General features: G+C 43.7%; 2 protein-coding genes across 23 annotated transcripts; one reads left to right on the plus strand and one right to left on the minus strand.

Moving 5' to 3' along the window:
* The first annotated feature begins 1073 nt into the window (after nt 1-1073).
* MAP7D3 (MAP7 domain containing 3) lies at nt 1074-70782 on the plus strand. 21 transcript variants are annotated; one of them, XM_075068876.1, is made up of 23 exons: nt 3132-3152; nt 12733-12859; nt 17228-17329; nt 18143-18223; nt 20313-20476; nt 29457-29571; nt 32023-32052; nt 35693-35833; nt 44588-44686; nt 45143-45241; nt 46382-46507; nt 48486-48631; nt 49100-49230; nt 49422-49672; nt 57398-57533; nt 60637-60796; nt 62132-62236; nt 62543-62596; nt 62967-63054; nt 63590-63644; nt 64319-64477; nt 66270-66565; nt 69283-70782. In XM_075068876.1, the coding sequence occupies exons 1-23, from the start codon at nt 3147-3149 to the stop codon at nt 69288-69290; spliced, it is 2679 nt and encodes an 892-aa protein (XP_074924977.1). In that variant the 5' UTR covers nt 3132-3146; the 3' UTR covers nt 69291-70782. The 21 variants fall into 21 exon arrangements, with proteins under 21 accessions (XP_074924988.1, XP_074924981.1, XP_032629067.1 ...); XM_075068878.1 differs by having other exon boundaries at nt 48510-48631; XM_032773172.2 differs by having other exon boundaries at nt 35693-35794.
* A 2290-nt stretch (nt 70783-73072) lies between these two features.
* FHL1 (four and a half LIM domains 1) lies at nt 73073-124865 on the minus strand. 2 transcript variants are annotated; one of them, XM_075068890.1, is made up of 6 exons: nt 124478-124865; nt 79772-79953; nt 78618-78795; nt 77306-77475; nt 76463-76649; nt 73073-74092 (listed from the first exon to the last, which is right to left on the minus strand). In XM_075068890.1, exons 2-6 carry the CDS (start codon nt 79925-79927, stop codon nt 73938-73940), a joined length of 846 nt encoding a protein of 281 aa, XP_074924991.1. In that variant the 5' UTR covers nt 79928-79953; nt 124478-124865; the 3' UTR covers nt 73073-73937. The 2 variants fall into 2 exon arrangements, with proteins under 2 accessions (XP_074924991.1, XP_032629060.1); XM_032773169.1 differs by lacking the exon at nt 124478-124865 and adding an exon at nt 92278-92387.
* Between the last annotated feature and the right edge of the window lie 19314 nt (nt 124866-144179).

Below are 144179 nucleotides of genomic sequence, written 5' to 3' on the forward strand. Positions count from 1 at the left end.
CTGGGAGGATGGAGAGCGAAGGGGGGTGAGGGAAGGGAGAGGAGGGGATGTGGGAGGCATGAGGGCTTCACGGGAGAGGCAGGAAGGACGGGAGAAGGGGAGGGGTGGAGAGCGAGGGGGGTGAGGAAAGGGAGAGGGAGGGATGGGAAGGATGAGGGGGCTAGGGGAGGGTGTACGAGAACGAAGGGGCGGTGAGGAAGGGAGAGGGAGGGGGATGTCGGAAAGGCTGAGGGGGCTAAGGGAGGGGTGGGAAACGAGGGGGTGAGGAAGGGAGAGTAGGGAGTTGGGGAAGGATGAGGGGGCTACAGGAGAGGCTATGAAGGGACGCGGAGAAGGGGTGAGGAAGGAGAGAGGAAGGGATGAGGAAGATGAGGGGCTTCGTGGGGTGGGTGGGAAACGAAGTGTGGGAATGCGAGAGGGAGGGATGGGGAAGGATGACAGGGGTAGGGGAGGGGTGGGAGAACGAAGGGGGGTGTAGGAACGGAGGAGGGGGGGGACATGATGGGAAGGATGAGGGGGCTACGGGAAGAGGCGGGAAGGACGAGAGGGGAGGGGTGGTGAGTCGAAGGGGGGGAAGGGAGAGGGAGGGGGATGGGAAGGATGAAGGGGCTACGGAGAGGCGGAAGGACGGGAGGGGGTGGGAGAGCGAAGGGGGGTGAGAAAGGGAGAGGGAGTGGGTATGGGGGAAAGGATTTGAGGGGCGTACGATGAGAGGCTGGGAAAGGACGGGAGCAGTGGGAGGGGTGGGAGGAGCGAAGGGGGGAAGGGAGAGGTAGGGGATTGGGAAGGTGAGGGCTGATAGGGAGGGTGGAGAGAGCGTAAGGGGGGTGAGGGAAAGGGAGAGGGAGGGGGCGATGGGGCAAGGATTGGGGGGCTACGGAGAGCGGAAGGACGGGAGAAGGGGAGGGGTGGGAGAGCGAAGGAAAGGCGCGTTGAGCCGGCGAGGGAGCCCGGGAGCTGAGTGGGCGGGGCTGTGGTGCGGGCGGCAGCTGGGTGGGCCGGGGAGGGGCTCTGAGGCGGGGAGGAGGAGGGCGGGAGCTGGGTGGGCGGAGCCGTGGCGGGAGCTCGGGGGCGGGGCTGAGGGGCGGAGCGGAGGAGCGGGCTCCGGGCGCTATTCCACCCTCGCGGCGGCGCTGCCGGGCCTGGGCAGCTCAGAGCCTGCGCACTGCGGCTCCCGCTCTTCCGAGGTTCTGCCGGCAGCGGTTCCTTCACTCGGCTGAAGATGGCGGAGGGTGGCGGCTCGTCGCTGAAGGGGCTGCGGGAGCAGATGGGTGAGAGCTGGCAGCGCACCTCGCGGCCGGAGCTCTGGCTGTAGCCGGCGCAGCGGGGTCCCGGGCTGGAGAGGCGGTCCCCTCTGATCCTGTGGGGCCGGCCTGAGAGCAGGCCAGGGACGCGGCCCTCAGGCGGGCTCCTCTCGGCCCAGCCCCCCGGGAGCAGAGAGCCGGGACGGCGATCCCAGCCCCCCGCTGGCCCTGGGGTGAATGGGGAGCAGAGGGCCTCGGGGAGATCGTGTCTGTCCCCCCTTCCGCTCCTTGGCCTGGGCCCCACACCCTGCGCCCTGTCCCAGCCTAACTCTCCTTCTCCCACCCCCCACACCATGACCCTCTTGTGGGTTCCCCACTCCTCCCTGTTTGTCTGTGCTGCCCCCCACCCTGCCTCTGATCTCCCCCTGCCCGCCTCCTTTCGCTGAGCTGCTTGTCTGGCTCTCTTCCACAGGGCCGGCTTTGCAATGGGGAAGGCGTTCTGGAAAAGAAATCGGGGGCTTCTGCTGAGTCTCTCGCAGCTTTAAAATCCCAGGCCTTCCTACATCTGCGTTTTAACTTCAAAATATTTCTTGAGTGGAATATGAAACACAAATCTCTCCCCCTCCCCTCCTCCCTCCAATGCATAATGTTGTATTAATATGCAGGGACTGACTTACATTAAAAAAAACAAAACCCTACTCTGCCTTACACTCACCCTGATTTGCCTATAGAACTGCAGCACTTAAATTTTCCTACAAGACTTTAGCTGCTGATTTGAGATGTTTGCAATACACAGACAGGAATGAATGCCACTTGAGGACTTCATCTTAAAATGAATTGTCTGCCTTTTGGGATCTGTTGAAAGTCCAAACCGTTATATTTCTATAATGAGTTGTCTCAATTTTCTCGATTTTTGCAGACAGCTCATCACAGTTGTCATGCCCAGTGTCTGCTGCAATATCTTGCAAAGTTGGCATGACATGACGATCTGAATTCTGAAATGTTGCTTCCTAATCAAACTCTTAATGCTGCATTAACACTTTTTTGGAATTAAGATTCCAGTAAAGGCTAAAAATATTTAAATTTAGTTTGTTAGAAACTGCTTTGGTTTGTTCTTTTCTATTGGAGATTTTGTTATGTATATTGGGGTCCTTGTTAATCCATTTTGTGTTCTGTGTAGAGTGAGTGTTATGCGTGTCAAGGTGCATGTGTGCACACAGTAGATTTGTGGGTGAGTCAGTACAGATGAAAACATTTTGATTATTCCAGGCTAAGCATAACGAAGTGACTAAAGGAAAGAAAGAGTTATGATTTCTGGTTTGATGTAAAAATTAACTAACCTAAATTGTGTGCAAACTTACTTTGTCAGTGTTTAAAGTGGTCAGTCTGTTTCTGTGACTGCGATCTCTTTATGTACCAGTGCAATTACTGATGTAAGAGTTCTGGTGACTCTTACAAATTGGTCTTAAGATCTTGAATCTTCAGCTCAGATCTGGAAGTCTTTCTTCCTCCTTTGTTGCAGAAGTCAGATATGGACTGTCTGTGTGTTGATTCCTCTTTCCAGTATTTTAAGATGAATTTAGTGCTTGTGGAAGATAATTATTTGACAGAAGACATTAGACTCAAGACCTGTTTGTCCACAGACTAGAGAGAGCACAGGTAGTAGCACAGGTTCACCAGCATAACTCAGTCCTGACCTGAAGGGACCTTAACTAAGAGTGAAAGGGTCATTTATTTTAAGAGTCCACTTTGTTTTTGTTCTCTCTGCTGAAATTACTAATTTTTATGGCACTTTGTGAGATGGACACTCATCTGATGGAAACTAAACTGGAGACCATCAAATCCTTCCAGAGACCACCAAGCAGATGGCATCCACTCTTGTTTACAGCTATCTTGGACTAGATGCAGGTAACCAGAAGGGAAGGGTACCTAGGGCCATCCAGCCCCATCTCCCTTTCTAAAGTGAAGATCTTCTTTAAGAAAACAAATTAAAATGTGACACTAAAAATGACAGGGCTTGAAAAACCCTCTTCCTTATTTTCCCCATAGAAGGTGAAAATTGATGGAGCAGAATTTGAATTTTAACTAAAACATATTTTAGTACTTTGGCTACAAAGATAACTAACATGAATTAATATAGTGCTGTGTTTTTGAGTCTGCAAACAGACAATTTCAATATGGCTTTTTCCAAGTGACCAGAGTGATGTTGGTGAGGGGCAGTTCCAGAGCCTATATCCAGGACCCTGTGGGAAGCAGTGAAATTGACAAGAATCATGACACTTTATTTCTACTGTTTGGCAAAGTTGTGAATTGCAACCAAGTCAGACACAGAAGCTATTTGCAGATGAGGACTGAAAAAAAGTAGGCTAGGAGGTTGTAGGAGCAATAGAATAACAAAGACCCTTCTGCCCTATCCCCATTCCAGCATTTGTACAACAGCAAAGAGGACCTCAAGAGGCTCGTTGATTGTGTGTGTGGAGGGGAGAGTGCAGGAATGTAACTTTCTGTCTGTTGGAAGGCAGAGGCTTGAGAGGAGCGACAGATTTATTTAATACCTGGTAGCCAGATGCTAATATTCAGTATGGACAGCGTCCTGCCAAGAAACGAAAGAGCCTCCTCTTTCTTAGTTGCTGGGGTGGAGTCTGGATTTCTTTGCAGAACATTTACACTGGACCTTACTGGCTTCCTCTTCCATGCCTCCAGTCTTTCATAGCAACCTCTGGATGTAGGTTTAGTCTTCTGGCTGGTAGAAGTCTGGTCACTGTTTCAAGCTCTGAAAATTGGCATCATAGGGTTCTGCTCTTCTTATTTCTCAATAGCTTCCTTCTCACATTTGTTAAGTTTAAAGTAAAGCGATGAGTTTTCTCATTCTCAACTGTGCCTACTCAATCTGAGGGAAAGTATGCTTTTTCTCCATGCATCGCCTAGAATAAAGAGCTCATGCAGGCCAAATCATGCCCTCAATAACAGGTCTGCAATTCCATTGTGTTCAAGTTCCTTCATCTGTCCAGCCTGTTGCCTTCAGCCAGACAGCATGAGAACAGAATTTTGTCCTGCAAATAGAATTTGGTTAACACTTCTGTGAATGATGCCTGCCCAGGAAATGTATTAAACTTAGATCTAAAATATGATTTTATACTCAAACAACTACATATAAATGGCATCACCTAATTCCATTGATCTGATCTCTGTATATTTTCAAAGTTATAGCCTCTTATTGTGCGGACAAAAGGGGTTTACTGATATTTTAATTCTGTAAACACTGCTGAGCTCTCACAGATTTGAGAGGGCGTTAATCTGTTAGAAGTCATTTCCTTCCTGAGTAATATGGTAATCAGATTAATATTTGAAGTTATTTTAAATTTATAATAGGCTGTTTTTACCTTTTTAGTCTATTAGAGTCATGAAATGCTTTATCTTGACTGTTGTGATCTTGTTGGCAACTGGGGGTTACATTGCAAGAACTTGGGGCCATTCACTTCTGCTTCATTGGGAAGTGTCCCTCCGTGATGTATATCGGATCATTGTGTGAATGGGTATTGCATTGGTGTTTTTGTTTTGTTTTGTTTTAAAGTGCCAAATTCTACTTTTTTCAGAGACCTGTATGCTCAAGTGGGAAATCTTTGCAAATTTGAGTTAGACCAGCAGCATGGTGCCTTCTTCCTGTGAATACATTTTGGCAGATCTGCTGTAGTCATAGTTTCCATCTCTCTTGGCTAGTCAAGACCTATATGGTCAGAGCTTATATCCACTAAAAAAAATTGGTAAAGTCATTCAATATCTAACCCATAAATTTGCTCCATGTGGATCTCTAATAAAATGTGAGGTTCTAATCAGAAAAGTGACTGATTATTTTTTATTTAAAATATGCTCCATTTGTTTATTATCATCTCTTTGTTAGTGACATAAAAATAAAGTTTATTTCCCCCCCCTCCAATTACCTCAGCAGAATCAGCGCAATGGGAGAATGAGCTGGCTTCTGTTGCTTCTCACCTATCAACAGAATTGCTAACCAGGGTCCTGATCCTGCAGGTTGTCCTGCGTCAGGGATCGGCAATTCTGTGCTGTTGTACCCCTTCCTGCATCCACACAAAATTCCACTGACTTCTATGGAGGATCCATTCATGTATAACAGGGGTCGGCAACCTTTGGCATGTGGCTCTCCAGGGTAAGAATCCTGGCGGGCTGGGCCGGTTTGTTTACCTGCTGCGTCTGCAGGTTTGGCCGATCACGGCTCCCACTGGCCGTGGTTCACCACTCCAGGCCAATGGGCTGTGGGAAGTGGCACAGGCCGAGGGATGTGCTGGCCGCCGCTTCCTACCACCCCTATTGGCCTGGGACGGTGAACCGCAGCCAGTGGGAGCAGTGGTAGGCTGAACCTGCGGACGCAGCAGGTAAACAAATCGTCCCGGCTCATCATGGTGCTTACCCTGGAGAGCTGCGTGCCAAAGGTTGCCGACCCCTGTTATACGTGAATGGAGCCTCCATAGAAGTCAGTGGAATTTTGTGTGGGTGCAGGAAGGGGTACACCAGCACAGAACAATTTACAGGCTGGGGGCCTGTGTTCAAATTGCAAGGTCAAATTGTCTGTCCAGGCCAACTGAAAGGAATTAGTTATACCTTTGCAACTCCACTTAACCAGCACATATTTGGTACTATTGTAGATGTGTGAGAAAGAAAGACACCCCATCTTAACTTTGATCTTAGGTTTAGTTTGCAGTGTGGCTAGTTTAAAAAAAATGCTTTGAACAGATTTCCTCAGAAATCACTGACATAAATGTTTAACTTCACAATGTCACTTTTACATAATCCTCTTTTGTAGTAGAACTGTACTTCAGAAGCACAGAATGATGGTTATGTGCCTGGTTTTGTCTATCTACCTCAGAACAAATTTCCTAGTAACTTCTTCAGTAGTCATAGTGCAGATAATTGTCTGAAGGATATATAACTAGTCTTAAACCTGCAGTGCTCAGATAGGTAGTCCAGAACACACAAGGCTATCAAATTCCCTGTTTGACCCCAATTTTCGTATCTTACTTATGATTTCCAGTTGGGTTTGAAAAATTTACTGCCATGGAAACAAGTCAGAGGTGTATACAAAAGAGAAAGAGGTACTGGTGAATTCCAAGGGCAGTGTTCTAGTGAGCTGTCCAAGTACTGCAACTGAAAAATGGAAGGATGATGAGATTTGTACCTGAGTTCTGTCTTAGGCCCTGGGCTCTATTTTACAGATCAGTCCCTGGCTATTCAGTGTTTGATAAATTAATCTCCATACAATCTGCTGCTGCTTGAAGAGGGAAGGAGCTATTTCTGTTTTGTATTGTCCAGAGCCTGCTGGCATCTGTAGAGCACTGAGAAGCAGTCTCCAAAACTTTCTCTGTGCTCCTCTCCCAGATCTCCTCTAGCACACCCCTCTGCCAGCCTCCTGCTGGTGATATTCAAGCCTCCAATTTTTTTTTTTGGAGGGGTGGGGGGCAGGCCTTCCTCTGACTAACTCCAATGCTTGTCTCTGTATCTTGTTCTCTGAAAGTTACGTAAGATGGAAAGTATGGGATCAAGATTTGATCCATCTCCTGTTTAAAAAGGTAACATCATCAGTAATTACTGTGTTAGATTTATAGACCACTAGTCTTGCATGTCATGTGGTAAAAGCACAGCACTGTAAATTACTACCTGTGTGTCCTATTCTTACTTCTCCTACTCTGGTAATGACTTCAGGTAGGTCACTTATCCTCTTTCTTAGCAAACCCGTTTTTGAAATACAAATTGTAATGCCTACAACAGAGTGTTTGAGCGTAAATGTTCATGAATGGGATCTGAGAACTTGGATGATAAATTCTAGGATATGTATTGTATATGTACAGTAATATCCCTTTGCAGTCAATATTACAGTGATATCCCTGAGTGCTTAATTTTTTAAATGTGCATTTGATTAATCAGGCATTTAAAACACATGTGGCACAATTCCTGTTGGGTAAAATACCGAGAATGCAGTTCAAATACAGATTGTTCCATCTAAGGTCAAAATTTATAAAGTATGCCCTCAGAATTGGGTCCCAAGCACTTGGAAAACTTTGAATAAATTTACTCAATTTCAGGTTTTTTCTATAATTTAGCACAGACCTGCACAGCTCATAAGATGGCGAGGGCCTTATTACTCCAAAGAAAACAGTCGAGGGCCAAACCCCCCTGGCCCTGCCAACCCCCTTCCCAGCGCCACCAAACCGTCCCCCAAACACAACACCTCCTCCAATGCCACCCAGCCCCCCCGAAATACTCCCCCCCCAGCACCACCCACCATACAGAAACAAACCCTCCTTCCCCAGTGCTGCCCCACCGAAACAACAGTATTGAACCTCGCTATTATGTTATAGCGGGCCCCTAATGTAATATAATTAAAGTAAAAGAAAAATGTCTTTTTGCTAGAAGTAGAATAAGATCTTCCCCCAACTTTGTAATCAATTGTCCTATTGAATGAATGAGGTGTGACTGAGGAAGGCATAGAAGACAGCACCTCCATGCAGCTGCAACCCTTGGAGAGGGGATGGGATCCAGACCAGATTAGTAGAACAGATCAGCCGCTGACTCGTTGCTCATCTCCTCAGCCCCCCATCCACCCCGGCTCACCTACTCATCCTCCGCTACTTCCCACCTGCCTCTTCAGCCCCCCTCCCTCACCCGCTGCTTGCCTACTCATCCCCCACAGTGAGCCCACCTACTCACCCCCTGCGGGCCGCACAGTGAGCCCACACAGGCCGCGTGCAGCTCCGAGGCCACATGTTGTGCAGACCTGATTTAGCACATCTGTCACCATAGTATCTATTGGTGGCCAGCTTCTGCCATTGATTTCAGTAGGAGCTGCACACAGAATTAACCTGTCTAACTAAATCTGCACCTTGCAGGCCATACTCTACCTGCTTTTGTAAGAGTGTAAGTAGATTGCAGATTTGGAGATCTATACTTCTGGGGGGTAGGGAAAACACCAACAGCTTGCAAACTGTGCACTGATTGCTGTAAGCCCATCAATTGCTTAATTGAGTACAAGTTTCAGAAATGCAATAGAATGTAGCAATGTCTACCCAGAGCTTAGATCACTTAACTATCTTTTAAATAGGACTTATTTAAATAGCAAATAGAAAGTTTTTCCCTCAATTGCTCCAAATTATGAAAGGCTGTTTATTTTGCCTGAGTGAAAAATAGTTTCAAAGTGACAGGGTTGATAACATTCTACCACAGCTGAGCATAAATAAAAATAAAGGCTTAAAATAGCTCTTCAGTAACAAGCGAAATTATTAACAATGTTTAAATCTTAATTTTGTTTTTCTTTAACTGATCCTCGCAAAACCACTCTGCTTCACATTAAGGCTTCATCTATACTAGAATTTTCAGATCCATAATTTCCTGTGGGTCTCTCGGTGATAGTACTAAATGGAGCAGTAGTTTAGAAGAGAGACTGGTCTTATCTTGTCTAAACTGTACATTCTGCTGGTGCTGTCATTGGTGGATCTCTGCCTCTGTTGGTATTGGGAACCGTGGATCCAAAATAGTCTAGAATATATAAGATGTAAATCAGTTGTGTGTTCAGTGTTTCCATCTGTTTCTCATGCCTATCATTTACTATCAAAAAACCTCACAAAATTTGGGAGGCCTTTATTTATTGCATTTCTGTTTGAGAATTTAAAAGCTGCTGCAGTTGTGAGGAAAAATACCATAGAATGCTATGCTGGATACCATTTAAAAATATATCTGGTTTTATTCCAATTTGTAAATCTGTTGGGGTACTACCCTTTACTAAACAAAATCATGGAATTTAACTGCCTAGCCAAGTCTAATTCAAAGTTCAGAGGGAAGTGGCAGTGAAGTACTGCTCAAGTTGTCTTTTGAGTCAATAGTCTTATGCACTTCAAAACCTCATATAAAGGTTAGTTGCCAGGTTGTTCTCAGTATGTCCTGGACTCTGATGTGCTCACATTATTAATGTTTTTATTGTAAACATTTAATTAGAACTTTATACTTGTTATAACCAATTATTGATGATGTTTATATAATGGTCAGAAGATGCCATAGTTATCACACAGCTGTTGGTTTTTTAACCTGTTTACCTGTAGCATCAATATTTATGCAGTAGCTAATGATACTTATTTAAGTAAACCAGCATTTGTATTGTACATTGCCAGGAGTTTGGGCTTGTGCAGTGCAATAGTGAGATCTTGTTTTCCTGAAGTCATTACCTAAAATGAGTAAATACTAATACCTGTCAGACTTTCAGAAACCATAGGTTCAATTGTGTGTAAAAAAAAAAAAAAAAAAAAAAAAGTCCCTGTTATGTTTTTATAATACAGTTCAACCCCTGTCATTCTAAAATGTGAAGTATGAAAAAAAAGTTTTTATAATACATGTTTCATTTGGGTTTTTTCCATACATTTCAATTTCCCAGTTTACTACAGCTAAAATTTAAGGTTCGGTAAGACTTCCAACCGGATACCAGAGATAATTTCTTAGTTCATGGTTAGCTTTTGGTGGGTGTACACGTGACCATCCAATAACACAGACCTTTGTAGTAACATCTGGTGTGAAAGTGAGAGCGGTAGTGTGGAGTCTGAGCACAGGCAGCCAATTACACATAAAGAAAAGGAAAATCATAGTTATCACTTGGTGTATTTTTATTTGAAAATTGTAATCATTTAGTTGTCATTGGAAATATCTGTAATACCCTCGTTTTCCATGATAAATGTCAATGTGGTATGTATGTGTGTAATTTATGATACACATACATTTATTGTTTTCTGTTTAAAATTAAGTTAATCTTGTATTTGCATGGTGTCTGTTTTCTATTGAATTTTATTTTTCAAATATTCTTTGAGCTCTTGATATCCAAGAGAGGGATCCACAGAGAGAGTTCTGTTTGCAGTTAGTTTATCATTAGTAGTTATTCTTAGAAGATGCCCCATCTCTAGTTTACAGCTCTTCCACCTTTTTTCCTTCAGAGTTTGGAGAGAACTTTGAAAATATTTTTCTCCTAGTACTTTTTACTGGGCTTTAATTTGAGCATGTCACCTCTTGCAATTGAAATGAGCCGCCCTGGGAATTCAAGGGGGTGCATAGGTATTGCAGTAGCTATAGAACTACGTTCTCTGACTAACGTGTCTCAGAGACTCTGCAATTTAAAACAGTGTGAACCCCTGACTTATTTTGCATTGGAATCAGACCCAAGAGTTGGAATCTACAGAGATGTGTTTCTGTAGATACCAGTAATTAAATAGATTTCCTGTTTTAGTTGAAAGTGTTCACCTTTCACTTAGCTTTCTCAAGCTTGTTTGAAAGAAATGTAATGCTTTGACTTACATTACAGATTATTGGTCCGTATTACATTCTAGATATGATAGGCCTGGATCATCAATCCTCTGACCAAACTGGCGGACATCACCTTATTCTCCTTCATTTTCCTCCTTAAGACTCATCTCTTCCACTTGACAACGGCTAGGCAAGGTGAACTGAGACCTTGATTTATTATGCAAAACATGCTTTTTTTTTTTTTAAGTGTTCCCTTTTCCTCTTCTCCTACCTTTACTCTCCTTGTTAGTTTTCATTTTCCTGTCGTCTTTTCACACATCCAGATTATAAACTTTCTGGGGTGGAGACCATCTCTTTATTACATGTTTGGGGTCTGTGAGTGTAACTGTGTTAGAAATAAGATGTGCCTGCAACCTAAACTGTACCTTAACAAAGATTTTAGGGTGCAGTGATTTTCAGTTTTAATAAATGTTGGAGTTTAATTCTTTAAATTTCATACCATTCTCTTCTGCAGAAGGCAATGAAAAGCAAATGTTTTATTCCGGTGTTGCAGAAGGACAATCTAAACTAAAAAAAAGTAACAGGTCAACGTGAAGGACATACTGATGCATGACTGGGTTTGAGCCCATCGGTATTGCATGCATGGAGAAGAGTGTTGGGATCTGGCCTCTTCTTGTACATCTTGGATGCACTGCTTGTGTAGCACCTCGTGCTCACGTGCTGAGAAGCAAAAATAACATTAACAAATAGTGTAGTCACCCTAATAAGGAAGGAGAAGATGGGATAAAGGTTAAAAATGCACTAGCAGTAGTTTTGACTTATATCACATAATGAAGCCATTGTTTTCTCTTTAAGGATAGCTCAGAGTTCGGCTTTCACAGAATTTGACTTGAATCGCTTGTGATTTGCAGTGCTAGGCTCTGTTGTACAGATGGCTGCTTGTTTGAGTTCTGATGTATTAAACAATAGCGAGCATACAAACAACACTTAGAAAGGGATGATCAGAGCAAGAGAGGAGAAACTAGACAGATGATGGAAAGGGAGACAGTGGGAAGCGAGGAAGCTAGCCCATTTCCTGTGCTGAAGATAATGCTATGGGGAAGAAAAATGTAAATGGATGTTACAAAGGAAAAGTAGATATGAAAGGGAGGCAGAAGGTTATCATGAGCAGGGCCGGCGCAACCCATTAGGCGACCTAGGTGGTCGCCTAGGGTGCTAACATTTGGGGGCGGCGGCCGAATCTTCCGCCGCCTCTGTCGGGGATGGCATTTTGGGGGCAGGACTGTCCGCCGCCTAGGGTGGCAAAAAAGCTGGCGGTGCTCCTGATCATGGGCTTGTCTTCACTGCGCGGTTAGCTTGGGGTATAACTTGAGTGTTTCCCCAGTCTGACGTGCAGCTGTGTGTAAATCTCATGCTTGAGTTAAGTGCTGCTTTAAACTGGAGCTAGCTGACTTTTTGGTGTGTGTGTTGAGTGCTGCTGACACTTGAGCTAGTAATGCAGTTGGGATTCAGGCTACTCTTTGCTGCTAATCCAGTCAGTCTGTGTGGCTCAGGTGTTGTTTTTCATTGTGACTGCTCTCACTTGGCCTAACTCAAGTTAATTTGAGTGTAAATAACTTGAGCTCATGCTGCGCTGAGGACAAGCTCATACTGTGAGAAATATGCAAAAGAAATAGTGTTGAAAAGAGAATAGAATTAGGAACCTGAAACATCTATAAGTGTTAAGTGAATCTGAGTGCATACACAACCCCCAAAAATATTAAAAATAATTCCACACTCAGAGTTGAGGTTTAAACCTTTGCAGTTTAACTTTCTGCTCCTCCTTGCACTTGTTAAGTTGGTGTCCTACAGTGTCAAAGTATTGAGGGATCTGATCCACTTCTGTAGGTATATTGCCCTTAAAATTATTATGCTGTAGGGTGTAACTTTTCATCTTTTATTTTTAAAGCAATTTGAAATGATGTAATAACGTGTGGTTTTAGTGTATAAACTGTTTTCACATTAATTAATGAACTAAGGCATTTTAGACTTTGCCTATTTTTGTATGTAAATGACATAAATAGTTGTAATGAAGATATATCCCAACTGAATTTAACTTTGTTGTGCAAGGATAGTAATGTTGGAATCTGGTATCTTGTTTTAAAAAGACACATTTAAAAGTATGTAATGTGACTATTTGGTTTGTTTGTTTTAGGGGGAGGTGAAAGTGGCTTTTGGTGGGAGCTTTCTAGCTAACAAGAGGCTTCTGTGGTTTTTGACCCATGGAAACTGTGTGGGACAGCGTCCTCTTTGGATCAAGTGTTTTATCTTCGTTAATATTGGTATGTTCTAGTGAAGAATCTCATGGAGAGTACAAATGTTTCTTGATGAATCTCTCTTTCACAAAGAAGCACAGTGAACAGTGTCAACCTGCCCAATTCTCCTTGCTTCCCTGTAACATCATTTAGTTCACACTATGCTTTTAGACAAAGAAGAAATATTATATAGTGCATGGCCATTTGCTGTTGAAACTGTTGGGATTCTAGGGCTGAGTATTCTTTTGTGGGCACCTTCAATTATAGCAGAAGGTTGGTGCATAGATAAATATGTTTGTAAACAGAATGCAATAAACAACTTACTTTCCCCTCTCACTTTGTCAATTTTTTTTATTAATGACTTATTTTACATATTCCCCAATCCTTCAGAAGAGGTGTGTGTGGATTTGGAGGAGAAGACATTGCCCTCTTAAAATACTTTGTTATATATTTTATTTATTATGTACATTATCATATCAAATACCTTAGAAAAACCCGGTGCTCTGTAAATCAGATCTGATTAAGACACTTGGTCTAATGTCAGAATATAGAAAAACTGGAACATGTTCCCAATGCAGTATTAGAGGCAAAGCCTCAGTGTTAAATTTGGGAAAGGCGCTAGAGTGGATGTGGCAGCAGTAGAGAGACTGGATGGGCTGAAGCAGAGCCGAGAGGGAAATTGGGAACAACTGGAAGAGTGTCTGCTGCAGTTCTACTTCATGCAGATGGTTGCAACCATTTGCCTGAGAACCATAGTTAGTGTAGACAGGGTGCCTTTCTGTGGCATCATACTCATATTTTGGAGAGTTTTTTTCCCCAAATATAGCTTGTTCAATTACCCTTCTTTGTTGAAAACTCTCTTGTGGGATTCTAGCTTGTCACCTCATTGTTCAGTGTTTATATGGGACTACTAGGTGGGTTAGTAAAGCAGCATGGAACTCTGGTAATTGCAGCAGATTTGGTAGCACCTGCCTCTCTCTCTGTCTTGGGCCAGCCAGTGCTGGAAAATGATTTACTTATTGTTTGGTAGAGAGGGAAGCACGCATGAGGGCTAGCCAGCTGGTCTGTAATCTAAGTAAGAACGAAGTTGTGCTGGTAGGATGGAGGAGGGAATTGGAAGACGGGGCAACAATTATGTATGCTCCTTTAATTGAGAATGTTTTCCCACCATTTGTAACTAACTTCTAACCTGGAAGTGATGTTGAATCCACAGCTTCTGTTAGAACAGTGGTTCTCAAACTTCTGTATTGGTGTTCCCTCTCACAAAGCAAGCCTCTAAGTGTGACCTCCCCCCTTATAAATTAAAAACACATTTTTTTTTATATTTAACACTATTATAAATGCTGGAGGTGAGGCAAGGTTTGGGGGTGGAGGCTGGCAGCTTAAAACCCCCCACATAATAACCTCATAGCCCCCTAAAGAGAGTCAACCCCCAGTTTGACATCCCCTGTGTTAGACAATCATAGCAGCATTGTCTGGGATGACATTTTTGCCACTGTTCCATTCAGATGCAAACCTTGATACTCCGATCCTTGCTTTTATAATCTCGGATAGTTTAGATTATTGCACACTTCCCAATGGGAAAAGTGGCCCTTTTGCACAGAGACTAACCTACCACTCCACTGATACTAAATGATAGCGTGGTTGACAGCTTTGCTGAGATGCTTCAGAGCTGAATGGGTAAGAATGGTGGCTCCAGATCATAATTAGGAGGCACATTGTGTGGAATAGAGGGCTTTATTCCCCAGGTACCTTCACCAGCACTACATTAAAATACGCATTTCTAAAAACAAGTGAATTCAGTTGAAATTTTAGAAATACTTCGGGATTGTTGATAGAGTTTTGGAGCTGCTTGTTTATTTAGCACTAAGGAAAACTTGTCAAGACTGCTCTTAAGAGGAATTTGTACTTGTGAGAGAGAAGAATTAATGTCTCTAGTTCCTTCATTATTAGGGAGTATTGTCCTGAAATGCCTTTTTCATATTGGGGAAAAAAGAGGATCATCTCAGGTAGTAGTTTGCCATGGCTAAAATGTGCTTAGAATACTGGTGATAGGTGTCATGGAAAAATACTAGGATAATTAATTTTTACATTAAACAATTAAGTGTTTGTTTAAAAATAAGCATTTAGAGAATACATTTAATTGGATTTTTATATAAGACTAAAAGTGCTTGTCCTGTGTTCTGTATGCCCTAGTCAAACCTTTAGAAATACATACCAAGCTGTCTCCCAAATGTAGCAGCCTGGTTCCAGCCACTTAACCAGAAGAAATTAATCTAAAAGAAAATGCACAAAAATACCAGTGATCAATAACCATGTTTCTTCGCATTGCCCCAAAAAGCTCATGCAAATAAATGGGTGAAGTGGATAGAATCTTAAATGTGCACATTGGAAACTTATGAATGTGGCATTACTGTGGCTAGGCCCCAAATATTCCTCTTCAAAAGTTAAAACAGCTCTTCTTGTGTCTCATGTGGAGCGAGACAAAAATACCAGCTCAAGAGATTTTTGACACAATTCACTTGCAAAGATGTTGGAGAAGGTAGAACTAATGACTTTGTGATACTTCTGTAGTCCTATTTTTACCAGCTTTTCTCGTATGTTAATTTCAGCTTCATAAAAGTTAAACTGAGTATATAAATAGATTTTATGGAAAATACTTAACATTAAAACATTTAAGATGTATCTTTAATGAGGTTTTGAAACCAAAGGCAAAAGTTAATTTCATTTGCATAGTAAATCAACAAGTCATGACTTTAGGTATTAAAAGTACTGCAGTATTTGCATATCGTTAATTCCATCCTCAGTTTTATTCCAGTTTATATTACAGCTCGCATCACGCAAGAAGCATTCTGTTACAAAACACAGCAGAATGATTGTTTATTATATTTTGGAGTCTTGAGGTAAAAATGTCAGTCTTGGTGTACGTAATTTGGCATGATTGAAATCATAGGATGTTTAACCTTTTGTTCCAGGGTTGGATTTGGTCTGCAATGTTCATTTCCCACCTGTACTAATTTTGAATTCTCTTGATCTACCTCTTACAAATCGTCATACTCCCTCATCTTTGTCTCTGTGAGAGGTGAGGATATGTAGCTTGGTATCATTGTCAAAAGGCTTTTCAATTTTATTCGTCAATTGTGTTGTAAGATTGGCCATATTCTACTCTTCTATTCTTTGACGTCTTTTGTGATCATTTTCGCTGGTGCAGTAATTGCTGCATCTGTGCCTGCCATACCCTATGTTGTGTTATGCCTCTTTCTCATGTTAGCCCTCGTGTGGTTGGAAAAATTGGGTTCTCTATTCACTGCTTTGAATTGGATTAATATTTTCTGCATGACAAATGCCACAATGTACAAAATTAGCTTTTTGATTTTTAAATCTTTAGTGTACTTAGTAAAATTGCAACGTACCCATTTTTATACTTTGCCAGCTGACCAGAATATCATATTGCAATATGTGATATTGCTTTTTTATATTAAAAGACCCTCAAAGATGTAATAGAGTGCATAGGTAGGATTGAAGAAGGCTGTTTGGTGCTGCAGTGAGGTATTCAAGCCATGGCAACAGCTGTGGGTGTCAATTTAGAGTTGCTGAATAAGTATTATATTCAGCATTTATCATTGATACCACGTGGGATTACACACTTCGAGGTGAATGTTCCTAGGCACAGCCTTAGGAAGGATTATTACCATGACAGAACTAGTTGTCATGGAGAAGAGAAGTGTTCCTTCCTTCCTTCCTTTGCATTTTGTACTCCCCAATTAAAGGAAGGCCATAGACCGTTGATAATGCTGTTTCTTTCAGGAAAAGTACCAAATTTCATAATCATCCATCATTAACTATAAACTTTAAATCATTTGACTAGGATAACTTTTACTACAAATGGGTATAGATTTTTTAAAAAACATTTTCATATATATAAATTCTTATATGTTTGTGTCTAGTTTCTTGGTGGTGGTTCTGGAAATTGGGTTCTTTTAGGAACCAAAAGATGACAAACAGTCTTCTAGCTCTATGTTCATTACGTTGGCTGTAGGGGTTTACGTGGTGGAAAGATTGGGAGTATTGTACAGATCACTCATGAAAGGAGTCTTTCCCTCTTAATTGTGTGTGGAGATACGGGGATAGGTTGTTTGTCCTTAACTTTGAATATTTCTCCCTTTGCATTTACTTTCCCATTCACAGTTGCTTCACGCTAGCGGGAAGATGAGTGACTAGTTTAAGTGTAGAATGACACGATAGTGAACAGGACATCCATGCAAAATAATAGGAAAGAAAACCTGATCAGAGATTTCAGGAATAAAATAAGTAAATGAGCCCATGGATGACAATTGTATTGGTAGTAATTGTCTCTTTAAATTGTTTTTCAGTTTTTGTTTTGTTTTTTTACAGTTGCTGCAGCCCAAGCAATAGCAGAAGAAAGAAGAAACCAAAGTGGTATTAGCCCTGTTCCAGTCCAAACTGCAATAAACCTACAGACTGCAACTAAACCAGGTGTAATCTCTGGCTACTGTTGATCTTGAAAGTTGTGTTGCCTCACCGGTGGGAGTTGACAGGGTTGGATAGGACTGTTCTGAAGCCCCTTTGCTTTCTCCCTTTAGATAACTCAGTAACTTTAGGACATCACTTAGGCTTCCACTCTTGCTCTTCCGAGGATTCAGTTAGTGCAGCTTGCCCACTCTGAATAGGGCAAATTAATTTTTGTGCTCTATACTCTGCTCTTGTTGCCAATTCGCTTCCAGGTGCAGTTAAGGGTTTTGGTACTGTCTACAAAGACCCAAATGGTCTGGGCTCCACTCAACTGAAAGACCATTCTCCCCTTGGCTCTTCACAACACGTGGTTTTTATAATTGTATCACTTCAGCTAATTGCATTTGTGGTAACCTTTGTGGGAGCCAGAGACAGGTCATTCTTGGTCACAGCCTCTCACCTCTGGAATTTACACCTGCCAGAAATATGGGCTGTGGTTAGAGCATAGTGCAGGGCCCACCTCTTTGTTTAGGTTTTCTATTAATTTCATGTCTTGGGACATTTAATCTTATGTCTGGTATTTGCTGGGCCTCTTAAAATTGTTGGATTAGTTATTTGGAGGGTGAGGGGGGAGTTCAAGAGTACATGCTGTAGTGGAGGACAAGCTTGTTAGTACTGTTCTAAACTGCATGAAGTACATTATGCCGTGGTGAATGGGTGCCTTTCTCAGAATGAGTTCAGTAATCATTTCAAGAATCTATGTTTAAAACAGCTTGTTTCTTTTTAAATCTGTGTTCTAAATGACTGACAATTACAAACCACCGTTGTTTTTGACAGTGATAGATGGCTCCATTCTGAGAACAGAAGAAAGACAAAGACTAGCTCGGGAGCGAAGAGAAGAGCGGGAAAAGCAAAATGGTGTATTCACGTTTAATCATATGTTAAAATAATATGTATTAATGCTTGTGGTATAAGTTACATACAATGCCACACATTAGTTCTTTCCCAAAGTCGTCTTGTCTTTGTGTACACTGGCGCTCTCCCTAAACTTCCACTTCCAGCCTGTGTGGGGTAGATTACATAGTGGTAAAATGTTAGTGGCCAATCTTTGCAAGCACCCAGTCCCCACTATTACAACCCACCAACGCGGCAGTATTGGTGAGTGTGAGATTTTTGAGAAAAGTATCAGGGTAGACAAAAGACCCTTGACAGATTCTGTGTTCATATTGTGTATAGAATACCATCCAGACAATATTGTTGATGATCCAAAAATGTTTGGCCATCTGACCTGCTTGATTGCCTTCAACATTATCTCTTGTTTAAGATTCTAGAAAGAATAAAAGGCTCCTGGATTGAGTCCTTATCAAATAAATTTATATTGCACTTCATTTTAGATAAGAATCCAGGGTCTTATCCAGGAAAAATTGTAGAAATATGGGCCATGCATCTACAAGTGTGATAAAGCTCAGAGACTGTCTGCATACTAGTACAGTGACTTATCCATGTAGTTAACATCTTCCTGCTGGCCTCAGCTTCTCTGCCATTGTGTTCAATTTTGGGCTCATTTATTTTATTACTTGTGGGCTTGCCTTTAAACTGTACGGTAATTTCCAGAAGTATGTTGTGGAAAATTCTGAACTTTTGAGAAAGTACATGTAGTCTGAACTCTGGTGTGTTAACTGCCATGTTTTCTCATTTTCTCATTCAGTGATTTAGAATTTTTTTTTATTATTGCAATAAATGTGTGGGAAGTGTGACATAGAAGTCCATATTAAGTTTTCCTCTGATGCCCAGCTTCCTAGTGAGGCCTTAATATTAAGAACATAAGAACGGCCATACTGGGTCAGAGCAAAGGTCCATCTAGTCCAGTATCCTGTCTTTTGATAGTGGCCAATGCCAGGTGCCCCAGAGGGAATGAACAGAACAGTCATTCATTCCCAGCTTCTGGCAAACAGAGACTAGGGACACCATCTCTGCCCATCCTGGCTAATAGCCATTGATGGACTTATCCTCCATGAATTTATCTAGTTCTTTCATAAACCCTGTTATAGTCTTGGCCTTTACAACATCCTCTGGCAGAGAGATCCACAGGTTTGCTGTGCGTTGTGTGAAGAAGTACTTCCATTTGTTTTAAACCTGCTGCCTATTAATTTCATTTTGTGACTCCCAGCTTGTGTGTTTTGAGAAGGAGTAAATAACAGTTCCTTATTTACTTTCTCCACACCAGTCATGATTTTTATAGACCTTTATAGTATCACTTCTTAGTCATCCCTTTTCCAATCTGAAAAGTCCCAGTCTTATTAATCTCCACTCATATGGAAGCTGTTCTGTACCCCAATAATTTTTGTTGCTCTTTTCTGAACCTTTTCCCATTCCAATATATCTCTTTTTTTTTTTTTTGAGATGAGGCAACAATGCAGTATTCAAGATGTGGCCATACCATGGATTTATATAGAGGCAATATGATATTTTCTGTCTTATCTACCCTTTCTTAATGATTCCCAGCATTCTGTTTGCTTTTTTGACTGCCACTGCGCATTGAATGAATGTTTTCAGAGAACTATCCACAGTGACTCCAAGATCTCTTTCTTGAGTGGTAACAGCTAATTTAGACCCCATAATTTTATATGTATCATTGAGATTGTTTTCCAATGTGCATTACTTTGAAATTCAATGTTGATAAATGCATTATGCCATCACCGCAAAAGCATGCATAGCATAAGGCATGTTCTCTACGAACTTACATACAGATCGTAAAGTGTAATACTTCAGAAAAAGTTCCAGCCTGTTCCCAGAGCTGGGGACACAATGGAATGGAAGGTTAGGCCACATGCAACATTATTTGATTAAGATGTAAAATTAACTATACATCTGAATTAGATCAGCTAGAGTGTTATGTTGTAGAGGTGGACTAATATGCTTTTCACCTTTGTCAATTGTAGCATTTGTGAATACTTTTTAAAGTTTGATTTTAAGTTTACTTATTTAATTTTTTTAACATGAATAGCTGCCAAAGAAACACAGATATTTGAAAAGGAAAAAAAAGCAAAACTCCAGTATGAAAAACAGATGGTAGAAAAGCAGAGAAAATTGAAAGAACAGAAACAGAAAGAAGAACAGAGAAGAGCTGCAGTAGAAGAAAAAAGAAAACAAAAAATAGAGGCGGAAAAGGTACTGTTCATGGCTCTTATGTAGCATTGTGAAAGTTGTCTAAATTATATCCTTATTGTGAAATAGATTAGTTAAGGATAGTATAAAGTACATTGATCAGTTGTTCTTTTGAAAATTGTTGGAATTCCTACTCCAGTATTCAAAGCACACACGTTACCTTTTTCAATGGTGATCCATTATTTAGTCTCACAGTTAATTCCAGTTGGTCCTAGCTCTCCCTGTACCAAAGGGAACATTAGCCAGTTATCTTAGTTTGCTCTTTAATAATTTTTAACATAGAGTGTGAAAATATCCCTGACATTTTAACTTTCATTTTGTAGACAGATTTTGCTGTGTTTTTAGTAAACTAACATGGTTTCCTAACTTGATGTGTTTCCCACTGGGTTCTGGCTGGTTCCCACTGCGTCTCAGTTCTCCTATGTTACTACTCATGATGCCTTCTTTGGTGCTGCTGATCAGACTACTCTTTCTGTCTTATCTAGTTATCCTCTGCAACTTTGAACTATGTATTGGCCATCCTTTTATGACTGTCACTTTGTCCTCCCTCTGATCTAAAATGGGCATTCTGCACTCTTAGAAGCATCATCCTACACTGGTTGCGCTTACATTTTGTGCCATTTTCAGTTACCCAATGTTCCTCTTGTGCATCTCTTTAACTTGAATGCTGTTACGCTTATGTTGTTTGAAGATAATTTAAGTCCCAGGTGTTTCAGTTTAGCAGCTAAAGAAATAATTTACATTGCTGAAAAACAAGCAGAAATGTTTGTCCTGTACTGTTGGTGGTTCAAAATAGAATTGCAGTCTAATGGAACTACATCTCTTGGAACACAAAAGCACTGTTTTTAGCTTCAGACTTTCTCCAAAGAAAGTTTAGCCTGAAGGCAACACCAATGGTTATTGGTGAAACCATTTATTTGATTAACAGGAAAACAATCCCTGACAAATCAGTCCTGACTGATATTAACCTGAGCTTTACCAGATCCTCTCCTTAGAAGAGGATCAGATGCAGACATTTACTCTCCCAGGTCTAGGTTCTGTGTATGTATCTTCTAGTTTTGCCTAATGATGAGAGTCTAACCCATACAAATTGTGTTCAACCAAGAAGTGAAGGCAGGGGCTGGAAAATGAGAAATATGATCAGAAAATGTTTAAAATAAAGTGTTTGATATTTACCAATAAGAACATAAGAACGGCCATCCTGGGTCAGACCAAAGGTGCATCTAGCCCAGTATCCTGTCTTCCGACAGTGACCAATGCCAGGTCCCCCAGAGGGAATGAACAGAACAGGTAATCATCAAGTGATCCATCCCCTGTCACCCGCTCCCAGATTCTGGCAAACAGAAGCTAGGGACACCATCCCTGTTCCTCCTGGCTAATATCCTCCATGAACTTATTTAGTTCTTTTTTTAACTGTTATAGTCTTGGCCTTCACAACATCCTCTGGCAAGGAGTTCCACAGGTTGATTGTGTATTGTATGAAGAAATACTTCCTTTTGTTTGTTTTGAAATCTGCTGCCTATTAATTTCATTTGGTGACCCCAGCTCTTGTGTTATGAGAGAGGGTAAATAACACTTCCTTATTTACTTTTTCCACACCAGACATGATTTCATAGACCTCTATCATCTCTTTTCCAAGCTGAAAAGTCTCATTGTTATTAATCTCGCCTCATATGGCAGCCGTTCCATACCCCTAATAATTTTTGTTGCTCTCTTCTGAACCTTTTCCAATGCCAATGTATCTTTTTTTGAGATGGGGCAACCGCATTTACACACAGTATTCAAGATGTGGCATACCACAGATTTATATAGAGGCAATATTTTTTTTGTCTTATCATCTATCCCTTGCTTAATGATTCCCAACATTCTGTTTGCTTTTTTGACTGCCGCTGCACATTGAGTGGCTGTTTTCAGAAAACTATTCACAATGACTCCCAAGATCTTTCTTGAGTGGTAACAGCTAATTTAGACCCCATCATTTTATATGTGTAGTTGGGATTGTTTTCCAGTGTGCATTACTTTGCATTTATCAACACTGAATTTCATCTGCCATTTTGTTGCCCAATCACTCGTTTTGAGAGATCCTTTTGTAGCTCGTCACAGTCGACCTGGGACTCGACTATCTTGAGTAGTTTTAGATCATCTGCAAATTTTGCCACCTCACTGTTTATCCCTTTTTCCAGATCATTTGACATAAATCATTGAAGACCTTCCTCCACTTCAAGATTTACCAAGCACAATAGATGGTTAAAGGACATAGAAAACCATATTTTTTCATTCTTTGTTTCATGTTTCAGCCAAATCATTTCTGATTAGTCACCTCCCACAGGTAACTTAAAAAAGGAATCACCATAGTGAGAACAGGTGGAAGAATTAGTTGCGACCTGCCTGAGACTAATCATGAAAGCCTCATTACTAAGACTAAAAACATTATTCTGTTTAATGACAATAATTAAGACTCAAGTGCATTGTTACTAGCTATGCAAAATATATAGGTTGTGTGTGCAGCCATGCTTAGATTGTAATCTTTTGAGATACTCTCATTATGTTGGTGCGATAGGGCCCTGATCCCCAATTGGGACCTTTAAATTCTGCTGCAATGAAATTAATTAAAAGAATCTCAGTAACAGTGTGTTCTATAGATCCTTGTCTAGATACGTTGGTCATTGATACCTTAGAGTTCTGTCCACGTGGATGCGATTACAGGATATGGGTCCTAGATTGTACCAAAAGTCAGTAAAATAAACCAGATTGGAGTTGTCTTATCTTTCTTTAGAGTTAGATAATCTGCAGTCCAAATACACTGCTACCTCAATATAACGGCACCTGATATAACATGAATTTGGATATAGCGCAGTAAAGCAGTGCTTTGGAGGGGCAGGGCTGCGCACTCTTGTGGATCAAAGCAAGTTCAATATAACACGCTTTCACCTATAACGTGGTAAGATTTTTTTGGCTCCCAGGGACAGCATTATATCGAGGTAGAGGTGTAATATTTTTCTGGAAAGCTTTGCATGGCAAACAAGACCTTCTGTTTCTTCAGAGCTCGGGGCATTTTTTTTATCCTTTCCTTCCAAGTTTTTTGTCACTGAAGAAACCCCAAAGTGCATGCAAAGATTTTTTAATCTGTTATGAAGTGCATGTTAAGAGAGAATGGAAGCCTTCTGTCCCAAGGAGAAAAAATTGTTTGGATAACTGGTCCCTTGGTATCTTGTAGCGTGTTGGTGATAAATACTGGCGAAGGAGCTCTCAATTGTAGCTATTCCAGGATATGACTCTGTTGTTGATCTTCATAGCCAGGCAGTCCAATATGCTTATAAACCCTGGGGATGGTAAAGAGGAGGTCTGTTAAAAAGTGAACTGTGTAACCCTTTTTATATGATAGGACTGGAGTTCAGTGTTCTGCATTTTGTTTTCCTTCTCCGCCAATTGATACAAATACCTGAGACAGGGGAGAGCTGTACTCCATTGCTGTTCCAGATGTTAGTCATGTCAACAATTATTGCTGAAGTCCAGAGTTTACAAGTAAAAACAGACTTTCAGCTTGTCATAAAGTTTTCCTTTTAAGTTTTACTTTCTTTTGGGTTCCATCTTGCTTCCATTGAAGTCGATGGCAAAATTCCTTCATGTTTAGAGAGATGGGTTAATGTTTGTATAGTACTTTGAAAAGATAGTGTCCTTAATATTTGTTAATGCAGACTTTTAAACAGTTTTTTAAAAAGAATATACTTTATTTAGGTATTTCAATTAGTAACAGTATTTTCTGTCAGCAGTTGTGCTTTGAAGTTCATGAGTTCTCCTCTTACAAGAGAATTAATTATTATTCTGAAAAAAATCTTCTTCTAGCCAACATTTCTAACTTTTTTTTTTTTAAAGCCCAGTGGGATGTTAATTAAAGATCTTCTTTCACAGAGAAAGATCTCTACTAGTTTACTTCAAATATTTTTGAGATTGTTTAATATATGAACACTTGAAAACAATTGTAATTTATTTCAGGAGAATTCTGAAGTTTCATACCTTAATGGTTGCGTCGTTGGAAAACTAGAATTGACAGTTTAAACACTTGAGATTTTATAATCCTTCCTCCCACTTTATATTTATTTATAAGTCTCTGATAATCAAGACACCTGTGGATAAGTGGTGTTCTGTATAATATAACTGAACTGATACATAGTTGCTGCAGCAGATTCTTGATCAAATGCACTTTGAATGTGTTAACCCTGGAAGTCTAATTTCACTTCAGTGTAGCACATCTCTGTGTGAAATATTAGAGGAATATTTGTGCATTATATTAAAATATTTAATTGGTGTCTTCAGCCTTTTTGCACATTAAATTTGGTTTAGAATTAGTTATGGTCAGATGGTGCAGGTAAAACAGATGTTTTTGATAGATTTCAAGCTCATAGACTCATAGGTCAGAAGGGACCAACATGATCATCTAGTCTGACCTCCTGCACAAAGCAGGCCACAGAACCCTACCCATCCACTTCTATAAAAACCCCTAACCTATGTCCGAGTTATTGAAGTCTTCAAATTGTGGTTTGAAGACCTCAAGCAGAGAATCCACCAGCAAGTGACCCATGCCTGGCATGCTGCAAGGGGAAGGCGAAAAACTTCCAGAGCGTCAGTCCAATCTGCCCTCTGGGAGGAAAATTCCTTCGAGATATATCCGACGCCAAATATGGGATCATGCTAACCTGAGCATGTGGCAAGCTCCCCAAGCCAGCAGTCAGGGAAGAATTCTCTGCAGTAACTCTGATCCCATCCATCCAACATCCCATCGCAGACGCATTGAGCAGACCTATCTGCTGATAATTCAACGGACAATTGCCCAAAATTAACTATCCTTCAATATCATCGCTTCGATAACTTAATCAATAAGCTTAAGTCTAAAAGCCAGATATGTCTTTGCCCCCACTCTTGTACTCCCTCGAAGGTTGTTCCAGAACTTCACTCCTCTAATGGTTAGAAACCTTTGTCTAAATTCCAATCTGAACTTCCCTAGTGTCCAGTTTGTACCCATTCGTTCTTGTGTCTACATAGGTACTATAGCTTAATAAAAAATACTAATAAAAAAAATAATTCCCTCTCCTTCCCATAACAATTAATCCCGATATATTATATAGAGCAAAGCATATCCCCCTGGAGTCTTCTTTTTTGGTTTAGGCTAAACAAGCAGACTCTTTTGGGTCTCCTTTCCATAAGGCAGGTTTCCAATTCCTCGATCATCTAGTAGCCCGTCTCTGACCTGTCCAGTTGTATTCATCCTTCTTAAACACGGGAGACCCAGACTGCACGCAGTATTCAGGTGAGGTCTCACCAGCGCTATACATGGTAACTTCAACACCTCTTATCTTTGCTGGAAATACCCGCCTGATGCACCCTAAAACCGATTTGCTTTTTTAAACGGCATATCGGCATTGGCGCATCAATAGTCATCCTGCGATCAACCAATACCCAAGTCTCTTCTCTCCTCTGTTATTTCCAACTGATGCGTCCCATGTATATATAAAATTCTATTATAATCCCTATGCATGACCTTCACTTTTCACTATTAAATTTCATCCTATTGCTATTACTCCAGTTTACAAGGTCATCCAGATCTTGCTGTATGGTATCCCGGTCCTTCTCTGTGTTAGCAAACCCCAGCTTTGTATCAATCCGCAACTTTATTAGCACATTCCCGCCTCTTTGTGCCAAGGTCAGTAATAAGGTTAAATAAATTGGTCCCAAACCGATCCTTGAGGAGCTCCACTAGTAACCTCCTTCCAGCCTGACAGTTCACCTTCAGTACGACTGTTGGAGTCTCCCTTTACAATTCCTAATCCACTTTTCAATTTTCATATTCATCCCCATCTTTTCCAGTTTAACTAACAATTCCCCATGCGAACAGTGTCAAATGCCTTACTGAAATCAAGGTAAATTAGATCTAACGCATTTCCTTTGTCTAAATAATCCATCACCTTCGCAGAAGGAGATCAGGTTGGTTTGGCACGATCTACCTCTAGTAAACCGTGTTGTAATTTGTCCCATTACCATTGACCTCAGTGTCCCTAACTACTTTCTCCTCTCAAAATTTTTTTCCAGACCTTACATACTACAGACGTCAAACTAACAGGCCTATAGTTACTCGGATCTTTTTCTCCTTTTCTTGAAGATGGGAACTACGTTAGCAATTCTCCAGTCGTATGTACAACCCCGAGTTAATCGATTCATTAAAAATTCTAGCAACGGGCTTGCAATTTCATGCATCAGTTCCTTTAATATTCTTGGATGGAGATTGTCCGGGCCCTCCGATTTTGTCCCATCAAGCTGTTCAAGTTTGACTTCTACTCAGATGTGGTAATATCCCCTCCATATCCTCATCCCTTTAACACCTCCCCTCTCCCTAAGCCCTCATTAGCCTTGTTAAAGACTGAGGCAAAGTACTTTTTTAGATATTGGGCCATGTTTAGGTATCCTTAACCTCCATCCATCCTCAGTGTATAGCGGTCCCACTTCTTCTTTTTTGTTTTCTTCTTATTTATGTGGCTATAAACTTTTACTATTGGTTTTAATTCCCTTGGCAAGGTTCAACTCTACACGACTTTTAGCCTTCCTCACTTTATCCCTACATGTTCTGACCTCACTAAGGTAGCTTCCCTTGCTAATCCCACCTTTCTTCCACTCCTTGTAGGCTCTCTGCTTTTTCTTATCACCTCTCTGAGATGCTTGCTCATCCAGCTCGTCTACACCTCCTGCCTGTGGTCTTTTCCCTTTCTTGGGATGCAGGCTTCCGATAGTTTTGCAGCTTAGACTTAAAGTAATCCTAGGCCTCCTCGCATTTAGATCCACAAGTTCTGCAGTCCAATCCACTTCTCCGACTAATTTTTTAACTCTGGTAAAGTTAGCCCGTTTGAAGTCAAAAACCTAATCCAGATTATTTTTGTTTATCCTTCATCTAGTTTGGAACTGAATTAGTTCATGATCACTTGAACCAAGGTTGTCCCCTACAACATTTCTTCTACAAGATCCTCACTGCTCACCAAAACCAAATCTAAATGGATCCCTCTTGTCCGGTTCTAACTACTTGGTGAAGAAATCCATCCGCTATCAATCCAGAAAAATCTGAGCCTATTATTCTTGCAAGCACTTTCCTCACAGTCTATATCTGGGAAATTGAAGTCTCCCATGATCACACATTACCCCTTAGTTTACTTCATTAATGACAGTAAAGAGGTCCTATCCCATATCCAAATCAAGATTCCCGGCGGTCTGTAGACACCCCAAGCACTATCTCAGGGGAGTCTAGTAGCTTTCTTTCCAGTGTGATTTTTTTGCCCAGACAGACTCTGTCTTGTCCATTCCATCACTTCTATTTCTTTAACAGTTCACTCATCATTGATGTACAATGCTACTCCACCACCTTGCCTTTATTTCTGTCTTTCCTAAACAGCACATAGCCTCAATACACTGTACCACCAGTCATGACTACTACTCACCATGTTTCTGTATCCCTATAAATATCCGGTTTCACTTCCTGCACCAGTAGCTCCAGTTCCTCCATTTTGTTACCATAGGCTCTCGATTAGTGTACAGACATTTTAATTTTTGGCGTTTGGCCTCACTGACATCCTTTAACCCGTTATTGATGCTGGTGGTACAGACATTGTACACCAGCATCACCTGTTAGTTTGTATGGTACACTACCCTTCCTACAGTTCAATTCTTGGCCACGGCGTATCCCCTCTTACTCTGTTTACCTCCTCTCCTGGTTAAATTCTGGCGAGAGATCTACTTGGACATCTCCCAACATTCCCCAAATCCTAGTTTAAAGCTCTCTTAATGAGTTTGCGAGCCTCCATCCTAGAGAGTCTATTTCCCTCTTTCGACTTAGTGAAAGTCCATCTAGAGAACAGTCCTCCTTCTGTAAATGCTTCACCAATGTCTGTACATCCCAAACCCTCCTTATAGCACCAGCCTGAGCCATCGTTATTGTCATAAGTTGTCAACCGCCTGTCGTCGCCCGTCTAGGAACCGGCATGAATCCAGCTCGAAGATCACCTGAGCCTCGAGTCCCTTGGCGTCCTTCCCCCATCGGCATAGTCCTCCTTGATACAGTCCCAGCGAGTAAACTAGCCGTACATCGTTCCAACATGAGGACATCAAGGATTTTTCCGCGCTCCGCTAGGAATACTTTCAGCCTCAGGTCCATATCTGTAGTTTAGCAGCTGCTCAGACAGCACACCCTTCTGTTCTCGCCGATCATGCTCTAGTATAGGCCTGTTATTCTCAGTAAGGATGTCTCCAATCACGTAACCTGCCTTTTTCTGGTGACAGTGTGATTGCCCCGGTCAGATCCCAAACTCCTCCCGACTGGCCGCAAGTTTCGCCCCTTGATCCTATTGACCCTTACAATCCTCCTGGGCTATATTGGTGTCGCTCCATTGACTCCCCCTCCTTCTGCAGGACTAGCTGTCTTCTTTTTTTTTTCACTGCCCTCTCTCCTTCAGTCGACCACGCATGCTGTCCCTTCTTCATTTTCCAACCTGCAAATCTGTCGCTGAGTTCTATTTCCCTTACTGGCCTTCTTTTCCTCTGCCTGGATTCTCTAGTCACATGTGCCATCCCGCTTCTCCTACCCAGCCCACTCTCAGCCTTTGTCCGCTCAACTGCATATCTGACGACTTAATCCTTCGCCCACCATTCCCTCCTGTCTGTGTTCCATCATCCCCTTCGAACCCCTTCTAAACTCAACCAGAGTTTCCACCTGCATTCCAGGCGCCAGATCATTCGTCCATCAGCTCTATCAGGCGGCACTTCATGCAGATGTAACCCTTTTCAGGTAACCCCTCTAGGATCATGTACATGCCGCAGCTTCCACATCCAGTCATCCTCATTGTGTCTTTCACTGCTCTTTGGGGAGGAAAGATTGTTTTGTGTTGTACATAATTGTGCTTAATAATGGTTTATGTAGCCTTACAGAGATATAATTTTGAAATAGGAGCGATATGAAGCAGTTGTGCATCGTACCTTGGAGCGGAGCCAACGGCTGGAAACACGACAGAAGAGGTGGTCATGGGGAGGGTCTGTAACTTCAAATTCAGACAGCAAGACTGGTAAGGGTAGCTAAAATGTAGTGCAATATGTTGATTTATAGCATTGTCTTATTTATAATTAAGATGCCTTGAAGATTAATTCAAAAGCAGTATTTATAATTCTGTTTTAATTATTTCTATTTAATACTGTTATTGTTTAATATAATGAATATGCAGCTATGACATAAAATGCCTTGAAAATGCATCCTTTAATAGACTTGCTTTGAATACTAATTGATGATGCTCCATGTTTTAAATAGAGATTAAATGGGTAAGATGACACGGGTTAATGCTCAAACGTTTCAGCTCTGGAGTCCGTGTTGAATACCACCTGAGGTTACACATTTTAAATGTACTTGGTCTCAAACAGGTCCTTATTAAACCATCATATAATTTGACATAATTAGCAATTTTTGCTGATCAGAAGCTCAACATTAGAATAGTAGAACAGGATGACCTGCCTACTTAATCACTTATCTATAATTTATAGGAAAAAAACTGCATGATCATGGAGGACTTGAATTTGAATGACACATGCTGATGGTCTCATGCAGGCAGTATTAAAAGATGTTTGGAATTTCTAAACATTATAGTTGAAAATTTCCTAACTCAAAAAGTGTTGTTGCCATCACAGGGGAATTCTTTCAGACCTTGTCCTAGCAGATAAAGATGAACTGATCATAGAACTAAAAATTAATGGCAGTTTAGGTACAAGTGTTCATGACTAGATCACATTTATAATATACAAGCAAAATTTAAGTCCAGACCTGTATTATGTATACTTGGTCCCTTATTAGGGCAAATTTCACAAAATAATTGTGAATAATTGAAAATAATTATGAGCCAGATCAGCTGGGACGAAGGCTTTGGTCTGGAAACTGAATGATAATGGGGAATCATTTAAGAACACAAAAAGCCACAATCCCAGAATTGAGGAAGATGGCTGTACTGGTTAACCATTCTGCTTTAGAAGGGAAGTGAAGACAGCTATTTAAAAAAAAAAAATTTAATAATATTTAACAAATGGAAGAAAGGTGAAATTGATAGTAATGCATATAAATCAGAAGTTAGGAATTTTAGAAAATTGATAAGGGAAGCGGAAGGACACAGGGCTTGTCTACGCTGAAATGTTGTCGACAGAACTTTTGTTTTTCACAGATACTTAAAAAAAGCCCCCCGCCACTCCCCCCCGTGCAAAAGACAAAAGTTTGCCAACGCAAATGGCAGTGTGAATGCGGCTTTATAGGCAGGAGCGCTCTCCTGACGACAAAGCTAATGCTGCTCGTGGCGCTGGAAGCATTTCATCAGCAAAAGTGCTAACAAAATATAGAGAGCATTTATAGACGCTGACTTTTAGCGACAAGGCTATGTTGACTCAGTGTGGTGATATGTGCTAAAGAGCTAATGTGATCCTGAGATGCATAAACAGGAATCTTGAGTAGATGTACAGACATTATTGTACCTCTGTATTTGGCTACCTTTGCTGGAATACTGTGTCCACTTCTGGGGCCCGCAATTCAAGGAGGATATTGATAAATTAAAGAGGGTTCAGAGAAGACCCAAGAGAATGATTCAAGGGTTAGAAAACAAACCATATAGTGATAGACTCAAGGAGCTTGGTCTATTTTGCTTAATAAAGAGAGGCTAAAGGTTGACTTGATTGGTCTAAGTTCTACATGGGAATCAAATATTTAATAATGGGCCCTTCAATCTAGCAGAGCAAGGTGCAACACGATTCAATGGCTGGAAGTTAAAGCTAGAGAAATTCAGACTGAAAATAAGGCAGACATTTTTTACAGGGAGGGTGGTTAACCATTGAAATAATTTACCAAGGGTTGTGGTCAGTTCTTCATCACTCAGTGTTTTTAATTCAGAATTGGATGTTTGTCTGAAAGAGCTGCTCTAGGAATTATTTTGGGGCAGTCCTATGGCCAGTGTTACGGAGGATGTCAGACTAAATGATCACAGTGGTCCCTTCTGGCCTTGGCATCTATGACTGAAATGGATTGAAAATAATGGGAACTGAAAGAGGGTCTTCACAATGCGTGGCACTAATCATGATCAGGCCCTGATTTTCCTGAGCAATAAAAATATTTTAAGGGAAAATCAAATTTGGTGTAGTGAGTTGTTAATAATAATGTCTCAATTTCCAGTTGAAGAGAGGGAGGTTTTAAGGACAGAGATACATGCGAGTCAATGGGAATTTTAAAAGTAACTGTGCAGAAATAAAAAAACATACCTGAGCTCACTTTTGTTTTCTGCTCTAGTGTTGGAATTGTTTCAGAAATGCTCAAGGTGGAACTAATTGTGGTGTTGGCTATCAGGCTCTATCTAGAGCTTAAGTCCTATAAAGTGTTTGTTGAAATAATAATTACCTTAATTATAAGTATTATTTCCACTTTCCCCTTGTCTCTGTTATATTAAGTAGTGTCCAGCCTTGTGATTGATCTTACAAACCTTGTTCTTCTACAGAGCCACAGACTGCAGATGAAGGTGGAGCTGGTAGTATTGATTTCCAAAATGGCCTTTTGCTATTACTTTACACTAACCACTAACCTTTTGAACTGGAATTCTCATGTTCACTGATTGGAGTTCAGGGGAGTTACTTTGATATAGCTCTATTGCTGGATCTGGACCAGCAGGGCTCAGAGCACTGCAGAAGCAGCACACTGGGTCCTCTGTGGAGAGCATGCTTTATATATTTAACAATCCCTCCCAGCCAATTAAGATGCGCCTTTCCATTGACGAGATCATCATCAAGTCTGAGACAGGGTATTATCTGCAGTTTAGTGCCTCAAGGATGAGGATATAAAGCACGGGAAAAATTGGGCGATCTTTCTGGCTCTGGGTATATGCTGAATATATATTAATACGGTACTCTGTAAACCAGAATTTTATAAACAATGATTTACTTTGCAAACAGTTTAAACAATAGCTGGAGAAACTCTCCAGTGCACGAATTGAGTACATTTCACACATGGTTCATTTTCATGATATAGTGCAAACAAATATATAGGGCAGCCTTTTCCTTTAACTACATTTAATTTCTGTGGAAGGAGTTTGCAAAAATAATGAGTGACAGCTATTCCAATGAGCAATAGTGATTCCAAACTTTTAAAATTCATTTTCCATTGACTTTCTAGCACCTTCCGTGGAACAGGTTGAGACAGGCTCATAGACTAATTTATAAGCAATTCACATGGTTTCTAAGGCCAGGTCTACACTTGAAGGGCTTTGGTGGTATATTATACTGGCAAAAGCACTTTCAATGTGGACGCCATTTATACCAGCCAAACTTGTTTTTGCTGGTATAGTTTATTCCAGCAAAATAATTGCCTGGTAGAACTATATCTACACTAGACACTCTTGTCGGCACATCGACATCCATCAAGGATCTTGCATCTTCATGCCTTTGAGCGACATAGCTATGCTGGCAAAGGTTTGGTGAAGACATGGCCTATGTGTAATGAGGGATGTTTCATTTTTGTAGCTGAGGGCTAAAATGACAGCCCCCTCATCTGAGACCCAGCTAAGTCTATTGGCACTGAAAAATCTGTGCATGCTCATAGCTATACTAATCTAGTCCAGCTGTCTCATAATGCTGACAATATGAGATTTGAAAATTCAATGAAAGTTTTTAACTGAGCATGATTTAAGTGCCACAGTTTATTCTGGCAGCCATAGCACATTTTTTCCCTCTTCTCCTGCTCCCCTCAGCATGGATTGGAAGTTTTTCTTTAAAATTAACCAGTTTTGATTGGATTGGTTCACCTCTATTAAACGTGATCCTGACGTATATGTATTAATTCCAGTTGTTTCCCAATATCTAACGTTGTTGCTATAGTATTAACACATCATTGATTAATAATGTCTCAATTTCTCTAACTTCGTTAGAAGAGAGTTATATAATATTTGCAATATTCTCTTCTGTCTGTCTGTTCATGTGGCATATTCAGAGATAGGTTGGTCAGGTTTTAAATATGCTGGGAGACCAAAGCCATTCCAGATACTACAGAAAAGCCTTCTGTGTTTAGCAATTCATGATCCAAGAAAATATATCCCAACAGTCTTTCTTTCCAGGCATATTCTGTCGTGATCAGAACCGGTTTCATGTGAACATAAATATTTAGAACCCTTGATCAAGCAAGGTAAATCTCTGGCTGAGATAGCAGTAGATTCACAAGTGTACTGAAAAGTACACCATACATAATCAGACATTTCAAGAACATCCGGAAGATCAAATCCTATATACAAAAAATAATGTACATTGAGATAATGCACATGATTCAGGATTACTCCCCATTGGTGGCTTGAAATGAATTAAAAAAAAAAAAAAAAAAAAACCACAATCAAGCATTTTACAGTAAAAGCTGTTTTATCCAGCATATTCAGGGACTGGGGGGTGCCAATAAGTGAAAAATGCTGGTTAACTAAGAGGCAGGGAGTTTGGGCGCGGGGAGGATGCATGCTCTGGGAGGGAGTTTGGGTGCGGGACAAATGCCGGTTAATAGAGCTTTCCCCTTGGTGCAGGGTTAGATTCTGTTGTCAGGAAGCCTGGGAGAAATGGCAACATTGCATAATAAAATACATAGAGTCCTTGACGGCAAAATCCCAGCAATTGAAAACAGTTCCCTATCACAAAACCAGATGATGAAGTGCCTGAGACACAAAGATGCATGTCATTAGAGAATATGATGGTCATCAGACATGAAGTCTGATGCCACACTCTCTAGTACCCATGTAGGCCCTGTGTGCACATTGAAAAAATACCCTGGCATTATGTTGCACGCTTGCCTCAATTCTTGCAATTTTTCATATATAAATGATTTATAACTCTTTTTCCAAAGAAAATCCTACAAACACAGAATGAAGTCATACCAATAATTAAGAAACCATTGACTTGATCCAATGAAAATTTTTCTCAGATAATTCCCTAGGACCTCAGAAGCAATTCTTCCTGCTAATGGCCAGACTAAATAATTGAAGCCATTTATCAAGTCATTAAAATTGTGTCAGCCAGACAGGTTAAGTAGGGTTCATTAGAATTTTAAACAGTCGGTGTAACTTAAAGCTTTCTTGCAAATGGAAATGCAAATACCACATACATATCTCCTTGTTCCTAATAAGGTTTAGTTTTACAATGTTGTATATCACTCATACTTGGAGTCAGTTGACTTTTTGATAACAAGTTCATGTGAATAGTCAGGCTATTGCGATGTGTTTTTGAAAATCCCACTCCTAGCACATAACCTATATTTAAAAAAAAAAATAATAAGGAAAGGGAATTAGCAAGGAAGTGATAGAAAATAACTATTCATGGATGTAATTTCCCTTAGAAAATTCCTGAAGTTCATCTAAAAACTCCAAAAGCTGTTGCAGCTATCCCAGTTCTCTGCCATCCTCCCTTATAAAATAACCTTTGTGTCTGCCTTAGAAAAAGTATCCCAAACTTAAATCTCCATTTCTGGTATTTACTATTCAGGTGCTATGCAGTAGATCTTTCAAATCATGCTGTCAGAGTGCAATGTCCTAAAAAAGGAAACTTCTCAATCTGCTCTTACTTTGCTATCCTTTCGCACCTCCTTAAAGCAGTTTCTTGGTGTTTCAGAGAGGGTAGCAATGTAGCAGTTCTGGGGTTTGTACACTCACTCACTCACGTACATACATGCAGGCCAATCCAGTCAAATTCTCATATATTGGCTGCTTCTAGAGGAAACTGCCATAGCATGTTGGGTGAGCCTTTTGAAAAGGGAAAAGAAGCTCCTTCCAAGGTTAGTATCCTTATTTTGCCTTTAGTATGGCTTTATTTGCTAATAAGTTAACCAGCTTTGCCATTAACATTTGATATGCATGCAACATAATGTGCAGAATTTTAGGGTTTTACCATGCTAGTTTGTGCTACTTTTAGCGTGCACTACCAGGAAATACTTACCTACCTCAAAGGGATTTTTGATTTATGAATTGTTTGTGAAGTGCTTTGAGATCCTTGAGTGAGAAGTACTGTGTAAAGGAATGGGAGCAGAATTGGAAATGGCTTTTGGGAAGTAATACTTGCACTTCCAAATTTATCCCCAGAGGAATATGTTAAAGGACACTTTTTCTGACTGAAAAGAAATGCTAACATAAACGTTTCTTTCTGCAGCCAACAAACGTTCTACATCCACAGCAAACCTCAAACAAACAGAAGCTGTCATCAACAAACGTTTGTCATCTTCTGCAGCACTTTTAAACTCTCCTGATCGGAGTAAGTGTTTTGAGGTTTTGGGGAAGGGGTTTCTTGGAGGTAGATAATGTGTACTGTTCCTCTGACCTATTTATTAATTCATTGCTCATGTGCTCTCAAATGCATTTTACCCAATTTGTTAATCCAACAAACTGTGCAGGTCTTTGACCCAATCCTTGGTTGTGATCTCTGTGTTACAGCAGGAGAGTAATGGTAAAGATCACTTTTCATATTTCTAGGATTCAGTTTTATTAAAGCCAAATCTTGATGAACGATTTATGAATTAACCATTTCACACCAACTCTAAGGGTTTGCATGCCTTAAATCTCAGACTTTGATAATACTAAACATAGTAATTGGGTTTTTTTAAAAATTGCACAGAAGACAACTACCGTATATACTCGTTTATAAGCCAAATTTTTTTAGTAAAAAAGGGAAGCACAGGAGAAGGGGGTTGGCTTATGAATGGGTATAGAGAGGGAGAGGTGGGACACAGCCCCTTCCCCAAACAGAGGGCAGAAGGAGAGGCAGCACAGTCAGCAGAGACAGAAGGGAAGAGGCGGGGCCAGAGTCTCGCTTCTGGCCAGTATGCTCTCCCCTTAGCCTCCAAAGCAGCTGCAGCTCTGGGGCTGGCAGGCTGCGCTGCCCGGCCCAGCCCGCCTGAGCCAGCTGTGGCCAGGTCAGAGACATCCTCCCCTGACCCTCCCCAGATAAGGTGGGAAGGGATAGAATGGGGAGAGTGTTAGGGTCCTAAGCTAGGGGTGGGATCATGTGGGGGGTGGTCACAGGGGTTACTCTCCTGACTCCCAGCTTCTCCCCACCCCTCAAAAAAATTTCCCCACCAGTTGCTGTTCTGGCCCATCAAGGTAAGCAGCTGGCACACTGGGACACTGTTTGTTTACTTAGGTTTACCTCTGTGCCTGCGGATGCTCAAGGTAAACAAACCATCTCGGCCCCCCAGTGGCTTATCCTGATGGCCCAGGAGCCTAAGTTTGCTGACCCCTGAATTATATGGTCGGCTTATGAACAGGTTATAAAATTTTTTCCATTTTTACTTATCCATCTGGAGGAGTTATGATAGAGTATATACAGTATTTTCCTGAATGAAATAAATTCAGATATTTGGTTGCATATTCGCAACAAAAATAAATTTGCATCTTGGCATTAAAAATCTGTAGCATGGCCCTGAACTCATACTTTACATATTGTAGAGCCCTGATACTTTGTAAGATGTACAATTGTATCATAAAACGGGCAAAAAAGTGTGAAAATTCTGCTATTCCCTTTTTCACGTTGACCTTGGGCATTGTGGTTTCATGGGACGTATCTTCATACTAGCCATGCAGAATGCCTGTGCCATTAGTTCCAAAGTATTAAACCAGCGATTTTCAGCCTTTTTTTCATTTGCAGACCCCTACAAATTTTTGAATGAAGGTGTGGACCCCTTTGGAAATCTTAGACGTAGTCTGTGAAACCCCAGGGGTGTGCGGACCACAAGTTGAAATCCACTGTATTAAACTACTGCACCTTACAAACTCTGTAATGATGTACATAAGTTTTTTGTTTTTTTTCCCAGAACGGAGCATTGCTTGTTTTCTTGATGTTTATCTTTGTTCTCTCCAAAACCCTGGGGTAAACACTGCTGAGCCTACTACTGCTGAGGGATGTAATCAGCCTGAAATCCACTCAGTTTTTAAAAATGAGTTGCTGATATAACACTTGTTCCAGTGTCCCCCTGCAAATTTTAGTGGTTTTACAGTCATTTTATATTTTTAAAAGGTTTCTCCAGTTGCTGTGTAAAATCCATACCAATAGGGGAAATACTATCAAATCCATGAAGTGAACAAACTGGGAAAATGGAATAATTTTTCTCCTTTTTTTGTTATAGGGGACATAAATGTTACATGTAGCATTAAGTACATTTTCAGACAGAAGTGATTTATTTAAAAAAAAACAAAAAAAAAACTGAACAAGCACCAGTAAATATTACCTATAATGCTGTAGTTCTATGTCTGACTGCAATCCTCTTATGAAGTATGTGTCATAATGTCTCTTCCAGACCAAAAAGCTGATAGTAATACTAGGAAGGTTGCTATTCTGCTTTTAGAGGAGAAAATTAAAAATTAATTCCACCACCACAGATAGCATCCTTTTTTCTTTTATGTTCTCAAGGCTAACCTTCTGAATCTCTCTCTCTCTCTGAACCCTCTGCAATGCTGTGCTAACATGTTTAGAGGGCAGTTGTAGTGGACTGCTTCCCTCCTTCCAGAAATTACTATCCCGTTACTGTTACAAAAATCATGTATACATTGAGGAGAAAGGATAATGTGTTTTTCTGAAGCCTGACGTGAAGACAGATTAAGGGCTCAATCTTGCAAACAGATATACATGTGGGTAACTTTACATGTGTGATTGTCCCAGACTTCAACTGGGATTACTCGTAATTAGAATTGTGTGTTTTTTATTTTTGTGTGTGTGTGTGTGTATAATAAACAAACATCTCTTTGTAGGATTAGGCTCTAGGTATGAACCAGAAGCAAAGAGATTTATAAAACGTTGGTTTATATGCACTCTAGCACAGAAAGGAAAAAATATTTAATAAATTATCAGCCAAAAGAGATTCTACTAAACCTACTGCCGTTCTGTAACAGAAACTCTGACAAAGCAACTTCCTCCAGTATTTTTGGGAAACACTATTATATTAAGCTGCTTAAGAGAAATCATATAATCCTACAAATGGGCTGGAAGTCATCAATTCCAGCCCCGTGTTCTGTGGCAGGACCAACCTAGACCAACTGTGATAGGTGTTTGTCTAAGCTGTTTTTAAAAACCTTCAATGATGGGAACTCCGCAGCCTTCCTTGGAGGCCTATTCCAGAGCTTAACTACCATTCTAGTTGGAAAGTTCTTCCTGGTATCTAACCTAAATCTCCCTTGCTGCAGATGAAGCCCATTACTTCTTGTCCTACCTACAGTGGACATGGAGAACAATTGATCAACATCCTCTTTATCACCACCCTTAACATATTGGAAGACTTTTATAAGGTCGCCCTTTGGTCTTTTCTCAAGACTAAACATGCTCAGTTTTTTTCAGTCTTTCCTTATAGGTCAGGTTTTTAAACCTTTCATCATTTTTCTTTCCCATTTGTCCACATCTTTCCTAAACTGTGGTGCCCAGAATTGGACTCAGTACTCCAGCTGGGGCCTCACACGTGCTGAGTAGAATGGGACAATTACCTCCTATGTTTTACATACAACACTCCTGTTAATACACCTCAGAATCATATTTGCCTTTTTTTGCAGCTGCATCACATTAATAACTCATATTCAGTTTGTAGATCACTATAACCCCCAGATCCTTTGAAGCAGTAGGCAGTTATTCTCTATTCTGTAGTTATGCCTTTGATTTTTATTTTCCCAAATGACGTACTACAGCTGTTTCAGAAAATAAAAACAGTAGGGGCTAATTATTGCAAATCACTCAGATTATAACACTTCCAGAGAGATATCATGTCCTATGGAGGCTTGCATAGTCTGGTTCAGACTGGATTCTCTAGATATCATCAGACAACGATAGGACTTATAGATAAATAGCAGATGCTTAAACTGATTCGGAGTCTTCTTTCTGGTTCTGGATCTAAGATGGATGAACTTGTAACCACAGGGAAAACCCAGCTGTGGGTTTTGAAGGACTAACACCTATCAAAGCCCTAGGTTGCAGTTGGAGTTGGGGGTAACCTGTTGTAAGCTTTTTTTTTACATGCATGAAGGTTATTTTATTATTTTAATGTTTTATCTGTAATGCTTTTATCTTAATAAATATGCATGCCTAGACGGAGCTGTGTAGTATCTTGTAATTGCGGACAATACATTAGTAAAAGCCATCTGAGGGTTAGGCTACACTTGCAGCTGTACAGTGCTGGGAGTTAAAGCTGTCTTTGTACAGCTGTCTTCGTAGGGAAAGCGCTGCAGTGTGGCCACACTGACAGCTACCAGCGCTGCAGTGTGGCCACATTTGCAGCTGTGTTGGGAGTGGTGCATTGTGGGCAGCTATCGCAGCGTTCAAGTGACTGCAACGTGCTTTTCAAAAGAGGGGGATGGGGTGGAGTGTGATAGGGATCGTGGGGGAGACAGAATGCCTTGCAAGTTCCGATCCCTTCCCCCATCCCTTTCTCATTCACTAAATGCAATAGCCTTTTGTTTTTTTTCCTCACAGACCAGATAAGCTGCTGCTCCTAAACGGACACCCCACCCCCACCCCCACAAGCCGTGCTGCTTCTCTCCTCAAGCAAACACTAGCTGTGGACATTCATCCCCCTGCCTGCCTTTGCTCAAGCAAACAGTAGCTGTGTTTGTTTTTTAGATAAGCAGCTCCGGGAGCCCCGAGTTCACAACAAAACAAAGAGAGGCATCACAACAAAACAGAGTGTTATCTTTACTTAAGTATCAGAGGGGTAGCCGTGTTAGTCTGGATCTGTGAAAGCAGCAGAGAATCCTGTGGCACCTTATAGACTAACAGAGGTTTTGGAGCGTGAGCTTTCGTGGGTGAATACCCACTTCGTCAGACGCAGTAGTGGGAAAAATTTCCAGGCAGTATTTATATATGTAGCAAGCAAGCTAAGATAACAGAGGTTAGTTCGTCTAGGGAGGGTGGGCCCTGTTCTAGCAAGTCGAGGTGTTGAAACCAATGGGAGGAGAAACTGGTTCTGTAATTGCAAGCCATTCACAGTCTTTGTTGAGTCCAGAGCTGATGGGTCAAATTTCTGCAAATGAATGAAGCCTCCAGCAGTTTTCTTTGCGTCTGTCCTGAAGTTTTTTTGCTGCCAGGATAGGCCACCTTTAAGGTCTGCCCTATTAGTGTGTCCCAGGGAGGTTGAAGTGCTCTCCTACAGGTTTTTGTATATTGCCATTTCCTGCATATCTGATTTGTGTTCCATTTATCCTTTCCGTAGTTGACTGGCCCAGTTTGGCCGATTTCTGTTTCATAGCAGGGGCATTGCTGCATATATGGCGTATATTACATGGTGCGACATGGCATGTGAATGAACTTTGGGGTGTGGCTTGATCTGGTTAGGTCCTGATGACGGTGTCAGTCCCCCCACTTGGTGTAGATATTGTGGCAGAGTGTGGTTGGGGTTGTTGCATGGATGGGTTCCTGTTTTACTTATCTGGTGGCGGTGGTGCAGTTGCTGGTGAGAATAGTTTCGGTTGGCAGGTTGTCTGTGGGCGATGGACTGGCCTGCCACCCAGACCTGTGACAGGTGTTGGATCATTGTTGCCAGGATGGGTTGTAGCATCCCTGATGATGCGTTGGAGGGGTTTAGCTGGGGGCTGTATTGATGGCCATGTGGAGGTCCTGTTGGTATTTCCTTTCTTGGGTTTGTCTTTGCCCACAGTAGAGGCTTTGAAGTACATTGCCTGGCTCTGTATGATCTGTTCCTAATTTCCTCGTGGCGGCGGTTATATTCCGCGTAGTTTAGAGAATGCTTGGTTGGACATTTGTAGGTGTTGGGCTCTGTGCTGAGGGGTTAGAGCAGATGCGGGTGGTTTTGTCCTCAGCTGCTTGGCTGATAGACAATGGATCGGTGATGTGCCCGGATGAAGCTGAGCATGAAGGTAGGACGTGAGCGGTCCGGTAGTTTTTTCGAATATAGGTGGTGTTAGTGGAGCCATCGCTTATTTGCACGCCCATTGGTGTGTCTAGAAAGTGGAGCCTACCCGGTTAGTCCTGGCTCCAGGCCTGAGAGGTGATAGGTGGGTGGATGAGTGTTGAAATCGCTTGCTTCGGTAATTTTGTCTAGAGTTCTCCTTTTCCCATGGGTCCAGATGATGAAGATGTCATCAATTTGTAGCGTAGGTTAGAGAAGGGGCGTTGACGTGGACGAGGAGCTGAGGCAGCGTTGTTCCAGGTCAGCCATAAAAATATTGGCGTTAATTGTGGGCCATGCGGGTGTCCATAGCAGTGCACTGATCTGCGAGGTATCTATATTGTCTCAAACTTGAAATAGTTGTGTGTGAGTGATAAAGCACCAGAGTCAGCAGCCAGTGATTTCTGCTGGGCAGTTCATTCAGGTGATACTGTTTCCTAACAGCTTGTTATTCCTATCGTCTTGTGTGGGATGTTTGTAGTGTTAGACAGCCTCTACATCCTATGGCTAGATGGTGTTTTCTGGTGGAGTACCCAATGCGTTGTAGTTTCCTCAGAAATCAGTGGGTGTCACGGAGATATCTGGAGATGCTGGTGGCATATGGTTTGTAGCAGAGAGGTCCACATATTCCGGACAGTCCCTTTCAGTGAGAGTGCCATATGCCGAGATGATGGGGGTCCAGGATTCGGTTGTTTGTGGGATTTGGTTAGTAGATAGAATAACCCTGGTCCAGGGCCTCTAAGGGTATCGATTTTGGTGTTAGTGTAGGATCAGTCTCTGATGAGTAGATGTCCAGTTTCTTGCGTAGCTGTATTCGTCAGTGGCTCTGACGGGAAGCGGCACTAGCTAATTTGGCTGGGAGTTTGTCTAGCGCCGGGGCTCCTTCTGGTAGTCAGACCGCTATGAATGACAACAGACCTCCTTTTCAGCCTCTTTGATGATAATGTCCGCCGAGTGGTTTCTGAGGCTGTGGATGGCATTGCGTTCTGCACGACTTAGGTTTGAGGCAAGCGTGTTGTTTTTTTCCGACGATTTCTGGCCTGTGCACGTCGGCGGAAGGCATTCAGTGTATAGCCGTCAGACTGTCATTTCGACCCTCAGGAGGGTCATGTGGATGCCAGCTCTGCCGCGCATATCGTACCCACAATGACACCATTCACAGGACTAGTCAGCCATCCATCACTGTATCATTCACCTGCATGTCCACCAATGTAATATACGCCATCATATGCAGCCAATTGCCCCCTGCTATAATGTACATCGGCCAAACTGGACAGTCAGCTACGGAACAAAAGGAATAAATGGACACAAATCAGGATATCAGGATGGCAATATACCAAAAACTTAGGACGAGCACTTCAAACCCTCCCTGGACAGCCCAACTAATACAGGACTTTAAGGTGGGCTATCCTGCAGCAAAAACTTCAGGGACCAGACTGCAAAGGAAACTGCCTGAGCTTCAGTTCATTTGCAAATTTGACACCATCAGCTCTGACTCAACAAAGACTGTGGAAATGGCTTGCAATTACAGAACCAGTTTCTCTCCCTTGGTTTTCACACCTCTACTGCTAGGACAGGGGCCTCACCCTCCTGACTGAACTGAACCTCTGTAATCTCTAGCTGCCTTGCTAGCTATATACCTGCCCCTGGAAATTTCCACTACCTGCGTCTGACGAAGTGGGTATTCACCCACGAAAGCTCACGCTCCAAAACCTCTGTTAGTCTATAAGGTGCCACAGGATTCTCTGCTGCTTTCACCTTTACTTAAAAGCATTATGGGAAAATTCCAGAGGTCAGTTACAGCGTAGTAATATTAATCACTGTTTACACTGGCACTCCAGCGCTGCAGCACCAGCGCTGTTCTCTTTATTCCCCTTGTTGAGGGGAATACAGCGCTGTATGTGCCTTGCCAGTGTGGATGGGGAGTAAGTTACGGTGCTGTAAAGCCACCACCAGTGCTGTAACTCTCCAGTGTAGCCAAGCCCTGAGAGAAAAGGAAAGCACCGATGCTGGTCTTTTAGAGAGTCTGACTTCCTGGGGATATCACAGTGTGAGGCAGGGTGCTGTATAGCCTCGTAATCTCTGGTTACAGGAGAGTGAGATGTGGGTCTCTGCCCAAGAGAGGTGATGACTGAGAGCCGGAAATACTAAGTGGGTGCCTTGGTGGACCACAGAGTAGGAATACAGGTTCAATTGCCTTGAAACAGTGTGAATATTCAGACTCTTTGGGGAAAATGTCCAGTACTCACCTTTATTTTCTCTAACAACGAAGAGAGATTTAGATCAAGACTCTAAGATTCTGCTTATACCAGCCGAACAGGTCAGAGCAATTATACACTCTTGATCTGGCTTCCAGAGAGCAGCTAATCTTTAGGTGAATGGTGCATGGAATGTGCACAGCTCTTCAGGTTCTGCTGTAACTCTTCTGTGTCCCATCACAGGATGGTTGTAACTTGTCTGATGTATTGTCGTCTGAGATGCTGGGGTTTTTTAAAAAAAGTTTAATCTGATTTAACATTTTTTCTTTATTAGCTGCCTTAACTGTACTTACTTAGGGAAAATATGAAATATGAGATTTCAAGTTCCTCCCACCACTAGAATCCAGCTGTCAAAATATAACAACCATTTTGCACACTGGGATGTGCTTTCAAAGCAGTTTTTGTTCTGTGTAATAGTATAATTCAGATTAACCTTGTTTTATGCCTTTAAGACCTATATGTATTTATGTAGAACTTCTTCTGTTTTAAGCACTCTTTATATTCCTGATAATAGTGGCCAGATATTTTTATACTCTTAAATTAACTTTTTTTTAAATCAGTTCAATCAAACACATATTTCTTCAGTTCATCTAGAGCCTTATCATATACTTCTTTATTGAATCTTGATTGATTCGTGTCTGTCTGTCTTTATTTATTTATTGTTAACAGAAATTTGGTGTATCGATCAGAAATTTAAGGATTCAGAATGATAATTTGTGCTCTCCAATTAATTGAGGTTTCACTTTTTATTTCTTGCCACAAGGTGGTTCTGTATGGTTCATAAATCAATCAGATTTGGTTATGCTACTATGGCTTATACTGTATATAGAAAAGAGGGGTAGGTGGTTAAAGGAACACTTTAGGATTCTATATAAAATGTAATCACGTAATTTGGACTGTCACTTACAGGTACCACAAAGAGAAGTGCTTCATTAAACAGACTGAGTAACAAAGTTTCTCTTCCGTCTGAGCAGCCACCCCCGAAAGGTTCACAGGTGGAACAGAAAGGTGCAGGCAACTTTTTTTTTTTTTTTTAATTTAAACTAAGAGTTAGCAAATTGAGTATTTCTTAAATTTAAATTGTGTTTAAACTGAAATTTCCAAACTTTGTTTAGAAATACTTTTACTCTGAACAGTGTAGATTATTGTGCGTATAATGTGACCATTTGGACTTTGGTATCATTACTCACATACTAGCAATATCAAACATTGTATCCAGGATTCTGCTGTTTCTATATGCAAGTGTGTTTTCTCTGAAGCTGTACTTGGGGTGGGTGAGAAGTAAACCAATACGTACAACTTGTGTGGCCGAAGTATTGCATAATGATTAACAATTCTGGTTTATAGGTATTTTTGGTAAAATACATTTTTTTTTTTTTTTTAAAGAAACTGAGCGGGCAGTTCAGGAAATCAACTATGCAAATCTCTTGTTAAATATAATATTCTTTTGCGCTTGGTCTCTAGGAGGAACAGAAAAGAAGAGGAGCACGTCTTTGAATAGAATAAGTAGTAAACCTCATTCTTCTCCTGAACTAGAGAAGGTGAAAAAGGAAGAAAGACCAGGTGGTTAGCTATTTATAAAACTGAATCCTAATCTTGCTATTTAAAAGCAATGCACAATAAAATTGGATAGGATTACGTTACTTGAGTAGTTTCTTCTGGTTCCTCTACATCTGGAAACTTAGTGAGAATTCTAGTTATTTAGTAGTAAAGATTAAATTCTTTAAATTTCTTGTCTCTGACAAAAAAAATCCTGTCAGGGTTTTTGTGAATTATACTTAATCATGCTAGAAGTAGGTGAGCAAAACCATTATATGTACAAGTCAAAGAGCTAAAGCTTAGAAAGATAATCTTGATAAATTTAAGCTAAAGAAATCACTTCACTTTAAACGTTAACATTTTTTTCCTGTATCTTTTTCTGTTTGGCTTTAAAAGCTCTGTTAGTTTTTCAGTTTACAAGCAATTTCCCTGTTCCTGCTGCTGGACTGAGTTTAGTGCCCCCAAGTGAGGGGGGAAATCTGTTCTCATTTGTGTCTCTGCTTTTCTTTACATCCATCCTTAAAGTACAAGACACCTCTTTATTAAGAACTTCTTTCTAATAACTATTTTCTACTTGAAGCTAATGGATGCCAGCTTCTTTAACAAACATCTCCTTTTCAATTAACATACTTGAAATTTTTTTCCTTCTTAGCAGCTCTTGCCCTGATAAGAAACTACAGTAGAATGCTTGGAACCCTTTTTCATATTGAGTTGACGATGATTACTATATATGTGAGCTTGTGTGTGCAAATAAGACTTAACAATAGCTAACAGTTGTTGGCAATAATTTGCAAGGTTTTTCTCTGGTTTGTGCCACCAGTCTGTTGTAATATCCTCTGTTGCATCCTAATTTCTGCAAAGCTGAATTCAAAGCTTTCCATGTTTTGACTTATTTCAGCACTCGATCTGTGTTTTATGTTTGTTTGCATATCGTTCTCTGCACATAACAATTAATAATAAATCAAGGACAACAAATGCAATCATATCTGATTGCAATGTTTAATCCTGCTTACTATGTATTTCCCTCTTCATTACTTTAATGTTTTCTTCTGAAAATGTTATGATTTGCAACAATACTCCCAAAGCTCCTTTTCTCTTTGATGCTTGCTTTCTTCATTATATGACTTCATGTTGAATCCTTTTTGATTTGTTCCCATCATTCAGCTCGTCGCTCCCAGATCAGTCCTCTGGAGAGTAATGTAATCAGTCGCCTCCTCGCCCCCACACAGGCCTCCTTAGCTAGGAGTAAAAGTGCTGCTACTTTATCGGCTGATGGACAAGATCCCTCAGGTAACAGGAGTGCAGTAAAAGCCTGAAAGTGATAGTAGTTGCTTTCAAAGCAAGAGTTGATATGACAGTTGCTAACTGTTACCTTTCAACACAATTCATACATTTAGTTAACACATCACTATGTATAATACTTCACTAACATTTACTTTGGTAAAAAAAAATGCAATACATATTTTATGTTTCATGTTTCTTTTGAGATTTCGTAGGATAGTATTGGCTTTTAAACTACAATACCAGTTCATTCATTCTGCAGAGAATTGTATACTGGTATTTATTTTTGCACTGAGCTGTCTCTGAGATCTGTATTTGAATTTAAGTGACAGCTTGGGAGGAGGAACTGGAAAACTAGTAACATTTCATAGGAGGCCTAAGAGACTAGTAAGCATGGGGCACAAACTGACTTATCTGAGGGAGAGCAAATTTTTCAGCTAAAAAGTTACTGGAACAAGACGACTAGGTTACCTGTGACTTTTACTGAATGTAAGAAAGTTCCGGTGAAAGTACTACGTTCAATGTAATGTGCACCTAACTGGAGTTCATTCCCCCGTTCATGTTTTTTTTGTTAATCTTTCAACTCACAATCAACATTTTGTTTGCCTTTTATCCTTTCAAATGCATTCCTCCATCTTTATTTTTTTAGTATGACTTAAGCTAATTAACTAACCTCACTAATAGTGATGAAACTTCTACACTGCTGACCTGACTGTAATTAATCCTTGCCTTTGCGGATTCATAATTTACGTTCATGTTTTTGCACAGCTAGTTGTGTGCATTTTATTTTTCCACGAAACGTGTTACTTCACTTTATATGAGGGAAATCTCTTATTTTGTACTGATAGGCAGCATGTGGCTCTGACTCTGTTATTCAAACAAAGCTTCAGGACTTTTGCTTTAACAATCAGCAAACTTATGGTACTTTCAATAGCATTAACACTTAATTTCAGTAATAATCTCCTTGATCTATTCTAGTTCAAATTATTGGTCATAAGAGTGCAGTTCTCTCTAGAAGAATGCTGTAGATATTCAAATAAAATGTTTTATCCATAAGAGTACAGTGATTAAGAGCTATCATCTGTCATTAGATTTTTGTATCCCTAGATATTTTAAAATCTTAGATATGCTAGTTTTAATCTATTTGCAAATATCTGAATTTATATTACTATATACACTTCTTGTATATTATATATGAACTACTGTGTTTAATGAAGGATCCATACAGTGATCATATTTTCTCATCACATCTTAATATATGTGAAGAGGCTGAGTTTTGGAGATGGTAAAGTAATTGTAATTGACTGTTAACCCTTTACACTTCTAGTTTCTTCACATACTTTAATCTTGTTTTGTTAATATGGATAAAGTGTGTGGTTTGGGGAAAAAGGTAAAAATAATCAATGCTGTCATATGGCAGCTGATATAATAAGGAAGTGCATAAAACAAGGTTAAAATACTTGATATAGTAACTGCAATTTGTCACACGATTTTTTATGAAAAATCATTCCATGTGGGTTGGACGAAACAAAACATTTTATAACTAGCACGGCATTATCTACACATTGTGAAGCATTTGTGAGATACGCTTCTTTGCCCTGTGCAAGAGTTTGGCCATCAGAGTTCTGTTAGTCTAGAAATAATCATGACAAGCTACAGTTTGACTAAATTGGAAACTATGTTTAGGTATTGAAAGTTTAATGTAGACATTGTTTGGAAAAGCACTTTATTTTTTTTTATCTACACTTGACTGCTGCTTTCGGAATGGTTTCATTCTTGGTGCTGTGGCTTCTGAACTCCTAATCTTGTGGTGATGGTGTCTTGTGTCCATGACCTGTTGCAATGTGCACTTCCAGTGGTGTTTTCTCTGTATGGGTTCTAACACACACAATCTTTCTTTCTCTCTTTCTCTCTCTGTCCTTTTTTCCTGTTCTGATGCTGTGCACTTGGTTCTCTGTTTTGTCTTGTCAAATTCCCAACTTTATAGAATCTCACCTCTGTCCTCGTTCAGCTTCAGCCAGTTCCATCAGTTCTCCAAACCAAACTCCTAAAGTGCCCGTGCGCAGCCGGAGCATCGACAGATTGAAGACCACTGTATCTTCATCTGACACCAGCTCTCCAGAATCCACACAGGTCTGTTGAAAAGTTCCTTTTACAAAAGGCTTGTTTTTTCTTTCTTTGGACAGATCAGGTTAGGGACATGTTATAACCGTTTGCAATCCTAGTCAGCTGCACTATTTATTGCATCAGAACGCTTAAATGTTAGTTAAATTTCTTTATTTTGCATTGTTGATAAACATTGGATAATGTCACAAAATACTGTTATAATGATAAGAGCAATTTCATGTTTCTTTTTAAAGTTTTAGTAATCTTTGGTTACTAATTATGCAAGTTAGTAAAAATAATTCCAAATGGAAGAACAGGTATACTAAAAAGTCACTTCTTTTCTTAAAAAAGAGAGCTTTATTTTAGAGTGTCTCCAAACCAAAATTTCAAACACCCCAGAATTTCAGAGTGTTTAAAGCCAAACCTAAATCAGCTTGGATCTAGACTGTGCATTTTAGAAGGTGTACATTTACCGCTGTTTGTGTATCTGATCAGAAATCGGTGACAGAAAAGCAGTCCCCAAGTCCTGCTGGGAGGCACCCTCCATCACCATCTGTGTCAGCTCGTAGAAGATCTCCATCCCCTGCTAACTTGGCAAAACGTCCTTCATCTCCCTCTACAGCTAGGTATGTTTAGATCTGTGTTCATCCTAAACCATGTTCAAAACAAAATGGACACTACTTCCTATGCCACAGGTTTGGTGTCCTGATACTGTCCAGTATGAATGCAGAAGGTGCATATTGTTGCTATGTGTATAAAATCAGTTAAATACTTCAGGCTTTCAGTGAAGCCTTAATAAGTGTTCCTTTCTCTGCAGACAAAATCAAAAGGCCCGTCCACCTTCACCTAGTCTACTGAAACAAAGGCCATCATCCCCTACTACAGTCTCCAAACCAGCACCTATTCAACGCCTGCCTCTCACACCAAGTGTTATGAATATTACCAGAAAGAAACCTGAAATGGAGTGCAAACCAAAGGACAATTGCAAAGAAGAAACAGGACAAGAACATGGCCCTTCTCCAACCTCTGAGAGGGAAACTGTCGCAATTGCTGCAAAGACCAAAGAAGGTAGGAGCCTTTAAGTGATCCACTTGTCTATTCCATTTATCTTGATGATGGTCCACTACAGTTCGAAGTTTAATGATGGTAATCACCTATAAATAGCGTTAGAGAGATCTTTGTAAGTATGCAAAAAATTTTACAGCAATCTAGAAGAAACTTACATCTTTTGGAATGGACACAAATTGTGTTCCTGACTGCTTGTAGACACTAACGATGACTTGGCAATTCCTGAAAAAGTCCTAGCCAAGTTCCATCTCTTTCCTAAATTTCTCCAGCATCTCTGGTTTCTTACAGTATTCTTAAGAGTGAGTAAGGGGTATCTCTATGGTTGAATAAGAGCACTTGGAGTCAGAATATCTGGTTCTATTTCTGATCTTTCTGCCAAATTCTTGTGTGATCTTGCTTCATGCCTTTCTATCTGGAACGTCTCTGTGCCTTGACTTTTTTACATGTGTAAAATAGAGATTCGTGAGTATTTGTAAAATATTTAGAACTTCTTGGAGGGAAGGCACTATAGAAGTGAAAAGTATTAATATTCAGTTCTTGTAGTTTCACTGAATACAACTGAATAGTGGTTATTCTACCCAAGAATTGACAGCATTTCTGGGATGAGTGAAACAATCCCTATATACTGTAGTTTGTAAAACAATTTGTAGGGGATTTTGGGATGCTTCAGGTTAAAAGATGTTATTTGCAAATTGTTAATTATACAGTAGGTTTATAAATTGCTGGGTTATACCATATATAGTAGTCAGTTCATTTGACTAGAAAGCTAAAGGTATTGACTTTTAATCTTGTTTACAGTGTAACTTCTAAACTAAATCCTGTTCCGCTTTGTATATTAGAAATACTGGATTAGATTCTCAAATCCAAGACACACATGCAAAGTGATTTCAAAGAGCAGGCAATGCATACAAATTAAAGCGCACACTTTGAAACCTTGTTCTGTAAACCAGATACCTGTGAAATTGAGCCAGCTATCACTTTAAAAATTGCGTGCATATGCTTTAGCCTGGAGGAAAAATCAACTGCTCATTCATCGTAGCATACATGAGACCTAGCTCCCAAATGGTTAGAGACCTGCCTAAATTTTGATTCCAATGTATGTGCAATCGCCACAGCATCAGGAGACAATGAGCCACACTGCCACACAGAGGAGAATAAAGCAGGCATACTTCTCCCCCATTCATTGTGCCAAATGAGCACATCCTGTACCCCTCCAACCAGGAAGAACACTCTCTACAATCTCCAGAAAAGAATCTGGGAAAGACTTCTGATGAGGTATCACATGCACTTCTCTGTGGAGAAGGTCATAGGGGAAACTTAACAGAAAAAGGAGTTTGAACAGGCAACTGGTGGCGATACTGAGGGTGAAAATCCTTCAGATACCATGGGTAAGTGGGATCATATGCCTGATGCATGTCACTGCATGTAAAGATACTTATGTGTGTTCCTGAATGCGTGTAAGTTTGACGGAATGTCTGAAAATTTCCCTGTGTTAACACTGTAAACTGGGTGTGAAATATGGCAAGAATTTATTTGGGATCCCATATGTTGTACTGTGCTTTGCGCACACACGTTCTTGTGGAAAGATAGCTAGATGTCGTTGTCGTCGTGTCATGGAGTTGTATACCAATCTTTCAACAGTGTCCCTTGCTCCTGATTGTAATAAATGTGTATCTTAGACCTGTCTAGAGCATGAGAAATAGATCAGTAATCCACGTCTCTGATATTTGATCCCTGCTGTCTGTCATATTCACAGGTATCTGCCAGTTACTCTTTGGCTTCAGTCATGCATGTTTTCCTTTACAGAATCATCCTTGTCCTTCACAAACTCACCTGCTACATCCTCATCTACCTGTGAGCCTCTCATCTTCTGAAGCTTTACCTTCTCATTGCCAGGACTTTGACCCGCCTTCTCTGCTGCCTCTTCTAAACTGTGTTTGTAACTCATCTCTGAATCTCATGTTGCCACTTCTGCTCATTACTTGGGTGCCTCTTCTCTCTCTTCCCATGCTAACTTCTAGAACTGTATTTACCCAGCTCATCTCCTTCCATCTTGCTCTGCTGCTAACTAGATTATCACTTTCTTTGCAGTCATTGACAGTAGGAGACTGGGAGTAGTTCTCTACCTAACTCTTTGTGGAGTTTATAAGGCAGAGAGAGAGTATGGAAGTTGATCAGCACAGAGGTGTTGGTTTCTCTTCCTTGTGAGTATGGGGTGTCCACTCCTGGCCAGACAGTCTCTGTACATGCCCTACCTGTGAACATGGAGGCAGATCCCTCTGTTCTGGAAAAGTTGCTTCACATTTTCGAAATCATATGCTGTGGAGTTGAAATCAGAGGGCAAGAACTGAGGGCAGTGAGTGGCCATCTAGCCAGGCTACCTCACTGCTTTGGCACAATAACATACCCCAACCAGCTCCTGAGGCTTCCGCCCAAAGACACTGGCTTTTACCACCGAGTAGTCCCGTGGCTCCTGAGTTGCTATCAAGTCTTGGGCTCAACCTTAATTTCAAGGTAGCTTTAAGTGTACTTGGTGTCATGGTGTCTGTACTAGCTGCACTATTGTCCCTTCTTGGGGGTCTCACTGAGTGCACCTCTCACAGATGTCAAACCTCAAGCCTTTATCTCTGCTGGGGTAGAGTTCTGTAGTTCACCCACTTTTAGACTAGGACCTGGGTTAAAGCCCCCGAGTTACCAGTTGTGACTACTTCAGCAGGTTGCTCCTGGCTCAGATGCTTAGACCCTGCTTAAGGTGAGACTGCCTACCCCACAGCTCCTATCTCTCTCCCAGTCTGTGTCAGCCCCATGGCCTGCTGATCATTTTCTCTCTCCCTTTCTGCCAGGGGAACCTTTTTAAACTTTTTTGATCTTTATGATCGCCTTGGCAAAACAAGTCCTGTTAGCTTTGCTGGCATCTGGCAGTGGCATCTCCCAGTAAAAGCCCCCACTGAATACTTAACTTGGCCTGAAAATGTGTACCTGAGGGGTTGTCTTAGTTCTTAGTCCTTGTTTTGTTTCCTGCCTCACCCAACCCCCAGCTCTAGTTGGGCTTTAGCTTTGGAGTTAAAGATGACAGCCATCCAAAACTGAACAGGGAAACACATAATAGTCATAACAATAATGTAGGTATCTCCCAATTCGTCACACTTGGATCTTCATGTCACTTTTCCACCTATGGTGGACTTGATTGCCTATCAACACTCCTTGTCTTGCTTGTTTCCTTTTGTGTCTACATTGGTAGGTAGTTAAAATATGCTATTATGCAATTAAACACATCTTATTTTTCAGTGACTTGGAGCAGTCGTACACAGCTTCTCTTCCTGAGTTAAAAGGCTTGTTTCAACTTAAAAACATAAGAAATGCTCATTCATGAGTTGTCACCTTGTGTGCTATGATGGGTAATAAATTTGAATGTAATAATTATATGTCTGGGTTGTTGAGGAGTCGGAGGGCATAAGGATAAAACAAATAGCCCACATTGAGGTATGGGTGATAACCTTCTGTCTAATGCAGGGGTAGGCAACCTATGGCATGCGTGCCAAAGGCAGCACGCGAGCTGATTTTCAGTGGCACTTACACTGCCTGGGTCCTGGCCACCAGTCCGGGGGGCTCTGCATTTTAATTTAAATGAAGCTTCTTAAACATTTTAAAAACCTTATTTACTTTGCATACAACAATAGTTTAGTTTTATATTATAGACTTATAGAAAGAGACCTTCTAAAAACGTTAAACTGTATTACCGGCACATGAAACCTTAAATTACAGTGAATAAATGAAGACTCGGCACAGCACTTCTGAAAGGTTGCCAACCCCTGGTCTAACGCCACACATCACACTGTTTTAACACAGGTACACATTATCTTAGTGGCTAGGTAAAAAAAAAAAACAGATTCCAGTGAGGAGATTGCAGGCTCCTCCTTAGATCACTGTAATGTGGAACATTCTTCAATCCATCATACAGGAAACTAACTTCATTAGACCTAGGGAGGAGGGTAAACCACCACCAACTCTTCACAAGACAACAGTTCCATGGGCCCACTTAACACACTCTTTCCACCCCTTAACCCACACAGGTCAAGTAGTGCTGACAGTGAATCCTCAGAGAAGGAGTTGATTGAAGGAATCCTACACACATAATGGGGTGGAAGTGTCACAATTTCTGCTTCCTTTCAAGGAATGCTTCTTACAATCCACAAGCTGACAGCGAGTGACACCAAACACCAACAACTGAACAGCAGTCCTGTTGGATTAATTTTAAATCCTGAACAGCTTGTTTTTAAAAGTACAGCAAAGGAATGAGACGATGGTCAGGAATATCACTGTAGGAAAACAGCACACAAAGCTACAATGGGAGAACATTGCTAATGCATGTGTTCATGTTGGGGGGGCCCATTCTGTAACAATTAAATCTGTCTAAAACTCTGGCTCTGGGTAGATGGAATATGTGACATAGGAATATAAGAAGTGCATCATCTTCCATCCCCACTGATGCGAAGACAGAGGAGGATTATACAGGCCCTCTGAAGAAGCACTTTCCTGAGTTGGAAGATGACCTCTTTTGCTCTACAGACTCAAGAAACTCCAAGTATTGCAGACGGAGGAATTGAGCAAGACAAAGATCATGGAAGACTTAAATTTTGCCCCAAAACTGACCACATACAATTCAGGTACCCACGTGTCTGCATACTTTACTTGTGCACCAGATGATGTTGGTACATGCAGATCTGAGACTTTGGGTATTCCAAAGTTTGTACACTCACTACTGTATGCCCAGAAATGTGTGCTCCTAATCTTGAGTGCACAGAGTTAGTCTGTGTTGAAATCCTTACAGAAAACTATGATCCACCTTCAAGAGGGAAAATACACATCTTTCATCTCTCCCACCCTGCGGGCTTCCCATCTTCTTCCTATTTCCTTCCCCATCCTGATTTATCACAATAATCTGCTATTCCGAACACTACTGTGACTGGTCTCCTTTATCTTTTTGATACTGTGTACTCAGACAGTATTTTATGTGGAGGCGTGTAGCTTGTAATCCTAAAATGGTATTGCCTCAGGTAGAGATTTTACACTGAGGGCCTGCATTCTTCATGGGAATATATGGTCAGGCTCAGGTTTGTGATGTTTGCCCAAGTTTAAGGATTGATTATTGATGGCATCGCTGTTCTATTGACTTGGCTTTGTGTATAAACAGAGCAAGTGTAAGAATCCCGTTGTCTTAGCAGCTGCTGCTATTGTTTATATTATAGTAGTGCCTAGATCAGGGCCCATTGTGCTAGGTGCTGTACAGACTTATAGTAAGAAACAGTACCTTCCTCAGACAGCTTATGATGCCTACAGATGAGGCAGATCAAGGGTGGCAAAGGAACAGGCACAGAGTTGAAATGACTTGCCTGATGTCAGACAGCATACTAGCGATAGAGCTGCGATTAGCACCCAGGTGTCTTGACTCCCAGTCCAGTGTCCTATACGTTAGGCCACAGCAGCCAGACTTCATGACCAGAAGTGAACAACCCCCTACCTCTGTAGGTTTGCATCTCCAGGTCCATTTCAAAAATGTCAGTGCCTGATGCACGTAATAGCTTCTCGGTGAGGTTTAGAAAGCTGACTCTTTGCACATACATGCTGCGCTCTGTGTATTATCAACTTAAGTTTTTTCTTTCCCAATTTTTCATACAACAAATAGCTTAAGAATATTTGAAGGTAAATACTTTCCCATAGTATTGTTTTTAATGGAGTCAATCTTCCTGCTATGCATACAAAGCTTTTATTTGAGAAGGTAGATGATTGGTACCAGAACCAGTCTTTGCACCTGTCCTGACTGCTCTCCTGTGCAATTTGGGAGGTAGGTATGTGCAGAGGGATGGTCTGTGTGGTTTGGTGTTCCTTGGGGAGGTTGGGTATTTCGGTATTCTTTGGACTGCCTTGTTTCTAGGTTTGGCAATGATATAGTTTTATTCTTGCTTATACAGTATGATTGCATTTCTTAAACCAAAGGTGGTAAAAGCCCTGGAGAGGCTCTGGAGATTGTATAAATCTTAAATACATAGAAAAAAACTCTCCCGCAATGCCAGCTAGGAAATTGGAATCCTGTGTACGCTCTTACACTCCCTCAGTTTTGCAAGCACAATTTTTGTGCACAAACTTCATATTGACTCTACAGCTGTATAAGTGCTGTTGATGCTTTCATGCTACAGTTTGTGGACAATGACTTCACATTCATACTCCATACCCAGCTCATGGAAAATCTTTCCCACTGTACTGTCTTAAACTTATAGAAAGTGGCTGAATTTCACACAAATTGGCCCATTATATTGAAGTAATGTGTTTTTTTCAGACTAGAAACGAAATACTTTTGTCAGTACATTGATTTTGATGCTTATTGAAATAAGTCTAATTTTTGTAACATTTGAAGAATTTTCCAATTATTAATCATTTGGACTTGAAGGATTTATCAGTGTTACACTTGCAGTTATCTGCCCCTATGTAAGGATGTTAAAAATAAATTAAGGGAAGAATCTCGGCTAGTATTAATTGGCATAGGAATATTGCCTTCAGTGGAACTGTGCTGATTTACAGCCACTGAAAATCCGGCCCTAAATGTTCTCAAGATCAGACTTCAGTTACATTAAAACTAGTTAAACTTCAAGAAGATGGAGATACTTCCTAAAAACAAGAGGGTTGTTTACAGTATAAATTAGTCAAGTAGCTTTTCAGAATATTTTTATGAACATGTTTCTTGTACTCAAACACCGGGAGGGGGAGTGTGTGTGTAAAAGAGAGTTTCGCTGTGCCCGTAGGCCTTGTAATATATTATAACTGTGGATATGTGTGGATAAGTGTGATTAGAGATGTTTTGATCTCCATGTAAAATTAGAATATAGCAATGTCACGATGTGGACATGATTTAAGATCTTAGTGTGTTGTCCTTAAGTTGATTTTGTCTGATAAAACAAAGGCATAGTTGTTAATATTCTAAAAATACTGCTAATTTTGGAAAATGGATTTTTAAAACTGATACTTCCTCTTTTGGTCCAGAATATGTTTGTCCTGTTCATTATAAGGAAGGCTAACAAGCTTATTGCTCGTACAATAATATTTCTCCATATTTTTTTAAAAGCACTAATAGAATAGTCTTTGAAGGTTACATAATTATGTTAGTTTTTGGAAATATTCTTTTCATTATGATTATTACAGCATTATTTGTAGCAGAGATGCATGTAGTATTTGGAAATGGTTGCTTATGAGATGTGGTTCCTTTAAGAGACCAGGAAGTGGAACCAGGAGGTGGAAGAGAAGACGCCGCGGTGGGGGTCATGAGGAAGAGAAACCTAGAGGGGATGCCAGTCAGACCCCTGGAATAAAGTTTGTTCTTGTTTGCATTTAAACGGAGTGGTCTTCAAATTATTGGAATACCACAATGCACTTTCAGTAGTTACATTATCTGAAAACAGCCAAAGGTGTATTGGTGGAATGAGTTAGTGTAGTATGTCTGCAGTGTAAATAAGGTACTGGGCTCCTATTGTTGCTTTCTTTCAACTGTTTAGGATTTTCTTCCAGTTTCTCTGTGTTGAATACAGAGTGCTTTGATTGATTGGTTGAGTACTTATGTTAATGATGGTTGGGCAGTCGGACAAAGCAGTGTTACTCATCTCTTATATCACAGTGGTGAAGGCGTGTTTTGAAGTGGATCGTACTATATAACCACCTTCTTTCAAATTACAGAATCTAGTAGCAAAAATATTCCGGGAACCACAAGAGCCGAAGAAGCTGCTAAAATCTTAGCAGAGAAACGACGTCTTGCACGGGAGCAAAGAGAGCGTGAAGACCAGGAAAGAATTCAGAGAGAAGAGGAGGAAAGGTAACTTGTAAATACCGGAAAACAATATTTTCTGTGATGCAAATTTGATTGGCATGTAAACCTGGCTGGCATGTATTTTAGCTACACATGCGAGAATCTGCAGAGAACCAGGTACATATGGCAGAGTTTGCTGGAAATACGTATCCTTGTGAATGTCAGAAGTCTGTGGAAATGGGATGTCACTTTCTGGGCAGACTGCTTCTCTTTCTTTCAAGTCTCCACTGATTCTACTACTAAAAATATAAGAGATGCTTCTTACTCCAGTTACATTTAATTTATGGTGGTTCTTTCAAAAGTTTACTGCTGAACGATGATTTAATACAGCTCTGAAACTTTACTATGCAGAAGAAAAATGCTGCTTTTAACAATCTTATTTTAAATTAAACAAGCACACAAACGGTTTCCCTAACTTTGTCAAATCTTTTTAAACTTCCCTTTATTTTTTTGAAGTTTACCTTTAACACAGTACTGTGCTGTACAGTATTTGTGGTTTTTTTGTGTCTGCTACTTGATTGTGTTCTTCCAGTTCCAAATGAGGTGTGTGGTTGACCGGTCAGTTTGTAACTCTTAGGTTCTGCTGTATTCCTCTTAAACTCTTCTTTGGCAAGCTTGGGAGACATGTTTCCTTCTAGGTTCCCAGTTTAAATTCAACCCGGGTTGATGACGACTGAGATGCCACATGATGGTTGGCAGGTAGCCTGCATGCAATGCATTTCTCTTATTAGTCCAGTTCTCAGTGGACAAGTGTCCACATCACCAGAACAGCTGGCACCCTTCTTGGCAGTGTCATAGAAATGTAGGACTGGAAGCGATCTCAATAGGTCATGTAGTCCAACTCTCTGGACTGAGGCAGGACTATTATCTGTTATCACTAGTTACCAAAGAATTAATTGTCCAGGAAGGATGAATTACCTTTCTGTTTCTCCAGCTCACAGTTGAGAGAGACACTGGTGAGATGGCACTGTTTGTAAACTTTTACAGTTTGCTGCTTAATGTTTATCTCTTCTATGGCTAGACATGGTGGATGCCACTTAATAGCAACATTTTGCCAGGAACCAATCCTGTCCTGTTGACTTTAATGTTAAGGAGATTCAGATATTGGCAGCAGCATGCCACTTATTGAAAACTTTTTTTGGAAGAAAGACCCTGGCTGCCAGCAAGGAAGCACTGGGACATGACTTCCCTGCAGCTGGACCTCACCCCATCCCAGCACTTCCTTCCTTGGCTACAGTCCCATAAACCTATGTGCAACCCTGGACCACTGTGACGATGTGGTTCTGGTGGGACCCAACTGAGAGTGCCAAATCAGGACCAATTGCTCAAACAGGGCAGTCACAGCCCAAGGCTGGGGTTTTTTCACCTCTAAGGCAAACCAAACCAGCCAGACAAAAATGACTTCGGTTTTACCCCACTGGCTAACCACAAGTCACACAAGCAATTTCCTTAGACACTCCAGGTCTTCCAGTATCACCCCCAGTGCCACATGTCCTGGGGATGAATGGTTATGAAAGCCAACAGCCCAGTAAAAGAAAAAGTTCTCTCCCAATCCCAAAGGACCAAGCCTCAGACCCAGGTCAATATACACATCAGATCTTACCCACAAATCATGCTGTTGCCATCCTTTAGAATTTAAAATCTAAAGGTTTATTCATAAAAGGAACAAAAGATAGAGATGAGAGCTAGAATTGGTTAAATGGAATCAATCACATACAGTAATGGCCCAAAGTTCTTAGTTAGGCTATGTAGCAGTGATGGAGTAAACTGCAGGTTAAATCAAGTCTCTGGAGAACATCCACAAGCTGGGATAGGTCATTCAGTCCTTTGTGCAGAGCTCAGTTTGTAGCAAAGTTCCTCCAGAGGGTAAGAAGCAGGAATTGAAGACCAAATGGGTAGATGAGGCCGCCGCCTTATATCGCTTTTCCAGGTGTAGGAACACTCCTTGTTCCTACTGTGGAAAGTACAGCAAAATGGAGTCTGCAGTCACATGGGCCAGTTTCTACACACCCGTGAGTCCACAAGCGTATTTGCCTCCTCTCAATAGGGTCAGTTGTGTAGCTAATGGTCCTAATGGGCATCAAGCAGGCTAAGCTGAGCTGACACCAACTTGTCTGAATTCTTTCCCAGTAACCACAGCACAATTTGAAATACAGACAGCATACAGCCAATATTCATAACTTCAACTACAAAAATGATACAGACATACAGACAGCATAATCATAACCAGTAACCTGTAACCTGGTCTTAGACACCTTATATGACTCCCTTTACATAGGATTTGGTGCTACTACAGGACCTTGGTTGCAACCCATGTTCTATATGGTTCCAGTTTATATCAATAACGTCACAACCACACAGGAGATAAGAGGCAGGAACCTCAGCATCTCCACCCAATGGGGTAACCTCTGCTGGAGTCCCAGTTCTGTTTGCTGGGAGAGGGGCTGTGGCAGGCCAATGTGGGTGGCTGCAGCCTGGATGCCAGGGCTTTCCATGGGGAGCAGGAGCGTTTGGGGGGGACGGGACATGGAGCTGCATGTACCTCTTCCTGCTGCTGCTCTGCCCACAGCTTCCCTTCCCCATGTAAGCCCTGGCTTTTGGACTGTAACCTCTTCCTGGCTGCTGCTCTGCTCACAACCAAGTTGGCAAGACACGTCCCAGTATTTCCTTTCCTAGCTGCAGCCCCACAAACCTGCCTTCAGCTTAATGGTAACTGCCAATTAATGGCAACTTTTTTGCTGGCAACCCCTTGGTTGTTGGCAATAAGTGGAATCTTCTATAGCTGACTGTGAGTTTGGATATGTGTACACTGCAGCTGGGAGTGTGCCTCCCAACTCAGGTAGACAGACCTGCTCTAGCTCCACTCAAAGTAGTGTGCTAAAAATAGCAGTGTGGATGTTGTGGCTCTGCTAGCTGCCCAAGAGCAAGTCCGCCTGATCCCCTGGGTCCAAGCCTGTGTTACTAGCCCTGTGGCAATGTCCACGCTGCTATGTACAGCATGCTCCCAGCTGCAGTGTAGACCTACCCTTTGGCCTCTTTCACAAGCTTTAAACTCTCACACATCAAATAAATAATATCCAGTGTGTAATCCATTTCTTGGAAATACTAGGAGCAGAGAAGAAGAAATGGTAAAGAAAATGATTGCAGATAAAGCACAAAGAGAGGAGGAACTCCGCAGACTGGAGGAGGAAAAAAGGCTTGATGATGAAGAACAGCAAAGACAAGCTGAAGAGAGAGTTCGCAAAGAACAGGAGGAGCAGGAAAAACTAGTAGGTTTAACAGGTTTACTTGCTAGATGTAGAACATGACTCTGTTTGTTTGTTAACTAATTCTTTTTAGATTCTGAATCAGTTCACGTTGGAAAATGCCCGGTCATAAAGGGACATAGGATACCATAGATAAAACTATTGAAATCTTCCTAAATTGTGTGGCTTTTGAGTCTGGGAAAGAAGCAAATATTTCATAACCATTTAGTCATGTTCAGCGCACTGGTGGCTGAAAGCTGCTTAGTAGGTAAGATGCAAGGAACTTTGTAAAAACCAAAGTATAATAGAGCTTCTTCATAATCTTCTTGGGGTCACTTACAGAGCTTCCTGTTTTAAAAGATCAGAGAGGAGTCTGGGGCACCTTGTGCGAGGTAACTTCTCTATAAAAGGTAATGGTAATAGCTAAAAGACTGATACACTAAGAAGTATTTTAAAATCTGCTGTATGTGCAATGTGCCTCAGGTGGCTCGTGACCAGGATTCATCACCGAATTTGGTCCAGTGGTTGGATCATTAGCTTTCCTGGGCCAGGTGCTAGTGTGCAGTGTGACATGAATGCTGATCCATGGCCCCCAAAAACTATGAATGAAAATACTAACAACCCCTAAATATAGCCTTTCATGGATAATTAATGTCTATATAACCTGGAAAAGGTATCCTTCCTAGTGAATGAAAGAAATTACATTTTTCAGGCTATATGGACCGTGTTCAATGTATGGTGAATTTATAACAGCTATTTGTATCTATGGTATATATTGTCTCTGTAACTGTTGTATAAATTTTTCATTCTCCGTCTCTGTCATACTTTACTGTTCTGAACAATTGTTATAAAAATAAGCTAATGTTAAGAATCCTGTTATCTCCTCATCAAAGTTTGCAATCATAGTGAAAAACAGATTCCGTTATAATAGGAGCACTAAGATATTCAGTGCCAACTATCTTAAATAGAAATATCTGACTGCAAAAGTTTTTAATTAATTTTGCTATATTTGCAATTTAACTGCTTTCCTCATGGTTTCTAAAGTATCTTCCTTAAATGGACCTTCATTCTGAAGTACTGGTTAAACTAACTATTCAGATAGCTCTGGGGCCATCTAAAAAACTTGGATAATCATTTAACTAAATATTTTTTCTGTGAATTTCAGAATCAGGTGGCAAATCTGTAATTCAGATTTTCAGGATTAGGATAATATGTATTTACATGTACTGCACACCAGATCCTTAAGTGGTGGTATGACTCATTTATTTCATCTACAAAATAACTATTGATAAAATAGCTCTCTTGACACCTTAAAATTGATTTATGTATTGGATCCCATATTCTCTGCCTTAATTTTAGAGAGAGGAAGCTGAAGCAAAAGCCCAAGAAGAAGCTGAAAGACAACGGCAGGAGCGAGAGAGAATTATGCAGCAAAATATGCAGGAGAGACTTGAAAGGAAAAAGGTGCATAGTTCTTGCTTTCAAGCCTTTAAGTGAGCCTAAAGTGTGTTGAGACTCTAATGTTAAAGCAATTTGGTGAATAAAGTTAAACAACGATCTGAACTGAGAACAGTCGCATGTATTTGAATAAATCAAATTGTGTTTATAAATGTATATTTTGGTTTCTATTCTAAAAAATGACAATTTAAAATGGTAAATAGTAAGGAATTTTTAAATCCTTTTAAATACAAAAGTTGATAAAAGAAGCCAAATGATCAAAGTTCAGCCTTTTCCATGTTGTGACAAATTCACTTTTTTTTGCTTTAACAGAGAATTGAAGAAATAATGAAAAGAACTCGGAAGTCAGATCAGAATGAAGTCAAGGTACTTGTTTATATGTGACATCATATAGATTCAAGGAGTTCTCATGTTTTGCTTTCAGAAACTTTCCATTAAATGCTTCACTTTCAGAAAAATAACATACATCTTTATGTTCTGTTCAACTGAAATGAAATGGCTTCCAGCCATAGCACAAGGATCCTGTGCAATGACTGATAGTAACTCTCAGTATACTCAGGGCAATTCGTAGACACCCCTGAGGGTCTCTGCAGCATGTAAGCTGGATGTACATCTTTTAAAATGTATTGAATCATGACCTGTGTGATAATATGTGGGCGGTTCACAATAAATATTGGATGGTGGTGTTGTTACTTACAACAGTTTAAGTTAGCAGTAATACAGATTTCTGTTACAGAATGAAGAGAAGTCTGCTAATGAGGCTGAAGAGGAAGAGGATGCTGAAGAGGAGGAAGAGTTGAGGCTTGAAAAAACATATCAACGAGGTAAACAGCGTTTGGTAAATGAGGTCCAAAGTGGTTAAAATCGCTTATACTCTAAAGCAGGGTAGTCATTGTCTTAATGGGATCTGAACTCCCTAATAAACGAAGGATTTTATTTCCTCACTCATCCTCTGAAAGGCCCTACTCCATTTTCAGCAGTTGGCAATATTTACTGTAATTTTCATGCTGATTGTATGATGATTTGAGTACACCACTTCCACAATTGCCATGGAAGCATTGTGCATAAAAATGAGAATAGATTATTTATTCCATTGTGTGGAAGACAGGCAAAATTGTTAACTAAAAATGTATGATTTGAAAATGACTATGCAATAAAAATGTTTTAGATTTGTTTTGGCACTTTAAAAATACATGTATTATTCCATATCATTATAGCCAATTTCCCATTAGAGATGTTGGTTTTATGAGCCTGTATGTTCAGAACATTCCAGGTAGGAGAGAGACCAGTTAGGCATTTATTTGTGTGTTGTTAATTTGGAATAGGAACTATAATATATTGCAGCTCTCTTTCTTTCAGAAAAGATAAATGGTGTTGATCAGTCTCAAGAAATCAAGGTGCAGAGAAAATATAGTTCTTCTTCGAGTGCTTGCTCATATCCATTCCAGTTAGGTGTGTGCGCGCCGCGTGCACGTTCGTCGGAAGATTTTTACCCTAGCAACACTCGGTGGGTCGGCAGGGCGCCCCCTGGAGTGGCGCCGCTATGGTGCCGGATATATACCCCTGTCGACCCCAGCCAGCCCTTCAGTTCCTTCTACCGCCCGTGTCGTCGTGGAACAAGGGGAGCGCAGACTTTAGACTGACCTCCGCTCCCTAGCTACTCGTAGTTCTTGTGTAATTACAGTTATAATCCTTATACGTTTTTCTTAATAGTAGTTTATATTATACTTAGCGGAGTTCGGGAGTAGCCACTTCCCTGCAACCGGTGCCTGAGCCCGTGCCCGGACTCACCGGTTTTTAGTCCGTGCCTGCCGGCCTCCGGCCGTTCCTGACAGGAAATCCACAACGACTCCTGTTCTACGTGCCTCGGGGGATCGCAGATAAGTGCCCCATTTGCACGGCGTTTAACAGGGGTATATATCCGGCACCATAGCGGCGCCACTCCAGGGGGCGCCCTGCCGACCCACCGAGTGTTGCTAGGGTAAAAATCTTCCGACGAACGTGCACGCGGCGCGCACACACCTAACTGGAATGGATATGAGCAACACATCTCGAAGAACAACAGTTACAAAGGTGAGTAACCGTCTTTTCTGAGTTTGCATGTGGTTTGACTTCTACAGAATCTTCAATGCAAGATATGTCAAAAATGGAGGCGGATGAAGTACTTATAAATGGAGATGAGCAAGACCTTTATCAGAAGAAGAAGAATGAGGGGTCTTTGCATGTTATGCAGCTAAAGGATTACAGGTGAGCCTGTGTGATGGTGTCCTAATGTAAAGGTTGCATCTGATTGTAATTTACGTAATAAATCCTTAAATACACTTCATATAGTTTATAGCTAGTACTGATCATAGGTTGCCAAAAATTAAATTTGAGACTGTCCAGTTTAGTTGTAGTTGTCAGGAAACATCTGATTTACTCTAGGCAAAACTTCAAGTTAGTATTTAAAAAATGATATATACCACTTTAAATATATAAAATGTAAAAATAAATTATAAAATAAAATATAAATTATTCCTTGTATAATTATACATTGTTGTATTTTGGAGCTGATTGTGATTCTTCTCAATCTAATGTGAGTCTGGAGTAACACTAATGAAGTCAGTGGAGATATACTGAGTGTAAATCTGGTGTGAAATTGAACCGGCCCACAGCTGATCAGTTAATTTGATGTACAGAAACTAAATCCAGAGATTTTGTTAGTTTGCTTCAGAACTTACTAAAGCATCAGTATCTTGATAAAGAAAAATATCAGTTTAAAACTTTCCATTATGAATCAGTGCCCACTGCCTCAAGTGCATTGCATGATCACACTGTCAGTTTGCTATTTAATGCATAAGCTGCTTGTTTTTGATAGTGCCATGTCAATAACAGTAGTGGTGGTAAGTGGACTGAGATGTTGCCAAACAAACAGAAACATGCCTAACTTACTGGTAAACAACGCAACAACCTAAACGGTTTTCCCTGAGGTCGGATGACAGTTTGCTACTAAATCCCCAAACAAGAACAGAGCAGGGATCGGCAACCTTTCAGAAGTGGTGTGCCGAATCTTCATTTAGTCACTCTAATTTAAGGTTTTGCGTGCCAGTGATACATTTTAACGTTTTTAGAAGGTCTCTTTCTATAAGTCTATAATATAGAACTAAACTGTTGTTGTATGTAAAGTAAATAAGGCTTTTAAAATGTTTAAGCAGCTTCATTTAAAATTAAATTAAAATGCAGAGCCCCCCGGACTGGTGGCCAGGACCCAGGCAGTGTGAGTGCCACTGAAAATCAGCTTGCATGCTGCCTTCAGCACCTATGCCATAGGTTCGCTACCCCTGGAATAGGGAGAAGGGAGAGTATCTACAGGATTCTCTAAGACACCTTCAGTTCAGCTAAAACAGTATTAAAAACTAATACTAAAATTCCCACCAAGTGAAGTTTTTAACAATACATTTCTCATTTTCATCTTTTTTTTTAGAGAGAATTTCCATCCAGTCCTCGGAAGAATCTCTAGATTCATGGGCAATTCTATTTGCTTGTCCAAATCCTAATGATGCTTTAGAATTTGCACTGTGAAAATTCTCTGATATAAAATTAAGTTTCTGTTCTTGCCACGTGTGTCTAGTGACTGAATATAAAGGTGTTAATGTTTCATGACTTCAGAAATGAATTGAAACTGATGGTTTGAATATAACACTTTCACAGAGTAGTCTGTGACTCAGTAAATGCATGTGTTTATCAAAAATGAATTTGAAAACAAAGCAGAAACACAGACTGTTAAAGCAGGAACATAGATCCTGTGACTTTTTTATACCAGTTCTGTGGAGTTGTGCTCTTATCTGATGGTTATTGGTGCAGAAGTGACTGAATGGATGTTGTTGCAGTTGTTCCTTCTGATCTGACTTCTATAACAATCGTATGGCAGGTAGGGCAGCATATCCCCAAAAATATTCGTTGGGGAGAATATGGGGATTTCTAATTGGCTGACCTCCTTTTCTATTGGTAAATAAGGGTCGAGTGTCCAGCACTCTTAACAAATGTGTTCTTTCTCCAGTCCTTCAGCAAAAGAAATGGTTATCCAGGATTCAGAAATATTACACGTTAATGAAGTTGATCATACGATTGGACTTATACAGAATCTCAATGGAAAATCTAATGCATGGACTTTTGAAGAAATTATTGATCTTGGAGTACATTCCAAGTCAACCAAACTGAGTTCAGACAGCATCGCTGCTGCTAACTGTAATGAAAACTTGAATGATGCTGCTACAGTTCTCTCTAGTCCAAAATTGGCATTTGAGGACGATGGCACAGTGAATTCCTTGACCAAACCTATAGAGACTGCGTCAGGTAATGTATGCTGATTTCCCTTCTACCTCCTGCTCCCACTAAATTAAGGTCGCTTTGTTCAATATTTACTGTATATTTGTGCCTTTTTTTTTTTTTTTTTTTTTTGAGAATCTCTCATTCTCTAAACTAGCAACAGGCTCTCACTGTTGTGCTTGTTGTTTTCCTTTTGTCAGAGGAGTAACTAGTTGATGACTTTTGAAGGGACTTAACTACTACAGCTAGTTAACACACCCGCTGAGTGCTCTTCTAAAAGTACAGCTCAATCACTATGAAGCCTCTGCACCTCCCTCTAGGACTACAGCTTTTCTATTGTTTTGTTTTTGTTTTGTTGTTTTTTGTTCTTAAATCTCTTAAATGGTTACAGTGATCTTTTCTTTTAAAAAAAAGATAATTTTTGAAATGTTGCTGGTTATTATTAAAACCCTTCTTGAGCTAGACCTCTCTGTCTTAAGCCCTTCCACTTAAGTATATTCTTACCCTTCGCTGGGGCTGAGCTGTTCTGACTCTTAAAAATTACATCTTCTAAGGCTGTAGGGCTTTTAGCTACTTGGCACTTGTGGCAGAACAATCGTCCACTTGACACCTGTTTTTTTTTATTGTAAAATAATAATATTAATTCTTCATGTTGTGGGAGAACATAAGAATGGCCGTACTGGGTCAGTCCAAAGGTCCATCCAGCCCAGTATCCTGTCTGCCGACAGTGGCCAATGCCAGGTGTCCCAGAGGGAATGAACCTAACAGGTAATGATCAAGTGATCTCTCTCCTGCCATCCATCTCCACCCTCTGACAAACAGAGGCTAGGGACACCATTCCTTACCCATCCTGGCTAATAGCTGTTAATGGACTTAACCTCCATGAATTTATCTAGTTCTCTTTTAAACGCTGTTATAGTCCTAAGCTTCACAACCTCCTCAGGCAAGGAGTTCCACAAGTTGATTGTGCAAGCTTAAAGCTGTGTGAGCTTGACTAGACATGACAGTAGGCATACTCTTGGTGCTAGTGCTGAATGAAAGATGTTCCATTAATATGGGGATAAAATGAATAACGTTTGTTTCTAGAGCAAATTATTATTTGATATTGTGCACTTGATGCATTTCATTTAAGAATAGTCTTGTACATCTCTGAGGTAGACGTTGTACTGATTTTACAGATGAGCGGACAGAAGTTGAGAGTTGCCCATGGTCACACTGTGAATTAGTGATAGAGGTGGGAAAAGAACCCAAGAATCCTGACTCCCAGTCCTTCTCTCTAAACGCTAGACAATAAGCTGTAGGGAGAAAGTGTTAACTGTGTTGTGCTTTGCTGGACTGGAAATGCGATTTCTTCCTGGTAAAACAGTACAGAATGCATTAATTTTTAAAAGTTGTTGGTTAGAGATCTGTAATGCAGAGACCACTATATCAAAACCAGTGTTTCATCCTGAGCAAAACTTCTGAGGTTATTGAAACAAAATCTTAATTGCACAAACAAGTTTACAGAAACCAGAGTCTACAGACATCAAGCTGACAGGCCTGAGTGTGAAGTGTGAGGGAGAGAAGAATTACCAGTCTAATAGTGGGAATCCTCCAGAAGTTGTTGTCTTATCACAGATCATTTGTAGTTTTCATGTCCATGACTGATCATTAGGGTGGTGAGTCAGAGACTTGAGTGAAACTAGCTGATACAGGACCAGTTTTTGCCCCAGATCCCTAAGTGGCCCCCTCAAGGATTGAACTCACAACCCTGGGTTTAGCAGGCCAATGTTCAAACCACTGAGCTATCCCTCCCCCACAACTCATGTGGACAGGAGTTCTAAATGGAAAAGCTGTGTAGTGGAAATGGGATGATTACACTACTGGAGTCATCTCTTCAGACATGACACAAAAATTAGAGCGTTTTAACGTTTCCAAACTCCCCACAGCTATCTGCTCTGTCCAGTTCCCAGAGGAGAGATGTCAATGTTTGTGTATGTATTTCATGTACTTGTCACATACAGGTCTGTCTCATCTCACGCTGGGGTTACATTCCACAGTCAGCGCGCCAAGCAAAAATCACATATAGTCAAAATTACATTGAGTGTAACGGTGGGCGGAATCACCCGCACTACAGAAACAGTATTTAAATTGTTGTTTTTTTTTCTTTTCTCTTGGTTTTGCCGACCCGCAAAGCTGAAATTGCGCATGTTAAATGCGCCTAAGATGCGACAGACCTGTATATGCCATTGCAGTGTGCACCCTTGTTACCACTTAGGTGAGAGGCCAAAGATTGTGACTGGGCCATGGAAGTGGAATGAAGGGCTTGCTCCTGCTATGGTCCTTCCAGATTGGAGTTCAGATACAGTAGCTAGCTACACAGTGCCAGTGCTGTATTGCTTCTGTGGGTAATTGGAGGACTTCAGGTGTGGGTGCTTTCACACCTCCTTCCATAAACCCCAGTGAGGTTTGAAATGTTCACCCCAGATTCTTACTGCATTTTGAAAGTTAGTCTAAATAGAATGACAGTATTTTGAGCCTGCTAATAACGAATGCAGTTAAACACAAGATGAATATATTTCCTTAGAGAAACCCTAGTCTCTGGGCTAGGCTTTGGGCCTTGTTCAGCTACATATGTTTTGAGGTAGTGTGATGTAGCAGGTATGTACATATATTTACATACTTAAATGTATTTGGCGTCTTGTTTGCAGTACATATTGCACAGCATGGGAACATTAACCACCTCTTCTTTGCTCTTTGGACAGAACTGTGAACACTAGAGTCCTGGAAATAACCTGATTGCACTTCAGTAATCCAGTGTTTTATCAAGTACCGAAGGCCTTGTTTTGAAAAGCTGCTTGTTAACCTTTTACCTGTCTTCAAGCTTGCAAAAAAGACCAGCAGGGAAGGGATAATAAACTTCTAAATTTGCACCTTGAAAACTTTCAGGGAGTCTTCCTTGCTGTTGTTCCTTTTCCATTTCTTTAGCAGACTGTTTGACAAGCTTTTCTTGTTAAATATCACTTATTCTTCTTTTACAAAATCTCCGCTAACCTGTCTGCAGGTCCTTTTATTTTCATATTAGTGTGATGTACAGTCCCCGTGTGCCTTTGAAAATTTACCATCTGTCCACTGACAAATATTTTTGCGTGTTTCTGAAGTGGCAGTTTGCAAATTTAAAATAAAAATTATGCATTTCATGCATATTAAAACCAAATCCCATCTGTGTTATTTTCCTGTAACATCTCTGTACAGTTGGTGATACTAATAGGATATTTAAGAAAAGCTAAATTGATCAGTTATCTCTTTGATCCAGCACTGGGTTAAGAAACTGTTTTGGATTATTTCTAATATGAAAATATTAGTAGCTTCAAAATACAGTATTGTACAATCATTCATACATTTTAATATTACTGGAACATCCTAAAATTTTACAAGATACACAAGTATATATGCACTAATATACTGCGAAAATGTTGAGTACCTAAACGTGTTTGTTACAGTGCAGTTTAACGTTTGTCATGTGCTTTTTAAAATGTTTTCATTGGAATGACATATTTAAGTTTATCTAAACTCATGTAAGTATTATGTTGTGTACATAACAGTATTAGGCCATTCAGGTCCTGTTTTTTGTTCATGTTAATTATTCTACATGTTCCTGTGCCAGCTTTATAACAATGACTGCAAATAGCACATGTATTCCCTTTCCTAAAGGCTGCATTAAGCAATTACATCTACAGTTACTTACTTTTCACAGCATGAAGAGATTAACTGAGTATCTTTTGCAAATGGCTGCTACAAAAAGTGTAAGTGCAGTCCTGTTCTTATGCCTTTGTAAGAGATACGGGGATAATGATTTCTTTAAAGACTTGCTTTTTCAAACCCTGCTTGAATCCTTAGCTGACACTTCAGTACCAATTAATCATCTGAATGGCAGCTGCGTTTTCAGTGTTAAAATGCAAATGTTCTTGCTGGAACTAAATGTGTTCCTTTCTTGACACCACAGTTAAAACAGGAAACCCTCATCCTTCCTACTATCTCAACCCTTTGCTATTCCAAGTATAGTAGAACTGTTTTAGACGTAGAGCAGTGCCTTAGGTAAAAAGACATGTATTTTTGTATAATAGCTGTTTCTGGCAGAGACAATCATTCTAACAAACAAGATGCTGATATTTTTTTTCTGTGCAGATGTTATTTGTTGAATGCTCTGTTACAGCTGTATGTAAATATGTGTGCACTGTTAAATAAACTTTGCAGTTGAACAATGTGTTTGGTTTTTTTGCAGTACTGAACATTAGGTTACTAGGGCTCTCGAAACTTTTCCCCAACTGCTTTTCCTGGAGATGCAGTCGAATGTTGACCAAAACAACCACTCTATTATACAATAGACTCCATAAAGTAAGTGTTGCTATTAAAATAAAATGTGAATGGTTAGAGTCTTCTTTGTATTGGGTAGTCCTGGTGGGCCTTTTGTGCTAGGTGCTGTAACGGCACATGTACAAAACTATTGATGCTTAAAAAAGAAAAGAATAAGTTCACAGAAGCCAGTGACTTACATTCTGACTTCCTTTTTTGCAGCACTTTATACTCAGTACAGGAAAGCAGTGACTGCTGGGAACATTACTGCTTTTCCAAATGGCTGTTTCCAGTGGATTTTGCTGCTGTGAGATCTATATACACATAGTAGTTTGAGTAACCTCAGTTTGTTAAATGTCTTTTGTATTGCATCAGATCTAGTCTTCATCTTGTTATACTTTTTAGTATATTAGTTATAGTTGGTATCTACGCCATAAAGTAGAAGTCTCCCAAGTGTGGGAGGATGCGGCTGAGGCCTGGGCCAGCCTGCACGGGGGCCGGGGAGGGAGCACCTTCCAGCTCCACTCCTGGGCCTGGCCTTGGCACTGCTCCTGGTTCCTCCCCCAGCTGTGGTCCCATCCTCGATTCCCTTACCCCTGTTTGTGTCATCCCCCCTTCCCCTAAGCCATGGCACTGCTCCTGGCCCTGTCTCTGTGGGGTGGGGGTAGAGGTGAGGGGGCGCAAGGTAAAGTTTGGGGACCACCGCCATAAGGAAGAAGCAAAGACCTTGCCAAAGTGACTTGGTTTCAATTAGCATTGTAGTTTCTTCAACAGTCTGTAAGAATTCTTAGTTTGTAGGAAGGTTTGAAGATGTGATGCCCTAATGCTAATTATACTTTCACATCCTTCCTGTTAATGCACTCAGCTCAAGCGTGTTTTTTCACATGAATCAATAAGGAAAAGCAGTTATTGGAACTGAATGTTTTTTACTTAATCATGGTTTGTGCAACTTCCAGTATTGATGGCTGGAGCTATTCTTACAGAATGTAGAATTAAAATGTACAAGGGGATAGTCCTGCTGTTAAGTTTTACTGCTCTTTTAAGTAGAAACTAACATTGACAGACTAGAAGTCTCATAGATAAGTGATTATGAGCAACTCCCTGGCCCTAAACTATTATTAGTCTGAATGTCTGAGGTCCATTGATCAATTACCTGGATGAATAATGGCATCTTACAAATTAACACCAGTTTAATTACCAAGAGGATGAATCATTTCCTTTAATGAAGTGCCAAATGATAGGATTTGGAGAAGATAAATTAGTACCTTGTTACTGCTAAACTTGACACTCTTTCCTTTCTCAAAGTATAAATCCTGTCACAGAAACCCATCTTCAGTATTGCTGAGTTACTTTGTAGTGCAACACGGCTTATTTTCTTTTTATTAGACTGTTTAAATTCTGGCCTCTAAATTAATCTGGTAAATTCTGAGGTGACTCTGTGATGAAAGACAAAGTTCAGTGAGCCTTATCGCTGCTGTGAAATTGGAAAAAGTTTCAAGAAATTGAGTATTTCAGGGCCGTAGGTCTTTCATTTTGTTCAAAGACCGAAGGGGTGTAGAAACCCTGGAGCTAAGATCAATGCGTAGTGTCGGCTCTCTAATTTCCATGGTTTTTGGAGGTCTGAAGAAACTGTAATGGTGTTCCGGTTTACCTCGCCGCTGCTAACATTGATTACGCTGCTCAGTACAGGCCAATGCTTTGAGTAAGGTCCTGTAGCAGAGCATAAAGAACAACAAAGTATTCTTTTGGACTCTGGCAGAGGAGGGAATGATCATGCTCCATCCCTGTGTGTTGGCGGCACTGCTCAGCTCAGCTCCCTCCATCTCCCCACTGTAGCTGTCATCCTCAAAACCTTGTGTGTTCCTCTCCTTCTATCCCCCTGTCCCTGCCCTGAATCCCCATGGGAATTCAGGAAGCTGAGATGGCTTAATGTTGCTCAGGCTGCTCCGTTTATTTAAAAATAGATTACATCTGGAAGAGGGATTTCAGAGGGACAGACACCAATTTGAGGTTAATTTTCCAGTAACTCTATGTTGGCCACAGGTACAAATAAATACGCTCTTGGCAGTGAAGGTGTTGGCACTCGGAGGGGTCCTCAAAACAAGTATGTTCAGTTTTGCAGTGACTTTGACACACACACCTTGATATTTGTTGCCTACAAAAACCAGTGAAGAGAAACAATCGTCCAGAGTGCGTGAATCCAAACAAGCATTAATCCAATTTTTTATTAGATCTTAAAATAACAGGTTGGCATGGTAGGAGAGCTATCCTACAATGTTTGAAAAATGCATATACATTCATTGTATGTTATGCTTCAAAGAATAACTTCTTGAAGGTGGTGAATTAGTAAATCAGGTGTAGACAGCATAATTGAAGTAAAAAAGCTGGTAAGCAAAACCCTCTGACAAGCCAACTTAAAATCAGTTAATTGCCATAAATCTGTTTTAGCATTCTCCCTAGCTTAACCACAGCAGCAAAACATTATAAACAAAGCCACACCATATACTTGCTGTAACTTGCTTTATAGGGTAGTATAAGCAAAGGCATTTAATGTCTGTATATAAAGTACTCATGAATGTATAATTACGAAGCACCATATCTGTGATCCTGGGTGTGATCTTTACATCTCCTTACTGATGGTTTTGGGTTTTTTTGTTTTAGTGGGTGCAGAGGTTTATATGTTCCTTGTCAAAAACCATGTCATCAAGTGTCAAATTTCAACTTAAGTTACAAAATCAGCTTTTGTTTTACTTTGTGCTAATCATGCAGAAGAGGCACTATTTGGATATTTAAGGACCTAAAATTCTGGCACCTCGAGCTTTTGTGTTAATGGTTGTCATGAAAGCAAAGTTAGTTTTGCAGCTGAGTAAGTTTTGTTACTGCAGAACCTTAAAATCTACAATCAAACAAGCTGAAATATGCTGGTGCTGGAGGTCTGAACCATTCTGTAAAATGGAAGAAGGCAGAGTTTAATATGCAAGCGCCTTTACCAGGCCCTTCTGAAGCAGCTCAGATACAAGAGCAAGGCTCCAATCCATTTTACAGCAAAGGCTGAGGCTGCTCCTTACAGTCTATGGGGACAGTCAGCGCAGTAAATTTGCTCATTATGATAGACAAAGCGCCTGTTAGCCAAAGGACGGGAACACTTGGTACACTTGAAACAATAATCGTGCCAGGATTGGCCTTCATGGCTGACCACAGTGGATCCTCTTCCAAACCCTATTTAGAAAGATAGAGGGAGTTGTTACAGAAAGTAATTAACATTCCTTTCAACAGAAAGTAACTTGTTCTGTGTTAACTTTTAGTGACTTAGAGAGAGAATAGAGGAGTTGGTTGCTTTCCTAGAAAGAACAATGTTCCCTGACCTGTATGAAATCAGCCAGACCTATCAAGAGCTGGACTTGGTCCTAGCTGCCCTGTTCTGCTCTCTCTTGTCTACCTCAGCAAACTCTGCTGGTAAAGGACTGGTGAAAACCCCAGCAGTTGGAATGCAGCTGTTTCGGTGCATTTAGGCCCCTTTAAGTTTCAGCAGCACCTCGCTGCCCACAGTGTCCATTTTTAAACCTGGTTTGTTTCAAAATTTTAAAAAAATAAATAAATCCTCTTCTCCAGAGGGGTTTCCCAGACCGCTTAGAACCTCATAGGACTCCACTTGAGGCAATATCAGAATTAGACCCTGAGTGGCTTAGTCCCACCTCCTCTAGCACTGGTCTCCTGCCTAGTTTTGCCAATCCTGCAGTGAAAAGCCTTTTCTTCTGTGGGTCCTTCCCTCTAAACCCAGCCTTCCTCCAGCTCTTCCAGTCTCCCTGTAAAACAGCTTTTAATACATGTGCTACTCCTGTGGGAATTCTGCACAAAAAAATAAAAAATGCTACATGCAATATTTTAAAATTCTGCATTTTTTGTCAAAATAATATAATCAAGCTGGTTTCAATTATTTTGCTAATTTATTTAAACAACAATACAATGGATGGAGAATGGGAGTGGGGAGCATTGGAGGAAATCACCAACCCCCCTTTGTCTAATAGTAATGTAGTTAATATTGACCCTTTATTTCTAGTTATTAGTCAACAAATATAAGCAGCCATATGCTCAGTGTTACATCATAGGCAACTGAAAAGCAAGTGAGGGCTGGAGACTGAAACTCACAATTTATATTGGCTACTGACCATCTCCAGAGAGGTCAGTAGTAGACAGTTCATGGAGATCAGTTCTAATCACTAAAGCACCAATAAGCATTTATAAAGCCATACAGTCCATCACACCACTCCGGCAATGTAAAGGAGCCTTAACATTTGTACACCTGTTGTATACTCCTGGGGGAATTCACTAAGCAGGCAGGCTGCTACATTCTGCTCTGCCTGAGGGAACAGAGTGTGACCCACACCTACATCTTTAGAAACACCCCAGAGTCCTCCCCCTCCACGCCAAGTGTGCCGCAATATCAAGCACAAGGGACAGAGTGTCTGTCTCACGTGCATGACTGCCCAGCCCCTCTGCGGGTGATTTACATCTCTACCAGCTGCTTTGGGTGCCCAGACCAACCTGCCTGTACTGCCAGGGAGAGGGTACGTGACTGCTCTTGCAGCTTCCCTGTCAGAAGTCATTTTTCTGGGGGGAAGCAAAGAAAACTGGGGGGGGCCAAGGAATTTGGAGGCCTTAACTGTGATTCCCCGTCATCTTGCTTAGTATTTAACCCACCTTCCCAAACTCAGGCATCAATTATCCTGGTAACTGAGGCTGCTGGGAGCTCAGAACCAGCACATACAAAGGAATTGCAGCTTAATCTACCCAGTTCTAATACTCTGACTTATGTTCTGCTTATGAACAAGCCTTAAGGACTCCATCAGAGTGGGCCTCATCGTGCTAACTGCTGTACAATGTATTCAAGACAGTCCCTGTTCCAGAGTTTGCAAGTGACCAGACATAACCGGTGGATAAGGCAAACAGGCAGGTACAGTCCGGGAGATGGTAAAAACATAGCAGGCTGGGATCAGAGCTACTGCCTGGCTAAAAACGTGCACAGCTTGTTCCTTGCGTTGCCATTCTCAGTCTGCAGTTTTGTACGTGCCGTGTGGAAGAGGGGAGCTGAGGAGGGATTTGCCGAATAAGGTGGTGGCTTTCTACTAAGTTCTATTCCTTTCTATGGATTGTTTAGATCTATGAACTATCAAATCCTATGCCTGCTATTAGAATGCTCTGATAGGTCCAAAAATCACCCCCTGCTTTCCACTTCATTCCTGTATCCAATTAGCCACAAGGAAGCCAACTAGCATCATGTTCCAGTTCTACAGGTCTAGGTCATCTGTTACTTAAAACAGGTGTTACCGTTTGGTTTCTTGCTGATGTTCTATATCACACACGTTGCATCCACCTACCTGCCTCCTGTTTTCTTACTCTAATTTATTACACTGCTTTTAGCCCAAATGAAGGCCACCTGCTTCTGTCTATTTTAAGCCTAGTCTTCAGGAGACTGCCCTGGGGGTGGTCAGGCTGAAGGGGTGAGAGAGAGCCTGGACAAATAAGAGGGAGGAAAGGCTGGATAAAACAACGCTACCTTTGCTGAGTCTCACTAATTGACCGACCTACCTGTAATGGGGTTCTTGCAGCCGACACACTTCTTGGCAACAAATGTCTTGTAGCAATCAACACAGTAGTACTGATCATCCACAGCAGTGAAGCGTTTCCCACCAATCTGCTTTGAACAGCCAGTACAGACAAAGCACTCTGAATGCCAAGGCTGCTCCTGGTAAGTGATTCCTCCAGAAGTGATGGCCTGGGGCAGAAATGAACATAAGGGAAGCATTCTGCTGTAACCATCACTGCAAATCATTACAGGTAGGGCAGCTGGGTTTCAGAACTGGGGTGAAGGAGCTTGCTACGGTTAGCTCTCGTGTGGGGTTGGGTTCCCCTGTCCTCAAACAGCAACAGAGGGATTTCCCTTCTTTTGAGAGGTTTTTGTCTAAAAGGCACCAGCACAAAGCTGAGTGAGTTTCTCTGTGCTGAACTCTGATCAGCCAGGAACATCCAGCAAATTTTCTCAGCCGTTGGTGTTACAGAGATTTTACAGCACTGGTGGTTTACAGTACAAGCTTTGCACTAATGATTCCAGTAAAATACACCAGCAAGCAACAGCTGTCCACTTTTTAGCAGTGGAAGTGAAGCTGTTGCTTGCTTTGCTTTATTCATTATGCAGGGAAGCTTTCCTTTTGATGAAGGAGTCAAGAAACTAAGTCTAACTGCCTTTGCTTAAATACCGGCGTCTGGAAAAACTGACAACTCCAGTGACATCTTTGCTCAATCTGATGATTTTCTCAATTAAAAAAAAAAAGATTAAGGTTAGTCCAGCTCATTCTCCTGCTCCTCTGCTCAACTCAATGCTCCCGAAGGCAAAGGGCCCCTTCCCAACCCAAGAACTGCATGATGACTTACCTTCTTGCACTTAAAACACAGCTTGGCAAACTTATGCTCATGGCAAGAGACACAGTAGATATCATCTCCTTTGGGGAAGAAGCTGCCTGTTCCTATCACTTGCTTGCACTGGCTGCAGGTGAAGCATTCCTTGTGCCAGAATGACTTCTTGTATTCAACATTTTGGTCTCCTGCAACAGAAAGCAACAGGTTGCTGGTACAGGAATTTGTGCAGCCCACATGAGTCACTATTAATGCTTTCAGGGTAATCTGCTGGCAGGTCGCAAGACATGTTATTTACATTTACCATCCTCAGACACATCCCTGCAGCTCCCAGTGGCCGCTCCCAGCCAATGGGAGGTGCAGAAAGTGGCAGGGGTAGGCCACCACAATGCCAATTGGGACACTTATGGCCAACAAAGTTCAGCATCAGCCAGGCTGAGCTCTTGAAAATGTGGGTTCTGGTTCTGCTGCCTAAATGGAAGCTGAGGGCTTGCCAAGATCGTGGCTCTAGTGCTCTCCTCCAGGAGCCACTGTTGTTTTTAAGGGACCAGGATTAAAAACCAAGTGCTAGGGTAAAGTATAAGCACAAGGCTAAATCACAGACAGAAAAAGGCAAGGGTTCATTTTTAATTAGACCGTGTAAAGCTGGAATAGCTAGGCACGTGCCAGTCACCCTGCCCCTTGAGCACTGGCTTGCATAGCTCCTGACTGGGGGGTTAGGCCATGGCATGGTTCTCTGTGTTTTCAGGAGCAGGTCCATCTGCCTGAGCAAGTCAGCCTGGTGCACAGCCATTAGCTGCTGCCTTCTGTGGCTTGTGCTGGATAGGACCCCTAATCAGAGTTAGATAAGGTGACCAGCTAACAAGTGTGAAAACTGGGATAGGAGGTGGCACAGGCACCAACTTTCCTTGGCAGTGGTGGGTGCTTCGACCCCTGCCTCTGCCCCCTCCATGCCCCTATTGGATCCCTCTCCTTCCCCGAGGGCGCTGCGCTTCTCCTCCTCCTCCCTCCCAGCGCTTGCCGTGCGAAACAGTTGTTTCGTGGCGCAAGCGCTGGGAGGGAGGGGGAGAAGCAGGATGCAGCGGCATGCTCAGGGGAGAAGGCGGCAGCAGAGCAGAGGCGAGCTGGGGCTGGGGCGTGGATCGGTGAGCTGCCATTGGGTGCAGAGCAGACCCGAAGCACCCACAGAGTCGGTGCCAATGGGAGGTGGGGGTAATAGATCCCTGTATAAGACAAAGCCCCGGATATCAGGACTGCCTCTACAAAAATCAGGACGTCTGTTTACTCTAGATTTGGACTATACACCAAGCTGGGTAACTAGCAGCAGTACCTGCAATAATAGCTTTGAAGCAGCCTTTGCATTTGTTTGCACCCTCAGTGGAGCTACAGCTGCTACACCAAACTTTATTGTTTTCCTTTAGCATGAAAGGCTCATTAACCAGAGACGTGTAGCACTTAAAACAGCGGAAGCAGTTGTCGTGCCAGTAACGGTTTTTGAAATGCAGCTCCTAGGAACAACAAGAACAAAAATGCATCATTGTACAGTGCCATGACCCCCCGCATCTCCTCAAGCACAAACGTTCTATTGACAAGATTTCACAATACTGTCGCACCTTTTCACTCCAAATACATTCCCACTTTAGTGTCTAGCATGACTGAATGCAGCCAGCTCTGGGGTGGAGGACAGCAGTCAACCAGCCACCAAACAGCACCATTGAAAGAACAGGAAATGTTGCTCATGGACACCAGGATAACACTGGATTCTTTAATAGCCATCTTAATATATAGGCACTTGGTTTTTAAGATCTCATTTGAAAGGCTGACATGGGGCAGACTGCACAGTACTTAACCCATTTCTCTCTGAAGCACCGAGTGGGGCCTGGCACACTTTGAAGCTAGGTTCCAGTGAGGGAAGGTGTTTCAAATCCAGTGCAATGTACATCCCTTGGGCCTTTGCTGTCACCAGTCTCCCTGCACTTAGAATGCAGGCTGAGGGGAGCTGGACTTTCCCTCTTTGTAAAGTTCTAAACGCCTAAATCACAAAAAAAATTTGATTTACTGGCGCTGCCTTAAAAAGGAACGTGGGCAGCTAAGCTCCCTCACTAACACAAGGTTATTCTGTGCAAACCCCAGAAATAGTTGTTCCTGGGCAAATGTTGACATTTTGCCTGTGCTAAATGTAGGAGAAATATCTGCTGTGCAGTTTTGCTCACACACACGTACTGAAGAAACAGTTACATTTAGCCCAAGCCCATCTTACTAGAACCTTGGATTGCCCAGCAAGCGTCCCCAAGTGGCAGCAGAAGGCCAGAGCTGATTGACACATGCTCCATAACAGTTTTTCAAATAAAAATTTCAGGTAAGAACAGGAAACTATAGCTGAAAGTTGTGTGTGGGGAATGGACTTTCAGCCTCATGTTAACAGATCATCTAGCCATAGGAACGTATTGCCATGGGGGTCTTAGTGGCAGCTGCCCACTGTACCTTGGCGTCAGCACCAATGGGTTTCTTGCACTCGATACAGGTGTTGGCACAGAATTTTTCAAAGCACTTCACACAACAGTGGCGTCCCTCCTTCTGCACATACTTCTTCCCATGCAGCGGGTCGCGGCAGTAGTGGCAATCAAAGCGCTCCGACATGGTGCCCACGGTGTAACTGCTGGGCCCTGCAGGGGGGAAGGAGGATAAATTGTACTCTCAGAGCCATTCCAACACACGTCGGATGCGCCTGCCCTAGCGCTGGTCCCCTGGCTGCCTGCCACTCCATGACACACCTTCATGTGACAGCAGGACTTGTGTTGCCAGGGCCCGCCTGCCAGCAAGGCTAAGCATATAATACAGCAGCAATTTCACCACAAGCAAAGTTCTTCCAGGGCATTTTAATGGCAGGTGGCACAGAGCTGTTCATGTCAGAGGCCAGCTGCTCTAAATAAAACTGACCGAGACCGCACAAAATAGACAGGTTTGGGAGTGTCTTCAACCAGCAGCAGATCATGGGTGGGCTTTGCCTAGTAGCTGGCTCACGGCAATGCATTACAGGTCCTTGCACCTGGCTCACAGCCTCTTCCCACCCCCACCACAACAGGCCATCAGTATTGTGCTGTGCCTAATGCATTATACTCAATGGGGACGTAAACCACATCCCCAATGGTTCTTACACACCCATCATCACAAGCAAAAGCTTCGCTGAGCCATGCAGCCAGCAGTAATGCAGCGCGCACACTCAGATGTAGTATGAAAAAGAAAATGGTTGTTATGTGCTACAATGTGGAACAGGATTTCTAGCAGCAATGATTGCTGCAAAGGCTGCACAAGCCGCTTCACAGATGCAGGATGCTGTAGACGCAGAGCTGCCTCTATATTGTCACTGCTTTTCCCTTGCCTGGCCCATTGGGCCACAGCCATGTGTCACTGACAGCATTGGCCTCCCTGGTGATGGCCGGTTTTAAAATTGTGTAGGTGTGCGCACGTGTATTTATGCAGTCATGGTAAGGTCTTGTGACCCAGGAACATCTCTCTCTCTCTCTCTCTCTCTCTTACCCTCTGTTGCCACCAGAGGGCCTCTCACACCCTGTCTGTGAGATGTGTGATACCGTCACAAGCAGGCCAATGTGCCCTACTGCCTCACGGAGCCACTGCCCCCCCCCACCTCCTTGTTAATGATGGGCTTGCACACAGGGGCAGATTTAAGATTTCCTGGGGCACTGGGCCAGTGCAAGTGGTGGGGGGGGAACCCTTCCACCTGCATTCTGCCCCTTCCATCTGTGGCCCCCACCCACAGCTTCACCCTTTCTGCCCCTTCACCACAGCCTGTTCCCTGTTCCATGTAGGGTTACCCCTGCATCCCACAAGCCGTTTGCTCCTTTCTACACTCCCCCGCCCCGCCCCACTGCACCCCCAAGACTGGAAAAGCTCTGTCCCCGTGCCGCAGCGCCAGGTCCACAGCAGGGAGTGAGAGCTCTTCCAGGCCTAGGGCTGCAGCACGGGTCCGGGTGCTGGGGATGCCTCTGCCACCCTCCACTTTTGCAGGGAACCAGAGTGTGGGGGGGATGTTCTGTGGGTTTCCACTATCCGGTGGCTTCTGACAGGGACAGGGTTAGGGGATATGGGGGCTTCCCCACCCCGCCCAGGGCCCCTGCGCACGGCCAGGTGACTAATCTGCCATGGCTTGCATCTGCTTCAAAAGTTGAATTTTGTCAGTGGGAGCAGAAGCCAAAAACTGTGTTTAAACTTCAGTTTTCTATTTGATCTTTGGGGAGCAGGGGCCGGGAGGGAGCCGGGGGGACAGGGAGACTAAGTTTAAGCCAATAAAAGAAAGGTCAGAGCAGCTTTGCCTGCCAGGCAGTCCTTGCATACAAGAATATGTCACTCACAGTAATCTGAACATACACAGCTTGAGTCCTACAGCTTGTACCTGGTAATTTTAAGAATTCAGGGAGTTCTTCACAATTTAACAGTGAACAGTGAGCGAAGAAAACACCTTGATCAGCCCCCTCCCACGTTTTAAATCACCTTCCAGGAGCTGGATGGGATGTGTGAGAGGTCGGATGGCCTGGCATTAAGACACAGAAGCAGGAGTCAGGCGATCTAAGTTAATTCCTGACTCTGTCATTATTTCAGTGAGGACTTGAGCAAGGTGTACTTGAGTATATTTCCAACTGCACCCTACATTGGTCTTAGGTTTAACATGAAGAAAAAATGAACTAGAAATTGCCCCAAAGTAAAAGAACCATGGCTCTGCTCATGTGTGACTGCTTGTGCTTTGTCTCTGTCTTTACAGGGATCCAGCAATGGAAACCTGGCTGCTAGCTTACATTTTGAACTTGGCCCCAGACTTGCAGGAGGCAGACGTGATGTTCTCATGACTCTAGAATTTTTTACTGGAAGTAATGTTTGCCAGCTGAGTTGCACCTTGGCTGGGAGTCAGGGATCACACCCCTGCCATAGACGTCCAACCCTGGCTGGTGAGTCCCTGCTCAATACCCCAAGGACAACCTCTGTTCCCGTTCCCTATACTTATCCACAGGTAGGATGGGGAGGGTCCTGTCACCATGACATATAAGTATCTGCACTGAGACACAATTCCCTGTAGTCATGTGTCCAGGGTCAGCAGGGGTGTGTGTGAAAATTCCTTCCAAACCAATTACTCTTCTGACCATGGGGATGTAAAACAGTCTTTGCTAATTTCTCCTGACGGGCTGCTTCCCTGTTACACTCAGCCGCATTTTTTCAGCTTATTGTAATGAAAGTGTGAAGTAAACAAGAACTTTCCTCCTTGGCAACAGCTGGACAAAGAGATGAGGCTGAGGTCTGTCAACAGAAAACGCCAAGAGGAAATGCAATGACTGGCTCTTGATAGCCCTAAAGCAGGGGGTGGCAGGAAAACAGAACTAGATTAGACAACGCAAATGGTCCTTGCTTCCTGTTGTTGCTGACCGAAGTCTGTGCCCTCTGCTTCTTCAGATCCCCACATGCTGACTTTCAGGGGCTATGAAGAGCCTACTACAGGGGGAAAATACTCAGAGAGAAAAACGCTATCCCTGAGCACTTGGCACTTACCCTCGCTCCTCATCCCCCGAATGGAGTTCAGCACAGTACTCAGGATGGGGCTCCAGAACCCCTTTAGTGGTAAGGATGGCCCAGGGGCTAGGCCCCTCGCCTGGGATTTTGGTGCAATGCCCAGCTCAGCCTCTCCCCCAAAGGAAGGTGCCTTCTGCTGAGTCTCCAGGGACCTGTCTTATTCCCCCTCTTTATTATCCACCAGTCCACACAGAGAGCCAGGTGTCCAGGCTCCACTGCCAACACCGTGCCAACTACACCCAGCTGTATCTCGCCTTTCCACAGTTGCCACCGACCATCACAAGGATGTCATGAGGCCCACAAGAGCCTAGCATCTAGGTGAAGAGCAGGCGGCTCAAATGAACCCCAAACAAGCCCCCTGTAATCTAGCTGCAAGACAGAAACACTTCACAGAACGAGCTGGGACGCTGTGTCATTCCCTCCCCCGCTTCCATCAAAGGCAGCTGCCACTCATCGACCTTACGGTGCAAAGCCTCAGGGGCCTGCTCAGTTCTTGGCTGGGGACTTGCTCCTGCAGCGTGCAGCTCACTCTGGCCACAATTCAGCAAAGCGTTCTGGCATGTACTACACCCAAGATTAAAGCAAGAGCTCTGCTGGACTCAGGGCCGGATCTGGCTTTTTTGCCACCCCCAAGCAAAAAACCAACAACCAGGGTGCAGGGAGGCCGGACCGGCAAACCAGAAAACAAGCAAAGCAGCAAACTTTCAGTGCCACTTACTTGGCAGCTCACGGCTGCCTCCCCCAGCTGCGCTGGCAAGCCTCTGAGCGGGCGGCGGCTGCACTCTGGCTAGCGGGACTCCCTGCGCTGCAGACATGCCCTGGGCAGCGAAGTGCGCGCCCCAGCTAGCGGGGAGGAAGCAGGGAGAGGAGAGAGAAGGGGGGCGGCCAGGGCTTCCTTCAGCCAGGGCACTCACCACTCGGCCCCTCCCGCTGCACTGCCTGCCGGGAGGGCTCTGCCCCGCTCCCGCCTGCAGGTGAATTGAAAGGCGTCGGTCGGCTGGGAGGGAAGGACACGGGCTGCCGGGCTTGCTGCACACCTGGCACCGGCTGGGGCTGACAGAGTGCACAGCCCGCTCCCAGCAGGGCGCTCCCCTCCTCTGCACCGCCATCCCCTACAGTGGTGCACTGAAAGTCGTAGGTGAAACAAAAGAAAAACAAACCAAAAAACCCCACCAGGGGGCAGGGTGGCCAGAGCAGTAAACCAAAAAAAAAAAGAAAATAAGGCGTCCGTGCTGCTCTTGGATTGGACCAAATGCCACCCTTAGACTCTGCCGCCCCAAGCACAAGCTTGCTCGGCTGGTGCCTGGAGCCGGCCCTGGCTGGATCAGGACTATGGTGCTCAGCGCCTGCAGGACTGAGCCCTAAACCGTGAAGGCCAGGTAGCCTAAACGGTCTTCCAGCTCCAGCTTCCTTGGAAACTGCCCCTTCCTGCCAGCCAAGAACCTGGTGACTGTGGGGCACATGTTCATCCCTTCCAGAGCTCACGCCAGCTGGGGCTGAATGTGGATGCAACACACAGGCTCCAGCTAGTGCAAACTGTGGCTGCTCTCCTCCTCCATGGGAAAAGCCACCTGGAGCATATTACCCACGTGCTGCAACCCCTCTGGTGGTGGTTCCCTCTCTGCCTGTGTTGGCAGGTCAAGGCACTTTCCCAGGCATCACAGTCAGTCATTGCAGCTCCATCCATGCCCCCAGGACAATGCCTCTTTCAAAGGCCTCAGGAGACACGTGAAGGCCAGACACAGTGTTCTTGGTGGCAGGAGGACAGAGGAAGTTGGACTACTCAGAATCTGAGCAGATTTAGGGCATGTGGCGAACTTCCCTTCTTTGAGAAAGATTTCCCACCATCCCCCAGAAAGACAGCAGAGGGAAAAAGGAAATGGTGGATGTACATCCCGAGTGGCGCCTCCTTGTAAATATGCCCTGACATGGAGCAGATCCTAAATTAAAGACCTAAACTGAGCCCTAACCTGGGAGGCAGAGCGTCTGGCACCTTCCTCTGAGCACCTGGACCCTGCTGGAGATGGGCTACTGGATTAGATGGCCCCCAGGTCTGGTCCAGCCCTGTTATTCCTAGGTTCTTACCAGGGGAGAGAGAGTCCATTAGGGAATGTCTACACCACATCTAGGAGCAAGCCTCGCAGGCCGGGTCCTCAGACTGGTGCTAGCAGGACTTGCACTCGCTATGGCTTGGGTCGGAGCTTGGGCTCTTGGGGTGGGGAGCAAGGCGGTGGGGGCTTGACAGCCTGAGCTCCAGCCCAAGCCACAATGTCAAGGCAACATCTACAGCACACTAGCATGACCCCTGCTAGTGCACGTCCTTGGACCTGGGCTGGGAGGCTGGCTCCCATATGCAGTGTAGACAGACCCTTAGGGACCTCACTATGCAGCTCTACTTTGCTTGGGAAGCCCCCTACATATGATGGTGATGGGCACCCTAGAAACCCTTAAGAGATTCAAGCTCTGAGCCTGCTAAGTTACCATACTCTGAAATTACCTGTTTGAAGAAAAAGGCGCCCAGTACTAGAAGTTCACATTAGCGCTCCCAGTACCAATTCTGCCACAGCTCCACTACTGAACCAGTTCAAGCAGGATTGGTTACATAATGTGCATCAATTCAAAGCAACTGCAACAGTGCAAGGCAAATGCATTGGCTGCTATGACTGCAGTGTACTGGGGTGAGCTCTGCAGCCTTCTATTACTGCGGTGTAGTGTCAGACCTTCCTAGCCGCAGTTACCCTTCGAAAAAACAGCAACTGGGCTTTTGATTGCTGGTTTTGGATGCACAGCCTGCCTTATCCCTATGTCTCATGAAATTCAGTGCCATGTGCAGGAACTGGGACAGACCCAGCTTCCCTTATGGCTTCTTTGCTCCTGTTCTGGGTTCCGGACTGGGCCCACAGGGCAGGGGCAGGACAAGGTGGGTGCAGAAGAGGTAGGCAAACCTCTCGGATTGGTGCAAGCCTTCAAGGCAGTGGAGTTTCCATGGCAATCAGGCAGCAGGGATCCCTTTGACCCTTGCTATTTATTGCTGAAGTGCTCTGATGGCAGCAGATGATGGTGCTTTGACAGCTAGAGGACTTGTTTGTGCCCCTTTCTCTCTGGCCACTCGCCAGTCCCAAGTGACTGGTAATTTTCCACTAATTGACAAGCTAAGGCTTGAATCCTAGTCTACTGAGGTCAGTGGGAGCAGGAGCAGGCCCTAGTTATCAACATCAACTTAACAGCAGCAGGTCAGTTGTTCTGTTGTGTCTCATTAACTACAAACCAACCAGCAGCAAAAATTCCTTTCCTCGCCAAAGGAGACAAAGCAGTGCTGAAAGGAACGCTCTTTAGCTGCCAAGCTCTGGAGGGGCTTCTCTGGAGGTAAACCTGCTGTTTCCTTCATCCTTGCCTGATGCTCCCTGCTCAGGCTGCACATTCGTGTAGATGGCCAACAGGTCACACCGGATTCAATTTCTTCTGATGTTATTAACACATTGAAATATAAATATAGGAGGCGGAGGGGGTGGGCTCGCACCCACTGGTGCTGCCCAGGTTTTCAAGAGGGAGAAACCTCCTTTTTGGTTTCTGGGTAACATTCTGCTCCCAGTCACATGCAACCTCACTGACTAATCTAGAACACACATGACCCGTGCGTGCGCTCCAAGTATTCTCCTCAGACAGTTCCCTCCCTTGTTTGAGAGGGGAGGGGAGCTGATGCACATCGAGAGATGGGCACTGCACAGTAAGCCAGTGGCAGCAATTAGAAGAGAGCTTCCACCATCTCTGTTCTCTTTCCATTTTCATAAAATAGAGCCCAAGCATCTGGGCGAACAGCTTTTTACTGGGACCAAGGCCAGTTTTCCTGTCTGGAAACACTGCCTTGCCAAGGTCAGAGGGACAGCGATCTCCTGCTGACAATGCAGCGTTGAGCCCATGCACACCCTGGGACTGAGCCAAGAGCCACATTTCCAAAACATGTAAACCGATGAGAAATATGGAAACTATGTTGACAACGGCCAAATATGTGCGACCTTGTCAGCCGAACAGGATTTATCTGAAAGAAATTGAATTAAGTGCAGTCCAGGGCAGGCAGCATTAGATCATTTCTTGATCTTAGTTTTATGATCCCCTTGAGCAAGACCAAATAACTACAAACCCATGGCCCTTCCTTGCAACCACGTCACTGAACCTTAATGCATCATGTACTAACAACAGACAACAATGCTACCATCCCAGCTCTAGTGTCTGCAAAAGATAAACACAGCACCAGCTACTCCTGCCACACAAAAGCAAAGGAGCCAGCATACAACTCCTGCCAGATTCTAGCTACCAGAGGTTCCATTTTTTGTAAACAGAGGGACTATTTATGGCCTGGAGCATTCTCAGCCATCCCCCAACCAACATATAGAGCATATCCCCTGTGCGCGCGCGCGCACACACGCACGCGCGCACACACACACACACACACACACACAGAAAGAAGCCCAGCCACCTCTGCAGAGCCTCTCTGAGTGGAACTGGGCCAATCCTGAGGCCGTATGACCTGTTCCACGGAGTCCCCGGCTCCCTAGGGGTCACTATGGGCCGAGGGAGTCCCCAGTAGCATGGCTCCTAGGCTGCCATGGAGCTGGTGGGCTCAGGGAGGAGGCACAGTGGCACAATATGGATGACCTGACACCCCACCCCCCCACCCTGTACTCAACTGGACACTCGGCAGCAGCCACAGCAGTTCATTATTTTGGAGAAGAGAGATTTGTATCCCTTTAGTCACTTGCCCCTATTACAAGCCCCACCACTGAACTTGCCCAAACTTCCAGGTACTTCACCCTGACCCTGTTGTCTGGAAAGTAATCCCATGTCATCGATCGCAAACCCAACACTGGATGTAGGGAAATACCAGGATTCCCCCCTCTCCTGGTCTCTGGCTTCCTTCACTTGTCTTTATTTCAGCGTGCAGCTTTACAGAGTTGCTCAGCGGCTATCCAGTGTACAGTATGGACCAATGCCAGGGCAACCCATAATCTATAGCAATGCAAAGTAGCTTTCCACACGTCAAAGCAAGCAGTAATCACAGGATACAATCATGTTACAGGCACAGCACATACTTCAAGAGCAAGACAGTGTGGTGCATGTGTTCATAGACTCATAGACTTTAAGGTCAGAAGGGATCATTATGATCGTCTAGTCTGACCTCCTGCACAACACAGGCCACAGAATCTCACCTACCAACTCCTGTAATAAACCCCTAACCTATGTCTGAGCCACTGAAATCCTCAAATGATAGTTTAAAGATTTCAAGGTGCAGAGAACCTTCCAGTAAGTGACCCGTGCCCCCATGCTGCAGAGGAAGGCGAAAAACCCCCAGGGCTTCTGCCAATCTGCCCTGGAGGAAAATTCTTTCCCGGCCCCAAATATGTTCTAGCTCGAAATAACCTCAAACATGTCTGCTTGGGATGCAGCTGTTCTACAAGCTAATTTTTTCCTGACCATGGTGTCTAGATGAAGGGAGTCTGAGCAGCATTGTTTAACTTCAGAAGTGTCACACATGCATCATCAGAATAGATTGTGATCCATATTGTCCTTCAGCTTTACATATAAACCAATCACTGAGGCAAGAAAACACTAATTGGGAAACAGGCACAAGCAACAACTAGACTTGAATGACTTTCCCACCTGGGCTGATCTCCATGAGGGGGCGGGATAAGCTATGGGTAGACGTGTGGGGGTGTGAACTGCCACAGGAGAATTTGCTACACTACAGGCCAACTCCTCAAACTCCCTTGAGAGCCTCAAGTAATAACAAGCATCCAAGATATCCAATGACACTTGTAATCCTCTTTTCGTTACTCTTCAAAGAGCTCAGACTTCACGGGGAGCAGCAACACCAATTTTCCTAAAGCAGCTCCAGAAACTAACACCATCTTAAGCTAGGGATTGAGTTCCCAGCAGCTCTGGCCATGCAATGCCCAGACCTCACTCCCTGGTGAGTTGGGCTACCGCTGCAGGGCAGCAGGCCACACCTTATCACATGTCAGGAAATTGATGCAAAAACAAGTTACAGTTCAGCTGGAAATCTACCTGACCAAAATAGGTGCCAATTAGCTGATTGTGCAAAAAGAGCATCTGCTCCTTTTCTAAAGCCACCCCTCATCCATACACACCAATCCTTTCCACCCGTTAGGACGTCTTGGGCACTGTGCCAAGCATGCCTCAGCTTCCAGGGAGAACTTTCCGTTTGGCTTTAGCACCAACAATTAATTCTACAATATGGTAAACAACTCTGTATTTCTTAATTCGTTCTCTCCAAAGGACACAAAACCAAAAAGCTTTACTTACAACGTCGTTTGAAATTGGTGCAAGGGCAATTGCATTCATACAAATAAATACTGCTTAGGATGACACGCTTGAGCAAGCTCTATCTGTGAGCAATACACAATATCCAGGGCTGAGTAATCAACTTCTCTCTGTGAACATTAATTTCTGAACTCTTCTGCAAGGCCCTCCCTCTCCCCCCAAACATAAGAACACTCGTTTTCCTGGCTTTCATGGCCTCCAGTTTGATTACCTGGAATTCAATCGGGCTATATAAAGCAACACATCATAGCAATGATTTGCAGACCACATTTACAAATGAAACTTAAGCATAACTGATAAGCAGAGCACATAGCATAGGATGTGTGTTAATGTCTTCAGGGAGAATGTACACATGCGATAAAGCTTTAGACAGAAACTCAAAGGCTGGGCTGTAAAAATGAATAGGGAAACTGTGCTTAAACTTTATTAACCTGTTTGCCACTTAGGAAGGAAGATGACACTTTAACCTACTAAACTTCTCTTGGTATGTTGAGACATTACAGACATCGCCTCATTTCTTTTATTGCCAACTTCTGTTGATGGAAGAGACAAGCTTTCAAGCTTCACAGAGCTCGTCAGTAACAGTAGCCAAGCTCAGCAGGGAGTGAGGTCTGTGCATTGCATGGCCAGAGTTGCTGGGAACTCAAGACCTAGCTTAAGATGGGGTTAGTTTCTGGAGCTGCTTTAGGAAAATTGGTGCTGCTGTTCCCCGTGAAGTCTGAGCTCTTGGAAGAGTAACAAAAAGGGGATTACGGTTGTCACTGGATATCTTGAACTCCTATTATTACTTGAGGCTCTCAAAGGAGGCTGAAGAAGAGCTCTGTGAAACTCGAAAGCTTCCACCAATAGGAGCTGGGCCAATAAAGGATATTATCTGACCTGCCTTGTGTCACTTAATATCCTGGGACTAACATAGCTATAACACTGCAAACAGTATTCTCAGGTAGCTGAGGAGGTTTTCTTTCAATGCTAGTGCAGATCAGTGCAGCTTCAATGACCGCAACGGGGCTAGGCTGATGTATGGCAGCTGAGGATCTGGCCCATGTATGTCGGATCTCAGTTACTGTACTCTGAATCCCTTCATGCAGTGCCATCTGGTTTGCTATAAACCGCAAAGGTGCCAAAAGAATGCACTTGAAAGGAAGGACCCTTCCCTTCATCAGTTATGAGGCATGAAGTTAATAGCTCCTCTTGTAAAAGGGGATTGCGGGCTGGTGGTACGGACCTCTGGCAAACCGGACAGAGAGAGAAAAGAAGCACTTAAGGTTCATTTGTGCAAGAAGATTAGCCAAAAGCAGTGTTCTTCCATTTCAAAGTAAGAGAGAGAGAGAGAGAGAGACAGTGTGTGTGTGTTCTCACCCAGCACATTCTACAAGCTACTGTGTTGATAAATGAGAGGTGCTTTTATTAACACATGGGCTACTGCAAGTTCTGCACGCATTTTGCAATATCTATGCAGCCCCATCACACAGGATCTGAGCACCTCACGGGTATAACATTGGTCCCTCACAACACCTCTCTGAGCCTGGGGTAGGGAAGTTTTACAGATGGGGATCCGAGGCAGAGTGACTGAGGCCATAATCCTGCAAACTCTTAACTTTCGACATGTGAGAAGCCCCACTCAAGTTAATGGGGCTCCTGGCATGCACAACCACTTACAGAATCAGGACCTAAGCCACTTGATCACAGTCATGCAGGGAATCTCTGGCAGAGCAGAAAATTGAAGCCAAATCTCCTGAGTCCCACACAAGTGTCCCTCATCCACAAGACCAGTAAGAAGAAGCTACCGTACAGTAACACGTGGCATACTTGGAGCCGTCTTCGCTATCGGGTGAGTGTTTTAATAATAAATTGCTAGTTAACAAAATGTAAATGTCTTGCTAAAATCTAAATGAAATGAGTGGCTCTATTAACTCAGAGCTGCTGATGCCACCTGCATTAATTTGTACTTTAGTATAAAAAAGGAGAAGTACCAATGCTCCATTCTGTAGGAATATTGTACACGCATTACACAAAAGACACCCAAGACTCTGGGCATGAGCTGGGCACATTCCATACCTTTCCCCTCTAAGTTTGCAAGGATCTTGTATTCTCATCGAGTTAACTCTTAAAGGGCCATGAACTCCACTTGTTCCATGTGTGCAGTTCAGATTGGTGCCAGCAGGAGCTGGCTACAAACTGAGAATACAATATATTCCCAGAGCCGAGCTACTTGCGATGAGAGGCAGAATGGTAAGAGCGGTTGTCATCTTTAGTCTGTTGGTGTAACAATGCACTGGACCGTTAAAAAAAATCAGTTAACTTGAGGAAATTGACCAAATTATTAAAATGTCTAACACCCATCAAAAGCCCAAACAGCAGCCAGTCGGTTAAGGTAGGGCATTTTCAGTGAGCGCCTCACACCAGGTGGTGAGCCATGAAATATGTGTATGCTAAGGGGTACACACTAAACATGCTTGCTTAACTCCCGTCAATGTACATGGGAGAGAGAACCCTACTCGTTCTTGCTAATGCAGAGGGTCTCTCTGTTTGATCGAGGAGGCTACCACTAACACAGAGAAGAAATGCGAAGTAACCACAATCCTTCCCCTAAAGGGTAGCTACCCATCTGTGGTTACATCTTCTACCTACCTCCATTCTCTGCTGCTGTACACTTCCCCTACCACCAATGATAATGCCAAAGCTAGCACATTCCATAGTTAATATCCACAAGCCATTCCCCACCCTCCCGCCCCAAATTTGGGGAACATTTGATAGCTTTACTAAAATCACAGTCAAACCGCAGGCTTCCCACTGTACTGTATAGCAAAGCATGTACTATTTTAAACCATTTCAAAAGCACTTAATCAACAACATCTTTGGCTACACAGTGTAATAACTTCTATTGTTGCAATCCTAAATGGTTATCATTAATTACAGCTAGCCAATTGTTCAAACCACTAAGAATGTACTAAATAAAGAATCACTTTTATGATACAATATCCTGCTACCAAAACAAAGTTGCACAATATAAAGGTATTTTAGACACAGGACTAGCACTTATTAAATAGCCTATGATATTTCCATTTTACCTGAATGTCTGTGGTAAGCCATTATTACGGGAACAAATTCACAGGCAGCCCCTTAGACAACGGCGTTCAAGAGTTCCTCGGCTGATAAGAATGTGTCTCGTTTGATAACATACATTTAAGGGGAGGCTATTAATACAGAAAGACCCACCCGCAGTTGTCCCCTCCCCAGAGATCACAGATTAATCCCAGTCAAAAATTCTTACCATTTTAGGTGATCCAAGGGAGAAGAATAGGATCTGGTGAAAGTACCATAAACAACATATAAATACCTGCACAACTACTTCAGCAGCCAAATTAGTTTTAAAGGCAGAGAAGCACTATAGGAACTTGACCTCTCTGCTAAAGTACAATTTGGCCTTGGCTTTAGAAATAGCTTACAACTGTTACACCATGTTAATCTAATGAACAGACCCAAACGGTTTGGGGCCGTGCTGTCTCAGTTATATTCATTCTGAGCTGCTCTTTATTTAAAAAAAAAAAAATAGGCTCACTGCAAAATATTAGGGTCCAGCTAAAAAAAATGAATTAGTTAAAAATGTCATTTGTAGCTCCCCACCAGCTCTGCTAGGTCGAGGGGGAAACCACAGTCAGGCATGCCAGAACCCAAGGCCCCTTAACAGTGAATAGGGCACAAATAGGGGGAATTTACATGCACTGATGATTTTCGTCTGGTATTTAAAATCCTGCATAACTTAATGCAATTCATTTTCACAGTCACAGGTGAGGCTGGCCTGCTACTGTCTTTATAATAAGCCTCATTTCTCAAGTATTACCCACTAGTTTACAGTGTGAAGTGGCAGGAAGCTACGTTAGCAGAAGCCCTAACACCACAAGAACAGCTGTTTCTTTCCAGGCATGGCAGACAGACAGAGTGATCAGTGGTCTGAGCTCAGGGCTGGAAGCCAGGAACTCCTGAATTCTAATCCTGTTTATGACACTGACTGACTGCGGGGCCGTGGGAAAGTCTGTTAACCTCTCACGCTCAACTTTCCCCTCTCACCTACTCAGAGGGCGCTGTGAGTATCAGGGAGCTAATGTTGCAATTCTTTTCAACAAGGCCCATCTCTGTGGCTCCTACACTTTACACAGCAATTGGAAAAGAAAGTGCTAAGTATCATTGCCAGGCTGCAAAGAGACAGTATCGTAACCAGCCTCCTTCATAACTGTCAGTTACGTCTAAAAGTTTCATAAGATTGCTTGAAAGGACCAGGTTTGAAAACATTAATTTCCAGACTGGCAAAAAGAGTGGATCTACTTATTGTTGATCCAGCAGATTGTTCATAAGAAACTAAAATGTTCTGGCTAAGAACATTCTCCCAGTCCACATATCAAACTCTAGCAAATTGTTCTTGTGGTTCACAATGCCGTGGGAATCAGAACAATTGGCATTTTTAAATGAGCCGGTCTTCTTCCATATAAACAGTGTACATAGCGGATTGTTTTGGCAAGGTGTGTCGTGTTCCCATGGATAACCATCCTTGTTACTGTTTTAGTAACTCTCTGGCATACCACTCCCCCTAGGGTATGTGAGTGCTGGTGGTTCTCGCCACATTCCAGCTTGAGTAATTACAGCCACCCTAAAATATCCTCTGTAATTTCAAACAGATTTGGTATTCTTCACTTCCTGGCCTAAAGAGCTGTGTAACATTCCTGTGCAATGTTAAACACCTATCACGTTCCACCCCAGAGATGGTTGCATTTCAATGGGAGTGAAGAGATTCATGAATGGCATGGGACAAGCATTATGTACACACGTAAGTGTTCTGTAGGTATATTAGGGAGAGAGATTGTGAGGGTGTGAGAGTGTATTTCGCAGCCAGAGACACACACACACACAATGGAGAGAGAGAAGAGGAGAAACAGGGAGAAAGGGACAGGCAGAGGTTCGAAGAACAGAATGGGTGGAATCCTGGCCCCACTGAAGTCAATGGGAGTTTTGCCATTCACTTCAACAGACCATAGGATTTCATCCCAGGAGTGTAGTTTGCAACATAGTGTATAATAGTAAGCCCATAAATTTAAAGTTATCACCATGTGGCACAGAGATGACCCATGCCTACCGATACAGGGAGGGGAGCATGCACAATACAAGCCAAGCAGCAAATCTGGGGGCGGGGGGAGGAGACATGACCCCACATGACCCCTCCCCCAATGTGTCGCTTCTTATGTGGCACAGTACAGAACAACACGGTCTGGAGCACAGCTTCCTCACTCTAGAGGTGGTGGCATAGCTGTCCTGGGTGGGAGTCCAAGTATAACTGGGCTATAGACAACAAAATGAAATTGAACAAAGACAAATGTAAGCAGCTATGCTGAGGGAAGTAATATCAAGTACACAAATACAGAATGGGGGATAACCAGCTTGGCAGCAGCGCTGCTGAGAAGGATCTGGGCATTGTGGTGGATCACTCAATAGGAGTCAGCAATGTGATGCTGTTGCAAAAAAAAGCAAATGCAATTTTAGGTTGCCTTAACAGGGGCATAGCATGTAAATCACAGGGAGGTGACAGTACTGTTCTATTTGGTGCTGGTCAGGCCTAACCTGAAGTTTGGTGTCTAATTTTGGTCACCAACGTATAGAAAGGACGTGGAGAAACTGGCCAGAGGTGAGCGACAAAGATGATCAAAGGGATGAAATGCCCTACAAGCAAAGGCTGCAGGAACTGGGTATCTTTAGCTGGAAAAGAGGAGGTTGAGGGGGACAGGATAGCCGTCTTCAAATACTTAAAAAGCTGCCATAAAAAAGGAGAAAAGTTGCTCTCTGTTATCACAGAGGGCAGGACAAGGGTTCAAGTGACAGCACAGCAGATATAGATTAAATCTCAGGAAAAACTTCCAAACTGTAAGAACAGCAGGACAATGGAACAGATGCATCAGGAGATTGTGGAAGCTCCTTCACTGGAGGTTTTCAGAAGGAGGCTGAATAGCCACCTGTTTTGGGTGGTTTAGACACAACCAATCCTGACTCTTGGCAGGGGGTTAGACCAGATGATCCCTGTGGTCTCTTCTAACTCTATGCTTCTATGGCCCTAGACAATTTCACACTTCACTCCAGACCAGTGTTTCACCCCAGTGATCACCAAGATCTCTCTTTCCATCTCATTTACTGCTATTCTGGTGTTTTCTGGGATGATGATGATGACGATGACGATGACGATGACGATGATAAAGCCCAGAAGGCCACATTGTACTAAGCTCCAGGGAGACACTGGCGTCTACACTGAAAAGTGGAGAAGCCAGTCCAACCTGAGTTCCCTATCAATTCTGCCAGGAGAATCAAATACTAGCAGAATTTCGAAGGGCAGTGGACACGGGTCCTTACACTCCAAAGCAATCAGGAGCTGGACTTCATGGTACAGGAGCTCTGAGTTCACCTTCAACCCTGGGCACTTCTTTCTCCTTGTGTGTATTATTCCTGCCTTGCTGAATTCAGGAAGAGTTCAAAACTGTAGCACTAGGCGCTGGTCTGCTGGCACAAGGATGAGGATTTGAGCTGTGCCTGTGGCATTTTTTGGGTGACCAGATGTCCCAATTTTATAGGGACAGTCCTGACACTTGGGGCTTTTTCTATTACCCCCCACCCCCTGTCCTGATTTTTCACACTTGCTGTCTGGTCAGCTGAGGCATTTTTAACATTGGTAGTTTAAAATTTCTTTATTTTTTCAACTAATACAGGAGTTACCCAAAGAGACGTTCCCCCAAAGTGAACTTTTTATCAGAGTGGTGGCTGTCGAGCAGGCAGCATGATTAAGGGAGTGTGTCATGAACCTGAATAAAGAGTGATTCAACATTGTGTTTTCCAGAGTATTTTCTTGACCTGAATCATCCTGCCAGAAAAGGCCTGAGCAGCTTCAGGCTTCTCACATGTCCATCTGTCACTCGACAAGACAGAAACAGTCACTTAAATAGAGACAGGAGATAGCCCAGCATTGATGAACTATTAGTCACCAGCATCAGAGACAACTGAGCAGCAATAAATATAGAGAGGTGGCAGGACATCATGCCTACATTTCAGAGTAACATTTTACTTTCAAGCTCTGTGTATGTTGACAGTGCTACACTCAGTGCTGTAAAGTGGCTGATAAACAAATAAGGATACACTGATGGCTTGGACTCCTGGACAAATTCAGCCTCCTCCAATCGCATATTGCCCCATAACCGTTTCTCTTCCCTCCAGCTAGTTTTTGGAATTCTGCCCCTTGATTTAGAATCATGGGTGACAGCAGAGGACAGGTGTAGAGGGTTGTCATTTCAGGCAGTGAACATTTAAGAGGGAATTTAGTGCTTAACATTATACTTCTTTATTCAGTGCATCAGGGGCCCATGCACAGTGCTCAGTGCCTCCCAAAATGTACTCACAGAACTGACACAAAAATATGTATCAATGCAGTGTTTTTATTCAAATTGCCAACGCCACAAAGGCCAGTTTATACTCGTCCACAAGAGAAAACACACCTTTCAGCAAAAGATCTCCTGGGAAACATCCCTCCAGCTTTCAGTCCTTCCCTCACATCCCTGTTACGGCTGCAGCGAAAGATGAAGGTTGCAGCATGCCTGGAAGGTGAAAGAACCAGGGCTCCGGAAGAGAGAAAGGTGTTCAGGGTCATGCAGCCCTCATGGGAATCACCCTGCCGGCAGCTCCCCGTCACTTGAATGGAAGAAGCTCCAGCTAGAGCATTTCTGCTAATCTCAGCTGCATCAGTGGGGTATCTCCCAGACTTCAGGTTCCGAACCAGTCTAGGACGTATAAGATCAGCCCTTTGAGCTCCACCCAAGAGGTGAGGGGAGCAGCACAGTTCTCGCAGCCAGCCCACCCTTACCCATTCTGCAAGGCCACTGAACGCTGGGTGACTTCTTCCACGGCCCAGCCAGTTTGGATGTGATGGAAACACTGAGTGCCATCAGTATGTTGAGCTCACTGCTAGCCAAGGTCCTGACTGACTCTTCCTATGGCCTTGAGGAGGGACAAAACCAACCTCTACAGTGCCCCGCACGGACTTCCAGAGTGGAGGGAAAATTGCCCCAAACTTCCTTTAGGTCCCTCCCAGAAAGGGCTGAACAGAACCACTCAAGAGTGACTTACCCAGCCCTACCGGGGACTGCAAGCATCCCAACAAAATCTCATGGTCAGCAGCCACAAAGGAGGCTGACTGATCCCACAGAACCAGCAGTGACGCCTTCCCTGTTCTAGGAGAAGATCATCAACCCCCGCGGTGCTTGCTCCAAAACCACAGTCTAAACCCCCATAACCAGCATGACTCTGGAAACTGCCAGAGGTGACCTACCACCACCTTCTCAGTGACCTTCCCTGAAAACAACGTAAGTGAGGCAGGTCAGTAATGGGTAAAACAGACAACGTCGAGTGGTGGTTCCTTAACCGGAGCCATACAAGAGCTACTACACAGCCAGTGGGCACACGGCCCAACCCAAGGGGGAGGCTATGAGAAAACCCATCAAAAGAGAAGCCAGCACCTCCCCGCTGGCCTTCCCCAGCCAGGAGAACAGGCACCCAACTCCAAAGGCAGTGGCACAAAACACACCTAGCACTTCTGGAGCCTCAGTGAACAGACTGACAAGGGCTCAAGCACAAGAATTAGCCTTGTCCTGTCATGGACACAGCACAATGGTGGTGTCTGCATGTGTGCTCAACATGGAAGAAGCCAGATCAATCCAGCTTTGAGTGGTGTTAGCTACAAAGCATCATGAAAACTCTTCCCGAGAATGAGTACTGGACTCCGTAACAGACCAGAGGCAGCACAGACGCACCAGGGAAAAACTACCCAGTCCGAGTCCTGCTGCAGGAGACCTTGTGGATGATACAGCAAAGGCAAAACTGCATTTCTTTGCCTCCTCCATAGCCACAGTGCACTATAAACCTTATCTATGCTGCACTCAATCCGATTCAATCCTAGCTATCCACCACAGCCATCTCTGCTCATCTGCAGAAAGGCTGACATAAACCATGGTGACACATGGGAGCAAAGCCAGTTGCAGTACAGATGTTTGTACCACTGTACTAAACCACAAATAGAGCAGTCTGTGGGTTAGGCTACACTCTTCCTCTGAGCCATTTGGAATCCCTCAGACTCCATCCAGCTAGGACAGCGTCCCTACACTACAGCTCCTTCACATCTGCAGGACAGGTGTTCTTCACCTCCCATGGCAGAAGGCAATGATCAGCCCATGACACTTCCCTTGCCTCCCATCCCACTAGATCCAGAGCGTGGCCGACTGTGTGAAGGGAGTCAGAAGGCACCCAAGACAGTCACAGGATGCTTTTAGAACCAGATCTAGGGGAGGTACCGGAAGACTGGGGATAAGTTCATTAATGTATGTACACCACGAAGACACTATATGGTCAGATGCCATCTGAGAACCTAGACATGAATGTGGGAGACTTGGTGCTTAAAGGGGATGGTGGGGGAGGGGTTGCAAAAGGCCAGCAAAATACATAAATCAGTAAAAATTGAGCCGACTGCTGAGGGACACACTTTAAGCGTGGTTTCTCCAACCATTTGCTACTCCCAGATTGTGGTAGGACCTCCCCCTACTTTCTTGAAGCACTGGGGTGAGGGGAAAGTAAAAACGTAAGAACAAAGGAAAACGGAGGGAAGCCGAACGGGGATGGGAAGTGACTAGACGTAAGGATGGAACGGGCCAGCGGGACACTGGAAGTAAAGAGAGTGGAAAGTGGAAAAATAGCAAACTTGGAAAGAGGAGGAACTGTAGGGTCTATCCCTTTGTTTTACTCCATTGGACTCTGCCCTCAGCCAGCCCAGACAGTCCCATTTTACTTCCACGCCACCACCTGCTCTGCTCCCAAGCTCTTTCCAAGCACGCTTTCCGCCCGGCCCCCATTCGCTCCACCTGTCGTGGACATTGCAAACCTTTGACTGGTTGCTGATAGCCGACTGACACAGAGAGTCGGGTGGGGGCTATAAATCAGATGCTGCTTTGTGCATCCAAGTTTTTGTTCAATCCTCTTTTCTATTTCGGGCTTGGAGAAGAGAACCAAAGCCAGAAAGCTTCCTGCCAAATAAAGCAGAGCATGTGTGGGGCGGAGGGAAACAGTACTGCAAACCCACCCTGAATCAAGGGATTTCTAGTTACTGAGAACACTCAGGTAAGACAGTGCATTTGAAACCTGTTAATTTGTATTACGGTTACTCTTCTCCCCTAAGAATTCTCCTCACGGCAGCAGGTGGGCTGTCCACCCTTGTGACCACCCACAACCCACCCACGGGCTCTAGCCCTACATAAGACAAAACCCAGAAAGATCATTCAGATTTTCCCTTTAGTTGATCATCTTGATATTTTTGTCATTGTTTCCTTCCCCGCAAGGAATTCAAACTGAACTGCTTGAATTGTGAACTCTTGTGAACATGCTTCCATGACAAAGGGCCATATTCTTCCCTTAGTGTTCAGAGCTGGACATCGAGGCAACGAGAGGCATGTCTCTGATTTAAGTGACTTACCCAGAATCACACGGCAAGGCTGGATCCAACACCCATTGATGGAAACCTTTGCATCAGGCCCCAAGTCAGCAGTGGAACCTAGAGTCAAGTTCTCTCGATTTCCAATCCACTACGTCTTTCCAGGGGCTCTTTATAAAGACTCAAAAAGAACAAACAATAGTGTTCATCTCACGCCAGCGAGGCCACTCAGTACAGATCATGGTCTCTGTGGTTAGGGTGAGTTTGCTGAAAACATTCTCAGCTCTATATGGTACACGCTTTAAAATAGTTTATTTTTATTGCTTAAAGTGCATCGTTAGTTAATGAGCATCAGTGCCCAGTTCTGGAGCACTGAGAATGGAACTCTGCAAAGTGCTTGCCTAGACACTGTGCCCAGAACAGATTCAGGACTAGCTGTGTGCCTATGTAAAAGCAGCAGAGAATCCTGTGGCATCTTATAGACTAACAGATGTTTTGGATATGACTTCGTGGGTGAATACCCACTTCGTCAAGGAATGTACGTGGAAATTCTAGGGGGAGGATATATATATGCTAGCAAGAAGCTAGGATAATGAGGTTAGTCCAATCAGGGGAGTGAGGCCCTGTTCTAGCAGTTAGGTTGAAAACCAAGGGAGGAGAACTGTTCTGTAGTGGCAACATTCACAGTCTTTGTTCAACCCTGAGCTGATGTTCAATTTGCAGGATGAAACTGAAGCTCAGCAGTTTCTCTTGAGTCTGTCCTGAAGTTTTTTTGCTGCAGTGATGGCCCCTTAAGTCTGCTATAAGTGTGGCCGAGGTGAGTGCTCTCTACAGTTTTGTATATTGCATCTAATATCTGAATTTGTGTCCATTATCCTTTTCGTAGGGACTGTCCAGTTGGGCGATGTACATAGCAGAGGGGATTGCTGGCATATGATGGCGTAGATTACATTGTGTGGACGTGCACGGTGAATGAACCGGTAATGGTGTGGCTGATCGGTTAGTCCTGTGATGGGTTGCGTGTTAGATATGGGGCGAGTTGGCATCGGGTTTGTTGCATGGATTGGTCCTGACTAGAGCTACTATGGTGCGGTGTGCAGTTGCTGGTGAGAATACGTTTCCGGTTGGCAGGTTGTCTGTGGGCAAGGATTGGCCTGCCACCCAAGGCCTGTGAAAGTGTTGGATCATTGTCCAGGATGGGTTGTAGATCCCTGATGATGCATCCTTTAGACTTCAGGCTGTAAGTCTGCAGGATGGTGCATGAGGAGGATTTACTTGCAGGACTCAGATACATCAGACACAGCATTGTCAATCTCAAGCATTAAAAATCACCTCAAATCACCACCCTAAATAAATCATGAGACTGACTTAAAAATCATGAGATTTAAAAATAAATAAATAAATGTGGCGTTCTTTTTATTTGCCTTCTGGTTTCTGAGCCCTTAGTTTAAACTCAGGCCACCTTTTCAAACTTTTCTCTGCAACCGTGAGGCCTGGAAAGTTACTTTTTTCAAATGAAAGCCACGATTCTTGCCTAATCCAATGCCTCCAGGAGACGGGGCTTTGAAGGAAAACATTGAGTGACATGAGAGCGTGTGACAGGGCTCCCCTCTCTGCCTTTGGATGACCACAAAGAGGCTGGATGGCTTCCACATTGATAACCACCAGTGTGTTATTGATTAGGTCCCCTCCATCAGGACAGTCTTGTACAATGACATACAAGTGGACATAAACTTCCCCCGTAGGCCCCTCTCCAGGGAGGAAGGAGAAAGTTCTCCTCATCCTGTATCCCCGGCCAGCCTTCTTCTCTTGCACTTTCTTCCTTGCTTTTACCTGTGTCGCGCTGATGAGCTGATCATTCTCATTAGCTCAGCAGTCTCCAGCCTAATTAAGCCATTGAGCACCCATCTCCCAATGAAGTCCACTCCCCGGGGGACAGGTGGTTCCTTAAGGAGCTCTTGACTCCTGGCACTCCATCACAGAGTGCAATAAAATTGTGAGCACTGGTAACACTGCCCGCTGCCAGACATGCTTCACATCATGCAGGCCCAGCGTGGCCTGTTCTAATGACAACCAGTGCCCAGAATGTGCCCCGGCACTGACCAAGGGCTGGGAGGGCAGGGTAAAAGGAGTCCTCCCTTCTCATGCTTCCTGTTCCACAGTGGCTACAGCTCTGAAGGGTAGGACTACAACTCCACTTCCTTCTGCACTACACCCTGGAGTTGGCTGGGCTCACGGGGGACAGCAGGCTGAACCCTTGCCAGGGCTGCAGTTGCATGCTCCCACTGAGCCCTGGGGAACCACAGGAGGGGTTGTGCCATCTGGTGCCCCAGACAGGTAGAGTGTCTGCATGCCACCCAAGAGCACCAAGAAACCCTGCAGCAAAGAGTAATACACTGTGCATTTGTTCAAAGCAGCTGAGGGTAGAGGCTGGCCTGCAGAAGGTCTGTTACTGGGGATTATGGGTCAGGCAGAGAAAACCCAGCTTGACTTTCAGATCACAGGGTTACAAAAGTCACATTTTCACTAGTACCCTGAGCAAATCCAAACGAGAATCATTTAGCAATTTGGGATCCCCAATGAAGCAATTGCTGTACCTAAGTTTCTGTTTGACCAAGACACTGGGGGGAAGGATAGCTCAGTGGGTTGAGCATTGGCCTGTTAACCCCAGGGTTGTGAGCTCAATCCTTGAGCAGGGGCACTTAAGGATATAGGGCAAAAATCAGTAGGTGGTCCTGCTAGAGGAGGCTGGCCTTGATGACCTTTCAGAGTCCTTTCCAGCTCTATGAGATAGGTGTATATCTGCATGTATTGGATTTAACATTTCTGCTTAAGAGAAGTGCCAGGGGATATTTGATTGCCACAGTGCTCCAGACTGGAACTTTATATCTCACCCAAAAAAATTCAGCAGCACAACACCTCCCACCCCATGCCACAGCACCAGCTTTGAAATGACAGAGAGAAGAGAGCCAATTTCTGAATCACCTGCACTGTGTTCCTTAGAGCTACCCCATCCCCTGACTAAACCAACTCCACTCTGCTGAGATGTCACCACAGCACAGCTTGGTGCCTGCAGACTGTGCCCTTTGTTGTTAGATATCTTCCTGCAGAGGCAACAGGCAAGTGCAGCCCTGCGGCTTGGCCGGGACAAGGCTCCGTTCTGACTCACCTCGCAGAGCTAAGGCAGCAGATTACAAGGATCTTTGATTGTGTCTTAGCTGCATTAACATGTGGAAGGCTCATGAAGCCCAACCATGTGCTGAGGGACTAGTCAGTTACATGTCCCCCTGGACCCAGCCAGCAGCTCCATTTACCTTTGGAAATTAAAACTTCCAGGCTGAGCAAAAGTGCCATGACTCCCTTTCAAGCTAGTAACACACAGATCCTGGCAGGACGACTCCTAGGGGAATCTCCTACAGGTGAAGCAGGTTTGATGTGTAGCCACAGAACACTTAGTGACCACTCGTGTGCTCCCACCACACGTTATTACTGAAACTGTTATTGAAATAACCTATAATGCCTCCCAATTCACGCCCCACATTCTTCACTGCATTCAGTTAATTTTCATAAGCATGTTTGCCTGCTGTATAAGGCTTTCCCCTTGGTGGATTTATATAGTTCACTGAAAGGGTCAATGAAGGAAGTTCAGACATGAATTTCTATTCAAACAGAAAGCTGGGCAAGACAGTTTCCTTGGGAACTGACACCAGAGCAATAAGATTCAGGAATGAGCATCTTCTCCTAACCTCATAAACCCACGTGTCAGTACACAATGCTGCTCCGGTTCCACACCAGCCGGTCAGAGTGTGACCACATGAAGGTCGTGGCAGTCAAATTGCTGATGTTGGTTATACCCATATATTTCCTCCATGAGTAGGATGACACTTTGGGCTTAAGGGGGTTTCCAGTTAAACTGAGCTCTGAAGACTCAATTACTCTCTCCATAGAAGAATTGCGAACCATGCAAGTTTCCCCCACTCTGCGTCAACTCTGACGTGGAGAGACCTGCTCTAGGGATGAGAAGTCTCCACACCCATTCAATCCTTGGCCTCTATAAAGTGAAGGACACAACCACTTCTAGGTTTCTAAAATCCATGTTGGTTTTATCAGTCTGGGACCAATGGACTTCAGCAGAGGGTTGGTTATTGCAGGTGGAGCAGGCTGTGCTACCTATAGTTAAGGTGGCCTGACATTTCTATTTATAAAACCCTATTTTGAGTTGCTTATATAATTTTGCCAGATTTTAATAATTTGAGCTGAAATTTTCGAAGGGTGCCTCTGTCAGGCTGAATAATTTTTGGAAAATGTCAAACACAATCTAGTCTTTTCTCAGAATGAGGATGGGGAAAATACACGGTTTTTCTCAACGTTTAATTGTTTTCCAACCATTTCACTGAGAAGCTCTAGTGTCTCCAGGCTTTAGAGCAGAGGCTTGAAATCTGGCAGCAGAGTCCACAGTGTCCGGAATATGCCTTTTGCTGTCCCCGTGAAGAAACGTCCACATCCGGTCAATTTACGAGCCTCTAAAAATTTCAACACACATGCGCTCAGAGAAGGTTACTAGAGCTTTTCAGCTACATTTGCTAAAGATTCCATCAGTCCTAAGCACAGTGCCCCCTGCTGGTACCCAGGCAGGGAGGACTAGAAGGAGGAGGCAGCCACACTGGAGCACAGAGGGATGAAGATCTCCGCCTAAGGGCGGTAGATGAGAATGGGGTAAGAAGCCGAAGGGGGCTGTGGACTGGGCCTGGGATGAGGAGCCAAGCTGGTTTGTGAGGGAGACTGGGACTAGCAGGGCACATAGCGATAGCAGCCTCATTAACCACACAACCCTGATTCATACCCTGAGCACCATCCATGCTGAATGAGGGTGGGGTCCTGTGGAAAAGACAGCATGTGCCCATGTAATTAAAGATGACTGCGTGAACATGCATGCACACAAGAGGTCGGAATTAGGATTCCACAGGCAACCTTAATACTGGCATTTGCTAATTTTGGAGGGCTTGACATTGCAATCTTAACAGTGCTCTTTTCGTACAGTCTGGTCTCTGTAATCGTCATATAAACTGAGCAAGGGCACTGTATGCTGCTCTGCTGGTAGCAGTTCTCTGATGCATGTCACAGATCTATTGCACTGCTCTGAGTCATAGCACTGAACTTAGAGCCCCAGGCTGGAAAAGGCACCACAGTCTAACAGCAGAATTCTCCATCAGTCTTGTCTCATATGTCTACATTGATTTCAACACTGTATCATATGCCTGGTGCATCTGTGAAGTACAGCATCTGCCTCCCCCGGCTTTTGGCACATCCCCGCCCCCTCCCAACACACCCCTTTGTCCTTATCATTGTACAGTGACAATTTACAAAATTACTTTATCACGTACTGGGTTGAATCCTGCTGGCTTATGTGAATAGTCAATAGGTAGCGACCAGCTTTATGTTCTGTGTTTGTCTAGTGTCTAGCACACTGGGCCTCCGGTCTATGATCAGGGCTGCTACCACTATGTCAATAATAAATTATTGTTATACAGACCTGGCATAAGTAGGTCCCACCCAGGCCAATGTCCTTAGCGGAGCAGAGCTTGAGCACTGCCAGCCTGGAACTGGCCCAATGGGACAAGGAAGGCGAAGGCAGCTAGCCCTTTGATAACTATATTTTCAGTTGTTAGGTAGCAGTGGTGACTGGAAGTTATGTATCCACAATAAAAATAACCAGCCCCAAAGCCTCACCATACGTATCCCTGGGCTATCTTTGCTCCAGTAGTCAAAAGGGATCAGCCTGCAGGGTTGACAGTGTATTTTTGGTTGCCCTAAATAGTTGTCAGCACGTATGTCCTGCATTCTTTACAAAGAAAAACATAGCTGCAAAGCCCACCTTAGTGGGACCCAGTCGGGTGGATTAGACACAAAGATCACTCCCTGGATGGGTACAGCTGCTTGCATTTCTAACTTTAGAGAAGTCTGTTTTGAAATGAACTAGGCGGTCTCCTTTTTTTCACGATAAAGGACAGGCTAATATTTAGTAACAACTTGAAGAAGTGCACTAATCCCTTTGTCACACAGCCAGCGCAGGGGCTTAATTTCCATGGTGTTAGGATGGTAACTTAGTGCACACAGAACAAGATCAAATATCAATTCCCACCAGACTTGTTGCTGTCCAGAGTAATTAAACAGAAATACCAGTGTTTATTTCTACCAGTGTTAGAGCATCCTACGGTGTTGTGCATTTCATTTTCATGAATAACTCTTTCTTACTAACTGAACTCATTCTCCAGGCTGCACTGACACCATAATGCTAATCAGTGGTGCTTGTTAAGTACCTTAGCTGAGATAATTCAGTCTTTTGTTCCCGACTTGGAAGTGATAACAACTGTATTATTTAACAGCTGTATGTGAGTGAGCCACAAAAGCTTATCTCCAGTCAACAAAACGTGGTTTTCTACAACAGAACCGTGCACCAGGAAAAACAAGCCATGATGCCTTCAAAAAACTTGACAACAGGTGTACTGAGACGGCTGTCTATTATGCTGACCAGTATTGTTGCATTGTTTCCTCGTATCCCCCCCATCTGTCCGTATGCATCTCTCATCTCATGTTACACTTACACTGTACGCTCCATGAGGCAGGGCCCATCCTCTTGCTCTGGGTTTGTAGAATGCCTAGGACAGTGAGGGCCTGGCCTACGAGTGGGCTCCTAGGCCTTACGGGATACAAATCAATGAATCATACATGCAGCCTGGAGACACTTCCTTTAGGCTGGTATTGTCTGAGCCAGCAGTTCCCAAGCTGTGGTCTGGAGCCACAGAGAACTGAGCACCTGCTGTTGGCTCCTCCCAAGTTGCAATTAAAGAAGCTAAATGTACATGAATATTTCCTTGGCATCACTCACCACGTGAGCAAGTACAGCAGGTGCCAAGAGGGTGTTCCGGCACTGCCACTAGGAGAGGAGCTGGTCCGTGTTGTCCTGAGTGGGCAGAGAGGTGGCCTATGAGTCACACACTCCCTTACAAGATGGAGGCCACCCTATGAGAACACTTGAGAGCCAGGGCCTCTGAAGAACACCAACGATAGCGCTGTCTGGCTCCATGGGGGGGGTGTACTCTGGGGAGGCAATGCTGCCGGTAAATTGTTTTTATTTCCCATTCACCCTATTAATACCCACAGAAAATTACCTAACAAAATAAGTTCCCAGTGCCTTGTTACACCTCCATGTGGTTAGCAGGAGCATCACACGCTGCCATGCTGGGTCTGAAGCCTGGGGGTATGGCTACACTAGAGAGTTGCAGCGCTGGTGGTGGCTTTACAGAGCTGCAACTTACTCACGGTCCACACTTGCAAGGTACATACAGTGCCGCATCTCCCTGGCTGCAGTTCTGGCTGTATTCCTGCTCTGCCTGGGGAATAACGATTGCAGCACTGGTGATGCAGCGCTGCTCCGCCAGTGTGGCCGCCAAAAGTGCTGTAATTGGCCTCCAGAGTATTCAGAGGTATCCCAGAATGCCTGTTCAGCCACTCTGCTCATCAATTCGAACTCTACCGCCCTGGTCTCAGGTGACCCGCCCTTTATATGCCCTGGGAATTTTAAAAATCCCCTTCCTGTTTGCTCAGCCAGGTGTGGAGTGCAATCAGAATCTTTGCAGGTGACCATGCCTCTACGCGCCACACAAGCTCCAGCATGGAGCAATGGCGAGTTGCTGGACTTCATCAGTGTTTGGGGTGAGGAAGCTGTGCAGTCACAGCTGCGCTCCAGCCGTAGGAATTACAATACCTATGGGCAGATATCAAGGGCCGTGCTGGAAAGGGGCCATGACCGGGACGTAGTGCAGTGCAGGGTTAAAGTGAAGGAGCTGTGGAGTGCCTACTGCAAAGCCCGTGAGGGAAACCGCCACTCCAGTGCTGTCCCCATGACCTGCCGTTTTTACAAGGAACTGGGCGCGATACTTGGGGGTGACCCCATTGCCAATCCAACGACCACGATGGACACTTCAGAGCAGGGGGGAAAGGTGGGGGAGAGGAGGAGGAGGAAACCGAGAGTGAGGGTACTGAGGTGGGGGGAGACACCCCAGAGTCCCAAGAGGCATACAGCCAGGAGCTCTTCTCAAGCCAGGAGGAAGGTAGCCAGTCACAGCAGCCGGTACTAGGTGAAGGACAAGCAGAAGAGCGGGTTCCCTGTAAGCGGCTTTTATTTTCAGAACGGAAATGTTTCGGGGGGGGCGGGTGAGTTAGGCTGCATGCGATGCATGCCTAGATGTGGAAATAGCCCATTGATGTGGTCTATCACGTTGCGGTATCGGCCTCGTGTAATCTCTTCAAAAGTTTCAGCCAGAGCGCGGGCAATGCACTTGCGCAAGTTTATAGGAGAGCAACTGTGGTCCTTGTCCCAGTTAGGCTAATGCGTCCGCGCACTGTGCCGCAAGGGTGGGGGGACCATTTGCTGCACGGGCAAGCTGCATAGGGACAGGGCAGAATCCGATTGCTGTAGAAGACCTCCCGCTCTTCCCAGGTGACCGCAGCAGCGAGATATTTCCAGGATCAACTCTGTGTTGAAAAATGTTGGGAGACTGTTCAGTGTAGCTGCCCCAGAAGCAGTTTGCTTTCCTGCACATCCCTGAAGCAATCATTCCTTCCAGGTGACCCGCAGCAGCGAGATAGCTTCCAGGATTAACTCTGTGGAAAATGTTGGAGACTTTCAGTGTAACTGCCCCCAGAAGCAGTTTGCTTTCCCCACGCACAGAAACCTGACAATCCCTGAAGCAATCAGTCCCCCTTATCACATTTTGTGGTTCCTGGGGTTTATGGGCACTCTGTTTGGTATAGGAAAAGTATGCTAAGGTGAAGACTGTAAACTCTTCACTGTGTGGGAGTAACTTTCTGGGTGAGATTATAAACAATGAGCCTCTGTTAACTTTGCCATTTTTGCCTTTCCAAAAGTGTCCTTGACTATTCGACTGCCCGTGATCATCCACTCTCAGAGGCTACAAAACCTCAGGAAGAAGCGCGAAAATGCAAAGAAGACATGCTGAAAGCGTTATGAGCACGCTGCCAGAGAGAGTAAAAAACTGCAGGACTGGAGGGAAGGGAAAGCAGGATCTGCCAGAGAAACACAGAGGCTAAAGGCTAAAAGAAAGCCACAAACAGCTTATAAGCTCCTGGCAACGCGCAAGGACTCTACCAGTCACCGTCGCCATGCAGGCAGAGCATACTGCGCCGTCCCCCGCTCCCAAACGCTCTTTCCTTGTTGCCCAATTCAGTTCATAACCACCTTTCCTAGCATCCAGGTTTGTGCCACCACCAGCTGCCCACATGTGTCGTCCACACCACTGAGAACTACGACCTTACCTCTGCCATCAACTCCATCAACGCGTATTTTCATGACCTGAAGTGCAGCAGTCATTTGAACAGCACTCCAGACAAGGACATATAACCTGGGCTTAAGTTCCAACATCACCCCTGGTCCTTTTAGGTGTTCAATAATGTGTTGTCTGTCGGAGAAAGTAGGTTCTATTTTAATAAATGCATTGGCTTGAAAAGAGTTTTATTATTGCAGAAAGTGAAAGATACCGAGCAGGAAAGAAACATGCACTGCAAAACTAATTTCTAGAAAAGGAAACTAGATCTTAAATTGTAACCACTGCACTTCACTCCGCTGCAAGGACCAAACATTACTGTTGGCTTTCACCTCAAATTCCTCCCTCAATAAGACATACCCTAATACTTGAGATCCTGTGCTGGGCCTCTCCATAGCACCTGCTCTTGGCTGTGCAAATTCAGCTCGGGTTGAACTCGAGGGTTCATTCTGATGAATGTTCAACCTTCCTTCAATAGAATATTATGGAGGTACGCAATGGTAGAGATATAACCACAGGGATGCTGCTTTCCGCAGTCTAGCTTCCATACAGAGATTTCCGCACTTTTAAATGGCCAAATAGCACAACTCCCAGTCATTTGGCACAGGCTCACCCTAAGCGTTGAACGGGTCTTGTCCTTTCAAGTCTTCCTGTATACGGTTTCATGAGCAAGGATTTAATGGTCAGCTGGGTCCCAAGGAATCACATGTGGTTTTCGCATCTTCACCTACGACCTCCAGGTCTGGGAAAAAGTCCCAGCTGCAAGCTCTGAACAGGCACTTTCTGAAAGATGCGTGCATCATGCACTCTTCAGCACCTGTATATAATGTCAGATGAAAACCCCACAGTGATCCACAACGCATGGGAGAAAATAGAGAAATGAACCTTCCGATTCATGTACTCGGGCTAGTGGGGTGTGGCAGAATAGGAATATGCGTCCCATCTATCGCCCCTCCACAGTTAGGGAAACCCATTTGTGCAAAGCCATCCACAATGTTCTGCACGTTCCCCAGAGTCACAGTTCTTCTTAGCAGGATGTGATTAATGGCCCTGCAAACTTGCATCAACATGATTCCAACAGTCGACTTTCCCACTCCAAACTGGTTCACGACCGATCGGTAGCTGTCTGGAGTTGCCAGTTTCCAGATTGCAATAGCCACCTGCTTCTCCACCGGCAGGGCAGCTCTCAATCTCGTGTCCTTGCAACGCAGGGTGGGGGCGAGCTCCTCACACAGTCCCATGAAAGTGGCTTTTCTCATCCGAAAGTTCTGCAGCCACTGCTCGTCATCCCAGACTTCCATGACGATGTGATTCCCACCACTCAGTGCTTGTTTCCCGAGCCCAAAAGTGACGTTCCACGGTGCTGAGCATTTCCGTGAATGCCACAAGCAATTTAGTGTCATACGCGTCAAGCGACTCAATATCATCGTCGGAGTCCTCATCACTTTGGATCTTAAGGAATAGCTCAACTGCCAAACGTGATGTGCTGGCGACACTCATCAGCAAAGTCCTCAGCAGCTCGGGCTCCATTTCCCACAGAAACCGTTGGGAGAGTCACAATGGCGCCAAACATGGACGGAAAAACAGTGACTGCTGGGATGTGAAGCGATGCACCACGGGGCGTTGGGACAGGAAGCGGAATGACCTGCACCCTTCTGTCTCCTTCCCACAACCCACGGCACCAAAATGGGGCGAGGTGCTCTGTGGGATAGCTGCCCACAATCCACCACTCCCTACAGCGCTGCAAATGCTGCAAATGTGGCCACACTGCAGCGCCGGTAGCTGTCAGTGTGGCCACATTGCAGCGCTTTCCCTACACAGCTGTACGAAGACAGTTGCAACTCCCAGCGCTGTACAGCTGCAAGTGTAGCCATACCCTGGGTCTCTCATGGCAGTCCAATGGGAGCTGGGAGGGTGGAGAGCAGTGAGCAGTGGGCAACCGGGGGTCTTGGGAAGGGCGTGGAGTGTGGGTAGGGGAAGAAGCAGAGTGTGGGCAGGGCCTTGGGCAGAGCAGGGATGAAGCACACCAAGTAAAAGTTGACACCTATTGAGAGCTCTGCAGCCAGTACACGAGGATCGAGGGCCTTTCCCACTCCTTACTGATCCCTCCAGCAGACTCAGTGATGGTGAAGAGAGGCCCTGAAGGGGGCCAGGCGCAGATCCATTCACCAGAACAACAACTGGCCCAACACGGATTGAGAATGAGCCAAAATGGGAGGCCCCAGGGCATCCAAAGAGCTTGAAGGGCAATTCAGCCTCACTTCAAGGGGGAAGGGTGTGCAGAACAAACAGCAAGCGATTCAGAAAGCATCATTTGTATTTAATTTCTCTATCCTGGACAGGGGTGGGGGATTAGAGGAAGGGGTTCCTGTAAGAGATCCCAGCCCTCCAACTGCTGGAGGGTAAATGCCTATAATTCCCCTTATGGATTATCACTTCGACAACAGCAGAGATGCAAGACATCTTGTGGGTTAAAAGCCAAACGCACCGTGATGCAGACTCATTTCCTGCCTCTTTAGTGCAGAAGAGGCACAGATTTTAAAAATAACCTGCGTTTGTTTGTCTTCTGGTTGCATGACAAGGAGTTCGGCTGCTTTGAAAAGTTTTCATGCACAATTCCAGAGGAGCCCATATTATCGCAAACGCCTGCCATAAATCACTTCCTTTTTTCTGAAGCATGCTTGCCGTAGCAATGGGCTGCACAGCTGGGCTGCTTGCCAGGGGCTGAGACCTTTAGAAAGGTCTCATAGTCCTGCTACATACCTTTTTTTCCTAGTGCTGATCATGCCTTCCTATCATCTCACGCCAGCTCAGATCCCCTTGACAGCTTTTCCCTTTTACGGTGGTTTAAGTATATGCTCACCTGCTTTCAGACCCCTGTGCCTGTTAGTTAAAAAACAAACATCTAAACATATAACACACGCACATGAGTACTCAGCTGAATAGGACATGGGAACTGGACTCAGAAACACAATCTTCACAATCGTGTGACACATGGCAATTGTTAGCTACAGTGATGAACAGCCCCAGACCTACCGCTCTTCTTTTGCATTCAGACCCTTGCTACTGCAATCTTCCCAAAGATCGTGTCCCACACTTTGCCCGGCTGCATGGTAACCAGATGTCTTATACGAACAGTCCCAACATTCAGGGCTTTGTCTCATACCGGCCCCTATTACCTCCCACTCCGTCCCAATTTTTCACACTTGCTGTCTGGTCACCCTACCGTTGGCACGTGTGTTTGTGTTACTATTTCTCTAGCAAATAGAAAACATATTTGCCCTTTCCTTAAATGTGGTAAAAGCCAATGCAGAAGCAAAATAATGAAGTTAGGTAAGTGAAGCTAAATAGACATGTGGATCAGGAAAATACCTTGGCTTGATTCATGCTTTCTGAACCGATCTAATGAGACATCTTGTGTACAGTTTGCCCAAGGATACAGGACAATGCCAAGTGAGTGAAATGCTGAAGTTTAAATGTCCAATAAAGGGATAAAATGCATGTGAACTTTTAGTAGAAAGAAGAGGTTACATTTTCAAAAGTGTCCAAGTGATTTAGGAGCCATTTCCAAAACATACTTACATTCTTCGGAGCCTACCTTTCAGTAAGCTTTAGGCTCCTAAGCACTTAATCATTTTTGAAATGAGGATTTAAATTGCTGCAGCAGTTAAGCGGTTTTGGAAAATGTACCTAGATCTGTGGTAGATAAACTATGGCATAGATGGCACAGCTTCACAGAGTGCCAGAGTTTTTTACATTGCTATTCATTTGCCCAATAAGATTAAAGCATTACCCTAATCTGGATTACAAAATAAATGAGAGAATAATTTTGCCTTCTTTATAGCTGAAAATGTTAACACAAAAAACCAACATTTCACAAGTTTGACTCCAGGTGTTGAAAAGTGCCTTTGCTGCACTCCGACCCCGAGTAATAATTTTAGCTAAAATTTTATTTTAGAGCATTTTTTTCAAAACAGTTCATTCTTCATTTTTTTATTAAAATCCCCTCCGGTTCCCAACCAAAAACTACTGGCTACACCCCACCCACCACAGAAAAACTGCGAGGCCCAGGAAACCTGTAGCGAGACTGTCAGAATTCTCTGGAAGGAGATGAAGCAAAGTTTGCAACTCCTTTGGCTCCAGCCCTCCCCTCCCATCCCCCAAAATGCAAAACTCAGTGCTCACGGATCACACACATGGGCATCCGTCAAATCAGAGAACAACACTTGGGCAACCAGTGAAGAAAAAGCTGACCTTTTATGTGCACTGGGTGAAGCACACCTACCATCCATCCCAGGGACCCAGTTCTTCTGCCTACACCTCATGTGTGGGGCTCAGTTTCCAGAGGAGAAGCACATAACAGGATTGTCTCCTTCAAATAGCAAAGCCAGTGCTCAGCTCTGAGCTGTCAAGAGCCATGGACTCCTCCAGTCGGTGAAAGAAGCAGCAGAAGAGCTAAAATAGCGAATTAGTCAGTCATCCAGAGGCCGCTCTAGGGATAGGTAAGCTAGGCAGTTGTCTAGGTTGGCAAGATTTGTGGAGCACGATGTACCCTGCACTAGCCTTCCACGGCGCGTACTGATTGTCCAAGTGCACCCTGTGCGCATTAACCATCCCTTCATGTGCTTCAAACTAGTTCTCTTTGAAATGGGTCTAGATCAAAGTGCATTAACATACTCAGTGCGTGTCAGCAGGATGCGTACCCTCATGTGCATTAACATCCCTGCAGAGGCCTCAGCATGGACCATGCAGCTGGAGGTCCCAGCCCAGTGGGAGCCCATAACCTGGCCACCAGCAGCCTCTCCCTGGACAAGCCTGAGGACAAGGGTCTTCTGGGGTGGCTGGCGACCACAGAAGTGACACTCCCTGGGGCAGCACACTGTGGTTAGGCCTATGGAAGCTGATTGCTGTAAGCAGCCTCTGCCAGCACCAGTCACCATATGCTTTGTACAGAGCATCTCACGGGCGCACATTATTCTCATTACTCACTGCCAGCAATCCCTCCGGTGCTGTCACAAACAACGCGGAGACAAGACACAGGACAACCCACAGGGAGTGGAGAGGCTTCTGGAGAAGAGACTAGGCAGGAATGGTAGCAATTACTACACGTGATCCCTGAGCTAGAAAAGCACGGGAGCACATGCGTGACTTTATGCACGTGAGTAATCCCATTGAGGTCCATGAGACTACTCGTGCTGAAAGTTAAACCCATTCTCCAGGGCTGCATCAGGGCCTAAAATGGTAACATGACAAAAAAGTCACTAGAACGGAGAGCAGGAGGGTAGTAAATTCAGGGACAAAGAACAGGCACAGACTGGAGAGGGACATTAGGGAAACAATACAAACTCATTAAAAACAACTGCAGCTAGCTCTCTAACTGCTGTCCAAATGAATCTCTCAGAGCCAGCTGTGTGGGACAAAACAGCCCTGCAAGAGCCAAAGGAAACAGGCAAAAAGCTAAAACAGTTATGAAATAAAAAAAACCTAACTTAAAACAATAAAAAAGCCACTCCAACCCTGTCGAAGGAGAGCTCAGGAGAGCTTGCTGCTGTCTGGAAGGCATGCACAGAACAACAGGAAAGAAGAGTGAGATTTCAGCCAATCCCCAATGTATGTCATTCACCAGCAGGCTTCAGGACCTCATGAAAAGCCACAGCAAGGGCTGTTATTTTATTATGCCTTCTAAAGAAAACATCTTCCAAAACATCACCCAGCTGATTGGATATAAAGGGGTGATACACACAGGCGAGCAAGTATTTTTGTTTACAATCATATCACTAATTATAACCCTTGCATGAAAATAATTTGCTAACATAAACATTTCTTATAATACAAGATATTGACAGACTTCCAGCTTATGTTCTTTTCACATAACTCTCACTCTGCGCTGGACACTCACTGGTTAGGCCTCTGGGTACAGAACTCCAGCATGAAGTTCATCGTTAACCAGGGGGTTATTGCACTGGATTATGTTGCTCATTTTGCCAAATGGTTCGTTGCAGAAGGCAGCCAGCTGGAGGAATTCCAAGGTATGAGCATTATGATGTTTATGAACTGTAATAAAACACCGGCACTTCCAAAAAGCATAACACACTTTTTATAGAAACCATCTTTGCCCTACTGGTGCTGCTGGGAGAGAGTTTGCCTGAGCTAGGCAGTTTATCCAAATTAGTCATTTTATTTATAGACAGAGATTGTACATTCCTTGACATCTGCTTTAAGTCTCCAACTTTTGTCCACAGTTGCACCAATGATCATTGCTGCGTGTTTTATATCACTGGGTAACTGTTTCCAGGAGTTTGGTGGAATGCATTAATGAGCCCTCTGATACATGGCCTGTGGTCTGCTTCATTGGGACAACTGCCAGTGAAGTCATGTATTTGTGATGCATTGCGGTGCTCTTTACAACAGAGCATGCAATAGCAGCACACAGGGGAGTGGGTGCCAAAACCTAGTGTGGAGGGCAACAAAGACACTGACTACTCCTCCAGCAGCTTTTCTTTCTCTCCCTCCTCACCAACATCATCTCATCAAACTAGAAGGGACTAAGAAGTCATTGAGTCCAGCCCCCTGCCTTCACTAGCACAACCAAGTATTATCCCTGGAGGATTTTTTACCCCCAATTCCTTTACGGCTCCCTCAGGGGCTGAGCTCACAACCCTGGGTTTAGCAGGCCAATGCTCCAACCACTGAGCTATTTCTGCCCCAGAGCTGCTTACATCTTTCTCCCCACATCACCCCAGCGGGGAGGGATGAGCAGTACCTCACTCCCTTCCCCGCAGAGGGACCCTCTAGGTCTGTCCACTTTGCTCTTCCTGGGCTCCAAGTAGGGCTGGCTCTGGGTATCTCAGCACAAGTGAACTCTGTCTTCCCCTCACTACTGCAGGTGCTAGTGACACCTAGTGTTGCCTGCAGGCGTATTGACAGGAGGTATCCCCTGCCCTGCAGGCCTTTGCTCACTTCATGCAGCTTCCTTGCTCTAGGTGGCTGCCAAGAGGCTCAGCTGTGCCTGAAGATGACTTTTAAATCTGTTAATATTTTGTGCATTGCTTATTGCGCATGCAACGGCAATGACTACCTCCTAGGCCAGGGGTGGCCAACCTGTGGCTCGAGAGCCGCATGCAGCTCTTCAGAGGTTAATATGCGGCTCCTTGCATAGGCGCTGACTCTGAGGCTGGAGCTACAGGTGCCAACTTTCCCGTGTGCCGGGGGGGTGCTCACAACCCCCTGCTCTGCCCCAGCTCCTGCCACCGCTCCACCCCTTCCCCCAAGCCTGCCATGCCCTCGCTCCTCCCCCTCTCCACCAGATCCTCCTGCGCACTGCAAAACAGCTGACTGCAGCGGGCAGGAGGCGTGGGGAGAGAGGGGGAGGTGCTGATTGGCTGGGCTGCTGGTGGGCGGGAGGCGCTGGGGGCTGGAGGGGGATAGCGGATGGGAACTGCTGACATATTACTGTGGCTTTTTGGCAATGTTCATTGGTAAATTCTGGCTCCTTCTCAGGTTCAGGTTGGCCATTCCTGTCCTAGGACAACATATTTCAATGAGCAGGATGATAGAGACTAGCTCTGAATTGGAGGCCAGGCCCAGGCCAGACAGGGACGGCAGAACCTCACCCAACCTGTATGTGACCTGTGACAGTGCGGGAAGGATTCCGATTGCACATGCACCCTGTTAAAGGCATTTTTTAAATGGCTCCTCACTCCTTCACTGTAGCAGCTGGATGGGTCGAAGACAGGCAGATGCCTTCCCCTCCCCACACCCTGCTGTTGTGCTTCTCCCTACTAAGATGTGTGCTAACAATCTACAGCGATTTAAATTCCCATTTTTCCCTGCTGCTCATTGGCCTGGTCCTGTTTCCACCAGCAGGCACCAGTTCCGATGAGTTCACGATTTGAGTAAGTTTGCCTACATACTTGTGCCTGACACCCACACCTAGCGAGGCACAGTCTGCCTGCAGGTACGTCTCAGGGGTAGGCGCTACGCTCTAGCAGGACTGGGGATGGGGGTCAGAGTTCAAAGAGGGTTGGTCTGCACTCACAGGGCTGCAGCACACCACTGAGCGCTCAGTGAAGCCGCTCAATATGCTAATGGGACAGCATCTCCTGTCAGCACAGGCCCTCCACCTCCCTGAGAGGCAGAAGCAATGTCGAGGGGAGACACCTTTCTGCCGGCACTAGGTCAGTATAACTGGGCTGCTCAAGGATGTGGATTTACACCGGCAAAAGTTTCTAATGTAGAGCAAGCCTCAGACTTGAGAGGTCACCTGGGGAGGGCTAATAGTAGCTTTGAACCAAATAGTCCCCTCTGTGTCCCACCCACTAAGGGGATGAGGGAGTGACTAGCAGGAGCTGACAATGCCAGGAGGATAGGAGGCCATGTGGAAGCGCTCCTCACCCCTTCCCCATCCCCCGCAACACACATGCAGCCTGCAGCCATTATCAGGAACATGGGCTCCATGCAGTTGGCTGTCCCACTCCCCCCATAACGAACTGTATAAACCCCAGGAGGTGGGAAAGGTGGAAAGGGGCAGCAGAGGCAAGGCAGCGGGGCTGGGGTATGCGGAGAGAGGGGAAGACAGAGGGCTGGTAGGAAGGGAGAAGGCAGAGGTGGAAGTAAGCTGGTACAGGCCGCTATGGAGGACCGGTAAGAAAAGGAGACTGACTGAGGGAAGGAAAGAGAAGCCTGCTCCATGCACAAGAATAGTTTAAACTCAGCTGTTCCCTGATGGTTCAGCCCCCAGGGCTAGATTTCTGTCCTTCTTGTTAATTTCACTCACAGTAGCTGGGGGGAGGGAGTCGAGGAGAGGGTGTGTTTGACCATGGCAGAGGCAGTCCCTGCCTGCCCCCGGGGATGAGGGGATCTCTCCTACTAATATACACAACAAATACAAGCATTTGGCTGCACAACTTAAATCCTGAGCTAATAAAAGCAGGTGGAAGGGGAAAACTGACTGTCACATTGGTTTCTTGTCTCCTCCCTCCCCCTCCTCCAGCCAGGCTGCAGACAAGGCTCTGAATTCCTCCCCATTCCCCCCAGCAGGGGTTTTCCTCCAGGCTCTAGCTTTGCAGTAGACTGGCAAGATGCTGCTATTGCAGCCTGCAAAAGAACAGTTTAAACTCAAGCTGTCCTTGCAGTTCAGTGCCCAGAGTTAGGAGCCATTTCTGGATCCTTGTTAATTTCACTCTCAGTTGTGTTGGGTGTAATGTGACCATGGCAGGGGCAGTTCTTTTCTGCCTCCAGGATGAAGGGATCTCCTTGTGACGATGCGGTTCTGCGGACCCAACTGAGAGTGCCAAATCAGGACCAATTGCTCAAACAGGGCAGTCACAGCCCAAGGCTGGGGTTTTTCCACCTCTAAGGCAAACCAAACCAGCCAGACAAAAATGACTTCGGTTTCACCCCACTGGCCAGCCACAAGTCACACAAGCAATTTCCTTAGACACTCCAGTCTCTCAGTATCACCACCAGTCCCACTCGTCCTGGGGATGAATGGTTATGAAAACCAACACCCCAGTAAAAGAAAAAGGTTCTCTCGATCCCAAAGGACCAAGCCCCAGACCCAGGTCAATATACACATCAGATCTTACCCACAAATCACGCTGTTGCCAGTCCTTTAGAATCTAAAATCTAAAGGTTTATTCATAAAGGGGAAAAGGTAGAGTTGAGAGCTAGAATTGGTTAAATGGAATCAATTACATACAGTGATGGCAAAGTTCTTCGTTCAGGCTTGAGCCCGTCACCTCTTTCATTACAAAATAAACACTGGGTCAGATATAGCTTCTAAGGCCAATGAGCTGGACAAGTGGAGTCTGCAGAAAGGGTAAAACATTTATAAATGGGAAGCAAGAACAAGCTGCAGATGGGGGGCTTTGCAGACAGCTGCTCTGCTCATTTAAACCCTTTTTCACCAGCTTAGCCATCCAACTAGTTAGGGCCAATATTTCTCATAGCTTTATCTTATGGACCTGCAAAAGGCCATGAAAGCGCCAAATCCGCAAGGGGCCGTACACCCCCAAAATGGTACTGAGCCACCACAACTCCTATTGAATAAATTGACTGCAAAGGGATTTGCAGTGCCCAGGACTGGGCCCTTAATTCTTGGCGTTTGCATTGTTCTGGGGTCATTTAATGTCTCGCTGTATTGATTTTTTAATCAATGCCCACTGCCTCAAAACAATTAGCAATCCTTCACTAACAAAGCAGCATACACACAACTGGGGGTGCACATGGAGGATGAAGGCAACTGGGTCAGGAAGTTGATTTTAACATGAAGCAGTTGGTGGGGGGGGGCTCATTTTCCTCTTCAAGGAATACAGATTGATTTATTTAGATTATGGGAAAGTGCAAAGTAACAAAATCATTCAGTGCATCGAAATAGCAGTAAAAGCCCGTGAGAGGGGAAAATAATTGGAAAGCACAGTTGTGTTATTCACTTCCCAGCTGAGGCCTGATCCCTCAAATGGTTAAATTCTACAGGAGCTCTCCACATGCAGGGGTTGCAGAACAGGGCCCGGCATGTGAAAGTGAATTTCTATTAGTAGGAAAAGTCCTGCAACTTTAATTAGCTCATGGCATACATTTCCAAGGTAAAGGAAAGTAAACATTTGGCTGTTCTCAGAAAAAGTATCTGACTCACCAAACATTAGTGCATACACATTGGCAGCTTCCAGGTTTGTTTTTCACACTGACCCAGGAAGTGGATGAGCTTTGCCAAGTGAGAATCCAGAGGGTCTTTTCCCCTAGAGTTCAGATCTCTGGTAAGCAGCTTATTTTTGCTAACCTGCAATCATGCAAGACTTAAGCACATACTTAATGAGACAACACATGGGGTGTAAAGTTAAGCACATGTGTAAGTCTTTGCAGGTTCAGGGCCTTAGGGAATCTGCAGTCCAAACCTGCTGGGCATCTCTATGTTCCCTCAAAGGCAACAGCAGTTGGGGGCATTCAAAGCTTTGCAGAAACTAGCTATCTTAGGTACCTATCTGGCCCTTATCCTCACAGCATCTGAACACCCCACAATTTTTAATTTAACCTCACCACTTCCCTGTGAGGTAGGGAAGGGCTATTATCCCCATCGGGGGTTGGGGCTGAGGGCCCAGAGAAGCTACATTCCTTGCCCAAGGTCTCACAGAAAGTCTTTGGTGGAACAGGTACTTGTACTCAAGTCTCCCAAGCCTAAACGCAGCACCCTAACCACTAGGCTATCTTTCCTCCCACAAAATCACATCCCCAGTTGCAAAGTGACTTTTGAGAGTTCTAACTTCAGGTGAAATCATATTGTGCTTTTATTGGTCCAGAAATGACATGATTTCTGTATATATGGGGGTAGAGGAGTGACAGCCCTTACTTGTGCAAACATCTACTGGCTTCAGATGCAATCCTGTGGAAGCAGGGACAGTTGGATCAAGGCTAGAATATGGCACCGCCCTCCAGAAATATGCGGTGAAAATAGAAACATGCATTTTATCTGAACATTTAATCCTTCAGAATCCAGGCATCTCAAGAGCCATCTGGTTAAAATTCCTTTCCAAATCAAAGTAATCTAAATGAAACATGAGGTGTTTCTTCCTCCCACAGTCACTCTGCCAAAATCAGAACGGGAGCGACTGAACTTAGACATTTCTGTTGTGGTTTCCTCCAGCCCCTTCTTTTATAACGCGATGAAACACATCAATAACATGAACTCAGCAGTTCTGTTTGTAAAGCATAAAATGTCTCCTCCGGCAAAATCACAAGCCCCAGTTTGGTAAGGCTTACAATTACAAAAGTACTTCCATTACCTTTGCAAACAAAAATGCAGCCCTCCATCCAACAGTTACATAAATACAGCATAGAGTGACACAAAACATCCCTGCTCTTACGTGCTGTACACAACTACAGGAGCTCTGGAGAAGTTTCTGGGCTAGGAGCATGGGGGGATAAGAGCTATGCTTTCAAAGCTGCCAATGCACTGACCCAGGGTCACCTTAAACAAGGGCAGGGGACAATGCTGCAATGTTTGCTTCTCAACAGGATGCCACATGGTAACTTTTCAATATCCTGGCGTGATACAAATGCTGTTCCCTAGAACTCCTGTGGCACGTAGGGTCCAGAGCTGTGGCTCCACCCTGATTCCAACTACATACTGTCTACTCAGTTCAGTTAGGCTCAACTTGCTGTAAGAGGCAACACAGTTTCCTTTAATGCCAGCTCTGAAATGGACTCACTGTGTGGCCTATGCCTCAGTTTCCGCACGTACAAAATGTGCGTGGTAACATGCACCTGTGTTGTGAGTTCAGTGTGTGTGTCCGTCACAATGAGAGTGGAAAGTAGAGCAGTTTGCAGGACTGTTTTTTTAATCCCACTCCGCAATACCCACTCCCACCTGCTGCTGCATTGTTTATCCCACTTCCACCTGTAAAAATCTTAGATTCCACAAAAGAGATAGATTCACCCATGTTATTTTTAAAAAATTTATATAAACACACAGAATTCAGACACAAGTTTTACCACTAAAATAATAAAACAGATCTTGCTTAAACCATGTAAAAAAGACTTTAACTCCTGCTATAATAGACATTACATCTCTTTATATTCCTCGCTTAAATGTAAGTATTAAACACTTTATTTTAAAAAAAAAAAAGAAAAACTTGATTTACATTGTCATAAATAGAAGTGCAGCAAACTGACAAGAGATTTAGTGCTTTCTTGCAAATTACCACTATCTGTTGTTTTTCCCCCCACTCAATCCCACCCGCAATAAAGTACATTTTACCCTCTTCTGCTATTATGGCAGTGGGTCCCAGTTCCGCTGCAAGGCTGTAGTGGAAAGTGCTGAGAGAATAATGTGCCACCTAGGATCTTAAAACTTCAGCAAAGGACTATAACTCAAGTGATTAAGGGTGGAGTTTTCAAAGGAATTTAAGGGGAATTGAGTGCCTAAATCCTATAGAAACACCTTTGAAAATCCCAGCCTAAAAGTGCATCAGTAGCCTAAGTTATTGCTGATGGGAGGGTACAATCTAGGCTCCAAGACCATGTCCAGCCTGCAGCATTAGAGATCCATGTTGCAGTGTAGTCTAGAAGCCACAGTCCCAGATCAGCACCCCAAGCCACCAGGCGCAGTACAAACACAGCACATTAGTGGTACCTGTAATGATTGTTTCTGAGTAACTTCAGGGGAAGGGTGTCCACAGCCTTCAGAACCTTGAAGTCCTTTCTAAAGGACACAAGTTTCTCGGCAATTCACATGTAACACAGAAAAAGCACTGGGAGCTGTACACCCCAAGATGGAATAAGCCCCTTTTAAAGTAAGCATTCAGAGCCCAAAACATTAGCTTCTTGGCGAGAGAGGGAGTTTTTAAAAAGTGTATATTTGTTATAGCTTTCTACAGTCCCTACTGCGATGGGGTTTGGTGGGTCTGCAGTACCTCAAAACAGATACAGGTCTGTCACATCTTAGGCACATTTAACATGCACAATTTCAGCTTTACACAGTCGGCAAAAGCAAGAAAAACAAAACAAAAAAAAAGAGAAAAATAACAATTTAAATACTGTTTCTGTAAGGCGATTCCACCCGCCATTACACTCAATGTAATTTTGACTATACGCGATTTTCGCTTTATGTGCTGACTGCGGAACGTAACCCCAGCGTATAATGAGACAGACCTGTACATGACAATTTATAAAGTACTGCCCTAAAATTCAGATCAGCATCAGTCCCAGGCAAGCCTATTACTGTAGTATCCAGCTGTTCAGTGCTACATCAATGACATCTACAGAGCTTGTTCATGCCACACAGCTGGAGAATGTCAGTGGAGATGGTTCAATTAAGATACAGTTTCCAAAATAAATGACGGATTTTAGTGTGTTTATTTTCAAGAGCTTGAAAACTGCACACATTATCTCTTTTCTGGACAACTGCCAATATTTACACTCTTTGGGAGACTTGCACCAGCATATATGGATGGTCGCCATAATTCACTGCAAAAAATAGCACTTCTGTAGAAACATGTAAAGATCCCAATCCAACAGTCCTTGCTCAGCCGAATCTCTCAGTGAAGACAATGATAGTGTGGATAAGAAATGGACTGCGTCATCAAGCCGAGAATTGGCATGTAAGCCTAAACAGATTCTTGCTGAGAACTGAGCAAGTCATTCTTTGGTTCCATTGGCTTTTTATTTTTGCATGTATGATGTTAGCTGTAGAAACCCCTTACTGCATTTTTTCAGCAGTTATTGCACAAGATTGAATTTTTATTTACTGAAGCTTTTGAGCAGAAATTTGGAATTGGGCTGCATTCAGGAATGCAGACTTGGGGAAAAAAGGCTGTTGTCTCACTTCTTTAAAAAAAAACAACTTAGAAGTTATAAATTCTGAAGCCATATTTGGTTACATGTGTCATCTATTTACTCAGAGGTGGTTTGCACATATCACGGCTTAACAATTTAATCAATTTCCTCTGCTGCAAAAATCCATCTCTTAGTAAGAACTTTTCAGAATGAAGGTAAAAAAACAAATTGGTGAACAAACCATTTTAGTCTGACTTGTTAATGTTCTTGTTACAGGCTAGAGTCTGATGAATTCAAATTAAGTTGGTTATAGATTAACACAACCACAAGATCAATTTCTAGACGGCAAACAAACTCATACTTGCACTCCTGAGCAAAACATGATGCTGCAGCCATAAAATGTGAACAAGACAGAAACCATATTCATTAACACACCTTTTGCCTGCTTAATAAAGACTGGAAATAGAGGCCCCAAAACTGCAAATACATCTGTGAATAATTTTACTCATGGGAGTAATCCCCTTGAAGTCAAGATGACAAGCCTTGTCTCTAATATCTGGGGACCAATTCGGCTAGGACTATACTCCCTAGGTGTAAAGTTATTCCCAGATGTGTTTGCAGGATCAAAGACATGAACATGTCTCCAATTAGCAGGACTGTGTAAGCATCTACCTCCATGATGTGGGGAGCAGAAAGTGCGGTACAACAGACACTGAGGTTTTAAAACTATTACCTGCATTAGCATCACAATTATATAGTCACACATATAACCAGGTCTAGTTTTCACTGCTTACTTCCAGGTTTCACTAGGCTGCACTACCCTGTATCTAAAAAACCCCAATTATCATACCATCCCTGAAAAAACAACGGGCTTGGGGTTCCCCATACACACTATTATTAGATGTTTCAGGCAAGTCAACCACTTTTTTGCCCCCTTCCTCCAGAAACGAAGGGAGGCACCCCTACGTGCAAGGCATTGCTCCAAAGCAGCAGGTTGAAATACCTGCTAAACACACAATTTAACTGTCAAATCACGGGAAACCCCGACCCCCAACAAACGTGATCTTGGCTTGCAACGCGACCGCCTCTCAAGAGGCTGCCCCGAGTTAGGAGGCTGCGGCAGGAGACGGAGAAGCGCAGCAAACCCACCAGCACGGAGCCTCGTGGGGTCACTTTCCCAGGTGATTCCTGCTGGAGGAGCTGCTTGCCCGGAGGAGTCTTTCCAGGGAAGCCCACACAGCTCGGGCACTTGACACGAGCCAGCCTAGGCAGACAACCTCCCCTCTCCCCAGCCCCTGCCCCTGCCCCTGCCCCTGCCCCGGCGCGCGGCCCCCTTCTGCACGGCGGGGATGCAGCGGGCCGCCCCTGCCCAGCTGCCGCAGCCCTGGGTCGATGCTAGAGAGGGAGAGGCTCGCGCACCTGCTGAGCGGCTGGCGAGCAGAGAGCGTGGAGTGGGGCGCGCGGCGCGGCGGCGGCTGCAGGAGGCGGCGGCGGACTGAGCGCCCGGGATGCGCGGAGTCCAAGGGCGCGCGCGGGGCGGGGTGGGGCGGGGGGGGCCGCGCGGCTGCTCTGGGCCGGGTGCCGCCCCTGGCGCGCGCGGGGAGCCGGGGGTTTGCAAAGGGCGCGGGGGAGCCCTGCGGGGGTGCACCCCCCGGCGGAGGGCTGAGGAGGTGGCTGCTCTGAGCAGGTTCCCCCTGGCCGCGGGGGCAGCGCAGGCTGCAGGAAGGGGTCAGTGACCCTTAGATGAGGGGGCAAGGAGGGCACCCCCTAGAGAGGGTGCTGGGTGGGAGGAGCAGGGGTCTCCTCGCAGTCTTAAACTGTGTGTAGCCAGAGAAACCTCCAGGAGCAGGGACCCAGGGAAGCAAGCTAGGTGTGCCTCTGTACAGCACCTGACACATGGGGGCCTGCTCCCTGCCTAGATCCTACCACAAGACAAATAAAGTGGCAGTCGGGCCTGACCCCAGGTATCACAGGTTCCCTGCTGCTGACTAGGGTGACCAGTCAGCAAATGTGAAAAATCAGGACAGGGGGTGGGGGGTAATAGGAGCCTATATAAGAAAAAGAGCCCAAAATTGGGACTGTCCCTATAAAATCGGGATATTTGGTCACCCTACTGCTGACCCATCATCTGGCCAGATCGGGGAAGTTAGCCCATCCTACCGCAGGGCGCTGCTGTGTACTTGCTTGCCACAGAGTATGCCCAGGACTTGCTGGTGTACGTGTCTCCCCAGGATGCTGTATAGGGCCGGTTTTAGGCCTATTCCACCAATTCCCCGAATCGGGCCCCCACCCTTCCCTGAGAGAATCCCTTCCCTGGCTAGAGGCGCCTTTTTAATTTTTACTCACCTAGCGGCTTTCCAGATCTTCAGCGGCACTTCAGCAGCGGGTCCTTTGCTTGCTTTGGGTCTTTGGTGGCACTTCGGCGGCAGGTCCTTCAGTGCTGTTGAAGACCTGGAGTGAGTGAAGGACCCACCTCCAAAGTGCCACCGAAGACTCGGAGCACCGCCCAGTGAGTACACGCCCCACATGTTTTCCATGTGTGGGGTTTTTTTGTTTAAGTCATCCCTGCCGGGGCCCCATCGAAACTGTTCGAATTGGGCCCCGCATTTCCTAAAGCCGGCCCTGATGCTGTAACAGGCATTAAATATCATTAAACAGAGTCTGTGTATTTAACAGACACAGTCTCGCCATCTGTGCCCAGGCCGCATGATTCTAGGTTGATTATTCAGCAAGGTAGCACAGGAACACTGGCCATAACACTGGGGACCATTTAGCTAATTCAGTAGGAGTCAAACCCATCGGTCCCACTAGAACTGGAATACATTAATTTTGTACTATTCCCAAGTACTTATTTTCCTAGCACTGTTTTGCAAGGAGATACAGTGCAAACAAACAGCATATTCCCCCTCTAAGGGGAATTCATCTGACTCAGCCATGAGCCTCTCCTGCCCATCCAAACATACACTAAAGTTTTTAATGATGGTTCAGCTGCGTTATGTTTCATCCTTGGATTGGTATTCAGAGTTTCCAGTGCAGAGAAATATGTGTTGTTTAAATAAGAAGCCTGTAGGGAATGAACAAATCCAGACTAAAGAGAGTATAGCATAAACAGAACTCTGAGAAGAAGGGATATTATTTCAAATGATATACTTAGCTCATTAAAAGGAACAGTATCAGGTTAAAAAAGAGTGTGTCTGTTTAAACAAATCTCCTTACCCATGTTACTGACACCACCTTTGATCATTAAATCTGAAAACATCGACATTTGCTTTTTGCTATTCTGCTTGGTTTTCTACTTGCCTTTCACCCAAGTTGGGCTATAAAAATACATTTGTCACGCTCACTTTTGTGAAAGCTTCCCTTCGTGGATCTCATTTTGCTGGGTGGCAGGGTGCATGGAACTTAGTGTTTCATTTGTCTTTTGAAAAAGCTTTTCCAGTGTCACAGGGAGTCATGGGCCTTCTGACAATCAAGAGGATGGCAGGGGGGCCTGTTGGGTAGGGCTGGGACTCAGGGAACCATTGAAGGATCAGGGCCCAGGTTTACTTGGAGGGATGTTTGTTCATCTAGCAAAAGGAAACTGAAACATTGCCATACTGTCAAAACACACTCCTCAGAGTATCATTTTTATTTTCCAAGCCCTTCTTCATTTTATTATAATTCTCCATAAAAGCAGGGGACTTTCGCAGAGTCTACTAACCCACACAGTCCCACTTTAAGGATGCCTAGCATGTTAGACAACATGCATGAGTTGTGATGATTGATGGGTCAAGGCCCAAATTATCATTGCTGAGAACAGCATTGTCACACATACATAAATACGAGTGTTTGAAATACCAACATTTTTCATACCATAGAATAGTTGAAATTTAACATTCTGTAGGGTCAAAAATGTGTATTTTTACTTGTAACATGGTGGAATAACTCAGCAGGAACAAAAGAAATATGTAGTCAGCAATGGGCTTTTCTCAATGATTACTGGCTGATGAGAAGTCAAAACAAAACAGAAAGATTAACAGAAAACTCCCCTAGCCTGGGGCATGATGCCAGTCTTATGACCCAGGCTGCCTCTGCACAGATACCCTCCATTATCTCTCTGGTAGTCGGGGAACGTTTCCCAACAATACAAGAACAAGGGGACAATTACATTAAACTAGCAGCTGACACACTCTAAGCTTCTACAAGGAATTGCTTTTTCACACAGCGGACAATTACCCTGTGGAACTCACTGCCACAAGATATCATTGCAGCCAAGACCCTTGCAGGATTTTAAAAAAGGATTGGACATGTAAATGGACAACTGGAACATCAGGGTTATAAGATAAAAAACACCTGCTCATGCCAGAAGGGATATAAATGTTCAAATTTTGGGGCATAAGCCAAACTAGCTATTGGACAGGAGTTGGGTAGCTCACTTAGTGATCACTTGTTCTTTTCATTCCCTCTGAAGCACCTGGTATTGGCCACTGTGGGAAGACAGGATACTGGGCTAGACGAACCATTGGTCTGACCCAGTATTGCCATTTTTATGTTCTTTCTCCATTGGCGGTTTATCCCATTACTGTCTCCACTGTCAGCAGCATTTTTTCCTCTGAACAGGTTGGCACTGGCCATCATCAGTGGACAATATTGACCTCTGGTCTGATCCAATACAGCAATTGCTGTGTCTCCCATGCGGCCGGTTTATAATCCTTCCCCACAGATATCTGCACAAACTGAGCTGAGGTTAACGCCTTGTTTCCCGGAGACCAGCTAGTGCCCCTGCCTGAGTCACAAAGCTATGAAACATTTTGGAGTGGATACTGCATTCCTAGTGCACCCAGAATTCCTTCCAAAGTCACTGAATGTTTTGGGTGCAGGAGGAGCGCAGACCAGACCCTTAATTGAAATGCAATGCCATGCTTTCTTATCCTTTGGTTAATGGATTTGGAAAGATATACCATCCCCTTGGAGAAGGCATGTCTCAGCTGGCGAGGTCAATGAACAGACTAAGAACCAGACTGGAACTCTTACATGGGTACATACAGAGAACGCCCCTACTGACATAGCTTTTTCCATACTTACACCAAAAGATTATCTACACTAGATGCTGTATAGGAAAATTACTCAGTAAAAACAGCAGTGTCTGCAGGACAATCCCATTTAGTAGCAATTTTCAAGGTTTCAAAAAAAAAATTTCTTTCTAATCTGGAATGAAAATAATAACCTTTCCAACATTTTCACAAAAATGAAATTGTGTCAAAATATCTGTTTTCAGACTGAACCCTGAGTTTTTCAGCTCAGGGAGGTTTTCTAGGTTCGGGTCATGTCAGACAAGAGCCCAGCCTCATTGCTAGGGTACTAGCCTGATCCAACTTCATGTCTGAATCAGAGCAGAGTTTTTCCCATCCCAAATCACACTAGATTGGGCAGGAATTTGAACCTGAGTCTTCCACATCCGAGGGCAGTACCCTAATCACTGTGCTAGGAAGTCATTCGCTGGTAGGCTTGCTCTGAACCTTGTAAAAACCAATACATTTTATCAAAACTTCATGGAAAATATTCGAACCTGCTCTACCGATAACATAGAATCCAGACTGTGGGCTTGTCTAGACCCAGTGTTAACAGGTGGGAAGCTGGGAGGATGCACCCGGTGAGTATTGCTTAGAAACTGCACTTCCACAACCAGACCCCTCACTTATGGAATCCAAGAAGTCCCAATTCTCTTTCTCACCCTTTTCAACATCTATGTGGAACCACTAGCTGAACAGTTCAGATACCACAGACTCCAGGGCCAGCAATATGGCAATGACACAGAACTCTACCTATCCTTCACCATGTATGCCTATATCAATACCACCAAGTTGTCCCAGGGCTTGGATGAGATCAGCTTGTGGATGAAGAACAGCTGGCTCAAGCTGAACCTAAGCAAGACAGAGATGATGCTGGTGGACAAAGGAAAGCATTTTGAAGAGTCTTGCAGCTATGTTGCAGTCTCCTTTGGTTGAGGATGCACACACAGTTGAGCAATTTAGTCCATAGTTTTGGGGCGCTCCTGAATTCCTTACTGACACAAAGCTCTCACATAGCAGCATTCAGTAGTAATGCTTTCCACCATCTCCAGTTGGCTAGGAGATGCGTTCCTTGCTGGCAGACAATGAGCTGGCCTCATTTATTCATGCCTTTGTCAACTCTCAGCTGGACTACAGCAATGTGATATACCTGGGCAAGAAGCCTGCAGCCAGAGGTGAAAGTAAGCTGGTACGGTCCGGTATGGCATACCGGCAAGCGCCGGTATGCCATACTGGACCACACTGGCTTCTGCGGTGGGAATTTAAAGGGCTCTGGGCTGCCTGCGAGAGCAGTTGGGTAAGTTGAAATAGCTAATAGATCTGACAAGAAGAAATATTTAAACACTCATTCTATAAATTCATCTGTTCCTGTGATCTTAATTTGCTTCTTGACAAGACATGAATTCATTTAGCGAGGGACAGCAAACAGCTAAAATAAAGAAAAGCAATGTAGGTGAATCATCTTTTAATTTTAAATAGGAAATATTTTCCTATTACAGTTTCACATACACTATGATGCCAGAGAAACCTCTGTAAGTGAATTATACTCGACAGGAATAAATAGTAAAAACTGCACCGTAAATTTCAGATGTACTAAGACAGCTCTGAGTCACTATAGTGCCGAAAAATAATCATTCGTTGTGTTTACTGATTTTTGGCCAACGTAATAAAAATGGAGACAAATGAACCCTTGACTTGTTAGCCAAACAAGAATGAGCTCTGAGCACAGCAACTTGACGCCAATTCAGTTGTTTGAGTCATTGAGAAGCTAACTGCAGGAGAACACTTTATTTGGAAATCCTGGAGCTTGGAAAGATGGCAAAGAGAGTTGCTTTTCTACAAAGTGCTACACAGAACCCCAAGTAGCAGCACTTGCCACCTGGTCTCCTGAGATCTCAGAGAAACAGTCTGAACTTCCCTTTGTCTCTGCACTTCTTCAGGAATTTCACCCTTATTTCTCAGACCTCCTATAACTAGGGTGACCAGATGTCCTGATGTTTTCAGGACCATCCCAATATTAAGGACTTTGTCCCTCCCATACCCTCACCAAAAAGTGACTTGCTGTCTGGTCACCTTACCTATAATACCAAACCTGCTCAGGACAAAACCAAAGTACCACCTTCCCTTTGGCCTGGTCGGTATCCAACACCGACCAGGCTCAAGGGACAATCAAAATAAAACCTGTGAATCACTGAACTATCCTGCCATTTTCTTTATTGCAGGAAGAGGAGGATAGCCAACATGACAACATCTGTGGACTAAGTCACACTGCCATGGAAATACATATACAAAACTCCTAGGAGACAAACTGATTACCTTTCAGATCATTAGCAAAATTTACCAAGCAGGCAATTTGCTGGAAAAGCTGAAAGGAAAAATTTCAGAGTCATTTCTCACAGGGACCAAGGGTGGGGTTGTTTGGTTTTATGACAATGTGGTTAAAGCATCAGTGATGTAATACTTTTTCCATGGAGCTTAAACACATAAGTACACTGTTTCCCAGGTTGTTCTAAGCTAGTGCATCACAACTCGTAAATCATATATTACTGGGATGTTGTGATTCTCAAATGAGAGGGGTTAAACTGCCTAAGAACTACTATCATGAAGATTATATGGTGTCATTACCAAGACACTGTTCAGTCTTGACTATTCAGCCTATTTTAGAGATATAGATTCCCACCCTGGGAAATACCCAGATGACCTCTCTATGATTTAATGACATATAGAGCCCGTAAAACAAAGGCAATTCGGTGACATCTTTCCTGGGGATAGTGCAAAGCAGAGACTGAAGAGCCATAGCCTGCTCTCACTTAAGTCAATGGCTAAATACGCATGGATTTCAATGGGAGATGCTTTGGACCCTGAATTTTAGCATAGGTAAGAGAAGCAAGGTTCCATCCTCCACCCCACCCCACCCCACCCCACCCNGCCCTGAGCCCTCTCGTACACACCACACCCATCCTGCACCCCACAGTCAGCTAAGGAATCATGTCACATTTAAATTTATAATAGAAGTTATTATGATACTGGCAGAACCTTGCTAGTTTGCAATAATGCCTGTGTGATGCACCACAAATTACAATGTTTGTGAATTAGACAGAGCCAAAATCATCTCCTGCTCACATTCCAAATCAAGAGATTGGCTTCTTGAAAATCCTAAGAATTAAATAAACATTGGGTTTCATTTTATCTGCCTTCTGATATCTGAGCCATTCGGATTGACATGCTCAAGCTTTTCTCTGCAAACCCCAGGTACTAGTTATCGGTGGTTCTATCAAGCTGGTGGCAGGGATCGGATGGGCTCAGGCTTCAGTCCTCTCTCCTAGGGTCGTATAGTAATTTTTTTTTGTCAGAAGGGGGTCGCAGAGCAATGACGTTTGAGAACCCCTAGCTTAGAAGGAGAGTTTAAGATAGCAGATACCCACAGGAGCTTGCTGGATCAAGACAATTTATACAATCCTGGAATGCCTGGCAGAACCCCACAAACTGAACCGGGGGTCGGGGCCGAGCAGCCAGTGTAATTAATGTCTTTAATTTAGGACCTGATCCTGCAAACTCTTAAGCACATGAGCAGTTTTTAAACACACAGGATTATCCCAGTGAATAAACTTGCGCACCTAGGACCTGAACAATTGTCTGTTGAAGTCAGCTAGAGTCTTTCTGTTGACTTCAATAAGTGCTGGATCAGGCCCATGCTTAAATGTTTCCAGGATTGGGCCCTTGGTTTCAGCAAATATCTCAATTATCTGAATAATTAAAGTGTTCCATAAAATATTTGAATATGCAAAACAGACAAAGCGTAAGACAATCATAAGGTCCCATGATTACCCAATCACTTCTTGATTGTTATCTGCAAAGATATATTATAGGATGGACACCTGTCTGAAAGAGTTAAAGTAAAAGGAGAGGACTAATGATGATAACGTAACGACATTTTTTGAAACCAGTTTTATTAGTCTAAGGTTTTACTGTTAACAGAGAAAAGGGATTTAAAAATCTATTTATACATTGCTTTTTAGCCTTATGGTAGGACTTTACCCTAACGGCATGCCTATAAATTATTGTCTATATTTCCACTCGAACTTCATTATCCAGTTTTGAAAAGAGGACTTGCAGGCATCAGACTAAATTTAAACAGACTATTTTATTAATTCTTGCTTTAGATTTTGTTTTTGGACAACATTGCTGCAAGGTACCACCTGGGGCTAACTTATGTATAATGAATATTGAAACAGAGAAGGTTCCAAAGGATGACAAATGTATTTTTGTTTAGTCTTCAGCTAAAATCAAATCAATTCAAAAGCTGAGGATGGTGGAAAAACAAATACAACTGCGATGAAAACCGAAATGAGCAACAGGCATGAAAGAGGACGGCTGATCCAGTGGTTAGGGTGCTTGGACTCTGCCATGGACTGCCTGGGTTATCACGGTTAAGTCACTTACTTCTGCCATACCCCAGTTTCACAGCTGTACAATGCGGCTCACAGAGGTATTGGGAGGATAAATAAAACGAGGTGCTCAGATACCATAGTAATGAAAACCACATAATAATCTAGATATGTAGCTAGATAGCAACAAGTAGTAAATAGTGTCAGATTTATAGCCTTGATGGAGACACCCAACTCAGACAGGCAGATGTTCATCACTGTAGGAAGTTCTTAGGCCCTGATCCTGGAAGGAGAAGGACAGGACCTAAGCAGCAGGTCTGATTTGCCCCTGCAGCACACTGTCACTGAATTTGTGCATGGATAAACTTTAGGCACCAATATATTTTTCAAAATCAACCACTTTACTAGGTAGTCAAACTTCTTAAAGCAACATCTGACTATTAATCCCAACCAACTTGGTATTAATTATGAGGAAAGTGTTCATACTGCCACTCTCATTATCCAAGGGTCTAGTGCCCAAATTCAGTGAGGTAGTTAAGGAACTTGACTTAACGGGACTACTCACATAATTAAATTTGGCTGTGGGCTTAGTGAAGGGACTTGTTCAGGGTCACACAGGAGATCAGGAGCAGAGTAACGAACACAGCTCAGGCCTCCTGACTCCTAGGTCGGAGCCCTATCCACTGGACCATGCTGCCTTTTGCTAAAGTATGGCAATAGCCCCAAAGTCTTTGATGTTAGAACGATAATAAAGAGGACAACTCTTTTGTCACTCCTTCTGGTCCACGCCATCTACCTGACAATTGCCCTAACCCAAACATAAGGGAGCTGCCTGCATTAACCGAGATCACTAGTCTCTGAGGGGTAAGGATGGCTCTGAATGCTAGTTTAAGAGACACGTGCATTGAGGAAAACGGCTTCACTGACATGGTGTCAGATTGGCTGCAGCATCTACACAATTCAAAGCATTTTGTAACTCTTCTCAGGTTCTATTCATCATTGCATGATTATTATGGGTGACCCCCTTCCTGGAAGGTGCGTCTACCTGGGAGAAGAGAGACACCATCAGCGATTGCTAGGTTCTAAAGGGGCATAACTATCATCTTAAAAAACACATTTCTGCATGTACCCAATGTAACTCCTAAGATGATTACAGCTGAAAGACGTGAGGGAAAATTCTTATTTTTTGTTGTTCACTTCTTGACAGCACTTTGTGTGTAGTCCTTTCATTTTCCCCCGGAGTCAACGTCTCACTTGCTCAAAAAGCCTTTATTAAAAATATCATTTTACAAAAAAGAATGTTTGGATTTAAAAAAAATCAAGTCTCTGACTGCACCTCCTGTAAATAACACAAATCACATAACATAAATTATTTACAGAAGCCCGTAATCAGAAACTGGATTAAAAAAAACCCACACATTAGTTCCAAACAAATCAACTTGACCATGGCTCTTTAAAATAGTGTGATTTGTTTTAGTTTCATAGTTACGCAGAAACTAAACCTGTTTGTGCTTTTCACAGGCTTTATTTCACATACAAAAAATAAATAGCCATGGGAAAACTACAGATGATTTGGCACAAAAGAAATTATGAATGCCATTTCCTGGCTAAAGCATTCTTGGTGCTGTAATAATGAGCTCTGAAGGCACTTGGCCCTTGTCTACACTTGCAAGTTGCAGCGCTGGTGAGGGGGTTACAGCGCTGCGGAGTGCAACTCTCTTTAACCTTCTGTAACAGCTTGTCTACATGTGAAAGTTGCTCTATTTTAACTTCAGATGTGAAGTTTTAAATTGATTTAGCTTAACTGGAGGAAAAAGGTAAGTGGACATTCTTACATTGGTTTAAACCAGGCTCATTTTGGGAATAATTAAAACTTAAACTAACCTGAAATAAGAGGCTCTGGAACTGAAGTAACAGGGTCCACTCAGTGATTTCCACTGTCTGAACTAAACCAATTAAAAATAATTTGAAGTTAAATTGGTGCAATTACTGCGTATAGACAAGGCCAAAAAGATTGACTTCATATCTGGCTGTGGATATAGAGAACACTCCTCCCTGCCACTTACGGGAGTAAATTGTCACTGATAAAAATAGACAATGGTGATTTTCCTCAGGCAGTCCCACGCCGAGGTTGGGAATGTGGGCAGAGAGGAAAGAACAGAACCAACAGTGGGAAAAAGAAGATTGGCAGTGGAGGCCTGAGGCCCTCAGAAGAATGCAGGAGTTATGTACAATCTGGTCTGATTTTGACAAATGATCATCCACTGGGAATGAGCAAAGCCATGCAGCGAAGGATTAGCTGAAGCAGAACATGCTTCTGCCTTTGCTGACTGTGGGCCTGAGTATGGCCAGAGCAGGTAGCAGCAGGGGAAGGGTGGTGACAGGATGATCCTGCTCTGGGAGAGTGCTACCACGTAGCCACTGAGTGCTTCTGACTGAAGAGATATCAGAGCCATTAGCGATTCTCTTTGAAAAGTCATGGAAGACAGGTGAGATTCCAGAGGACTGGAAAAGGGCAAATGTAGTGCCCACCTGTCATAAACATACAGCTATGGGTAGCATAAAATCCCTCCTTTACCTGTAAAGGATTAAGAAGCTCAAATAACCTGGTTGGCACCTGACCAAAAGGACGAATGAGGTGAGAAGATACTTTCAAATCTGTGGGGGAACGTTTTTGTGTTGTTCTCTCTGGGTCAGCAAGGAAGCAGGGCAGGGAAAATACATCTCCCAAAGCCATACCTGAACTAAAGGCCTCTAAAATTACAAATTGTAAGTAACAGGAAGAAAATGCGTTAGATTATCTTTTTTTTAGCTTGTGAATTTTCCCTATGCTAAGAGGGAGGTTTATTCCTGCCTTTTTGTTGTTATTGTTTTTTGTAACTTTAAAGTTTTGCCTAGAGGGGAATCCTCTGTGTTATAAATCTGATTACCCTGTAAAATTACTTTCCACCCTGATTTTACAGAGGTGCTTCTTTTCCTTTTTTCTTTATAATAAAATTCTGCTTTTAAGAATCTGAGTGGTTTTTAGTGTCCTCAAAACCCAAAGGCAGGTCTGTGCCCACTTTGTTAACCTATTTGGTTGGTATATTGTTCTCAAGCCTCCCCAGGAAAGGGGTGAAGGGGCTTGGAGGGATTTTGGTGGAACAGGAACGCCGAGTCGTTCTTTTCCTTGAATCTTTGTCTAACTTACTTGGTGGTGGAGGCAGTACTCATCTAAGGACAAGGAAGGATTTGTGCCTTGAGGAAGTTTTTAACCTAAGCTGGTAGAAATAAGCTCAAGGGGTCTTTCATGCGCGTCCCGACATCTGTACATCAGAGTTTAGAGTGGCGAGGGAACCCTGACACCACCTATAAAAAGGGGAATAAATGCAACCCAGGGAATTACAGACCAGTCAGTTTAGCTTCTGTACCCAGAAAAACAATGGAGCAAATAACTAAGCAATCAATCTGCAGACACCTGGAAGATAATAAGGTGATAAGTAACAGTCAGCATGGATTTCTTGAGAACGACTCATGTCAAACCAAATTAATAGCTTTCTTTGACAGGGTAACAAGCCTTGTGGATGGTGGGAAGCGTTAGACGGGGTATATCTTGACTTTAGTAAGGCTTTTGATACATGACCTTCTCAAAAACAAACTAGGGAAATACACCCTAGATGGAGCTATGATAAGGTGGGTGCATAACTGGTCGAAAAACCGTTCCCAGAGACTAGGTATCGGTGGTTTTCTCAAGCTGGAAGGGCATATCGAGTGGGGTCCCGCAGGGATTCGTTCTGGGTCAGGTTCTGTTCAATATCTTCATCAATGATTTAGATAATGGCAGAGAGAGCATACGTATAAGTTTGCGGACAATACCAAGGTGGGAGGGGTTGCAAGTGCTTTGGAGAATTGGATTAAAATTATCTGGACAAACTGGAGAAATGGTCTGAAGTAAATAGGATGAAATTCAATAAGGACAAATGCTAAGTACTCCACTTAGGAAGGAACAATCAGTTGCACACATGCAAAATGGGAAATGACTGCCTAGGAAGGAGAACTGCAGAAAGGGATCTGGGGGTCAGAGTGGATCACAAGCTAAATATGAGTCAGCAGTGTAGCCCTGTTGCAAAAAAAGCAAACATCATTCTGGGATATATTAGCAGAAGTGTTGTAAGCAAGACACAAGAAGTAATTCATCCGCTCTACTCCGCGCTGATTAGGCCTCAGCTGGAGTATTATGTCCAGTTCTAGGCACCACATTTCAGGAAAAATGTGGACAAATTGGAGAAAGTCCAGAGAAAAGAAAGAAAAAATATTAAAGGTTTAGAAAAGATGCCCTATGTGGAAAGATTGAAAAAATTGAGTTTGTTTAATCTAGAGATGAGAAGACTGGGAGGAGGCACAGGGAGAGAATAATAACAATTTTCAAGTACATAAAAGGTTGCTACAAGGAGGAGGGAGAAAAATGGTTCTCGTTAACCTCTGAGGATTGGGCAAGAAGCAATGGGCTTAAATTGCAGCAAGGGCGGTTTAGGTTGGACATTAGGAAAAACTTCCTGTCAGGGTGGTTAAGCACTGGAATAAATTGCTTAGGGAGGTTGTGGAATCTCCATTAGTGGAGATTTTTAAGAGCAAGTTAGACAAACACCTGTCAGGGACGGTCTAGATAATACTTAGTCCTGCCGTGAGTGCAAGGGACTGGACTAGATGACCTCTCGAGGTCCGGTCCTAAAGATTCAGTGAGTCTAATAATATGATTCTGCCTAAGCACGGCTTGAAGTTGGGCTCACACATTTTCTGAACTTCTCCCACCATTGCACTGCCAGTGGGCACAGCCTGGTGGGAGCACCAGGGTAGACTGCCTGCTAGCTTAGCATAGGTGAGGCTGAAGTGGAGAGCATATAGGAGAGGTCTCTCTGTTAAGATGAGAATTGCACTTCAGCTGTGCCTGTCTCCTCAGATCAACCCCTTCCCTGCCCACCTCTTTTGCGAGTAAGGGACTAGGTGTGCAGGGTGCTGAGATCTTAACCCCTCTCACACCCACTCACAGGCCAGCTAGACTACTACAGCTGACCATTGGGGCTAGTCTCCATTCCCCCCCACCACCACCTCCCAAAGGAAAGGACCCTAGAGGCAGAGAGGGAGGGCAGAAGGGGTGGGAGGCTACAACCAAAGACTGACTGACCACTGGTCAGAACAGAGAACAGGGCACGGAGATTCATGCCAGCACATCCCTCTGGGGTTCTGGTGCACACAGGTCTCAGTTGTACACCTAGAACAACCTCCAGCTGTGACCCTTCAGCCAGGTGCCAATGGCACCAACAAGGGCCTGGTTCAATAGGTTTAGGGCTCCACTTCTACAATAAATAAAACAATGGCCCAACCCCCCGTGCAGAGCTAAAATCCTACTTCTGCCTCCGGTAAACTGAAAGAGAACCTGCCTGGTTCCCTATCAAGATGGTTCTTCCCTGTTCACCAGCACCCAGAGGCCTTAGGAACACAGAACCACACATCTCTTTGCCTAGAAGGAAAAGGAAAAAAACAAACAAGAAACATTTACATACACCAGCACAAGCAAACCCCATCAGCGTATGACAGTGACCAACCCCAGTGCGAGATAGGAATTGTCTGGTTTGCTGAGGTCCAGAACTCTTAGTGGCACAATAATCGCCACCCACTGAAAAGCCAATTCACAGTTCTGAGTCATTTCCTCCAGTCCAGACACAGCGACACCACCAGGTCCTGCTCTGATAAGCGGCTACCTGGCTGGTTCTGCATCACTGCTGCTGGTCCAGTTGAACCTTGGTACAAAAGCAGCTGTCAAGTGGACAGGAGGGCCTCACTGCACAGACAGCTGTATATTACTGCTGCAGGTCCAATCACGTCCACCCCCTGAAGCCACCTGTCCACTACTGGTGGCCCACCCTCCCCCTCAGAATCATTCTACAGAGGCTTCAGAACCTCCCGGGGGCCAACCCAGAGCAGACCAGGATGCTGGCCTAGCCTCTTTGCTCCCTGACAAGAGCTCCTGGTCTTTAAAGCAAACCTCTCTACTCTCTCTTGTTGAGTTTTAATTCCCAAACCAGGGTCCACTTCCTGTTAAGTCAGGGTGACCTACTTACTCCGGATGTATCTTCCACAATTCCAATGCCCTTTCACAAATATATTCATAGTAACAATCTATTATTAATTGTGCAATCGGAACACTGACAAATCCCAGCTAATGCAACTAAATACAGTGTGTGGAACTATGGGTAACCACCAGTATAATTCATGTCAATGGTGCTGGCCAGAGCTGGTTTTTCACTGAGAGTTCCATCCCTTTAAGCCTTCTAGTTTTGAGGCTTATGCAATTCTTTTATGTACCCTACTACAGGATCAAGGCTTGTGTTTCCAGCATCAGAGAAAGTGGCAGATACTGGCCACAGAGAACGAAGACCCTGGAAGTCCTGAGCCAGGTTTATCCCCAGTGTAATTCTACTGAAGGCTTCCTGACTGCATCTTCGTAGGATCAGGGCCGTCCTTAGCCATAGGCAGAATAGGCAGCCGCCTAGGGCACCACTAGGTCTGGGGGCACCGCTCTGCCGGGAGCCCGGACAGATGGAAAGCAGTGGAGCATGTAAGAGCAGGGCTGCTGGGTCCTAGAGAGACATGAATGCAGCACAGTCTGAGGGGGTGGGATTGGCTGCTGGGGGTCTCTGCGAAGGGGTGGGGGAAGGAACTCACCTGTAGGATGACCAGATGTCCTGATTTTATAGGGACAGTCCTGATTTTTGGGTCTTTTTCTTATATAGGCTCCTATTCCCCCCACCCCCACCCCAATTCCGATTTTTCACACTTGCTGTCTGGTCACCCTAGGTGGAGGTAATTGGTGCCTATATAAGACAAAGCCCCAAATATCGGGACTGGCCCTATAAAATCAGGACATCTGGATCTGGTCACCCTAGCTGGGGAGTGCATCTCTCCTCCGGACTGGCAGTGATCCATCTCATCCAGGGGGAGCTGCACAGGGCAGGATGAGCTGCTGTGGCTCCATGGGTGCCCAGTCCCTGAGATCAGATGCTGTGCTAACTTCACCATGGTCCGTTGGGCTGGCGGTGGTGCCCATTGGCGTGTGATCGGACCTGAGGGTTTGCTGCTGCTGTTGCCACTCTGCACCCCAAGAGGTGGATTTTGGGGTCCTGCAGTTTTCCACCTATCTCCTCCTCTACTGCAGCTGTTGGACCAGCAGGCTGGGGGGTGAGCCAAGCATGAAAGCAGTACTGTGTTGCCATTTAAATTGTCATTTAACAACTTTGTTTGCCAAAAATTCTTGCTAACAATCCTGAATCCAATTTCAATATTTTTTTTTAAAAAAATCAATATCTTAGCCAAAAACAGAAAATTAAGTTGTTGACAATTATTAGTGACAGGTTTGGTTTGAGGCAGGGAGTGGGCCAGTTTTCATCAGAGAAACAAAAAATGTTGACTGTCTTTCCTATAGCCTGTTACTCCTGATAAGAGCCCTCCAACAACTGTAATATGCTCATCTCCTTACTAGTGTATAAAGCAGGGGTCGGCAACCTACGGCACACGTGTCAAAGGTGGCAGGTGAGCTGATTTTTGATGGTATGCAGCGGCAGGCTGAGCGGCTCAGCCCATCACTGCTCTGGGGTTCCAGCTGCTGCCCTATTGCCAGCTGGGATACCAGCCATCGGCCCCACTCAGCACCTGCTGCTGGCCTGGGGACCCCCAAGGAACCCCAGGCTGGCAGTGGGCTGAGCAGGACCGGTGGCCAAGACCTCAGATAATAACAATAGTTGAGATATCAATCTGAGGAAGTTTATGAAGCATTGGTTGCTATTTCGGAAGAAGCCAGAGATCCAAAAGCTAAAAGTGAAGCACAGTCATTGGCCTCTGAAATATCCAGCTTCAAGTTTCTAACATCTGTCGTAATCTGGTATGACATTCTTGTTAAAATCTCAAGTGTAAGCAAAATAATGCAGAGTCCAATTATGCAGCTTGATTCAACACTTACCTTACTAAACAACACACAAGACTTTTTAGTGAAATACAGAGAACATGGATTCAAAGAAGCACAGGTTACAGCAAGAGAGCTTGCACAGGCACTCGGTGTAGAACCAAAATTTCCATGTGCAAATGTGACACGAGTTTCAAGGAAAAAACGACAAATAGAATATGAAGGAGCAGATGAGCCCATAGACGATCCAGAAAAGAAATTTGAGGTTGAATTTTTTAATGTTGTGATGGATAAAGCAGTATCTGCTGTTGATGAAAGGTTTAATACCTTGCAAGTACACCATGAACAGTTTGGATTTTTGTATGACATAACTAAATTCAACGAAATAGGAAAACAAGAGCAACTAATGACAAAGTGCAAGAACCTAGAGAGCCTCCTGAAGCACGGTGATAGTTTTGATTTAAATGGACTTGAACTGTACGAAGAATTGAGTACACTGTCATCAATGTTGCCACATGCAAAATCGGTGATGGACATTGTACAGTTTATTCATACCCGCAAACTTGTTGACATATATCCTAATGTGTACATTGCCACTCGTATTCTACTGACAATTCCTGTAACAGTAGCATCAGGAGAACGGAGTTTCTCAAAACTAAAGCTCATTAAAAACTATCTCCGCTCTACAAGGATTCAGGAACACTTGATTGGTCTTGCTATTCTTGCAATCAAACAAAACATCACTTGTCTTTGTCATACAATGACATTATTACTGATTTTGCAGCCAAACAAGCCAGAAAGATTGCTTTTAATTAAAAACAAATCCTTGTTTCAATACCTCTTCATATAAATTTCCAATAAAATTTTGATAAATTAAAAAAATTATATTATTTGCATCATTCTGTCAAATCAGAATTTTTTCTATAGTGCTACTTCTTTAGTGCTAGTCCATCAGCATTACAGTGTGCTTCATTAAGTTAAACTGGTTTTAATAACATGCATGCGGCAAGTTTTCCAATACTGTAAGCTTATGTTTGTGTTGCTAAGAGCAAGACAGGCACGGGGGCACCAGTTTAATAATCCCGCCTAGGGCACCATAAATCCTAAGGACGGCCCTGGATCCACCCAGCACTAATTCTAGAAAAACCCAGGTTGTGTACAACTCTGTGTGATACAGCAGGACTGTGACTCAAAGCAGCAACAAGGTCTTCAGGGAATTAATTCCTCTTCCATAGCGAGCAGTTCAGTCTCTGATATTTGCATGAGGTGCTGCAGATGCAGATCTAGTCTCACCGGACTTAAACTGTTTCATCTGTATGCACCTTGCAAGTTCGTAGCTTCTTTGCCATACAGTCTGCACAAATTTCCTGAGCAGCCACTCTTCTGTCATGGAGAAATTCGGTCTCCACTTCTCACAGCAGAGACCAATGCAAATGTGTGTTGACGAAACAGTTATTTTAAACTGCTCAAAGACACAAATAATTTAACTACACAAGTTATTTGAGTTTTCATGGGTATTTGTTTAAACAAAAAAATTCCTGCAGGTTTTCCAGAAGTGTCCATAAAATCTGGGGAGGAGGGGAAAATTTCCATTACATCTGGCAACCTTCTGCACTGATTTCCAGTGGCCCATGACAGGTGTTTTTTCAATTCTCTCTTACTACAGATTGCAGAGGGACCAACAAAGTTTAGGAAGATTTGCACAAGATGTCCTGAAAATGTCAGTGATCTCTCTGCAACTGTCTGGATGGAAGCCACTCCCACTACATTGCATTTAAAATGCCCCTCATCTGTTCTAGCTCATTCAGTATTAACTAGAAGTTATAACAAAAAGAATAGCTTGTCTGGCCATCCATGATCATATTGCATTCAAACACCCCCAACATGCTATGCAGAACATGGGGCCTGTAGCCAGGAGGGAAGTGCATTTGCAGAGCTGTGTTGGGAGGCCCATAAATGAAGCAGCAGAAAGTTCTACTAGGCAGACATGAGGTGCCTTGGGACAGCTGCTGTCCCCAAAAGGGGAAGAGCAGGGATGCTCCAAAGGAGATGGACATGCAGAAATGGGCTGGGGGCTTGTTGGGACAGCAGGTGGGTTACGCCATGACTGAGCTGTGCGAGGGGCCGAAGACTGGAACAGCATAGGGTGCTGCATGGCAGGGTTGATGTGCACTGACCCAACAGAAGGCTAGGATGGGCACCGAACTCAATTCAACAGGCCTCCAATGCATGCATCTAAGAGTTGGCAGAAAGTCAGCCTCATACAGTATTGATAGGGGGAATTCCACAACTATTTCTGTCTTCTACTGTCTAAGGCTGGGCTCCATTTCTGTGCTGACCCAATTCAGTAGTCAGAGCAGGCTGATTTTCTCTTCTTCGTAACACTGACATTTTATCCTCAGCATTGCTCTGCCCTTCCAGTTGTATGTAATACACAGTAATAACAAAGAATAAAGAACCTAGTCACGGCCATTAATAAAGCTGACACGATGCACAAAGATGACAACTTTAATTTATACATTTTAATATTTTGAGTTCTACGTTCCCGAGTGCTTAGGCAAACATAAAGGGAAGAAATATTCATGCATAACCTTAAAAGTGGATGTGACCAATGACCATACTATTCTATGAAACACCCAGGGTTAGGAGATTACGACCATATATGGCACTCCAGATGCTTGGCTACATCTTCCTACCTCTCTTGTAACAGCAGAGGTTAGTGGAATTTCTTAGAAAAGGGTGATTAAGAAAAACAAAATTCCCTGTATAAACATCTGTCTAAATATTTGATGATGCATTAAAAAGACTGTACTTTCTAAAGGGACTCATCCTGAGATATTCTTCCAGAGATGTTAATGCGAATTGCAGAAATTTAGCATATCATAGGATCATGCCCTTGATGCCCAAGATTTACTAAAACTCTAGGACAAATTAAAGTATTGAATTGTCCCTGTTCATGAGGATGACCATCTATCAACTATGTGAGGCACTATATACCACGGGCCTCAGATACACTCCTGAACCTCCACTGACTTACATGGGCAGAACTTACCCCATGGTGAAATCACTCCCCCAAACTCTTATTTATAGACTAGAAGGTCTTTGGAGCTAGATCTGGAAAGAATCAGGGAACAAATTTGAGGCTATTCTGGTGCTGTTTAAATAGGGACAAGCTCTGATTCTGTCTCCCAGGCTTTTAGTTAGTTTTCTCTCAATTCACTGAAGGATCCCATGGTTTAGGCTTACTTGTGGGGTTTCATTTCCTCTCTGAAGCAGCAGGTTCCTGAGAGCCTACTTCATTTCTCATCAGACTCCTCTGAGATGGGAGGGACTTTCCAGAGGTCATAGAATCATCACTGTTGGAAGGGACTTCAGGAAGTCATCTAGTCCAACCCCCTGCTTAAAGCAGGACCAATCCCCAGACAGTTTTTTACCCCAGTTCCCTAAATGGCCCCCTCAAGGATTGAACTCAC

Source organism: Chelonoidis abingdonii, chromosome 8, assembly GCF_003597395.2.
Source record: "Chelonoidis abingdonii isolate Lonesome George chromosome 8, CheloAbing_2.0, whole genome shotgun sequence".
NCBI lineage: Eukaryota > Metazoa > Chordata > Testudines > Testudinidae > Chelonoidis > Chelonoidis abingdonii.

What these genes read in the sequence shown, in the direction of transcription:
- FHL1 (XM_032773169.1), bottom strand. Translation starts at nt 92,299, where the DNA reads ATGGCTTACCACAGACATTCAG. An exon ending in CCATTGGTGCTGACGCCAAG is followed by an intron (nt 78,796 to 79,771) that starts GTACAGTGGGCA and finishes TGTTGTTCCTAG; the next exon opens with GAGCTGCATTTCAAAAACCG. An exon ending in TGTGTTTTAAGTGCAAGAAG is followed by an intron (nt 76,650 to 77,305) that starts GTAAGTCATCAT and finishes TTTCTGCCCCAG; the next exon opens with GCCATCACTTCTGGAGGAAT.
- MAP7D3 (XM_075068876.1), top strand. An exon ending in TTTTATCTTCGTTAATATTG is followed by an intron (nt 12,860 to 17,227) that starts GTATGTTCTAGT and finishes GTTTTTTTACAG; the next exon opens with TTGCTGCAGCCCAAGCAATA. An exon ending in GAAAAAGGAAGAAAGACCAG is followed by an intron (nt 45,242 to 46,381) that starts GTGGTTAGCTAT and finishes CCCATCATTCAG; the next exon opens with CTCGTCGCTCCCAGATCAGT.